At 38.1% G+C, this 144,179-nt stretch overlaps 9 protein-coding genes and 1 long non-coding RNA gene across 10 annotated transcripts; 7 read left to right on the forward strand and 3 right to left on the reverse strand.

The window, feature by feature from the left end:
* Nucleotides 1-33,593: 33,593 nt before the first annotated feature.
* Nucleotides 33,594-35,091, reverse strand: LOC123666994. The gene is made up of 3 exons (XM_045601007.1): nucleotides 34,767-35,091; nucleotides 34,032-34,558; nucleotides 33,594-33,974 (listed from the first exon to the last, which is right to left on the reverse strand). Exons 1-3 carry the CDS (start codon nucleotides 35,089-35,091, stop codon nucleotides 33,594-33,596), a joined length of 1,233 nt encoding a protein of 410 aa, XP_045456963.1.
* Nucleotides 35,092-39,152: 4,061 nt separating this feature from the next.
* Nucleotides 39,153-40,643, forward strand: LOC123667004 (cytochrome P450 6B5-like). Its single transcript, XM_045601013.1, has one exon. It carries the CDS (start codon nucleotides 39,153-39,155, stop codon nucleotides 40,641-40,643), a length of 1,491 nt encoding a protein of 496 aa, XP_045456969.1.
* Nucleotides 40,644-47,447: 6,804 nt separating this feature from the next.
* LOC123667021 lies at nucleotides 47,448-58,985 on the forward strand. The gene is made up of 6 exons (XM_045601031.1): nucleotides 47,448-47,578; nucleotides 48,430-48,618; nucleotides 54,836-54,990; nucleotides 55,547-55,716; nucleotides 57,180-57,346; nucleotides 58,790-58,985. The coding sequence occupies exons 1-6, from the start codon at nucleotides 47,448-47,450 to the stop codon at nucleotides 58,983-58,985; spliced, it is 1,008 nt and encodes a 335-aa protein (XP_045456987.1).
* A 2,791-nt stretch (nucleotides 58,986-61,776) lies between these two features.
* LOC123667031 (DNA topoisomerase 2-binding protein 1-like) lies at nucleotides 61,777-93,716 on the reverse strand. Its single transcript, XM_045601040.1, has 26 exons — nucleotides 93,460-93,716; nucleotides 92,768-92,919; nucleotides 92,285-92,417; nucleotides 91,805-91,912; nucleotides 91,083-91,220; nucleotides 80,095-80,216; nucleotides 79,708-79,883; nucleotides 79,425-79,522; nucleotides 79,222-79,341; nucleotides 78,538-78,762; nucleotides 77,738-77,927; nucleotides 77,499-77,615; nucleotides 76,918-77,090; nucleotides 76,347-76,519; nucleotides 75,460-75,721; nucleotides 74,086-74,287; nucleotides 73,735-73,857; nucleotides 72,346-72,486; nucleotides 71,875-72,026; nucleotides 71,226-71,327; nucleotides 70,613-70,663; nucleotides 70,065-70,419; nucleotides 69,469-69,611; nucleotides 68,878-69,078; nucleotides 68,291-68,514; nucleotides 61,777-62,022 (listed from the first exon to the last, which is right to left on the reverse strand). Exons 1-26 carry the CDS (start codon nucleotides 93,547-93,549, stop codon nucleotides 61,827-61,829), a joined length of 4,167 nt encoding a protein of 1,388 aa, XP_045456996.1. The 5' UTR covers nucleotides 93,550-93,716; the 3' UTR covers nucleotides 61,777-61,826.
* Nucleotides 93,717-95,631: 1,915 nt separating this feature from the next.
* Nucleotides 95,632-98,445, forward strand: LOC123659696 (pre-rRNA-processing protein TSR2 homolog). Its single transcript, XM_045594889.1, has 4 exons — nucleotides 95,632-95,879; nucleotides 96,257-96,392; nucleotides 96,916-97,052; nucleotides 97,772-98,445. The coding sequence occupies exons 1-4, from the start codon at nucleotides 95,775-95,777 to the stop codon at nucleotides 97,976-97,978; spliced, it is 585 nt and encodes a 194-aa protein (XP_045450845.1). The 5' UTR covers nucleotides 95,632-95,774; the 3' UTR covers nucleotides 97,979-98,445.
* A 1,428-nt stretch (nucleotides 98,446-99,873) lies between these two features.
* On the forward strand, nucleotides 99,874-108,538 carry LOC123659707 (alpha-1,2-mannosyltransferase ALG9). The gene is made up of 9 exons (XM_045594896.1): nucleotides 99,874-100,058; nucleotides 100,375-100,541; nucleotides 100,789-100,975; nucleotides 101,547-101,746; nucleotides 101,917-102,194; nucleotides 102,702-102,853; nucleotides 106,543-106,727; nucleotides 107,367-107,585; nucleotides 108,217-108,538. The coding sequence occupies exons 1-9, from the start codon at nucleotides 99,958-99,960 to the stop codon at nucleotides 108,507-108,509; spliced, it is 1,782 nt and encodes a 593-aa protein (XP_045450852.1). The 5' UTR covers nucleotides 99,874-99,957; the 3' UTR covers nucleotides 108,510-108,538.
* A 4,570-nt stretch (nucleotides 108,539-113,108) lies between these two features.
* Nucleotides 113,109-114,587, forward strand: LOC123662879 (tubulin beta chain-like). Its single transcript, XM_045597665.1, has 2 exons — nucleotides 113,109-113,165; nucleotides 113,240-114,587. The coding sequence occupies exons 1-2, from the start codon at nucleotides 113,109-113,111 to the stop codon at nucleotides 114,533-114,535; spliced, it is 1,353 nt and encodes a 450-aa protein (XP_045453621.1). The 3' UTR covers nucleotides 114,536-114,587.
* Nucleotides 114,588-115,152: 565 nt separating this feature from the next.
* Nucleotides 115,153-116,666, forward strand: LOC123662890 (tubulin beta chain). Its single transcript, XM_045597673.1, has 2 exons — nucleotides 115,153-115,209; nucleotides 115,298-116,666. The coding sequence occupies exons 1-2, from the start codon at nucleotides 115,153-115,155 to the stop codon at nucleotides 116,567-116,569; spliced, it is 1,329 nt and encodes a 442-aa protein (XP_045453629.1). The 3' UTR covers nucleotides 116,570-116,666.
* Nucleotides 116,667-117,620: 954 nt separating this feature from the next.
* On the reverse strand, nucleotides 117,621-119,118 carry LOC123662900 (tubulin beta-4B chain-like). Its single transcript, XM_045597680.1, has 2 exons — nucleotides 119,059-119,118; nucleotides 117,621-118,966 (listed from the first exon to the last, which is right to left on the reverse strand). Exons 1-2 carry the CDS (start codon nucleotides 119,113-119,115, stop codon nucleotides 117,677-117,679), a joined length of 1,347 nt encoding a protein of 448 aa, XP_045453636.1. The 5' UTR covers nucleotides 119,116-119,118; the 3' UTR covers nucleotides 117,621-117,676.
* A 15,678-nt stretch (nucleotides 119,119-134,796) lies between these two features.
* LOC123662911 lies at nucleotides 134,797-135,581 on the forward strand. The gene is made up of 2 exons (XR_006744571.1): nucleotides 134,797-135,309; nucleotides 135,483-135,581. It is a non-coding gene; the product is annotated as an uncharacterized LOC123662911 (long non-coding RNA).
* Nucleotides 135,582-144,179: the final 8,598 nt, after the last annotated feature.

A 144,179-nucleotide genomic window follows, 5' to 3' on the forward strand; every position in this document is an offset into this window, starting at 1 on the left:
TGTATTTTTTAATTTATGTTAGCTCAAAACTTTTTATTAATAGAAAGAGATTTTTTTATAATCGAAGGGTGGTGGGTAGTCACATCGCTTCAACTTGTAATATCCCATTACTGGGCATAGGCCTCTTTCCCCAAGTAGGAGAAGGATCAGAGCTTAATCCACCACGCTGCTCCAATACGGGTTGGCGGATTGTCCTACCTCTTGTCCCACCGACTTAACACGACATTTTTCAATTCAACATTTCTTTCAATTAGATTTAAAATATTATATTATATTTTAATAGTCTGTGATAATTTTAAATAGTTCATTTTAGTGTTGGCTATTTATATTTTTATTTTAATAGAACATCGAATACCTTTTTAACAAAAATCGGTCTGGGTTTTCAGTTGCTGTCTCGCAGTGTATAAAAGCAATTCTAATACATGTATATTTTCCAAACTACTGTGAAGGTCTAACCCGTTAGATTAATCTTCAAATATTTTCGTCCTCGAAATAATAGTTATCTTTTACAGCAGAATGCATCCAAGCATAAAAATAAAAAAATAAAAATAATAGGTACAAAAATTTGCTTCACAGCATACAAAAAGACCGTGTAAGTTCCACGGTAGATAAAAATAAATTGGAACATCTCTTAAACTTATGCAACAGTTTGTGATATGGCTGAGGTTTTACGAAAATGCGCCAATTTCCGAACCGAACAATGACGTGTCAAACGTACGTCGACAAAAATGGCGAGTCACCGTTCTCAATTCAAAGTGGAATGTGCGAGACGCTGAAAGATGGCGTCGAATCGAGAACTCGAAAGTTCTTGAAAAGTACATTTTTACACGACTAAAGTTAGACAAATTTTAACGTTAAATTTGTCGCGTGTGAGTAATATAGTTTTAAAGTTTTTGAAGAAAAATTATCTCTGTTACAGGCGCTCTTGAACAATTTCATTTATAATTTAATATTTTGTTTGCTTGAATATTCGAAGCCAATGTCCTGACCGCAGACCACATAATGACGCTATGCATTATGGCATTTAAATCTCGTATAACGCCAAAACAATTATAATTAGGCAGGTCATAAAATTGTATCTTTAGTCTTTTCATGTCAAGAAAATAGTAACCCATGGCAGTGATCAAATTGACCAGTTGAAGTAAGCCATTCAAACAAGAACGAACGAAGGACAAACAACAACCACTCTGGTGTAATTGTGCGAGTAGTCACCTAAAACAACGACGGTTTGTGGGTTCGATTCCCGCTCGGGTTGGATATTTGTATTTGTACAAATATTTCTTTCCGGTTTAAATGTCTGTCCTTGTGAGTCTCCCCACCGTGCCTCGGAAAGTACGTAAAACTTTTGGTACCGGTTGTTATCGAAAATACCTGATAGTGATCGTTACTCATAGTAGAGAACATATCCGCCAACCCGCTGTAGAAAACCGTGGTAGATTAAGCTCCAATCCTTCTTCTACGTGGAGAAAGAGATCTATGCCCAACAGTGGATGTTATAGGCTGAAGTTGCTCAGAACCGAATATAAAGCGAACCGAATATAAGCGGGTACATCGTTCTATAGCTTAATTGGCTCGAGCACCGATACAGTCAGTCGGAGATGCAGGTTCTTTCATCGCTGGAATGGTCGATTTTTGATTTGATATTAAAAATGTCTAGGGATTCCCTATGTGTGGGTAACACAAAAATAAATAATACGAATTTAAATATACACTTTACCATTACGAGTATACAACGATTATTCTCACTTCACTTATAGTATAAGAGCGTGTACGACAGGTTTTTATTTTGGAAGTAAAATTTCTTTACGCACGCTTCACTTGGAGATTAAGCTAATGCAACGTGACGAGAGTGTTACGAAAAGTGTGATTGGGCGACGGAAGTTGAGAGGGCAACTAAAGAAGTTTTAATACTTTCAGTCGTATGGTCTAAGGCACATTCGTTTTTTTTTTTACATAAATAGACTATAGTTGTCTGTCATCAGCTATTAATAAAAATATCCTTTAATTGACGTATAAACATTTTATATGAGGACACCGAGGACAAAAACAAAATAAAAAATTTAAACTTTGTCAACACGTAAATTTCCCGTAACCACAATTAATAAATTTAAAATTCGATACTGATGTAACGAAAAAAAAATGAGGGTAACTCAATAGAAAAGCTATTAGCGATTAGATTTTATACTAAACTATACTTTACCCGAGAGCGTTACGGCTAGGAACATTTACCATCAATCACTCGCCGCCATTTGCAATCACTTTGAAAACGACATCTTGGTATTAGACGGGTGTGTGGTTTATTTGTAAAAAAAGTGTATTATAAAACTGTTTTAGCTAATTCCGAGATTTTGTAAAATAAGGGTCGAGATTTTGTAAAACGTTTTCAAACCTAAATGCGTACATATATACCATCTAAAGGTATGTATGAGACGTTGAAATTTCAATCCATGTGTTTCACAATTCAGTCAGACTTTTTCAAAGGCTACTTTTGTTTCGAGTAGATCAAAACATTAAAATTTTAGTAATTTTCATTACTTGAATTAATTGAAAAAATATAATAATTTTTGGTAGATAACGAGATAAATTACTTTCATTCGTTACACTTACTTAAACGTTACGAATATATTGACTTAGCAAAGAGAGCTTATCCAAGAGGGCGAACAAAATCGCAAGCACCTTCAAACAGCTCTTAGAGCTATCAGGATAAGCTCAGTGATTAATTTTATTTTAACATTTTACGTCTGAATAAAACTCTACGTACGTTAACAAAAATATTAATCAAAAGAAACATGTAATTCATATAAATTTTTCTAAAAATTTATAGCTTCAAAATTTTAAACAGGCGCCGTATAAAGGCTTAAACGGCTCAAACTAAGGCAGTTTCACACGACCTCCTCCCTCATTAGCGACGCCGCGCAGGTTGCTTTAATGTCTTCATCCTACAACTATCTCGCTGAATTTATTGTTCAGTCGGCTTTTAAGTTGGAAACTAGTCTTAAAACCAATTTGTAGGACTTGTTCGAGTCATGAAAGTTTTTCAAGTTTTCGGGTCGTTTACGCTTTTGAGCTGTTTCACGTTACCCATATCACGTTCACATGTATACATATATTATTATTATATACTTTATTGCACTCAAAAATATATATAAAAACATAAAATAATAGTAAGGTTCATGGCAAAGATGGACTTATCTCTGAAAGAGATTTCTTCCAGTCAACCCATGGTCATGAGTAAGTGTTTCATATATATATAGAACTACTAGCTGTGCCCGCGGCTTCGCCCGCGTTGAAATCAGTTTGTCACAAAGTTTTCCCAGCAAACTTCCAGTGAAACTCTCATCAATATCGGCTTTGCCGTTCCGTAAACCTTCCTCTTGAAGCCCTCTCTCCATTTGTGAAACCGCATGAAAATCCGTTAAGTAGATTTTGAGGGAATCGGTCATATACGCTTTTGGGAACTTTGTTTTATAATACACTAACTGTTGCCCGCGACTACGTCCGCGTGGTTATGAAGATATGCATTACTATTAAGATGCTTAACGCAAATAATTTTTTTTTTATTTCAGTCACTTGAAATGCTTATCACTCTGAGTAACTTTTTCAAAGGTACAATTTAGTATAATTTAATAGTTATTTTTATAAAACCTCTCTATACAGCACATTTTTAGTTTTATTTTCAGGCTGCAGTATGAATAACCTATCAGGCGAACTTGTTGCTACTGTATATGTTTCATACAAACTATCAACACCAATTAAACCCCCTTAGCGATGGAATATCGCAAAATCCGTTCTTAGCGGACGTCTACTAACTATAATCTACCTCCCTGCCAAATTTCATCTTTGTCCATCTTGGATGGATGGACCATCCAGCGGTTTTTGAGTTCTCGTGATGTCAATCAGTGACCTTTCTCTTTTATATATATAGATTACGATGTATTATTTGGACACTTCCTCGCCATCTATAGAGCTTACATTTTAAATTTCAAGTCTCTTACGTCAAAAACATGGGACTCTCATACAAACTTCCAACCCCCATTTTACCCCCTTAGGGGTTGAGTTTCGTAAAATCCGTTCTTAGCGGATGTCTACGTCCTATAAGGAGCCTACTTGCCAAATTTCAAGTTTGTAGGTGTTATAGTTTCGGAGATTTCGTGATGAATGACCTTTCGCGTTTATATATATGTTGCAGTCAAAACTCTTAACCAGTCAAAAGCACTATTGACTAGCAAAATCAGTCAGAAGTACTTTTGACCGTTTGCTTTAGTCAATAATACTTTTGACTAAAATAACAGTTAAAAGTACTTTTGCCCAATGGAGCTGGTTAAAAGTACTTTTGACTAAATGATTCCGTCAAAAGTGGTTTTGACTGGTTGTATCAGTCAAAACTCTTAAAAAGTTAAGGTTGACCACCTAAACTTTTTAAGAATAAAAATAACGACAAACGCACATATAAACTTTTATATTACTCATTATTAGTGGAGAACATGCTGATATTAGAACAAAAATGAGTGACTACGAAAAGAAAGAAGGCATTTTGCAAAGGATTTTAGCGATGGAAGATATAAAAGATAGTTATTTCAATGTGATGACAAAAGAAAAATTTGAAAAGTTTGCAATGGATGTGGAAGACGCGAAATTTAATGAAAAGGAAACACCATTACAGTACAGTAGACTACAACGCTTTAACACATTGAAGTTTGTGGTATAAAAATATTAGTTACAAACACAGAACCTGTCAAATATTTTTGCCGGCTGAGGAAATCTACGACATTATTGATGCTGCTCATATTTCTATAGGGCATGGTGGTCGCGATAGACTTAAGAATGAAACGGCAAAAAGTACGCTAATATTACAAAAGAAATGATTAATATATATTTATCATTGTGCGAAGTATGCCAAAGGAAGAAAAACAAGAAAAGGATGGGTCAGGTTTAGAAACCGATCCTGCACACTGAAATGAACAGCCGCTGCCAAGTCGATCTGATTGACATGCAGTCACAAGAAGATTGCGGGCATAAATTTATTATGGTTTATCAGGATCATTTGACTAAATTTATTCACATCTAACGAGTTAATAGTGCTTTTGTCTGACGCTTTTTTGCAGTTAAAACTACTTTTGACGGAGAGCGTCAGTCAAAAGTATTTTTAACCGCGAATTTGCAGTCAAAAGTACTAATAACCAATAATTTTCAGTCAAAACCACTTTTGACCAACTTGTCCAGTCAAAAGTACTTTTGACTGATTTCGCTAGTCAACAGTACTTTTGACTGGTTAAGAGTTCTGACTGCAACATATATTATAGATTATAGATGAGACGTATTTCTTGAAAATTAAGCATTGCAACTTACTAACTAGGACACGTCTCAGCGAAACTCCCCACTTCTCAATTAAGATCGATATACAAGACGACTTATCAAGAACTTAAAAGCTATATTACTTAACTCATTGAGTAACTAAATAGCCAATACCCTATAATTTGCATAGGACGAAGTTGCTTTAAGGACTTTACTCACAGGTACTTGACGAACTCTGTCAATCTGTAAACACACTGCTCCGTATATATAGATTCAATATTAAATATTTGGCTTGAGATATAATTGTCTGTATTATTTACACGAATATTGTGCGAGTAATCGCTAAGGGGATATTTGTTTGTATATGTGTAATCGACAGACTACGTAACATTGGTACAGGTACATATTATATACGTACATGGGTCTAAGTTACCTGGTTCAAATATGGCCAATTAGCCATTTTAAGGTTTTTTATCACTTTTTTATAATAATAAAGCTAAAAAATTAGAATTTGTTCATGAAAAATTGCTATCTTTATAACAAACAAAAAAAAAAGTGTTTTCAACACTTTATAAAAAAATTGGCTATATTTCTAACGAGGTGGGCAAATATGTGTTGCCATAGTTACTGTATGAATATACTTGTTTAAAAAAATACTGAATAAATTGTATTAAAATCGAAATTATATTTCATTAAAACATTATTATACAATGCATTATTATAAAATTATACGACAATACATAATTAAGATGAATAGCGTATTGAAATTATAAAAAAAAAAAAAAAACAAAACATATATTTACTAGATATTCTTTGGGTGAAATTCAGTACAAATAAAGAACAATCTTTAGTATCTGTCATTAGGATCTTCATTTTCTCGAGGAGAAGAGATTTTTGCTAACATTAGTAGCGTCACTGTCATTAAGGTTATTATTTTCTTGATTTTAGAAGAAGCTCCAGGTATGAGTAGAGTAGAGTTACAGATAGGTCAATATAATATTCTGGAAGCGTATGCCTCTTCTGGTTTCTTTGCTGGATAAAATACTAAAATTCGGGTCATAATACATAAATAAAATATCCATACAAATAGATAGATATCTGTGTGTCTATTTTGGCTCCGCGTCGTGCCATATTTGTATTGACTATACAGACGTTGTACGTGATCTAGGCGTTTGTATTTTGAGTTTTTCGGGCCCCGATACACAATTTTCTCATTTGTAAAGGCTGTTGAAACTGAGACCTTTATCATAATATTTTTAATGTAAAAGCTTAAAAATATTATGTGGTGTCATGTGACACCCAGTAGGAACGAAGTTCCTTCGGATAGTATAGAAGCAACACAATTTGAATAATTGTGTTTGCTCGCAAACGAAAAAAAAACCGACTTCAATTACATCGACAAGTAATACAACGTAGATCGACGAAAAAATAGTCAAGCAACTACGCGTTATCAAAGGTTACTCAAAAAGTAGTTATCAGATCTCAATAAAATTTATATATGACCACGTGATAAACATCAGCTTTCGATAAAATTAAAAATTATCAAAATCGGTACACCCAGTAAAAAGTTATTGTAGAATTTCGAGAGTTTCCCTCGATTTCTCTGGGATTCTATCATCAGATCCTAGTTTCCTTATCACGGTACCAAACTAAGGATATCCCCTTTCCAACAAAAAAAGAATTATCAAAATCGGTACATCCAGTAGAAAGTTATGCGGTATAATACAACGTAGGTCGACGAAAAAAGCGTCAAGTAAAAACACATTATTAGATATAACTCGAAAAGTAGTTGTTAGATCTCAAATAAATTTAAATGAGACCAATTAGCATACACCTCCTTTCGATTAAAACAAAATTTGTTGAAATCGGTCTACCCGGTCAAAAGTTCTGATGTAACATACATAAAAAAAAAAATATACAGTCAAATTGACCTCCTCCTTTTTTGGAAGTCAGTTAAAAAACAATGTTGAATTTTATATACATTTTCTAGTTCTTGATTTTTTTTTTTTTAATTTTTGTTAATTGGTTTTAATTAAGTACATAAAAGTATTTAGGAAATTTAGTATTTTAGAAAAAAACAAATACCGTAAAATAAAATAAATGAAACAAATAATAATAATAGTAATAAAAATTCAAATGATTAAGTGAAACAAAAAAACATATGTCTATTTATTTTTGTCGACAGTATAAAATTACATAAATAATTTTAAAAAAAAGTTTACTAGTAATATTGTAGTTTTACAAAAGTCATATTGTACAGTCGTGTGACTGATATTACGTCACTTCCGTTATATATTTTTTTACGGTTTTAGTATCACATTTTTTTCAGTTCGGTCGCCCAGCCAAATGTCAAGCCTGCCGTAATGAACTTCGTTCCAATAATAATTTACGGAATCTTAATTTTAGGTAATGCAAGCGAAATCAGAGCAAATTCATGCAAATGAAAAAAGCTTGTCCCAGGAGTGAAGTAAAGCGAGCTACGTGTTAATATTCATGTTTATTAAGTTCTGAACTGCTTATTAAAACAATATTTTAAACCGAATTAAAACTTCTGAGCCCAATCACCGTTATCCACTTAAAGATAGGAAACTTTGGGAATTGAAATTACGAAATCTATTTTCAAATTTACTTTCATTTTTTTTTCATTGTTCCATTATTAATCTGTGGGTATTTATGTTTTTGACAAACGTTTGGATTGGCGATACAGACGTTTGCCGTGGTCTCGGTGTTCGTGCATGTGTATTGTGTGTTTCGGGATCGCTGATACAGAAGATAACCTTAGGGGGCCGTTGAGTGTAAGGCGTGTATTTAATTTTTAATTTTTAACCAAACAGTAAAAACATAATCAGTAAATTTGCAAAATAACACAACTAAGCTTGTATGTGTATTAGGAAAGAAACTTTAATTTGAACGAAGAACTCATATTATATAGAATATAATACATTCATTAAAATAAAACAGGAAACTCGAAGAAACGTTGCCTTCTCGACTACACTTGTCACGTCGTCTAGTCATTTTAATGAGCCGTCAACACCTTTTTTAACCAAATTTAAAAAACGAAGGTTTATTAAAACTTCAACTTAATTCCTACAGTATAATTTTTTAATAGCTCTTATATCATGATTCAGTAGTATTTAAAAAAAAATAAGTTGTTTTTATTATTTATATACTAGCTGTGCCCGCGACAGCCTCCGCGTGGAATTAAAAAAAATGTTCAGTTAGAAAAAAAATCTAAAACAAAAGTAGCCTTAATTACTCCTTATTATATATCAGCGATCTACTAGTGAAAGTCCCGTCAAAATCGGTCCAGCCGTTTCAGAGATTAGCCGGAACAAACAGACAGACAGACAGACAGACAAAAATTGTAAAAAATGTTATTTTGATATATGTACCGTATATACATCCATATGCATTTAGTAAAAAGCGGTTATTTTAATATTAAAAACAGACACTCCAATTTTATGTGTATGTATAGATTTCATTCTTTATCTCTCAGAAAATCTTTTCAAAAAACGCTTAACAATATATTTCTTGTACGCTGTATTTTACCAATTACAGCTCCGAGCGTCAGTAAAAGCCTTTAAAAACATTCGACTTTCCTTTTACTCAGGGGAGCAAATTTTAAGAACGGCGCTACAAAGCGCTCCTTTTTATAACTGTTTCTCTTTTGATTTTCACCTGAATATGATGTAAAGTAACATGTTTTATTTTTAGTACTTCTTTCTGTTTGAATTAAATCCTTAACACATGATTTAAGTCCCGTATTATTAAGAAAATATTATGAGTAAAATCGTGTGAAATAGTAATACTGACACTTCTTATATTGAACATTAAGCGCGCAACGTCTTTGGCGAGATAGAGATTACAACAACTTAACTGAGGTCGAGCACAGCAGTAAATTCTTGCTCGAAATATGGAGCAGCCCGACTGGTGTCCTCGACCTTACAAAGGATCACAGCTAAATAGTACTGTTCAAGCAGTGTTGTGTTCCTGTTGGTGAGTAAGGTGACCAGAGCTCCTTGGAGGAGTCAGGGCTATCCCCGACCCTATGGTCAGCAACTCGCTTGCGATACTTCTGGTGTTGCAGACGTCTATAAGCTACGGTAATCGCTTACCATCAAGTGAGCCGTACGCTTGTTTGCCGAGTTATATTTAAAAAAATATATCACAATAATCGATAGGGATAAGTGTAAATATATGGTAACTAGTAAATAAGTGTACATATATGATAACTAGCAAATAAGTGTAAATATAGATATAGATAAGAAAATGAATAAAATGTTCAGAAATTATGAATGAGTGAATAATGAGTGATCAAAGAGTATTTGTAAGGAAAAAAAACAGTCAGCGTCGGACCATGACCTAATTTTATCAGGCAGTCACAGGACCGTCGATCTGTAGTTTGTATGACAAATCGCCTGTGGTATTAATATAATTATAATGCATGTTTAACAAAAGGCATGGGCATTTTGAGCCCGTGGATGTAAATTTTTTAAATAAAAAAAAAATCGATAAGGAGTGAATTCCACAGCCTTAAACCTTATTTTTTCATGTTTCCATATATTTATAAGGAAGGATTAGTGAAATAAATTCTAGCGAGTACATTAACTATTCATTACGAAATCTTTACATAAGCCATAACTCATAATCTGACAGCTGTGAAATTTGTACGCATGTCTTTTGAACATTAGAGTTAACTAAAGTCAGACGTAAAGTCTTTCACTGAGGTAGGGCACAGCAGGAATTACCTGCTCAAAATATGGAGCAGCCCGACAGCGGTAGTACCTCGACCTTACAGAAGATCACAGCTAAATAATACTGTTTTCAAGCAGTATTGTGTTCCTGTTGGTGAGTAAGGTGACCAGAGCTCCTGGGGGGATTGGGGATTGGGTCGGCAACGCGCTTGCAATGCTTCTGGTGTTGCAGGCGTCTATAAGCTACGGTAATCGCTTACCATCAGATGAGCCGTACGCTTGTTTGTCGACATAGTGACAAAAAAAAATCATATGAAATTAATACTAGTAGCGCCATCTGTGTTTTAGCCTAACTTTCCAGCCCGCCCTTGTAAATAATATGTTTGTCGTGATCTGGGCGTTTGTGCTTGTTATGTATGTTTTCGAATGCTCCACACATGATTTAGAGTTTTTCATTTAACTATTAATTATTAATAACATTTAGCCTTGGTGGATGAGCGGGGTACCCAGTAATACGGGACACCACCCAGTACAGGGGCCCTTGCGACTTATTTGTTAAAACTTATTATTATCAATAAACTATTTTGTATTTTTGTATTTTGTATTTAAAAGAAAGATATTATTTATTTTTAGAAAAAATAATTAATTATAAAGTGATAAAGCGTAATTTAATTTCCTACATTTTGTTGTAATACGAGTATATCTCTTATTTTACAGAGACTTCCATAGTATACTTCCAGCAATCAATAAACGACAGATATTTCTTTCACATTTAAAATTTGGTATGTATGAAAAAACGAGTGTGCTTTAGACCACACGACTGAAGTAAAACTCCTTAGTTGCCGCCACAGTAATATACGAAACGTAACTCTTTCTCTTTGTATCTTCACTAACTTATATTTTCCTCTCAACTTCCGTTCGCCTCGCCCGATCACACTTTTTGTAACGCTCTTGTCGCTCGCTAACCAGCTTATTGCCCAAGACACGCATGCGTAAAGAAGTTTTACTTCAAAAAAAAACCTGCCGCATAAGAATACTTAAGTGACGTGTGACGTGACAAATAATCGTTGTTTAATGTTAGTGTGTATTTAAAGTAACGCAACAACATAACGCTATCTTGAAAGATATAAGAGTACGTATATTAATGTTTGTAATATTATAACTTGATATAACTTAGACTTACAATACTTTCATAATAATTAAGTATGTAGGTATTGTAAGTCTAATACGAAACTCATGCAGAAGCCTAACAAGTTTGATTGAGCACTCTAGTTCATATTTCTGTGGAGATACAGCATATTTTTCGTTGAAACCAAAACAACGGTATTAATTACAAATGGTATTGGATTTGTATCGACGTATATAGTACGATTGTCGTCGAAATGCTTTGCACAAATACTCATATTTCAAAATCAAAGACCGAACTAATATTACTAATAGCAGGCAGAATTATAAGCCTTATACTCTATTGTATGCCGTGTGGTGCCGGCCGAGTAGAATAGCACCACCCCCTTTCTTCCTGTGGGGGTCGTAAAAGGCGACCGAGGGATAAACCTGGCTCAAAATCATCAGGGTCCTGGAGAAGGAAAACTTCATTTGAAACCCGTAATGGGGTCCCCGTCAAGCATTCGTGGCATAGCTCTAAAATGCGAAAGACTCCTGCAGCCGAACTGACTCCACACGTATCGACTCGTCGCTCCTGTGGGCCTAGCCAGTGAGGTCGAGAGGGTGGCGCAGAGCTTAGGCAACTCTGCGTTTTCCTGATGAGAGTTCTAGGCGACACAGTGTCTGTCTGACACTGTCTAAATCATGTGCAATAGACGGACTAAGACCAATGGTGATGAATAATGGTGATGATGACTTTAATGTGAAAACGTTACTCAAAATATGAAGCAGCCCGACTGCGTTAGTACGTCGACCTTAGAAGATCACAGCAGTGGTATATTACAGGCTGAAGCGTAAAGCGTATTTATAAATACGTGCTATTTCCCACAACACCTACGGCATTTCATTCAGCGAATCAAATCAGTATACATTTATATAATAAATAAATCAAATAATACCTGATTATCCAATAAAGAGTATAATTAAATTAATTCACTTCTTCACAATTCACCGCCTCCAGTAGAATGTAAATATTGTGTAGAAGATCCGGAAACACAAAACAACATCACCAGCACCTAGAAGAATATATATCATACATATGTATGACATATACAAAAATTTGTCTTATGTGATAATCAACATTTCAAGAATTAAGACAAAAACGTATTGAACAGTAGAACACTTAGTAAAGACCTGCTATCATAAGTTTATCCAATTTTCTCCAAAAATACGTCCACAAAGATTCAAAGATCAAAAGAATTTTACACATAATATTAATAAACAGAGAACTTAGCATTGTGTTTTTGTTCGAAACGAAGAAAATTCTGGAAACAGTAAGTCATACTATTAAAAACAATAAGAAGAAAACAATAGAAAAACAATTAAATTACACAAATAGAAAATAACTATACAAAAAAAGTCCTAAATATGTAAATAATAAAACAATTCCCACCGAACATTCGTAAAACAAATCAGAACTTTAGCTCCAATCACTCCGAACCACTTGGCGTTTTATATCGAATAAAATTGATTGATTTATCGCCTTCCTCTTTTCTCCGTTAAATTTTTCTTGTTCAGACTTTTCCAACTTTTCGGCGGCCAACTTTTTCGCATCGTAGTGTTTTGTAAATTTGATTTCAAAATTAAATTGAAGTACTTAAATCAATTATAAAGTAATGTTAATACGTGTTTATGATAACGTCGTTACAATTTTTTTCTAACAAAACTCTAGAGAAACCATTAACAATTACGATATTTAAAACTGAATATTATGCAGAATTTGCTGTGTGGCTACGGTAGTAAAGAATATAGCCACCCCCTATCTTCCCTGGGTGTCGTAAGTGGCGATTAAGGGGTAACATAGTTCCACTACCACCTTGGAACTTAAAAAGCCAACCGATAGCGGCATAATCATCCAACTGCTGGCTTTGAAATACACAGGCCGAAGACGGGCAGCAGCCTGTTCGGTGCGGCAAAGCCAGCCCTGCGATCACCAACCCGCCTGCCCAGCGTGATGACTATTGGCATTATACATGAGTTCACGTCATTTTGGGCGTGAACTTGTGTCCTCCAGCCCGCTTGACTGACGATCTTACCGGGATATTTGACACCAACTTTGGTAAGCCAGTTCATCTGGGGACTGCTATAGGCTTGAACATTATGCAGATTTTTAGTAAATAATTTAATAAAATTCGTATATTTGACTCACGAAATTTGCATTATTTATTACCGTTCTTTTCTAGTCTGCGTGTCCATCGAGTCTCGAGTGCCATTAATCTTATGAATTAATAATATGGTTATCATTAAAAGCGACATACTTTTTTTTTTTTTTGGTAAAGAGATTACTAGAATTATTATTACAACTTTATTTAACCCAATCATTGAAACTAATATCCATAATTAAATAAATATATAAAATTAAATTTAATACAAGTCTAAATGTAGCATACATCATAACTACTCGTAACCAGAGGAGCTATTATTATTAGAATTTCTACACAAAAGTAACAAAAATTAATTGATGGAATAATAATACGTAGTTCTTATGTGAATTTTTTATTCAAACTATTTTGCAAGATTTAGACAAAAGCGATAAGTCCTTGAAACTACTTTTAAAATATTATTATTTAGAAATTACTGAACTCTAACAACGAAATGTACCAGCATTTAAACATTTTATTTTCATTCATATTATACTGCAGCTTTCGTTAAATGTCCGTCTAAAATCAGGATAAAAACTATCTTTTGTTCAGCGAAAATCGTTCATATGAAATACGGCACCGATGCGGCATCGAAAAAAAGTTTGAGACCAAAAACATCCAGAATATCGAAGCAATATTGAAACTATCCACAATTCAACTACCCGCTTTATTAAAAAATCCATTTAATTTGAACACTTAGAAATGTTAAATCATAAAGTATCTTTGACTATCCATGAATGTGATTGCCATGAATAATAACTACTACTATATATTTTAGATAGTTTTAAGTAATCTTAACGGGAAATTTCTTTAAGGGTTAAGTTGGTAAGAGTTGATGAATAAAGTTTCAACAACCGCTTTGCACATAAGTAACTAATTTTAGAATACCATAACACAACTAGAAAAAGGTAACATATATTCATCTACATAGAATTTTAATAGTTTTTCGTTTCAGCCTGGCCTGTAATATCCCACTACTGGGCATAGGCCTCTTTCCCCATGTAGGAGAAGGATCAGAGCTTAATCCACCACGCTGCTCCAATGGCGAATCATAATCTTTATCGTAATCGTTTTTGAAAAGTCAAAATAGAGTTATAGTTTTGAATTCCAAAAAAAAAATATTTTAAAAATCCGATACGCCAGCGCCATCTAAATTATGCAACAATTCTTTCTCACGCACCAGACCGTATAGCAGATGTCAATGTTGGGACCAACAAAAACGGCGTATCCGAATTTCAATTCAGAACGGAATGCGAACCGATGGCGACAAATTGGAAAGAGTAAAACTGTGCTATATTTTACAGGAGATGAAGAAAATGTAAAATATCCAGAGCCGAGTACATTAGTGTCTCAATAAAAGAGAAATATCATACCTCCTAATTTTCTCACTTAGAACCGACGATAAGCTTTTATAAAAACGTCGCAAGATTTTTCAAGTAGCGCTTAATGTAGATGTAATCTTAGTCATTTAAGGTTTAATTGAAAATTAAATATCATTTAATCCCGTTTTTTTTTAATCAATTTCAAAAAATTGTGGTGCTTTATTGCTTATACGGAATAGTGTGATTCATTTGAATATTATTTTATCTAGGTTATTATTTTATTAGCTTTCAGCCCGCGGCTTCGCTTGATCGGTTGAAGTGAACAATTTCGGCAATTCCGTTTTCCCCTGTTAATATATAGCCTATGTGACACAGCGACAATTACTTTATTCGAGTAGGCATTAAAAGCACGTTTGAATGTCACGTTAATAATAATAATAATATATTTGTTTTTTAATTCATTAATTATAGTTTGAAGTCGATGAGTCCAATCGACAAGATACTCCATAGTTACTCTTTACAAAAACTGACAACTTAATAATTCCCTTAGTTCATTAATTAACTTAGTAATAAAGTGTACTGTGTGGCTACGGTACTAAAGAATATAGCCACCCCCTCTCTTCCCGTGAGTGTCGTAAGAGGCGACTAAGGGATAACACAGTTCCGCTACCACCTTGGAACTTAAAAAGCCGACCGGTGGCGGGATAACCATCCAACTGCTGGCTTTGAAATACACAGGCCGAAGACGGGCAGCAGCGTCTCGGTGCGACAAAGCCAGTACTGCGGTCACCAACCCGCCTGCCCAGCGTGGTGACTATGGGCAAAACACATGAGTTCATGTTATTTTTGGCGTAAACTTGTGGAGGCCTATGTTCAGCAGAAAACTGGCTGTAATGATCAGTAATTCCCTGACGAAAAAAAAATATAATCGTTCCAATTGTTTTTGAATTTATCTATTACAAGCAATAAAAATATTTTCTTTTCCTGCTTAAAATATTAAGTATAATATAATTGACTGTCAACCCATATGTTATTTTTAATATCAGAAGATTGGCATAAGATTGTTTTTAATTCAATATATTATAAGTTAGATTCAATTCGATTTAGGTCATTGAAACATACTTTTCAGACAAAGGATCAAAGTAATTGATGGCGGGCGTTCGTAAAATGTCAACCTTTAGTTTACATACGGCATAACAAATTACCATTAAATCCCTTCCTGAAACTACAAGCCTCAAATTTAATAGTTAAGTACTTGAATGGGTTGATTATATATTAGTTCCATAATTTATATAATTTTGCCACAGAATATTTAAAACATGGTTAAATTAATAAATCAAACGATTTTAAACTTACACGCCCTCTTTACCGGTTTCGACGTGTAGAAAAGAACTCAACTGTAAATGAAATGGCATAAAAAAACCAATGTATTTTAATCAAAATTCTAACTATTTCAATTTTGAGGTTCAATATGTCCTTTAAACGACGTAGTTCTAAAAGTGAGAAGATTTTCAAACAATTTTACCAGTTTGTTAAGTATAATAAAACCATTTAATTCAAGAAACTTTTACAATGTGTAGTTTAATAACGATTTGAGAACTGTGAATGTGCTGTGAATGTTTTCAAAGGCTCTAATGAAAACCGTTACAAGCGATACCCGGCTCATTAGTAGTCGGCGGTGCGCAAGCTTCCTTAATAGCTCCATTCTAGAGGCCACTGTAATATATTGGTGTACCATGAGACATTAAAATAATTTTTTAAACAATTTACATTTGCATTTTGTTGTGATTTTATCATACAAAAAAGTTTTCCAATTACTAATATTTTTGCAAAAATAATTGGATTATAGTAAAAACACAAATATTTCCACTGGCGTTGTTACAAGCACTCATTATGTTTTTCACAAAAACCCTAGAGCACTCATTAGATAGAACTTCTAAATGTATAACAAAATGACGAATATTTGAGTGATAAATATGCCTGAAATTCGTCTTGAGATCAGAGTATCCGCACCGTTCCGCATAGGCCCAGCATAGCAGAATAAGCTCCATTCCTCTTCTTTAATAAGAAAAAATAATTGTCAATTTATGTAACGATTTCAGAATAACTACGGAATAAAAACTGCAAAACCATTTTTTAAGTTATACTTCTTTTAAAAAAAATCATGAGAAAATGATGAGAAAGATGATGAGATTATATTTTTAGGATGCGCGCGCACCCCGCCACAAAAAACCGATACCCTGAAGCTAGTCAACGAAGAAGAAGTTAACAACGTGAAGTTCGTTAGCCAATGAAGTATAACTTCTTACGTGCGTACATAAAGTCCACACACACTTTTTTATTATTAATTGATGTTTTTAAATCAGAAAATTAATTACAATAAAGTAAAGCCTACCTTATAAACTAAGTACTATGAAATACCTCTTTTTTTTAAAAAAGAATTGCCATTTTCAAAACCATTTAAACAAACGTAGTTTCTATTTCAATTTCAAATCGTAACATCACGAGTCTTTTCAAAGTAATATAACACATTAAAAAGACTCAACAAAAATTCCATTTAATTAAAAATATTAACTAAAACTGGCGTACAAAATTAAAGCAAAATAAGCTCCGCTCTTACTATCGTAAGTCCCTGGAGCGCTCTGGAAACATCTCGAACAAAAACCTGCTAACCGAACTCGTATTACTGTATTATTTCAATTAACAATGAAAACAAAAAACTTTAAGCACATGTGAAATAATATTATTTTAGAAATTCCGTTTGTTTAAAATTGTAAATAATTTTTCTATTAACTCGTTAACTTTTCATTCATTGTATGAAAATGTATTGTGTGTATTTGTGTTTTTAGGAGTGTGTTTTTATGTATTTGTATGCTTTTGTGTGTGTGAGTGCGTCTGTGCGTGTTTATTGGTTTTTGAGTTTGTGTTAGGGAACCTGCTGCTGAGGCCCCCAGCCTACCACGCAAAATAGGCGCACTGAGGCCCCCAGCCTACCACGCAAAATAGGCGCACTGAGACGTCGAGTTGCGGAGAATAGCCCATGGAAAATCAATCATCAATCAATCAATAGGGAACCTGCTGTGTAGGATTTTATAACACGTCATTTCAACACGTATATTTTCAGCACGTCGCAAAGTATAAAAAAGTAACTCCCCCAAGTAACTTTTCCCCAAATGAGTGTCGACTACACACTGGAAAAGACTAAACCACAGTGTATTGTATAAGATTTAGAAATAATGATTTTTTTGTTTTATATTCTTGTATAACTCTACAAAAGACACTTTATAATACTCCTACTTGTATGTAACTTAGACAGTTATAATTTGAACGCATAAATATGACATTAATAATAGTTCAAAGATATGAAGCGACTGTGAAGATGATACATAATAGCGAAAGCTACTATTTTCATGATAATAAGTCAATATTTATTACAGCAATTAATAAACATTGTAGTGTAAACATATCCTTGAAACGTAATACTTGTTATACACGATATATCAAGTGAAATAATGAAGAATTTCAATTTCAATTTCAATTAAATTCAATGTCGTAAACAGTTTAGACTTTGTGAATATTATTGCAAAATAATCGAGGTAAATTAAAAGTATTTTTCGCGTATTTTTTGCTAATGCTACGTGTTAGAAAATTGTTTGCTGGGTTAGAGAGTCACCCACAACTCCTAACACGAGACACAAGAGAGAGAGTAAAAAAAATCCCACCGAATCTTAATCTTCTTTTTCAAAAACTCACAAAACCAACTTCACTAAAGCAAAGCTTATACCATAAGAAACTACAATGACTCACCCACAATAAATTGCACTCAGATCTTAAGACGGCGAGAGAATCCAACCCAAAAAAAAAGAAAAGAGCAAAAAGGGCCCGCAAACACTCGCCCTGAGGCTTATATACAGCCAACCCAGCGCGTCGCGACACTACTACCCCCTAAGGTGAACCGCGACGTAATACAATACGAGGGTATTCCAAAATTAAATCAGTCGCCTAGAAAAAGTAAATAGCAACGCTAATGCATAACTGTGCTATTATACATCAGCAGGAACGAAACCAGGCGCTATTAAAAATATATGCTACACTAAAGATTACATTTCTGTGATTTGTGAGTTTGTTTTTGAGAAATTTTATTAGCAGAGATTAATTTTGTTTACATTGTATTTTTGATAACGTTTTTTTTATAGTTGTTATATAAAATTACTAATGATTGTCAATGACTTTTAACCGCGCCTACGCCCGCACGAAACCAAGAGAAACACTCCATGCTTGTAATGCTAACAGCCGTCAAGCAGTTTATCATTATTGTACCGTAAAATCAATTTAAAACTTTGATATCTACTATGGCAGCCATTAATATAAAATAATGTAAAAAAAATTAATTTAAAATTAAGTACTCGTTGTGACTCGCACAGCTCACCTGACGGTAAGCGATTACCATAGCTTATAGATGTCTGCAACACCAGAAGCAACGCAAGCGTGTTGCCGACCCTATCCCAATTCCTCCCAGGAGCTCTGATCACCTTACTCAACAACAGGAACACAACACTTGTTGAAAACAGTATTATTTAGCGATGTCTGTAAGGTCGAGGTACTACCCCAGTCGGGCTACTCCATATTTTGAACAGGAAATTTCCTGCTGTGCCTTACCTCAATACCAATAACAGTAACAATTTTTTGCAAAAAATATGTTACAATTTTTTTTTTTTTTGTAGAAATTTAACTCTATGGTGTGTGCCTAGCCTTAAACAATAATCTAAGTAATTACACGTCACACAGAAAAGCCTACGCTTGTAATTGCATTGAGAGAATTTATCTTGCCAACAACTCGGCGTCTTATGTCTATGGGGTAATTTAAAACCAACGTCACTTTAAGATTAAGTCCTCTACGGCATTTGTCTGTGTGACAATGGTGGAAAATATGTATATTCAAGAAATATGATCCTGTCTTGTATAACATGTCCCATACTTTGCGTTAATCCACAATTAATTTCGTTTAAGTAAATAGTAATGTTAATGCTTCATCATCCCTGATCAACTCCTCAATATAATTGCTCGTGACATAACTCAGATCAAAAGCAACCCTAATACTAAGACAAATCTTATTCTAACAAAACACAACATTATCAATAACATAGATTTAATCAAATATTATGTTAATTACATTTTTTTTTATTATTTGTTTTAAAAACAAAAAATTAATTAATATATCGTCAGGCTAGAAAATACGCCATTTTGTTCTTTTGACATTTGTCACATGACATTTACACCACTATAACAAACATGGAGCACACATACACAAATACAGATTAAAAAAAAAACTTCAGAGTAATAATAGCGTTCGATAAATACTATAAAGCTTAAAATAAATGTCTGAATGGCCTCTTCGGACCACTATTTCTAGTAATTATCTCCTCAAGCCGATGCAAATGAAGAACAAAAAAAAACATTACCAACGCTATCCAAGTCGTTAGGAGAAGATACTAACTGGTTAATTAGCTCGTAATAAACGCTTCGGAGAAGTTTCACAATATTTATCATTAAAATGTTGTATTGTGTCGGTATTAAACGAGTTAATTCTTTGTCGTAGTATTGCTCGCTATCTGGTAAAATGACATTTACTGTTTCTAGAAAAGGCTAGCGACAAAAACTTTAACAGCGTTTTTATAAGTTTTATTAAGTAACGTATTTATTAAGTAAATAAAATTGGACGATCTTCTAAATTCCGTTGATGCTCAGTTTTACTATATTTTTCTTAAATGTTTTTGACGTCACTTTTTTTTTAATTTACTTTGTATAATTTACTTTTTGACAATAAGTTCTGATTTTAATCTCAAATATTCATTACTGTATGCTAAATGGACAATTTTTAATTTGACTTATTTCGATGTTGACGATATTCTTAGTAACTTAAGGACACCTGTAAAAAAGTAGGCAATTATCTAGATACCGATGTTTACTTTATTAATTTTGTACTTGTTGTTGTACTACTTGTTGGTGTTGACTTATGAATAAAATAAAAATAAAATAAATACCACCAGGCTAATAAACGTATAATCTTCCTAGCGATGATCAGATGACATACTATTACACCATACATGCATGTATGTATGCAGATGCCTATGGACGCCTCAACGCAAGCCCAGAAAAGTTGCAGCCACGTCACTGGCCCAACCCTGATCCTTCCTATGAGTACTCACTACCTTACTCATCAAAGTAACACTAAGTGAGGAAAGTGTTATTTGGCTATGGCCTGTAAGTTTGAGGCGCTATAAGCCAGTTGGGTTGCTACAGACTTCAAGACACATTTCCTACTGTTTGAGTATATTAAAATAATTAAAAAAAAATGTATATAACGAAGAAGGTTCTCTAGAGTAGGTTTCTTAATAAAGTGACGTCAGCAATATGACTGACGACTCGAATAAGATTATAAATGGATGTAGTACAACCGTCAGAACACCGCACCAAACATGGAAGCATCGTTCCTTTTTCGTAAAATCGAACGATATATGAAAATTTCGTCTCATATTTCACCTATTTCGCGCATCACGAAAAACGGTGTTATATGGTGTAACAAATAGGTTTAAATACGACACAATTTATGAAAAAAAGTAGAAGAAAGTGTTTTGCGCCGACATAATTATAGGTATAGCTAATAATCCAAAAACAAATAAAAACATTTCCTTAAACTCATTACAATATACTCGTAATGGTCGCACTTTTCTAATTGCTTCGCTTCCATCTCGCGAGATGTAATGCCATCATTTCAAAGTAAACCAATCAACATCCCCTCAGGGCTCCCCGTCGGTAAAAGCTTCTTATTGCCAAAACTCTGATCGTAAAAGGAAGGCGCGAGTAATCGATTCACGAGAGAATTCGGTTCATTTGCGATCATTGTTAGTCTTCTTTCGATTTAAGATTACTTTTAATTGAAAATGATGTTTTTTTTTGTTAGTTTTTTTCAAAATACTATGTCGATCAAGCCGTTGGTGAATTCGTTGAGTGCTCTCTGTTCCGAGTGTTATGGAAAAATGCAAATGTATTATTTATTTATTTATTAATTTATTTGTACAAAAATCTACAGCTACATTTTATGTTTCTTAAAGCAATACAGATCATCCAAACAAAAGCCAATTTCGGATTTTAAATTATTTAAGTTACACAGTTAAGGTAGACAAAGTTGAGTTGAGGTAGTAAAACACAGTTACAATAAAAATTAGAAATATAAAAAATATAAAATCTCCATGGTCAATAATGTGCAGATATGTATGTGTAATTTTGTGATAATACAAATACAAACATCCACCCCAAGTGAGAATCGAACCAGCAACCCGTCAGTATTTTAGGTGACTACCACTACACCAGAGGGATTGTTTTTAAGTCTACAATTTAATTTATATATGCTCTAAATTTATTAATTACCAACTTTAAATTATTTTCATACAAATAAAATTTTACCTTTGAAAATAAACAAACTTTTCCATTTCTCATCGAAAATGGAATTCTACAAATATGTTTTTAATTTTTTATCAGTCCTAAATGTCGTCAAAATTAAATTAGACTACTATTCATCTAAATAAATAAAAGTTGATTTAATATCACGCAGAGCAAATCACGTGAAGCAACTGGGGTCTCCGTGATTTGAGTACGAAATCGGCAACCAAAGCAATTCTAATTTGAAGTTCCCTAGAAGTGTTAATAATTACGTACTTTCGTTGAGAGTTTTAAATTTGTTCTGTTTGAATTGGAGATGAGGGGAAGCATACCCGCGCTCGTAAGATTTCAGTTCTAATTACATCTTCTTATGATTAAAACGTTAAAAGATTAAAATGTCACACGATTAAAAATTTTAAAGCAACAATGCTTTGATTTTCAAGATATTTAACATATTTGTGATCAAAATTCCGGTTCAAAATACCTACTAACATCATTGAGTTTTTCATACGCTGAATTGATCTGAATTAGCTTGCAAATTATTGGCCCTTTTATATGTTTTTAACTTAGGTAAGGCAATGCAGGACATATCCTGCCCAAAACCTGAAACAACCCTACTGGGGAACCTCGACCTTACACAAGATCACAGCTAAATAATACTACTTTCAAGCAGTGTTGTGATCCTGTGGTGAGTAACGTGACCAGAGCTCCTGTGTTGATTGGAGTAGAGTCGGCAATGCTTTTCGATTCTTTTGTTATTTCAGGCGTCTACAGGCTACGGTAATCTGTTAAATAATATAAAATTTCGACTTTTCAAATTCATGTCTGTTTATAATTGTTAGTGGAAACTTTATTGATAAATGTGTTTTGTAAAAAAAATAATTGTATCTGATGTCTATGTTCTTTGTTTCCCAAATAAATATAATAAGACTATGAAGTAACACATTTATTTTAAATTAATACATTTAACAACTTTTTTTAGTAAATACTAAGTTAACGCATTTTTTTAATTTTATTGTTTAAAAAATGCGTTATTATGACGTATTATGATATTGATAAAAATGCCTTATTATCAAAAATATAATTTATATGTGAGACTAGTTGATTATAAATTTTTGCACCGTCAAAAGTGATCATTGTTTTACCGCCATTTGTCCGAAACTTGGGAGGACATACTACGATAATAATATAATGTTACTTGCTGACCCCGCACACGTTGTTCTGCCAAATATGTTATTAGCCCTCTTCATCCGCACCCTAGGGGTATGAAAAACCGCAACTTAAGGGTATAAAAAATAGATGAAATAAAAACTAATCTAATACATATAACTCAAACTCAAAGCACTAATTGAGTTTAGTAAAACAATTTAGTTCAGCAGTTGTTAACATCTGTTGTATCGTTAATATTGGAACGAACTGTATGTCGAAAATGGATTTTTTTTAATTATTAAAAGTTATTGATAAAGTTCAAAGGCTGTAATGATGATGATGATAATTGATAAAGTTTTATGTAAAAAAATAGTAGTACCAAGTTATTTTTATCACTTCAGCCTATCGCAGTCAACTGCTGGCCATAGGCCTCCACAAGTTTGTGTTACCCATAGTCACCACGCTGGGCAGGCGGTTGGTTACCGCAGGGCTGGCATTGTCTCGCCGAAGACGCTGCTGCCCGTCTTCGGCCTGCATATTGTATTGTTATTTATTTATTTTTTTGTATGTCAAAGCCAGCAGTTTGATGGTTATCCCACTATTGGTTGACTTAAGTTATTTTTAACTGACTTCGAAAAAGAGAGAATGTTCTCAATTCGACTGTATTTTTTTTTTTGTATCTTAACCTCATAACTTTTTACTGGATTTACCGACTTTAACGGTTCTTTTTTTTAATCGAAACCCGGTTTTGTGGTGTTGTGTTTTAAGTTACATTTTTTAATGACTAATAATTTCAATTCAATTTTAGAGTGCCTTACAGATCACCAAGATCGAAAATAGCTCTTGTTCCATCAATCAAATCCACAGTGTTTGTATCGAATTCTTCCGTTCCAAGATTGACTAGATTAATGAATAGTTTTGAAAACTCTTTGGATACTTACCATGTAAGTATTGAAATTTTTCGTATGCGTTTGCAAGCTTCCATACATGTTGAATAGGATTAATGTTCCAAATTATAAAACTCTAAATAAATAAATAAATTGTTGTATAAACTAGTCATCTTCTGTATGTTTGTATTTATAAAATTCGTTATGCTCATAATAACACGTTAAAGTAACAATGAATCAGTTTTGTGAGCCTTGATTATGGTGTTTATCTTCGAGGAATTGTGTACTATCTAGTTATGCATTCACCCCGGCTCTCAGTCTTAGATTATAACGTAACTCTGCTGACTTAGCATTGCCACCGTTCATAGCATTAAGTACGGAGACAAAACATAGATATTAATTGACATGATGACTTGAATGTATTTATATGTATGTGAGTGAGCAATATTAAAGCCTCCAAATCGGTAACATGGTGTGAAGTATTTTTAAAAACCCTTTTATCCATGGAGAAAGTTTGACTATCTCTATTTCGTAGTTATTATAATGTTGATTTGGTGTAACAGTTGTTGGTAAACTAATAAACAACAAAAAAAATTTCAAATCAATTTTTGATGTGTTATTCAAAAATGTTTAGAATTCCTAATGTGAGGGTAACACAAAAATAAAATCTTACACATTAAAAATAGCATGGTGTCGTCTCCTGTCAAAGATTTTCATTGTAATATGAAACTTTGAATAGTTACGGGTCTCTGTAAAGAACTCACTATAGACGGCGCCACGGTTCGCTTAAACCGAAAATAAAAATCATCATATCAAAAATTTCGCTCTAGCGGGTACATCGTTCCATAGCTTAATTGGCTAGAGCGCCGACACGGTCAGTCGGAGACGCGGGTTCGAATCCCGCTGGAGCGGTCAATTTTTAATATGATATTCAAAAATGTTTAAAAAAAAATTATCCGTTTTTTTTTCGTTTTCGAGTAAACACAAATAATAATCTGTCTAGAGTTCTATACTTTGAGATGACAGTAATAGTGCGTGATATGTAAAATAATTAACTTGTTTAAACAACAACGTAATAATGACTTTTTGATTTACTATATTACATCATACTAGTAAATAATAATTATGTATAATTCTGGGTTAAGTGGAGTGGGACCTGACGATCTGTACTTTCACGGACTTCACAGACACCAGTTACAAAACGATTTAATTTGAGCTTGTGCATTTTGTAATTATAAGTCTATTTGTAATTATCATTTGTGAGAAACTACGGAACTATTTTTATTTATACAACAAAGTCGGCAAACAAGCTTACCGCTCACCTGATGGTTCCTATTACCGTAACTTATAGACGCCTGCTGGCAGTCAGAAGAATCGCCGTCTTGTAACCAAAATACAAAATTCTTGAGCCCTATATGAATATGTTTCTCGCAAAGAACTTCACAAACACACACAAAAGTTCTGGAAATTTCGTAACTCTTATATAATAATAATAGTCATTAATATTGAAACATGGTTATATAATATAACAAGCAATAAAAGGCCCTATCATGATCGGTTTTGACGCTTTCACACGCAACTATAAAACGTTAAAGACCAAAAGATTTTATTTTGATTACGAAACAGATAGCAGTATTTCACATAATTCCGTCTAGAGACATAAATTTATACGATTTTCGTTCTCTTTGTGAAACGCAATTATTTGATAGAGGCAACAAAACGCTTGATTTACAAAATACGAATGTTAAGAGGGAGATTTTTATGACTATTACATCTCAGTCTAACAATATCCTCCGTTCTTTAATAATGAACAGTCACTGCGGCGTGTAAATGTAAGCCTTCCCGGTTATTACGAAATGTGCCACTTTTATATTAAATGCTTTATTTGACTGATTCATTATTTAACATCCTACTGCTGGGCATAGACGTCTCCTCCGTGTAGGACAAGATTCGAAACTTAATCCTTCAATTCTTTATAATTCACTTATTTTATCTATGTGTTTTTATATTTGAATTATATATGGTGTGACGATTTTAGCGTTCTACTAATTATGTCATCGTCACTGTACCTGTGTATTATGGCATCTGGGCTTATTCCAGAATGTAACTTATTCAAATATCATGCTCTCTTCAGATTTTCTTTGAACTGTTTGTTCCAATTTCTATATCAGTAGATTTTAGATCAATCACAACTTTACTCATTCGCTCTAGCCTGTAATATCCCACTGCTGGGCATAGACCTTTTTCTCCATGTAGGAGAAGGACCAGAGCTTAATTCGCCACGCTGCACAATGCGAGTTGGAGGATATATATATATACTATGAGTAACAATGCTATCAAATGTACATGATAACCGACGCCTAAACGTGCTATCAGAAGCACAGTGGGGAGACCCACAAGGACTGCACAAACACCCAGACCATGGCAAACATCTGTATGGGTAATACAAATGATTGTCATGTGCGGGGATCGAACCTGCAAACGCTAGCACAACAGCCACAATCCATTGCTATGGCCGTTGCACCAACACATCGTCACTTACTCATTCTCGTAATAAAACATAGCTTGAGTCAAAATATACCTAATTCAAGTTTTTTGCACCTGACCTATAATATTTTTGTTTTATTAACACCTAACGACTCACGATAGCTTTATATTATTCAAATTTTAAACAGATCAATAATATATTTCTCAATATCTTTAAAATGCAATAACAAAAAACGCTTAGAAACAACATTGCCTGAATACAGACTATATTAAGAAACTGCAACTCGAACGACGTGATACTAGCTGAACCCGCAAACGTTGTTTTGCCAAATATTTTATTAACCTTCTCAACCCTCTTAACCCCCCCGCCCTTATAACTTAGGGGAATGAAAAATAGATGTTGGCCGATTCTCAAACCTATCCGATATGCACACAAAATTTCATGAGAATCGGTCAAGCCGTTTCGGTGGAGTTTAACTACAAACACCGCGACACGAGAATTTTATATATTAGATTGAAATTTTTTTAAAGTTTCTATCTTAAATGTTTCTCCTATATTTTTTCATTAACTTTAGTTTAATAATATTAGCACGATTCAACATTCAACTAAAATTAACTAAATCAGCCTATAAACGTCAAACTGTTTAATTTCCCTACTGTGACTATGAATCGCTATCAGGTGTCGGCGATAAAAACCGAGACTAATGACTTCACTATTGCCCGTGTACTCTTTTAAAATAGTATAAAATTAAATTTATTTCTTTATAATATATTAGTATAATAACACAGTAACCTAGAATTTATTTTACACGTGTTTTTTTGTATGAACCGACTATTTACAAGTGCTCTTTGCACGTTTGTAATTAGTCATAAATGTTAGCTACACTGTTATTATAAATCAATTTGTACACGATTCAAATATTTGTATCTTTTTAATGTACTCTTATACCTATCTATATATTAAAATACGTGAAGCAAAAACTTTGTACCCCTTTAATAATAAAAATGCGCGGACTTGAGAGTATGAAATTTCGCACACTTACAGTTTATATAGAGGAGTGCAGAATTCTAATATTTTTTTTTAAGATGCATTAATAGTACATTAGTAGCCAAGGGCTGTAATGCATCAATTGCAGCCCGAGATATTTAAAGCCGGCATTACAAGAATAAAACATTTTATCAATAAAAAGAATCAAGTAAAGAACTTTTTAATTTTTTTTTTTCAAGATTGAAATTGAGCTGCGCCGTTCGATATTTAAAATTGATGACTATTATACTCACACAAAGACTAGGCTGAATAGCAAAGCGACCACTTTGGTCATTGGGCTGAATGCATGATGTCTATTTCCAGTATGATGGTTCAGATGGTACAGATGTACGCGAATTTTTTGAAAGAAAGAAGTGTTTTTTTAATTATTACCCTAGAGCGCTAATTAGTCACCTACAAGCCCCATTTGGAGGTAATAAGAACCTACTTACCGAACATGAGAGATGTAAAATATATTAAATCAATAAAAACAAATTACACACCCTACCATGTATTTGACACACACACACACACACATATATATACTCTTTTATTTATTACTACACAAGTATACTCTTTGACAACAGAACTTTAATAATGTTCAAACTTATAATTTAAATTAATTATGGTCGAATTTCGACTACTGGGCGACCACAGTTATGTAGTTATAAATAAATTACAATCATCTTATATTTATACAAACATTAATTTGTAACTAATTTATTTTCAAATTATCTTTTTTCTTAAAACATTTATATGAATTAGAACATAATGATAAAGCAGTTTAACATAACTCTTACGTAAGCTTTTCGTTTGAAACAAAGTACCAAATCTCGAGTCATAAATCTTCTAATAACATTTATCCCGACGTCTGACTGTCACCTGTCTAGACCGAAACTGGCTAATGTTCCCAGAAAGCTAGCATTCGTTGCCATTTAAAGGAATATTTCTTATACTTCTCTTTTACAAAATGACTAGCAGTACCCGTGCGAATAATACGCACTAAATAAGTAAAAAATTTACTAACCGTCAATCATGTTGACGTTGTTTCAAAATTAAAGCCGTCATATATAATTTTAATAATTAATTAATTTACAAAAACAAAAGCAATAATTTTTTTGTTGTTGTTGTTGATGCTGGTAGGGCATCCAATTATCTATAAAATGATATATAATTTATCTGGAATAATTGTGAGGTTTTTTTTCTAAAAAGCGAGGCAAACAAAATAGCAAAGAGAATACATTTAAAATAAAACATATGATAGAGAAAACAAAACAACAAAGTAATAATTCATTCAAAACAAAACTAGCCACAATTTTAATTAAAGCTACTACATACTAGGACATTAGGTAGTTTAAAAATTATGTACGATTCCGGAAATTATAATACACTGGACCACAAAAAAAGGGTCGGTTAGAAAATTTTCAGTATCTTCAAAACTATCTAGTCTTAAAGATACTGAAAATTTTTAACCTACCTTTATGAAATAAAACCTAAATTAAAGAATATTTAATGCCACATAAAATAATATATAATATTTTTTATTTATTTTTGATCATCATTACAGCCTATACAGACCACTGCTGGACATAGGCCTCCACAAGTTTACGCCAAAAATAACGTGAACTCATGTGTTTTGCCCATAGTCACCACGCTGGGCAGGCGAGTTGGTGACCGCAGGGCTGGCTTAGTCGCACCGAAGACACTGCTGCCCATCTTCGGCCTGTGTATTTCAAAGCCAGCAGTTGGATGGCTATCCCGCCACCGGTCGGCTTTTTAAATTCCAAAGTAGTAGCTGAAGGTGGTATTTTTGATAATTTAATAAAAAAACTGAAAATTTGAAATAGTGGTCATTTTTTACTTTAGTACCAAAAATTCAAATCAATTGTTTCGCGTTTGTTTTATTTGCCAATAAAAAGATATAAATATGTCTCTGCCTTATAAATTGTATTATTCTGAATTCATCATATCTGACCCCTGAAGAATTTACCAGGATCCTGACAATGCTTGAAGGTGGGTACAGTCAGCGAAATACAGCGAAGACTGATGGTGTGAACTCCTCCTACAGTTCAGCAAGTACTCCAGCGTTTCCATGATACTGGATCTAATCTTCGAAGACCAGGAACCCTTTGGCCCTTGTTCGGCTTGAACAAGGGCCACGACACTGCAGGAGAATCCCTATATAGTGTCAATTTTGAGAAATCGCTTTCGAACGACTATTGAAGTAAAGCATCATCGTAGTGCTGGAGGAAACAATCTGGGTGCTGATATACCAAGGTGCCGTCTAGCTGAAGCAAATTTAAAACCAGGTTTTAAACCAGAAAATTTAAGGTTTTGTAATGAATGTTTTAGTGTAATTCTGCTTTGCAGAATTGTGTTTTCCACACATATACAAACTTTTTATATTAGAATAATAATCAAACCTCATTTTACGTTATTATAGTTTTTATAAAAATATTTTTGGTTGATGTCATGGCGACAGGAAATTCTTAACACGATATGTCGATTGTGATTTGTATTTACTGATTTCATGTAAATATTTCAAACTATTTATATTTTACTTCATTTGCTAAGTACCTTAAAGACATATCTAAAATTCTAACGGTAAAAATATCATAACCTTATTTTTCTCATTTATTGAAATCCCTAATATAAACCACATCATTTTCGTAATATTAGTCGTCTCAATTCAGTTAATCCATGCTGAAATTAATAAATAAGACCTAAGATTTACTGACATTCGAGCAATCGCAGTGAGATCTAATCGTAACAGTTGCTGACGTAGGTATGTGACATAGCAACAACGTGTTCGGAACAATCAAGGATTATGGCGTTTAATATCGTACTTTTATACGCTGTATCGTTAACTAGGATTATTATCTTAACGGTAAACTTCGACGTTTACCGAATGAGCCCAGATGTTTCTTATTGCTGAATTTTCTTTTTCTATACATTTATTTACGTTTGGAATTCACGAAAAAAAGTCATAGGTTTTTTATAAGAAGCTTACGGTAAAAACTGACCTAAACTGACAAATTACTACAGAGATATTTCAATCTACTTAAAACGCACTATAAATTTTCTTGTTGGTTATTTTGTCATATAGCAACACTTACTATTTGATGAAATGTCACAAAATTTTCTTTCCATAATTTTTATAGCCATAGGACTAACAACATTAGGGAAGTCGATAAAATAATTAATATTTTGTAGTACACTATCAAAAATATAATCCTCTGTCGTGTCATGCAACTACCTACATATTGAAATAAATAGCTTAAAAAGGTAACACGATTTTGAAATAAAATAGTTTTTTTTCTACACAATACACACACGGTCGTCTGCTCCTAGAGTAAGCAACTTAATGCTTGTATTATAGGTAACAGCCGACTAGTATAGCTACATTTTTTTTTCGATAAACACATATATAAATAATACATATACTAATATAATAAAGCTATTGCATAGCATTTTGTATCAACTTATGCAATTATAATTATTTATTTATTTTATTTATGCAGTATTTCTTTTTCTTTGATATTAATTCAAGTTACACTTTTTGAGCGTTGTGACCGATAAGAAAACAATTTTTTTTCTTTTATTAAATAAATAAAAAGTTAATATTGTTTAAAATATTTTTATTATTTTACAATACATGTGGGTTTTATTATCTTACAGTAGCTGTTGGTTATTCAGGAATATTTATCATTGAAACTATAGGTTTATGATAATTGAAATAAGAAACATAAGTTTGCGACTTAACGCACGCACACAACGCCGTGTCGAAGACTGCCGAACTGAAACGACGTTAGACGATGCACGGCCTTCAAGCCACACCTCCGTGCCGTCGGAGTGGGGAGCGTGAGGTTTTTTTCGTTACGGAATTTCTGGATTCGGTCCCCGCGCTCAAGACCCGCGATAGAAGCTATGCAATAGCTTAAAAATAAATATATATATTATACCCAGACTCGGGGTGGGAATCGAACCCACAACCTTCGGAGCAGAAAGCAGGGTCACTACAAACTGCGCCAACGGGCTAGTTGTTTTGTTTAATCTTTTAATATTCGAGAAATATTTAAAATTCACAATTTAAGAAATAAATAATACACTTAGACCTTGGAGTAGCAGTACTAATTTTTGAAGAGAACCTTACTCTACCTGACAAGTCTTGCCAGTTATTTATTCATATTTATGCGATCGAAGATCTTACTTGATAGGTATTGACTTTGATTAATTATTCATAATCCTTACACATTGAATATTTACAGTATTAATTGAAATAGTAGTTGTTTACTTAATATTACATACTGCAATATTGTGCAACTCTAGCGCTATTGCAAATTTTCTGTCTTTTGGAGTATTCGGCGAGTTTTTAAGTACAGTGAAACGGTTTTATAGACTTTTGACATTTTTTGAATATCATATCAAAAATTGACCGCTCCAGCGGGGTTCGAACCCGCGTCTCCGACTTGCCGTGTCGGCGCTCTAGCCAATTAAGCTATGGAACGATGCACCCGCTCGAGCGAAATTTTCGATATGATAATTTTTAATTTTCGGTTTAAGCGAACCGTGGCGCCGTCTATAGTGAGCTCTTTACAGAAACCCGTAACTATTCAAAGTTTCATATTACAATGAAAATCTTTGACAGGAGACGACACCGTGCTATTTTTAATATCGAAGGGTTTCTGTAAAGAGCTCACTATAGACGGCGCCACGGTTCGCTTAAACCGAAAATTAAAAATTATCATATCGAAAATTTCGCTCGAGCGGGTGCATCGTTCCATAGCTTAATTGGCTAGAGCGCCGACACGGCAAGTCGGAGACGCGGGTTCGAACCCCGCTGGAGCGGTCAATTTTTGATATGATATTCAAAAAATGTTTAGAATTCCTAATGTGGGTAACACAAAAATAAAAATTTTAGATATTAAAAATAGCACGGTGTCGTCTCCTGTCAAAGATTTTCATTGTAATATGAAACTTTGAATAGTTACGGGTTTCTGTAAAGAGCTCACTATAGACGGCGCCACGGTTCGCTTAAACCGAAAATTAAAAATTACCATATCGAAAATTTCGCTCGAGCGGGTGCATCGTTCCATAGCTTAATTGGCTAGAGCGCCGACACGGCAAGTCGGAGACGCGGGTTCGAACCCCGCTGGAGCGGTCAATTTTTGATATGATATTCAAAAAATGTTTAGAATTCCTAATGTGGGTAACACAAAAATAAAAATCTTAGATATTAAAAATAGCACGGTATCGTCTCCTGTCAAAGATTTTCATTGTAATATGAAACTTTGAATAGTTACGGGTTTCTGTAAAGAGCTCACTATAGACGGCGCCACGGTTCGCTTAAACCGAAAATTAAAAATTATCATATCGAAAATTTCGCTCGAGCGGGTGCATCGTTCCATAGCTTAATTGGCTAGAGCGCCGACACGGCAAGTCGGAGACGCGGGTTCGAACCCCGCTGGAGCGGTCAATTTTTGATATGATATTCAAAAAATGTTTAGAATTCCTAATGTGGGTAACACAAAAATAAAAATCTTAGACTTTTGACATATTATTATCAGACTAAAATGCTCCAATAAATAGAACTTTTATTATTTCCACTTATATAATATTAAAAAGATTTTTTTATTCATCATCATCATCATTTCAGTCTATCACAGTCCACTGCTGGACATAGGCCTCCACAAGTTCACGCCAAAAATGGCGTAAACTTGTGTGTTTTGCCCATAGTCATCACGCTGGTCAGGCGGCTTGGTGACCGCAGGGCTGGCTTTTTTATTACTTGGAGTAATTATTATTACTTGAGGTAATGACTTAAAGAAGGTATTTGTGAAATTAACTTCCTTTGAAAGAAAAAACAATACTTATTAATTTTGCAACAAAATTATGTATTTAACTAGTATATAAATTTGTTAGTAGTCTGTCAGATCGTTTCGAAAATAATACACAACAATTTTTCTATCCCATAAGTATTTATTTTAATTAAGTTTTCTGTCCAATTTACGTATTATCCTTTGCTTGCTTTTCTGTTTTAAGTTTTTCTTTAAAACTGGAATATTCCTTCGTTTAGTAGCAGATGCAACTTCTTCGTTCATTTTACTGGTTATTGAAGTCGCGTTGCTAGTGTGAGGATTGACTGTTTGTTTAAAATCTAGCGTATGATCCAACTTTGTTTCAACTTTGTCCAATGTACGATTATTATTAGCATACAAGAGACTCGTCTCGTTCTCAAGATTACTTATTCCAGTCACTCGCTTAACATATTCAACACTTAAGTTATTATTTTCTTCTATTCGTTCAGAAAGGGTTATTATCTCTTCTAGGTATGCTTTTTTTTCTTTAGTTGAATTCATATCATAAGTATATTTATTTGTATCTTTATATTTGTTTGTAGTATTTATTGATAAAATATTCACTGTTGTATCATTTGTTTTAGAATCATTTTTATTCACGATTTCGGTTGTTGTCGCAAATGATTCATTAGTTATTATATTATTGTTATCATCTAAACTATTAATGATTAAATCGTCAATAAGATTTTCTATAGAAAAGTTAGCATCTGTCTTATAAACATACAAAGAATCTATATTGACACTTTTATCGTCTCGCTTGGATAAAAACTTGTTTTTATTTACTTTATGATTTACAGATTCGAGATCAGGAAAGGTCGATGCAAAAAGTGTTTTTTGGAAATCATCGTCTTTCTTAAAGTGTCGTATATTATTCAATAATGGTCTTCCTTGAAATAAGTGCTTGCTCGTGGGCCATCTTGTCTTTGATACGTCCAACTTATCCCTCTTTATCTTTTCAGATCGCGTATTTTTAACTTTCTCACGTAAATTATATCTCATTTCTAGTTTGGGAATTTTTTTGTATTTAAATAGTAACTCTTTAAAAGGATTTGGACGAAATATTAATTCGTTGGACAGCTTCTCACCTGTTTCTAGAAATTTTAAACAATAATTAAACATTATTTAATTATTTAAGGATACATTATTACAAGAATTATATCTTGTCACGGTAAATAAAATTAGGTTTCGGTTCTAGGCTTGAATCATGTCTTTGACAAATAAGAACTTACAAAAAAAGCATAATTTAGAGCCAAATATATCCATATAATAATAAATTTTTTTTTTAGTATTTCGTATTACCTGATTGTGATTTTATCGTCGGTGCTTCAAATATATTGTCTATTAAATCACTTTCCACTAAAAACATTACAGATTTCGCTTGATTTCGATTATCGTAGTGTATTTGATTCACAGAATGAGCAGTAGTTGTAGTATCCTCCTTAACAATTGTTGGTCTTTTCAAACAACTATTTGGATAACAGTATGTTGGTCTCCCCATACACATTTGGACACACACACAGACGGGTGGAGTGTGATAGAATTCTTTGAATATAAGGTTGAAAAACAGCTCCACCAAAGTATTGTTGGGATCACACTGATTCGATTTATTCAATTTGCTATTCATCAGTATATATTGACTTCTTGATACTGAAAATAAAATACTAATTTGAAAAAAAAAATGAGTGTGCTTTAGACCACACGACTGAAATTAACTTCTAACTTATATCTCCCTCTCAACTTCCGTTCGCCTCGCCCGATCACACTTTTCGTAACGCTATCATCACGCATTCAAGCGTGCGTGAAGATGTTTTACTTAAGTAACTAAGAAGAATTATATGAGCTTATATATAATATATTATAAACCAACTCATTTTCGTTAGTAATGTTAAGTAAATATAATGTTTCCTATATAGAAGGGTTGAAGATTAATTCAACACGCTGCTCTGCCGCAGCTCGGAAAGTATTATCCTTACTGATCGATATCGTGATCAGTAATCACTACATCATCGCTTAAATAAAAAAAATAATATATAAAAATTAAAATATAACATACACTCAAACATACTGCACAGAATGATCAACAAAACACAAATAGTATTTTTCATTGTACAATATTCGTTGTATTAAATAATTAAAATTATCCACTTGACAAAGCGGTAATAGATAATTTTCCACTCTAATACAATTGCGTAAAATCACGATGAACACTCAAAGGACTACTTCGTACAGATAATAGTTTGCACTTGTAGTTTTGGGATTTATAACTCTTTAACTTCGAGTTGTTTTGCGGAAGTTGATAATTTTTCCTTTGAAACATTGTGTTTTGTAAAACACTATCCACTGAATAATGACTGTTTACTTCCTAATGAGAGATGCGTATTAATTGTGATGCTTACATAGAAGAAAAGTGAACTGATTATTTTCTTACTATATGTTTTTTCTTTCTTTTTCGAAAAAAAATAATGAAAGCATTCGTAGCCCTGTCAAATTGCATATAAAATTTGGCCCGTATTAAAGAAAATTATATGAAGAAAGGGACGTTCCTGGCATAGACATTTCAATCAATCAATAGATCTAAATATACCTAAAGATAGCTTTGCAACTTAATCATCATCATCATCATCATTATCACATCAGCTTATCGCAGTCCACTACTGGACATAGGCTTCCACACATTCGCGCCAAAAATGGCGTGAACTCGTGTGTTTTGCCCATAGTCACCACGCTGGGCAGGCGGGTTGGTGACCGCAGGGCCGGCTTTGTCGCACCGAAGACGCTGCTGCCCGTCCTCGGCCTGTATATTTCAAAGCTTGCGTTGGATGGTTATCCCGGCTTTATAAGTTCCAAGGTGGTAGTGGAACTGTGTTATCCCTTAGTCGCCTCTTACGATACCCACGAGAAGAGAGGGGGTGGCTATATTCCTTAATGCCGTAGCCACACAGCAACTTAATGTAAAGTCAAAATTATCCCTCCAGATGATCCCAGATGTTGAGCAAGAATATATATTGTTTATATGTCATTATCATTAATTATTTGCTGTACCCCGTGGTTTTACTCGCGTATATTTGAGGAAAAAATAGCCTATAGTCTTCCTCGGCAAATGGGCTATGCAACACAACAATATTTTTTCAATTTGAACGTGTAAGTAGTTCCTAAGATAAGCGCGTTCTCTTATTCTACATCTGTGGTATTAATTTCGTTAGTAAGAGTGTTCTGTTTACGTTTCCTGCCCCATCCACCTTTACTACTTACCAAAATTTTCTTTGCATGAAGTAAGACCATAGTTATACACGCCAATGACGCGTCGGCGTCATTGGCGTCCCTCCCTTTCAACTCCGTCTTCGTCTTCCGACTTCCATCTTTCCGACTTTGTCTTTCTTCGAGGTGAGATCCCACTAGGACCCTTAGGACAAACGGACATCCCGAGTCGTCTAGTAGAGCTCCCCTTTTCTTTCTTCTTTCACGGTTGGGTCTCAGTACTTGGCTACCCTACCCGGTGATGCTGTAAAGGCCGCTAGAGTCAACAGGACTGTGGGACTACTATTGGACTTGCGAGTTCAACCCCTTCTCAATCGCAAACATTTGTATCATTCATATAGATGTTTGTCGTGGTCTGGGCGTATGTTCTGGTGGATTGTGTGTATCCGGACCCGGTCACGGAGAATATCCTACGGGGGACCGTTGTGTCTGAAACGCTTATTTATTTATTTACATACTAGCTGTGCCCGCGAGTTTGTCCGCGTGGAATTTAACAAAAAGTTATTGTTCAGTTCGCAGAGTTATAAAATAAATAAATTTCTAAAATAAGCCTAAGTTACTCCTTACTACATGAGTTACCTGTCAGTTAAAATCCCGTCAAAATTAGTCCAGTCGTTTCAGAGATTAGCCAGAACAAACGGACAGACAAAAAATGTAAAAAATGTTATTTTGGTATACATGCCGTATATGCATTTAGTAAAAAGCGGTTATTTTAACATTACAAACAGACACTTCAATTTTATTTATTTGTATAAATAAATAACGAATAAAAATGTTACCTCTATATTACATAATAGCAGGTTAGACGTCGCTTCTAGAACAATATAATATCCATAATTGTATAAAAGAAACATTATAATTTTGTTTTATTAAATTGATCTTGACATAAAGTAAAAAAACTGGACATCACGGCAAATTACAACAATGTAATTGTTTTACTAACCATTTTTAATATGAATTGTAGGTCGACGAAAAAATATTATTAATAAGCATTATTAGATAAAACTCGAAAAATACCTGTCAAATCTCAATAAAACTTTATAGGGACAACATGACACGCACAATGTTTCTGTGTCGTAGAACTTTGTTATACTTTTTAACTATATACAACACATATTAATACAGTCGTCTCTTCCTAAGGTTATAACAGCCGATTACTAAAATACTTTTTTTTTGTAATAAATGTTATGTAATATTAAATCTCGAGTTTGGGTGTACATATATATAATACTAGCTGAACCTCGTAACGTTGTTTTGCCATATATGTTACTACCCCCCTTAAAACCCAGCCTTATAACTTAGGGGTATGAAAAATAGATGTTGGCCGATTCTCAGACCTACCCGATATGCACACAAAATTTCATAAAAATCTGTCCACTCGTTTCGGAGTAGTACGATAACTAACATTGTAACACGAGAATTTTATATATAAGATAATACACCCAGACTTCAGATTGGAAAAAGCCTGCAACACTAAGCAGGATCACAGCCAACTGTGCCAAAGAAACAGTTGGAAAATTACGAATAAGAATAATTTTAAGTTTTAGTTGGGTTAATCCACAACGTCACCTTTCTTTGATCATTGACTGTATATAAAATATATTTGGGTTGTCTGGAAGAAATGATTAACATTAGCCCCAAGAGCATCCCTTGTGAATTTCAATTCGTACTTATCTTAAACCTGTATTGTTTTATTTTACATTATATGGTATACGATAACCTGTAAATAAAAAGAATAAACAAATATATTCTAAGTCAGTAAACAGTATATAATAATAATAATAATATTCTTTATTGCACACCATTAAAAGATACAAACAAAAGTAGTACAATTAGAGGAAGATGTACAAAGGCGGTTTCATCGCTAAAAGAGCGATTTCTTCCAGACAACCTTTGGGTATAGGACAGCGCATAGAAAAGCGGTTAGGAAGTGTACAAATAATTGTTATAGAAATTAGAATACATCACAATAGATTATAAAATTATACATACATATATACATACATATGCTTACACACTTACATTCACATATACACATATACTCATATATAAATATAAACAATTCATAGATATTTATGCCATCCAAAGGTGAAAAGACAATCATGGCGAATTGTGACAGATAGTGAGCCTTAAGATACTTTTTGAAGCTAAAGACTGATTGAGCTTGTCTTATAGAGAGAGGGAGAGAATTCCAGAGCTTAACAGTATCATCCAATCATATATACACATATTATCTAATCAAATATAATATACGAATAATTGCATACCAACAAATATGACGAAGCAAAAATTAATCTGACGCAAAACATTAACTTGAAAAACTTATGTAATATGATATCAAACAAATGTTGCGTTATATAAAGCAAGACGCTCATAGAGCTATTTATTCATTCAACTTAAGTTAACATCGACGAACGTGGATTAATAATGTTGGTGATTTTACTTAGTGGAATTGCTTTTATAGCCTCCTTCATATACTGGGTCGGAGCATATAATGAAAGATACTGGAAGAAGCGAAGAGTTGCTTTCTACAAAAAGAATAAAGTGTTAGGAGTTTTTTGGAATTATTTGACGGACGATCGGTCTTTGTTTGAACATTTTTACGATATTTACAAGCAGTATCCAGACGAGCCTGCTGTTGGCATCGGATCTTTCCTCACTCCAGCACTATACGTTAAAGATCCTATAAACATACAGCATGTGCTAGCGACTAATTTTAGTGCATTTAATCACAGAGGATTTGAACCCAATGAAGAAGATCTTTTGGCGAATAACATTCTATTTTTAAATGGCAAGAAATGGCAGCTGATGCGACAGAGTATGTCACCTCTCTTCACTTCATCTAAGCTAAAAAATATGTTTTATATAATTGATAAAAGTGCACAAGATTTTGTCAAATTTTTGAAAAATAATCCTAACTTGGCAAAAGGTGATACGTTTAATATTTTATCAACATTTTGCAGCGCCGCTATCTGTGCTGCTGTGTTTGGAGTTACGACAGAATCCATATTTGATTCTCCTTTCTTAAAAGTAGCTCAAAAAGCACTTAGGCCAACTTTTAAACGAAACATTCAGTTCACTATTGGAAGCATAAGTTTGCGCTTAACCAAATTATTAAATATTAAATTATTTAAAGAGTTTGAACCATTCTTCATCGGTGCTATCAAACAAACTCTTCGTCAACGTGAAAAAGAAAATACAAAGAAACATGATTTTGCAGACATATGTGTCCAATTACAGAAAAAAGGAATATTAAGAGACCCTGAAACAGGACTAGAGTTAGAGCCAACTGATGAACTTCTTGCAGCTCAAGGATTTTTCTTTTTCCTAGCAGGTGTCGAGCCGACAGCATCTGCCATGTTTAGCACTTTACTTGAACTAGGAAGACATCCAGAAATTTTAAAAAGTTTGCATGAAGAAATTGATGAATTATTTGAAAAATGTGACGGTAAATTATCATTTGAGGCAATCGTCGATAAGAACTATTTAGATATGGCTATATTTGAAGCAATGCGACTCCATCCTTCTATAGGTTTTTTGTCAAGGATGTGTACCGAAGACACAATATTACCCAACGGTAATATTAAAGTTGATAAGGGAACAAAAATTTTCACCCCAATATTCGAATTGCATCATGATCCAAAATATTTTCCAGAGCCAGAAGTTTTTAATCCAAAAAGATTTTCAAAAGAAAGTTCTAATAAAGTAACAGATGTAACCTACCAGCCTTTTGGAAAAGGTAATAGAATTTGCGTCGGAATGAGATACGCGCAATTACAAGTTAAGACTGGATTAATTTATTTGTTGAGAAACTTTACAGTTAGGACAATAGTTTACAAAGGAGGAATTAAATATGAAAAAAATCAAGTACAAGTAAGATTAACCAATGTAGATGTTAAGTTCTTACCGAGAATTTAATAATGTTTTTTATTAAACTTTTTTTTACTGTTTTTTTTTATGTTTATACAACAAAGTAATAGATAATTTAAAAATAAAATAAAAAATAAGTTTTTTTTGTTATATTCTTTAATTAAGTATTATTTAAAATAATGTTATTATCAAGTTTACCCGAATAGCTATTTTAAAATCTAGGTGCACGACAAAAAATCTCAAAGCTATTATTGTATTTGTATCTTTTTAAATAATCTGACAATTTTTGTCACTAATTAACTAGCTCGTTGGCGCAGTTAGTGGTGGCCCTGCATTCTAATCCGCGGGTTGCGGGTTCGATTCATACAACCTCCAGTTTCTGGGTGTAATAATTGTATTTAGTTATATGTGTATTATTATTTATAATTTAAAATTATACAAAATATTATATTTGTAGTCTTTCGACTGAATTGGAAGGTCCTTTTCTATGTTTGCAGGGCGCAGGCGTAGGTTATACTCGCACTCTTTACAATATTATGTGGGTAGTACTTCAAAAGATTATAACGAAATTGTAATGTCTACCGAACATGTGGATACATGCGCGCTCTTCAGCGATCCGATCCAATCTATCGTGTGGCATAGGGAGTAACTCAGAGCAGTGCCTAGGACTTGCGACCCAGGTGTAGGTTTAAGGAGATCTCTTTTGAGATGCGCATCAACGCTCACCTTCACTGCTCGAGTTATACGCCTCGCCTAGCCAAATTAATCGTAATAGATAACAATCAATTCGTTTGCACAAATTAATTATTGAACGAGTCTAGGTTAAGCTACTAGCAGGATACAACAAGTGTATCGTGCCAAGCCAGAGCCAAGACTGCCTTAGCGGCGGTTGCACCGTTCGTTTCGTACACGTCAGAATAACTCGAGTAATATAATAAATGAGGGTAGATGACTTATCGAACAATGTGCTAGGTGGCGCGATCGTTGCATCTGTTGCTTATAAATTCCTTTCTAATTGCGTATACGTGTTGACATATTTATTTGTGTATTATTTATATTTATATTTTTCAAAAAAAATATTTAGCTATAATAGTGGGCTGTTACACAAGCATGTGTCTGTCATATGATATTTATAGATTTACTAGCTGACCCCGCAAACGTTGTTTTGCCATAACACAAAAATTCAAATATTTTTCTCAATTTAATCGCAGCACCAACTGTCGGGACAAACTGAAATTAAAATAGAATAATATTTAATATTTGATGCTGCGATGGTAGCGCAGTCTAACGGATCCAATGTAAAACATTCCAAAATTAACAACTACATATAAATGAAAAGTTAGTTAAATAAACATTTTCCAGTGGACCAAATTTTGAATCTAAACCATCTTCGAAACCCCTTGAACTCACACAAAAAATTTCATCAAAATCAGTCCACCGTCTAGGAGGAGTTCAGTGACATACACACGCACACAAGAAATATATATATAAAGATTTATTAAATAAATTTAATGGTGAATTATTATTATTTTTTTTACTTACACTTTCTTGTATTTAAACTACATATTGTTCCATTGGAAGTTTTTTGTAACCAATATCTCAAAAAAGGTTTTTTTTATGATGTAGAAACTAATTGACTTGTATCAATGTGCAATTGGTGGCTTTATCGCTGAATAGCTGATTAGCTGTTTACAAGCGAACACAGTTGTTGAAGACATTATTATTAAGAAAGGGTAAAGCTATATTTATCTACAATATAACTTAGTCTAATGACTCTCTATTTTTATAAAAATAAAATATATATAATTATGTCTGTATATTTCACATTTAAAACTCAGAAATAATTTACTTGTCCATTTCAGTTTTTAAATAAATATTCAAAATTAAACCTAGTTTACTTTAAGCTCATATTCATATTCTGTTTAATTTTATATTATTAATTAATCATTATAATATTATATATTAATATTTTAATCTTATATTATTTGTTTTAATTAAAATAAATGAATGTGCTTTAGACACACGACCGAAGTTAAGCTTCGTTACTTGCCCCTACAGTAATATACGAAACGTAACTCTCTCTTTCTATTTTCACTAACTTATAATTATCTTCATTTGAACTTCCGTTTGCCTCACCTGATCACACTTTTCGTAACGCTCTCGTCACGCATTCACCAGGCCAAGTCAAGCGTGCGTAAAGAATTATTTACTTGAATAATAATATAAAATTATTATTAAGCAAAAACTTTCGCCGCGTTGGCGCAACGGTCACAGCTATGGATTGTGCCGGTTGCGCTGGCGGTTGCGGGTTCGATCCCCGCACATCACATACATTTGAATTGGCCATACAGGTGTTTGCCATGGTCTGGGTGTTTGTGCAGTCCTTGTGGGTCTCCCCACCGTGCCTCGGAGAGCACGTTAAGCCGTCGGTCCCGGTTGTTATCATGTACACCTGATAGCGATCGTTACTCATAGTAGGGAATATATCCGCCAACCCGCATTGGAGTAGCGTGATGGATTAAGCTCTGATCCTTCTCCTACATGGGGAAAGAGGCCTATGCCCAACAGTGCGATATTACAGGCTGAAGCGAATAATATAAAATTAATAATTATAAAATTTTTATTTTATTTTTATGGCGTAGTTGTAAATGCTATGAGATACTATTGTTATATTTATTACTTTACTATATTATATTATTCTAATGTATTAATGTCTAGATATTTGTATGTAAGTTTATTATAATATAACTGTACCACCTACCCGATCTCTCAAATAAATAATACTCGATCCTATCTCGGGTTGTCTGGAAGAAATGGTTAACTAGCCATAAGACTGCCTCTTGTACTACACATTCTTAAGTTGTCTGTATTATTATTATTATTTTGTATTTGCATATTGTGGCGTACAATAAAGAGAGTAAATAAATTAATAAAATTAAATGGTTTAAGCCAAGACCACGGCAAACATTGGTATGACAGTGGTAAACAGTTTCAGGGATGTAACATCCCCTTGTCGTACTTCGCGCTGCAGTGGAATAGGCTCGGTAGTTCCGTCGTTGAAACAGACTGTCATGGTTGCGGCTTTAAACACTACCATGTACCGGCAGTCAATCTGGCACCGCTGGAGAGACTCTAACACCGCCCAGGTCTTGATAGAATCGTATTAAAAATGAAAAAGATAATAACGTATTTAAGGATTAAATTTATACATTATACTCAATAGAAACCACTAGAATAACGTAACATCCTAGAATCATACAAACTTCATGACCACGACAAACAAATAAAAGAGATATGTGAACATCAAAACTAATCGAAATCGAAGATTTAACAAAAGACGAAATAAATTACTTTAGTGTAATGTATTTTACTGATAGTAATCATATTTTGATGCCCCTAAGGAAAATTCTAACCCAACTGTAAAATAACTGTACCACCTACCTGATCTCTCAAATAAATAATACTCGATCCTATCTCAGGTTGTCTGGAAGAAATGGTTAACTAGCCATAAGACCGCCTCTTGTACTACACATTCTTAAGTTGTCTCATCATTACAGCCTAAACAATCCACTGCTGGACATAGGCCTCCACAAGTTTACATAAAAAATAACGTGAACTCATGTGTTTTGCCCATAGTCACCACGCTGGGCAGGCGGGTTGGTGACCGCAGGGTTGGCTTTATATAGGCTGGATTGATAGAGAGAGTTACATTTTTGTTTGGTACATTTATTGTTGATGAGTTGATTTGAGTATTTCTCTGTTCTTGCGTCTGAGGAACTTGCATTTTATGTATTTCAAGAAAACAAAAACGCGGCAAATTCCTAGACTAATATTTTTTTGTCGGAAAAGCAAAGGCATCAAGCTCATACGGCCTCGTCGGTTTTCGTAATTTTATTTAATAATCATAACTGCATAATAAATGCGTATTCCTTTTTCAAAAAGATGTAGAATGCTTTATATACACACTCAATGGTGTAAACATAGATGTAGTTCAGTATAAATTTCGGTAAGTGTTCCAAATTTAAATCGCATTCTCCCCCTAGAGGATGAATGAAATTCAGTACAATTTTCTTTTCCTTTTTTTAATAGATTAAAAATGACTATTGTTATGTTCGCTTTTTCTGGCATAGAATGTCACTGTTTAACCGACTTCCAAAAAATAGGGAGGTTTGCAGTTCAACTGTATTTTTTTTTAATGTATGTCAGAACAGAGTATACATCAGAACTTTTGACCGGGTGGATCGATTTCGACATTTTTTTTTAATCGAAAGGTGCTGTGTGTCAATTAGTCCCATTTAAATTTATTTGAGATCTAACAACTACTTTTCGAGTTATATCTAATAATGCGTTTTTACTTGACGCTTTTTTCGTCGACCTACGTTGTATAATACCACATAACTTTTTACTGGATGTACCGATTTTGATAATTCTTTTTTTGTTGGAAAAGAGATATCCCTAGTTTTGTACTATGATAAGGAAACCAGGATTCGATGATGGGATGCCAGAGAAATCGAGGGAAACTCTCGAAAATCCGCATAACTTTTTACTGGGTGTACCGATTTTGATAATTTTTAATTTAATCAAAAACTGATGTTTATCATGTGGTCACATTTAAATTTTATCGAGATCTGATAACTACTTTTTGAGTAATCTTTGATAACGCGTAGTTACTTGACAATTTTTTCGTCGATCTACGTTGTATTACTTGTCTATGTAATTGAAGTCGGTTTTTTTTCGTTTGCCTGCAAACACAATTATTTGAGCAAGTGGTACGAAAAATATATTTATTCAATAAATATATATTGTTCTTAAAAAGTGATCTTTATTTATAAATTTTAGTTATTTCCGTTAAATATCTTCAGCAAAGACGTTATGTTGCAATGTCAATTACTTATAATAATAATAATAATAAGCCCTTTCAATCTGAACTTAAATGCATATCATATACGTGTTCTTGTTTTTTTTTCAGATTACTAAATAATAAAGGTTTATCATCATCATTGGCCTCAATCCGTCTGTTGCAGACGATTTAAACAGTGTCAGCTTGAGTTAATTACACAGCTCTTTTCGTGACTAAATAAGCCGATACGTGAGCGACAACCTTTGCCACTCGCCCTGCAGGTAAACCGGGTGGTGTCAGCGACGGAAGAAGCTTGTTGTTGTCGCGTTCTTCTTGCCGCTAAAGTCTCAAACCAAGCTTGATCGTGTATCTTGCGTCCGTCCACAACACCTTTACGCCATCCGTCACGACTCTCGGCAACTGCTTCCCAGTTTTGGTGGTCGATACCAAAGGCGTGCATATCTCGTTTAGCGCAATCCTTAAACCGTAGCATGGGCCTCCCCAAGTTACGTTTTGCGTTTGCTACAGCACCAAGCAAGATCCGCCGAGGCAGGCGCGAGGGCTCCATTCGATGCACATGCCCTAGCCAACGCAACCGCTTCTGCTTGAGTAACGCTGTGAAGCTAGGCAGCTGTGCAATATTAAGAACCCGCTCATTGGTAACTCTGTCCTCCCAGGATATGCCCAAGATGTTACGAAGACAGCGTATATGGAAGGCGTTTAGTCGACGTTCTTGTTTCGCGTACGTCGTCCAGGTTTCAGCTCCGTAAGAGAGAATACTCAAGATGCATGCCTGATAGACGATCATCTTGGTACGCGTGGTAAGATGTTTGTTTTTCCATACTCTCGTATTAAGCTGCCCGAAGGTGGTCGCCGCTTTGCCGATACGAATATCGATCTCCGCATCAAGCGAGAGATTGTTCGACACGGTAGACCCTAGATACGCAAACTTGTTTACGACAGCCAGGGGCACGCCATCCAACGTAATTTTCGGTATTTTCGTGCTTCCCTGCACCATCACAACGGGTTTTTTGGCATTTATCGTCATTGAGAACAGTGCACACGCCCGGGCGAACCTGTCCAATATGGTCTGAAGCTCGAGAGCGGAGTCAGCGACAAAAGCTGCGTCATCGGCAAATAAGAGGCTGTCTACAAAAATGTCCTCGCGATTACGCTTGGATTTGAGAAGTTTTGTGATGTTATAGAGCTTCCCATCCGTCCTCGTATAAAAATGGATACCCTGTTGGTCATTGCCGAACGCTTCTCTTAAGAGTAATGAAAAGAATATACCAAACAGGGTAGGAGCCAATACGCAGCCCTGTCGTACACCTCTACGCATCTCGAACGGACCGGATGTGTTTCTGTTGAATATGACAGAACCTTTCATATCTTTATGGAAGCATTTCGTCAGGCTCAGAAGTTTTGATGGACACCCAATGCTTTTAAGTCCGTTATATAGTCCATCTCTGCTAACCGTATCGAAAGCCTTATTCAGGTCAACGAACGCCACAAACAGAGGTATGTTCTGCTCCCTACTCTTCTCCTGTAGTTGTCGGAGCGTAAACACCATATCGATTGCGGAACGCTGTGCACGAAACCCGCACTGTGATTCCGGATACACACGATTAGCTAGTTTCTGGATTCGCCCAAGAACCACTCGTCCAAAAAGCTTGCCTACTATGCTTAGTAAGGATATCCCACGGTAGCAGTTACAATCGCCGCGGTCGCCTTTACCCTTATATAAAGTTATGATGTTAGCGTCGCGCATATCTTGCGGTATGTATCCTTTTTCCCAGCATTTCCACAATAGATTGTGCAGAACAGGTAATATACACTTGAGTCTGATTATTTCGGCGTGGGTGCCATCGCTGCCGGGGCTTTTGCCGCATTTTAGCTGCTTGACAGCTTTGAGCAATTCCTCTACAGTAGGCGGATCGTCTAGCTCCTCCCAGGTGGCCAGTTTCGGCATGTTATGCACAGCCTCCCGCTGAAGGCTAAAGGTTTATAAAGCTATGGAATATATTGAGACCAAATGTGACCCTTTCAAGTACCTCGGTGAAACGAAGTTGCTACACGCCCTTGGTCTCATTGTAAGGGATGATTATAGAGGTCACAAGTTAGGTAGCAGGATTCTAGCGGCGAGGTAAGATAATTTTTAAACAGGAACAGCGAATCGGAGGTAATGTGAAAGTGATCATCGTGAACGTCCTAGCAACGAAAATAAATAATATCTCTATTTAAGATCAATAGAGCTACATACACATAATCAAAGACTGATATTAATAAGCTAAAAGTCATAATAAAAATTATTCCAAGCGCCGTTGCCCGTCTCTTCGGCCTGTGTATTTTAAATCCACCAGTTACATTGTTATCCCGCCATCTGTCGGCTTTTTAAGTTCCAAGGTGGTAGTGGAACTGTGTTATGCCTTAGTCGCCACTTGCAAAACCCACAAGAAGAGAGGGGCTGGCTATATTTTTTACTACCGTAGCTACACAGCGAACAGAAAACTTTTTTTCCAAAAAAATAAAGTGGTACCTTATATATATGTTCCGTTACCAAAATAAATCACTAACAGTAACGATGTACACGCAAGTACGTGCATACGAACGTAGCAGTTAAGGATCCCAACTGTCATGTATGACGTACTTGTTATCTGTGGAGCAATGCATGGATCTGTGACAGCCGCCGGCGGTCAAAAGCGCTCGACAGATTCTCTCTGCTTGTGAAACCGTTTCTATTCAAATTCAAATAAGAAACGTTAATCGCTTATAGTTAACAAGGTGCTTCAAACTTATTAGAATTGCTGCCCACAACGAAGACTGGATCATCGTGCAGTTGCAGACCCAGGTACGTCATACATTGTAACACGTTATGTATGTGACTCCGCCACCGCTCAGGTTCAATTTCCATACAATGTATTACTTTTTTGCTACGTTTCATTATGATGCGCAATAGAGTATTTATTATTACTTATTATCTGTATTTATCTGCAGGAAACCTCTCTGTTTATCACAGGGTATAAACGCTACTGCTACAGTTCTTACTGGACCAGCGTCGCAGATATCGGCTGAAAGGAGTGGATTTGAAAAGAATTGCGTCATATCGTTAAAAGAGCTCGCAGATCAAGGGTTAAACTACCCTTCAGATGAAAACTGGGTGACCAACCTGGGTGTAATGGTCAAGTAATTTAAGTAATAATTATTTCCTTTTAATATTTTTCGTATTTTTATGTATTTTTGTTAAAATTATCGCTTTATGGGTAACTTTTTATTGTAATTGGAAACCACCCATAGATCTCATAGCCTCTCATAACTCGTTGTAAGAATTGAGTTTGCATTATTGTCCATGTTTTTATGAGATGAGATTTGTTCCATCGAGCGAGTCTTGCAAAATCGCTATGTGTGTTTTATTTTAGAATATAGGCGAACCTGACGGACAAAATATCATTGGTCAGATTTTTTTAAAACTCAAATCCCAAAAACCTTTTAAAAAATATAACATTTTGAAAAAGATTATAAAAACTAAATTGATTATTGTCACCGATCAAGTTTAAATTTATGTTATTAAGCGCAATTGCTGTGTGGCTACGGCACTAAAGAATTTAGCCACCCCCTCTCTTCCCGTGGGTGTCGTAAGAGGCGACTAAGGGATAACAAGGTTCCACAACCACCTTGGAACTTAAGAAGCCGACCGATGGCGGGATAACCATCCAACTGCTGGCTTTGAAATACACAGGCCGAAGACGGGCAGCAGCGTCTTCGGTGCGACAAAGCCAGTAACTGCGGTCACCAACCCGCCTGCCCAGCGTGGTGACTATGGGCAAAGCACATGAGTTCACGTTATTTTTGGCGTAAACTTGTGGAGTCCTATGTCCAGCAGTGGACTGTATAGACTGTAATCTAAGCGCAATTCATTGGTAGTCTACTTTAATTGTTCAATTGTCCAAACTAACTAAAATGATGATTATTTTCAAATCATTTGAACAATTGTCTATTGAATTTGTATTTAATAACAGTTTTGATGTCATAAGACTCAAAGCAAGAATACTCGTTTGCCAGTTTTTAAAAATTCTATCTATTATATTATATACCGTTTTTTATTTGAAGAAAAAAAAACACCAAACGAATTGATAACGTTCACTTTTTTGGAGTCGGATAAAAAGTCTACACATAATAATATGTATCGAACAACAAATGGCACCGCACAAGGATCTATAATTGGGTCAATTGTATATCTCCTCTATGTTAATAAAATGTGTAATTTGACAAAACGAAGCTCAATTTATCAATTTGCCGACGATACTTGTTTGATTGCGGCACATACGAGTAGATCTTTATCTGAAGCTGAAATTATTATGCAAAATAACTAGAATCTTATTTGTAAATGGGCCTATGATGTTGGGCTGGCGATTAACGCTCACAAAACTAAACTTATACATTTACCAACTTCCCATAATATACCTTATTACCTTTATTATACATCATATTTTTGATATTTAAAATCATTTAGGCCTATATTCTGCTATGCAAAGTTCAACTGGGTCGGGAGGCACTTCATCCGTCAGATAAGAACTGAGTAGTACAACAAACAATGTATACGTATATTAGCAGTTTTGGGTAATGGTTTTCTAAACTACATTTAGATCTAGTTTGTCTTCTGTGAAAATATATTCATTTTAAATAGTTTGCCAATAAATTTTGTTTGTTTATTGTCTAGGAAATACATTTAGTGACGTAACAGATCAACAGTTATCATATACTAAGGATACCTATGCAAATGTATATGCACATCTATGGATTAAAACTTAAAGTAACCTATTTAATAATAATATATATACAAATTCCACACAAACAAACATGCACGTACACACACACACACACACACACACACACACACGCACTGACACGTGCACGCGTGCATGTGAGAGCGTTACGAAGTGTATTCAGTCGAGGTGAACGGAAGTTGAGATGAAGACATAAGTTAGTGAAGGTATAAAGAGAGAGAGAGTTACGTTTCGTATAGAACTGTAGAGAAAAGAAAAAGAAAGAGAAAAAAGAAGTAGAAGAAGAAAATTAAAGAAAACTAAAGAAGTTTAACTTCGGTCGTGTGGTCTAAAGCACATTCGTTTTTTTGTACAAATGTTATTATCTCCGAAAGTGTAAATGAAAATATTTACGATTTAACTGTTTTCATAATAGTTATCAATTTTATAAGTGGCCGTTACTACCGGCCCCTAACCGACTACTTCAGTTACGCGACGTATCTATTTATATTTCGACTAGCCCGTTCGTATAGTTTGCAGTGACCATGGCAGTAACCTTACTCTCTGCTCCACGGGTTTGAGTTCCGCCGCTCGCTCCCGACTCTAGTCTGGATGTTTGTCATTTATTTTTATTTTATTTTATCGCGAGGTCGCCCTAGTTCTGATGACCTATACAATAATATTTATATAATTTGAAATAGGAACTGTCTTGTTATTTATAACTGCCACTTAAAGATTAGATACCACAAAATATAGAAACGTGTCTTCCTATCAATATCAAATATTTTTTAAGCGAATGCTTTATTTGAAGCGAATTTGAATATATGCAACGCCGTCATTATCTTTATCTTAGATATACGCTTTCACCGATTTAGAAGATCCATTTTCGTATTAATTTTATATAATTTAAAATATAAAATTAATATATAATTACGTTATAAGTGTATTACATAGTGTCTTGTGATGGGTATATTCTACGATCTATCTTGTACTACAAGTGTTAAATAACAGTATGATATATATGTAAGATTTTTATCTTAATAACTTTATTCGTTTGTTTAAGTGCGCTAATCTCAGGAACGATTGGTTCGAACTGAAAAATTATTTTTGTGGTCGATAGCTCATTTACCGAGAAAGGTTATAGGTTATTTTAGGCTCATAATCGTTAAGAAGTTCATATGAAGTCAAATCGAAAAGAGAAATTTGTGATTTTTATTGATTCTTATTATCAACTTGTAAAAGAAAATGTAGATGAAATTTTCATAACATAAGTATAAATTAAGTTAAGCGTCCACAACGTCGCAGATATATCGCATCGAATCATTTAAATGTGAAACTGATAAGGACAATTTGTTACATATCATTTTTCGCCTCTTTTAGTAAGTCTTGCAAGATTTACTTGTACTTTGAGAATGGATCGAAAATTTATGTAAGCTTACGACAGTGATATAACATTCCACTGTGAGGACTTTTGATAATCATTAAACGCTTTTCTACAAATTTATTTACACTGTAATTGTGTACTGACAAAGGCTTCTTCTTCATTTTTGTTTTATACAACTAGGTCGTCAAAAAAGAGTACGACTCTAAGATATACACCTGCAGCACCGGAAGTGTCGCAAGCGCGTTGCCGAAGGAATACTTCCTGTAATGCCCTACCTCAGTTAAAAATATGATTTAAAAGAAGTGTTAACACCTTAGTCCGTCACACTACTTCAGATGGTTAATATCAAATCAATCAATGTTGATGACAACAACCGGGTCTGATGATTTTTCGTATTGTGTTTAGTTTACGACATACACTCAAACTAGAAAAAAATACTTCTAAGAACACACATATCTGCTCCAAAAGGGAATGAAACTTGCGTAAAAATTAACAAAATTACGCACATTACCTATTTTATATTTCTATACAAAGAATAAAAATTTAATTACGCATTTTAGGGACTTAAATAAGGCGGAAATACACAATATTATAATGAGGCACTTTTTGAAATTTAAATAATTTAAATTATGATATTTTTTTTGCCTCACAATATATATCGCTATGTGTTGGTAAGTTATCATAAAGTCACTCGTCAGCGTACGTACAGCGTCAAGTAGCTCTGAGAAGTGACAAGCAAGTTTTTGTTTAATTGTTGATGATATAATCTTTAGAATAAAAGTTTAATGCGTGCGATGAGGCTGATATTTCAATGTGGCACTGTGGATGATTAGCTTTACGAGTGCTTACATGTTTGATGGCCGCTGAACATCACCCAGTCAGTTGCAGACGACAGTCAGTTCTCTAGTAGAGTTACCAACATTAACACTTGTAATAGAATTATTTGGTGATATCTGTTATTCTCAGTGAAATCTTTGTAAGTGAGTATACATAAAAATGAAAATTAAACTGTATTTGAGATCGCTTTCTTAACCGACTTCCAAAAAAGGAGGAGGTTCTCAATTCGACTGTATTTTTTTTAATGTATGTTACATCAGAACTTTTGACCGTGTGGACCGATTTCGACAGTTTTTTTTTTTTTTTAATCGAAAGGTGGTGTGTGTCAATTGGTCCCATTTAAATTTATTTGAGATCTAACAACTGCTTTTCGAGTTATATCTAATAATGCGTTTTTACTTGACGCTTTTTTCGTCGACCTACGTTGTATTATACCGCATAACTTTCTACTGGATGTACCGATTTTGATAATTCTTTTTTTGTTGGAAAAAAGATATCCTTAGTTTAGTACCATGATAAGAAAACTAGGATCTGATGATGGGATCCCAAGAAATCGAGGGAAACTCTTGAAAATCCGCAATAACTTTTTACTGGCTGTACCGATTTTGATAATTTTTAATTTAATCGAAAGCCGATGTTTATCATGTGGTCACATTTAAATTTTATCGACATCTGATAACTACTTTTTGAGTAATCTTTGATAACGCGAAGTTACTTGACTATTTTTTCGTCGATCTACGTTGTATTACTCGTCGATGTAATTGAAGTCAGTTTTATTTTCGTTTGCGAGCAAACACAATTATTTATTATAAAGAACAGTGGGTTATGCTCGGGTATTTTCTTGATTTAATCTATACTTATATTACAAAGAGAAAATATTAGACTTAAATGAAGAAAGATATAATTTATACAAAAAAAAATATTTTTAATTTTCAACGGTATTTTTGTAGCAATTAATTGAAATTCCTAAATGAGTGTTGAGCCAGATGTTACGACGCTTAAAAATACTTTTTCATTTATTTTAAAAAAAGAAGATTAATTATTTTTCTTTTCGTATTTTTTTTTTTGCTGAAAGTTCATCTCATTTAAGGTAAAACCTTTTATTACCGAATCCAAAAATAATATATATAATAATATAATTATAATAACTCCTCGCGTTATTGCCTCCACTGGTGACAAGAGGGCTAGTCATTTTTTGCCCATAGCGATTCAACGGGGAAATGCTGCCAGCATTCTTGGCACAATTAGACGCGAACATGATTTATACCAAAACTATCTGTAAATATTTAGTTCTTAAGTTGTGAATAATATTTAATAAACTATTTATATTATGAAAAAAAATTATAATAAATAATATATATAATTATAATATTATATATAATTATCATAATAATCGCTTAACATCAGGCGAGCCGTAAGCTTGTTTGCCGACTTATTGTATAAAAAAAGTAATGAAGTATGTTTTCTTTAATGGCTGCTCTGTAAATTTATAATTAACAGATACGATAAATAGAATATGAAGTTGTGGTAATATTGGTGGTGTTTATTTTATAATAATTGTGTTTGCAGGCAAACGAAGAAAAACCGACTTCAATTATATCGACAAGTAATACAACGTAGGTAGACGGAAAAATAGTGAAGTAAATACGCATTATCAAAGTTTACTCCAAAATTTGTAATCAAATCTCGATGAAATTTAAATGTGACCACATGATAAACATCGGTTTTCGATTAAATTAAAAATTATCAAAATCGGTACACCCAGTACAAAGTTATACGGATTTTTGAGAATTTCCCTCGATTTCTCTGGGATCCCTTCATCAGATCCTGATTTCCTTATAATGGTACCAAACTAGGGATATCTCCTTTCCAACAAAAGAAGAATTATCAAAATCGGTTCATAAACGAAGAAGTTGTCTCCGAACATACATAAAAATATATATATACGGTCGAATTGAGTAACCTCCTCCTTTTTTTGAAGTCGGTTAAAAATGAATCACTAAATTTCTTGCTAAGTGCAAAACTCATAAATATACTCATAAACGACAGAGTTATCTCCGAACATACATTATATATATATATATATATATATATATATATATATATAGAGTATATGAGAAAGTTATATCCAAAGATAAACTTAGTAGGTACTTACAAGATTGTATAGACGACACTGTCTATAGATAAACCTAATATCATAAAATCATAATGCTCTATCAGATTGAACCATTATTAAATATTGATCTATAGAGTTATAAGAAATACGTGAACACCTAAACGAATTGAAATCAAAGGCTTAACAAAAGACGAAATAACTTACTCGTTCTAATTGTGGTCTAGAATAAATTCTAACCCAAATTGTGTTCTATGAGATATTTTCAAATAATTATATTTTTAGATAAATGGGCTTCACCAGAAAATGGGATTCCTCTTGTCCTCGTGTTTGGGACTCTTGGGAGGTTGACGACACTAAGTGGACTATACAAGACCTACCCCCGGAAGATGAGAATGCTGCCCTTGATATCCTTATTAAGTATTTCTTAAAAGATGAAGTACTATGTCGTATTAGCAGTACGTTATTAATTTTAATTAGCGTTGTTCAATTTTAACTTATTCCCTTTTTCCATGTTTATGTCATTATTTTTACTCATAAAGAATTTGATAACTTTGCCTATTTAATTAATTATTAACTTACTATTGACATGGAAATAACCAAAAAGAATGATCACTGATCACTTGACTTTAAGTAATCTAAATTGAACTAAAACAGCCTGTAAACGTTCCACTGGCCAAAACCTCGTCTGGTGAAGAATCCAAATATCTGGCGTTGATGTAAATGGAATACTCGTACAATAGTACATCAAATGATGTGTTAAGTGGCGACCGCCTTGGGACATGACATTGATAATTGGGTTCCATTGTAGTGCCAGAGAATAAAAATGAGAGACACGGGGAGTATAAAACTGACTTCAGGGAGGAAAACAACTTGAATGTTGGCTATCAAGGCTCTCTCTAGCATTGTTCAAAATAACGCTTCGAGAATTTGAACAAGTCATATGACGAAAAATATTTTATATTTCATCCTTGACACAAAAAAAAAATGTCTGTAACCACTCATTCTGTTTAGATTTACTTGAAGACCCGGTGAGCTTACAAAGTATTACTGAATTCTGGCGGATATCCATGTCACAGCGCATGTGTTTAGCCTGTTACAATGAAGTTGACGGCAAGAAAACTCTAGTAGGAATGAACGTTTGCGTCGTTGACTCAGCTGAGGAACGATTTCCAACAATTGAGGTGAGGTACCTGTTATATTTTTAAGGAGAATATTATGCATGTTATTTCAGTTTCAATATTTCGATAATGAATAAATCATTACAACTAATGAAGTCATGAATCAGGTGACGGATATATTACTGTAACTTTTATCTTAAATTAATTATAAGCCTTTTTATTCCAATGATTATTTGTATCGCCTCTTATTTAATTCAATGTTTTGTTATGCATGCAAATAACGTAAAACCTTATGCTTTCAACTACTTGTTACTACAAAATTAAATGTATGCGTTGTGACGTCATAGACATAGTGGTAAAATTAATTGAACTACATTCTGCATAATCCGATCCACTATTAATGCATAGCGTTCATGCCTATTTGAGACAATTAAGGAGCTTCGCAGACCGTAGGCGGTAACGTACACCTTATCTATATATACATATTATGTGTTGTACCAAAATTTTTTTTAACGTATAATATAATATACAATATATAATATACATTGACAGTTTTTGACATAACCATACTTTTTGAGTAATCGACAAAGTCCGCTTTTTGCATTAGTATTATACTCGGTAATGACATAAATTGAACATTTGTGTGTTTTGACCTAAGTATAAATGCCAATACAAAAACAGTACAGTTTCACATACGAATTAATTTAGCCATCTACGATAGATATGTCTTGCTTGTTTGAGTCGGTTGCTTTAATTTAATACAAAGGTAATATTTATTTAAAAAGTAAAATCTTGAGATGTAGTAAAATATTTTTATTCACTAAATTATATTTTGACTTCAATAAATATATTTGATACTTTGATGTGTTGTCGTTTTCAGTGTGATTGTCGATGTAATACTTGCTAGTATTAATTAGCTTTAAAAGTTTTTGACGTGATAACGTCTTATAAATCAAAAAGTGTCACGTTCCGCCTGAGCCTGAGCGTGCAAGCGAGAGCGCGGAACAAGCGATAGAGAGGCTCGATCGGCCCAAGCATTGGCTTGTGACACATTCATCTCTCTTCTCGCCTGACGTTAGAGCTAGCACTTCGAAATAATTTAATTATAATAATTCAATTCATAAAAGTATGAAATTTGTCATCGATGTTTCTTTATGACGTTATTTCGTAAACCTATCGTCCGTAAACCGATTGTACAGACAACCTTGTGGCGACATCTATCTACTAACTACGTAATTAGAGAAAACTGACGTATGCTACATCGCGCTATCAGAGTTTTCCAAGTGATTGAGTATATATACAAGAACCCGACAGCAACCGTTGGGCCAGTAGCCCACCCTGGTTGGAGGATCCTCCCTTTTCTATGGGGGATGAAGAACTTTACAACCTGTTCATCACTCCCCAAGCTGGTGACCCCGACGTGATTCATTTTTAAAGAGTGACATCGACCTATATTTATAAATCGTAGTAATTTGCACTAAATATCTTCGGTAGCTGGAAAAAAGGATTTTTTATTTTATTTTCAGATAGAAGGAGATGCGTGGATTAATGTTTATAAAGCTATGGTATATATTGAGACCAAATGTGACCCTTTCAAGTACCTCGGTGAAACGAAGTTGTTACACGCCCTTGGTCTCATTGTAAAGGATGATTATAGAGGTCACAAGCTAGGTAGCAGGATTCTAGCGGCGAGGTAAGATAATTTTTAAACAGAAACAGCGAATCGGAGGTAATGTTAAATGATCATCATGACCTTTCGAGCAACAAGGAGCCTTAAATTTTAAGAATTTAACCTGAAATAAGTAATACCTCTATTAACCTTACGCTTCACGCTTACGTTTTAGCCTGCAATATCCCACTCCTGGGCATAGGGCACTTTCCCCATGCTGAAGGGCCAGACCTTAATCCACCACACTGCTCCAATGCGTACACGATAACAACCGGGACCGACAGCTTGACGTGCTCTTCGAGACACAGTGGGGAGACCCACAAGGATTAACAACCAGACCGGAAATAAATATTTTTATAAACACAAATATCCACTCCGACCGGGAATCAAACCCACAACCGTCGGTGTTTAGGCACCACGGACACAACAAACGCACCATTACACCATAGCGGTCATCTATTCACCGTACACATAATAAAAGAATAATATTAATAAGTTTTAACATATAATCGAAATTATTGCTAACTAGGCACATATTTAATGCCTATGTCAGCCAAAATGACTCTATCTCTCATAGTGAAATATAGTTTATCGAGAAATATCTTGCCCAATCTTGCTACGTAGAATTGATCGCTTAGTTTCCCACTCTAGCCTGACCACAGCGTCCTTATCCGCTAACAACTGCAAGGTTAGAAAACTTACAAGTTGACGCTTGTCACACTCTTTAACTGTGGATAGTATCTATCACTCTCGATGTCATAACATAACAATACACATTATTGTACACCAAAACAGAAGTAATACATATCAGATTGATTTTAACAAAGCATCATATGGTACAAAGGGTGGCCTTATCGCTGAATAGCGATCTCTTCCAGGCAACCTAGGGGCAGAGGAAATGGTATTGTGTCGGTGTAGGTGTACAAATTGTGGCATAAACGTGTGAATATATTTACTTAAACACATATACATATAAATACATACATACATACATACATACAAATATATAATTCTCGATGTCATCTACTTTGTATAATTGTGTTTGCTCGCAAACGAAAAAAATCGACTCCAATTACATCGACAAGTCATACAACGTGTAAGTAGTTGAAAAAATAGTCTTTCAAGTAAATGCACGTTATCAAAGATTAGGTACTCATAAAGTAATCATCAGATCTCGATCAAAATTATATGGAACTACAGAACAAGCATGAGTTTTCGAATAAAAAATATCATCAAAATCGGTCCACCCAGTGAAAAGTTCTGAGGTATCCTACATATAAAAAAAAAACAAGCGAATTGAGAATCTCCTCCTTTTTTGGAAGTCGATTAAAAATTATAAATAGTTCTAAATATTAATAAATATTAATAATTCTTAATAACAAAAGTTTTTAAAAATAATAATAGTTCGTTTCTTTATGGTGTACAATAAATAGTATTTGTTATAAAATTACATGAATTTACCCGCAGGAAACCTCTCGCTTTGTCACAAGGTTTAAACGCCACTGCTACAGTTTTTACTGGACCAGCGTCGCAGATATCGGCTGAAAGGAGTGGCTTTGAAACGATTTGCGTCGTATCGTTAAAAGAGCTCGCAGACCAAGGGTTAAACTACCCTTCAGATGAAAATCGGGTGATTAAACTAATGGTCAAGCGATTTAAGTAATTAAGTCTTCTTAATTTTGTTAATACTCTTATATATTTTTGTTAAAATTATCACTTTATGGGTTGACTGGTAGAGAAAAGTTCACCTTTACCAAAAAAAAAATTCTTTATTTAGGGAATTTTAGTCCATAAGAACTAAGCCACTCCATAGAACATCATATATTTGCATACAAGAAATTAATGAAGTCGTTGCACAATAATTTAGCATGATCTGAGAGAGGATACGCCAAAGTTGAATTACACTCCAATACTCCATAAAACTCCAAGCATTTAATAATATATATACTCCAAGCTTTTTAAAATTTTGAGTTATGTGCAGTATATCATTTCTATTATCTTCATTTCCACCATAATGTGAACTTCATCTTCAATGATGCCGCATTCGGCACACAACGGAGATGGTACCTTTTTCATCAGGTAAGCAAACTTATTAAGTAGAATGTGACCGGAACGGAGTCTAAATGCTGTGGTTAACGTAATCCTACTCAGCTTGCACTCGTCAAACCATGGTATTCTCCAAGGATAATTCTGCATGGTTCTGTACCATATGCCATTCTCTACTGATCGCTCATTAAAATAAATTTTCCATATATCAAAACAGTATATTTTAATTGGATGTAAACAGTCAGTGAAGAAAGGCATATCGTTTACAATATCACCACCAGTACATGCTTGTTTTGCCAATATGTCTACTTCCTCATTTCCAGACAATCCAATATGAGGGAGAATCCATTGTAGAATTACCTCTTTTGGCTATCATGTACAATATAGGTAGATTTATAATAAAAAAATCTACCTATATTGTACATAATAACCCCTCTTTTGAGTAAGATGTTAAATCTTCAATGGATTTTATAATCTCCTAAGCTATCGAAGTACCTACCTCTTAAATAAGAGGAACACTGAGCCACGTGTTGAAGATCACTTCTGGAATTAGTTAAAATGACAAATTTATTACCTACTATTTATTAATTTAATATAAAATAGTGCCTTAGAAATAGCAATAAACTCTAGATGAGTAATAGACGTACTGTGACAAATTTTAAACCCTTTAAAAATTTACAGCCTGTTTTAAAATTTTACAGCCTTTATTGATTTGTGGATCAAAGAATGTGGCACCACTATTTGACATCATATCATTTTCTCTTTATTTGACAATATTTTTTTTTTTTTTTGTAATTACAAACTGGCCATAGATCTCAGAGCCTATCATAACTCGGTGTAAGAATTTGGTTTGCATTTGTCCATGTTTTTATGGGGTTTATGAAATTCGTCCCATAAGTGTAACTTTTTTAAATATATAACTAAGTCGTCAAACAAGCGTACAGCTTACCTGATGGTAAGCGATTACCGTAACTTATAGACGGCTGTAACACCAGACGTATCGCAAGCGCGTTGCCGAGCCCATCCCCAATTCCCCCCAGGAGCTCTGGTTACCTTATTAACCAATAGGAACATAACATTGCTTGAAAACAGTATTATTTAGCTGTGACCTTCTGTAAGGTTGAGGTATTACCCCAGTTGGGCTGCTCCTTTTTTTTTAAACAGGAAATTTCCTGCTGTACCCTACCTCAAAATTGGTTTTAAAGTGCAATAATTATATTAGTATTGCAAAATCGTTAACTATGCACGCCATTATTTTATTTTATATTATACTAGCTGTGCCCACTACTTCGTCCGCGTGGAAATTAACAAAAAAGTAGAAAAGTATTGTTCAGTTCGGAGAGTTATAAAATAAATAAATTACTTAAATAAAAGTAGCCGAAGTTACTTCTTACTACATCAGCTATCTGCCAATAAATGTCCTGTCAAAATCGGTCCAGCCGCTTCAGAGATTAGTCGGAACAAACAGACAGACAGACAAAAATTGTAAAAAAATATTATTTTTGTTAATTGTACCGAGTATACGTCATTATATCATTCATCGTCGTCATATGCATTTAGTAAAAAGCAGTTATTTTAATATTACAAACAGACACTCCAATTTTATTTATTTGTATAGATTATAAGCGAACCTGACATGCAAGCAAGTCCCAAATAATGTTTAAAAATTATAATAATTTGAAAAAGATAGTAAAAGCTACATGGTTATTGTCACCTGTCGGAATTTGCGATATATCGTAGAATAGATTGGTTTTTTTTTAATACATTTTGGCATGTCATCATTATGTATGTTGTAGAATTTAATGATTTGTATAAGAAACATGGAATTAATTGTTATATATGCACTTAAGTACAAACTGTTATTAAAAAAATAATAAAGATTTAAAACAATTATTTCTTTTATTTGTAAAACACATGGTAACAAAAATTAGATATTCGCATTCTATAGTCATTAATTACCGTTTCTTACTGTAACATGATTTGTTTTTTAACTGACTTCAAAAAAAAGGAAGAGGTTACTCAATTCGACCGTATATAATTATTATGTTTTTTTTTTATGTCTGTTCGGGGATCCTCCATCGTTTATGAACCGATTTTGATAATTCTTTTTTTGTTGGAAAGGAGATATCCCTAGTTTGGTACCATGATAAGGAAACCAGAAATTACTCATTACTTATAAAAAAAAATTATAGAAAATTACTCATTATTTATAAAAAAATAATGAGTAAGGAAACCAGGAACTGATGATGGGATCCCAGAGAAATCGAGGGAAAATCTCGAAAATCCGCATGACTTTTTACTGAGTGTACCAATTAAAATTAAGTGGCTATATAACATATATGGCAAAACAACGTTTGCGGGGTCAGCTAGTATTAATATAATTATGGTAATAGAAAAAAAACAACATATAAAAAAACGTAAATTAATTTATTATACATCATATTGTCAATATTTAAAATCATTTAGGCCTATATTCTGCTATGCAATGTTCAACTGGGTCGGGAGGCACTTCATCAGTTAGATAAGAACTGAGTAGTACCGGCGGACAGACCGGTATACGCTTAGATATGAGCCAGGCTGCGTCTCTATCGGATAATGGATATCTCTTTATATCTGCGAAGCATACTGTTATACTGTCGTCGGTGTACGGTGGCCTGAAACAATTTATACATATATTAGTAGTTCTGGGTAATGGTTTTCTAAAATATTTCTGTGAAAATATATCAATTTTAAATAGTATTTCAATGACTGTTATTTGTTGATTGAGTTGAAATACATGTAGTGGCGTAACGATTGATATACATATATTAACAGTTACGTATGCTCATATATGAATTAAAACGTAAAGTAAGCTATATACATAAAGGTGCTCGTGCACACACATGCACGAACGCGCGCGCGCACACCCACACGTGTACGCGCGCATGCTGTGAAGGGCACGCTGTTGTGTCACATACACACACACACACTGAAGGGCGCGCTGTCGTGTCACACACACACGCACACACAGACACTCACTCGTCGACGACGGCCAGGCCGCCGCCCGCGTGCAGCAGGCGCGCCAGCAGGCGGCGGCGCGCGGCCGGCACGTGCAGCAGCGCGCGCGTGTCGCTGAAGGGCGCGCTGTCGTGTCACACACACCGCACACACACAGACACTCACTCGTCGGGGACGGCCAGGCCGCCGCCCGCGTGCAGCAGGCGCGCCAGCAGGCGGCGGCGCGCGGCCGGCACGTGCAGCAGCGCGCGCGTGTCGCTGAAGGGCGCGCTGTCGTGTCACACACACCGCACACACACAGACACTCACTCGTCGGGGACGGCCAGGCCGCCGCCCGCGTGCAGCAGGCGCGCCAGCAGGCGGCGGCGCGCGGCCGGCACGTGCAGCAGCGCGCGCGTGTCGCTGAAGGGCGCGCTGTCGTGTCACACACACCGCACACACACAGACACTCACTCGTCGGGGACGGCCAGGCCGCCGCCCGCGTGCAGCAGGCGCGCCAGCAGGCGGCGGCGCGCGGCCGGCACGTGCAGCAGCGCGCGCGTGTCGCTGAAGGGCGCGCTGTCGTGTCACACACACCGCACACACACAGACACTCACTCGTCGGGGACGGCCAGGCCGCCGCCCGCGTGCAGCAGGCGCGCCAGCAGGCGGCGGCGCGCGGCCGGCACGTGCAGCAGCGCGCGCGTGTCGCTGAAGGGCGCGCTGTCGTGTCACACACACCGCACACACACAGACACTCACTCGTCGGGGACGGCCAGGCCGCCGCCCGCGTGCAGCAGGCGCGCCAGCAGGCGGCGGCGCGCGGCCGGCACGTGCAGCAGCGCGCGCGTGTCGCTGAAGGGCGCGCTGTCGTGTCACACACACCGCACACACACAGACACTCACTCGTCGGGGACGGCCAGGCCGCCGCCCGCGTGCAGCAGGCGCGCCAGCAGGCGGCGGCGCGCGGCCGGCACGTGCAGCAGCGCGCGCGTGTCGCTGAAGGGCGCGCTGTCGTGTCACACACACCGCACACACACAGACACTCACTCGTCGGGGACGGCCAGGCCGCCGCCCGCGTGCAGCAGGCGCGCCAGCAGGCGGCGGCGCGCGGCCGGCACGTGCAGCAGCGCGCGCGTGTCGCTGAAGGGCGCGCTGTCGTGTCACACACACCGCACACACACAGACACTCACTCGTCGGGGACGGCCAGGCCGCCGCCCGCGTGCAGCAGGCGCGCCAGCAGGCGGCGGCGCGCGGCCGGCACGTGCAGCAGCGCGCGCGTGTCGCTGAAGGGCGCGCTGTCGTGTCACACACACCGCACACACACAGACACTCACTCGTCGGGGACGGCCAGGCCGCCGCCCGCGTGCAGCAGGCGCGCCAGCAGGCGGCGGCGCGCGGCCGGCACGTGCAGCAGCGCGCGCGTGTCGCTGAAGGGCGCGCTGTCGTGTCACACACACCGCACACACACAGACACTCACTCGTCGGGGACGGCCAGGCCGCCGCCCGCGTGCAGCAGGCGCGCCAGCAGGCGGCGGCGCGCGGCCGGCACGTGCAGCAGCGCGCGCGTGTCGCTGAAGGGCGCGCTGTCGTGTCACACACACCGCACACACACAGACACTCACTCGTCGGGGACGGCCAGGCCGCCGCCCGCGTGCAGCAGGCGCGCCAGCAGGCGGCGGCGCGCGGCCGGCACGTGCAGCAGCGCGCGCGTGTCGCTGAAGGGCGCGCTGTCGTGTCACACACACCGCACACACACAGACACTCACTCGTCGGGGACGGCCAGGCCGCCGCCCGCGTGCAGCAGGCGCGCCAGCAGGCGGCGGCGCGCGGCCGGCACGTGCAGCAGCGCGCGCGTGTCGCTGAAGGGCGCGCTGTCGTGTCACACACACCGCACACACACAGACACTCACTCGTCGGGGACGGCCAGGCCGCCGCCCGCGTGCAGCAGGCGCGCCAGCAGGCGGCGGCGCGCGGCCGGCACGTGCAGCAGCGCGCGCGTGTCGCTGAAGGGCGCGCTGTCGTGTCACACACACCGCACACACACAGACACTCACTCGTCGGGGACGGCCAGGCCGCCGCCCGCGTGCAGCAGGCGCGCCAGCAGGCGGCGGCGCGCGGCCGGCACGTGCAGCAGCGCGCGCGTGTCGCTGAAGGGCGCGCTGTCGTGTCACACACACCGCACACACACAGACACTCACTCGTCGGGGACGGCCAGGCCGCCGCCCGCGTGCAGCAGGCGCGCCAGCAGGCGGCGGCGCGCGGCCGGCACGTGCAGCAGCGCGCGCGTGTCGCTGAAGGGCGCGCTGTCGTGTCACACACACCGCACACACACAGACACTCACTCGTCGGGGACGGCCAGGCCGCCGCCCGCGTGCAGCAGGCGCGCCAGCAGGCGGCGGCGCGCGGCCGGCACGTGCAGCAGCGCGCGCGTGTCGCTGAAGGGCGCGCTGTCGTGTCACACACACCGCACACACACAGACACTCACTCGTCGACGACGGCCAGGCCGCCGCCCGCGTGCAGCAGGCGCGCCAGCAGGCGGCGGCGCGCGGCCGGCACGTGCAGCAGCGCGCGCGTGTCGCTGAAGGGCGCGCTGTCGTGTCACACACACCGCACACACACAGACACTCACTCGTCGGGGACGGCCAGGCCGCCGCCCGCGTGCAGCAGGCGCGCCAGCAGGCGGCGGCGCGCGGCCGGCACGTGCAGCAGCGCGCGCGTGTCGCTGAAGGGCGCGCTGTCGTGTCACACACACCGCACACACACAGACACTCACTCGTCGGGGACGGCCAGGCCGCCGCCCGCGTGCAGCAGGCGCGCCAGCAGGCGGCGGCGCGCGGCCGGCACGTGCAGCAGCGCGCGCGTGTCGCTGAAGGGCGCGCTGTCGTGTCACACACACCGCACACACACAGACACTCACTCGTCGGGGACGGCCAGGCCGCCGCCCGCGTGCAGCAGGCGCGCCAGCAGGCGGCGGCGCGCGGCCGGCACGTGCAGCAGCGCGCGCGTGTCGCTGAAGGGCGCGCTGTCGTGTCACACACACCGCACACACACAGACACTCACTCGTCGGGGACGGCCAGGCCGCCGCCCGCGTGCAGCAGGCGCGCCAGCAGGCGGCGGCGCGCGGCCGGCACGTGCAGCAGCGCGCGCGTGTCGCTGAAGGGCGCGCTGTCGTGTCACACACACCGCACACACACAGACACTCACTCGTCGGGGACGGCCAGGCCGCCGCCCGCGTGCAGCAGGCGCGCCAGCAGGCGGCGGCGCGCGGCCGGCACGTGCAGCAGCGCGCGCGTGTCGCTGAAGGGCGCGCTGTCGTGTCACACACACCGCACACACACAGACACTCACTCGTCGACGACGGCCAGGCCGCCGCCCGCGTGCAGCAGGCGCGCCAGCAGGCGGCGGCGCGCGGCCGGCACGTGCAGCAGCGCGCGCGTGTCGCTGAAGGGCGCGCTGTCGTGTCACACACACCGCACACACACAGACACTCACTCGTCGGGGACGGCCAGGCCGCCGCCCGCGTGCAGCAGGCGCGCCAGCAGGCGGCGGCGCGCGGCCGGCACGTGCAGCAGCGCGCGCGTGTCGCTGAAGGGCGCGCTGTCGTGTCACACACACCGCACACACACAGACACTCACTCGTCGGGGACGGCCAGGCCGCCGCCCGCGTGCAGCAGGCGCGCCAGCAGGCGGCGGCGCGCGGCCGGCACGTGCAGCAGCGCGCGCGTGTCGCTGAAGGGCGCGCTGTCGTGTCACACACACCGCACACACACAGACACTCACTCGTCGGGGACGGCCAGGCCGCCGCCCGCGTGCAGCAGGCGCGCCAGCAGGCGGCGGCGCGCGGCCGGCACGTGCAGCAGCGCGCGCGTGTCGCTGAAGGGCGCGCTGTCGTGTCACACACACCGCACACACACAGACACTCACTCGTCGGGGACGGCCAGGCCGCCGCCCGCGTGCAGCAGGCGCGCCAGCAGGCGGCGGCGCGCGGCCGGCACGTGCAGCAGCGCGCGCGTGTCGCTGAAGGGCGCGCTGTCGTGTCACACACACCGCACACACACAGACACTCACTCGTCGGGGACGGCCAGGCCGCCGCCCGCGTGCAGCAGGCGCGCCAGCAGGCGGCGGCGCGCGGCCGGCACGTGCAGCAGCGCGCGCGTGTCGCTGAAGGGCGCGCTGTCGTGTCACACACACCGCACACACACAGACACTCACTCGTCGGGGACGGCCAGGCCGCCGCCCGCGTGCAGCAGGCGCGCCAGCAGGCGGCGGCGCGCGGCCGGCACGTGCAGCAGCGCGCGCGTGTCGCTGAAGGGCGCGCTGTCGTGTCACACACACCGCACACACACAGACACTCACTCGTCGGGGACGGCCAGGCCGCCGCCCGCGTGCAGCAGGCGCGCCAGCAGGCGGCGGCGCGCGGCCGGCACGTGCAGCAGCGCGCGCGTGTCGCTGAAGGGCGCGCTGTCGTGTCACACACACCGCACACACACAGACACTCACTCGTCGGGGACGGCCAGGCCGCCGCCCGCGTGCAGCAGGCGCGCCAGCAGGCGGCGGCGCGCGGCCGGCACGTGCAGCAGCGCGCGCGTGTCGCTGAAGGGCGCGCTGTCGTGTCACACACACCGCACACACACAGACACTCACTCGTCGGGGACGGCCAGGCCGCCGCCCGCGTGCAGCAGGCGCGCCAGCAGGCGGCGGCGCGCGGCCGGCACGTGCAGCAGCGCGCGCGTGTCGCTGAAGGGCGCGCTGTCGTGTCACACACACCGCACACACACAGACACTCACTCGTCGGGGACGGCCAGGCCGCCGCCCGCGTGCAGCAGGCGCGCCAGCAGGCGGCGGCGCGCGGCCGGCACGTGCAGCAGCGCGCGCGTGTCGCTGAAGGGCGCGCTGTCGTGTCACACACACCGCACACACACAGACACTCACTCGTCGGGGACGGCCAGGCCGCCGCCCGCGTGCAGCAGGCGCGCCAGCAGGCGGCGGCGCGCGGCCGGCACGTGCAGCAGCGCGCGCGTGTCGCTGAAGGGCGCGCTGTCGTGTCACACACACCGCACACACACAGACACTCACTCGTCGGGGACGGCCAGGCCGCCGCCCGCGTGCAGCAGGCGCGCCAGCAGGCGGCGGCGCGCGGCCGGCACGTGCAGCAGCGCGCGCGTGTCGCTGAAGGGCGCGCTGTCGTGTCACACACACCGCACACACACAGACACTCACTCGTCGGGGACGGCCAGGCCGCCGCCCGCGTGCAGCAGGCGCGCCAGCAGGCGGCGGCGCGCGGCCGGCACGTGCAGCAGCGCGCGCGTGTCGCTGAAGGGCGCGCTGTCGTGTCACACACACCGCACACACACAGACACTCACTCGTCGGGGACGGCCAGGCCGCCGCCCGCGTGCAGCAGGCGCGCCAGCAGGCGGCGGCGCGCGGCCGGCACGTGCAGCAGCGCGCGCGTGTCGCTGAAGGGCGCGCTGTCGTGTCACACACACCGCACACACACAGACACTCACTCGTCGGGGACGGCCAGGCCGCCGCCCGCGTGCAGCAGGCGCGCCAGCAGGCGGCGGCGCGCGGCCGGCACGTGCAGCAGCGCGCGCGTGTCGCTGAAGGGCGCGCTGTCGTGTCACACACACCGCACACACACAGACACTCACTCGTCGGGGACGGCCAGGCCGCCGCCCGCGTGCAGCAGGCGCGCCAGCAGGCGGCGGCGCGCGGCCGGCACGTGCAGCAGCGCGCGCGTGTCGCTGAAGGGCGCGCTGTCGTGTCACACACACCGCACACACACAGACACTCACTCGTCGGGGACGGCCAGGCCGCCGCCCGCGTGCAGCAGGCGCGCCAGCAGGCGGCGGCGCGCGGCCGGCACGTGCAGCAGCGCGCGCGTGTCGCTGAAGGGCGCGCTGTCGTGTCACACACACCGCACACACACAGACACTCACTCGTCGGGGACGGCCAGGCCGCCGCCCGCGTGCAGCAGGCGCGCCAGCAGGCGGCGGCGCGCGGCCGGCACGTGCAGCAGCGCGCGCGTGTCGCTGAAGGGCGCGCTGTCGCGGAGCTCACGCGCCGACCGCCAGCGGTGCGCCGCTCGCGCCAGCGCCTTCTCTCCTCCGGACAGCGTCGGTAAGGCCGTCGCGCGAGGGTTGCCCCACTCGAACTCTTCTTCCTACGAGATTTTGTTTTAACAAAGATGCAAGGATACATGATTTACACGTCAAAAAAAGTAAAAAAAGTTCTATTTTTTTTAAATTTCTATTTATATATTGACAGTTTTTTAATTTTAATATCATATCTCAAATTCCGTCTTTTGGAAGTCTATTAACAAACATCTGTCCACAGCACTCTCTCTGTTTCCTCGGATCCGTTCAAGATCAAAGTTATCAAAAAGCCCGTGTAAATTACATTCGAAATAAACTGCTATACAGAATACATAAAATTTTACTGAGACTTTTGGGGGCCATAAGCTGCCATGAGTCTGAACTGTACGCTTCTTTTTCATCTTTGAAATATTCAAAAAGTAAGTACTGACCTGCAGAAAGCGGCCAGATTGACGACTCCGCGCCACGTATGCGGGATGCAGAACCCACTTCCCAGCCGCTATTGAACCCAACATTTTCTCACTTCGTCCAGGCGCCGCACACAGCAAGTGAGTCGCCTCCAAGTCTAGTTCAGATCCGTCGCTCACCTCACCGCCCAGTTGCTGGATCATCTCCACGATTTCTTCACGATTCTGGTGTAAATGAAATATTACTTATTATATAACGACTTGATTTAACTGATGAAGGACACAGCAGGAAATATCCTTCTCGAAATCTGGAGCAGCTTATCTGGGGAAGTAACTCGATCTTACAGAAGATCACAACTAAATAATACTGCTTAGAAGCACTGTTGTGATCCTGTGATGAGTAGGGTGACCAGAGCTCTTGGGGGAAATCAGGGATAGGGTCGGTAATAAGCTATATATTGTACCTAATAGCAATATTTGAACAATTCCATAGCAATAATTGCGAAATTATCGCTGAGGCTATATTCGCAAATAACTTCAAAAATGATTCGAAGGTACTTTTTAAGCCCATTTGAATAAAGATATTTGATTTTACATAATATCCTGTATACTCACGTCGACATTGGAGGAGAGCATGAACTTTCTCTTGACAGGGGCGGAAGGGGCGGAAGGGGCGGCGACAGGTGCGGCATCGTCCCACCCTACTGTGTTTGGCTGAGACTCTGGACACGCATCTACTTCCGATGCGGGTGCGGGCTCTAGTTAATTAATTGAAATCAAACAATGATAATTATTTTTAGTTTCTAATTCTTTTATTATATATATATATATATATAGCCCAGCCAAATTAGTCCCAAACAATGGAGTGAGATTACGAAAATGCGCATAGAGTTCAGGTCTATGTGAATATTCGGTAAACTAAAACTCGGTAACTAAACTGGTACGAATGTAAGAATAAAAAAAATGGTTTTTGAATGTCTTTCTTGACCGAGCTGTGTTTGAAAAATAAAATTGAAATATCCATAGAACAAGACATAAGCATACTATGTTAAGATCCTTATTAGAAAAATTTTAATCTATATATTATTTTAAATAGTATGATTAATATTGATTAAACTCTTGTTTTAAAACTTATTTGCTGTATTTGTAACTCCTAATTATAGAGACTAAGAATAATTATATACAAATAAAAAATATATCAACAACGTAACCTGGATTAGAAGCTATCGAATCTCGAGTCCTCTTTCTTTGTGTGCTCAATCTCCCAGTAAGCACAGCATTTAAGCGCTGCAGCTGGACGTCAACACCGGCAGCTAAAGCACCAGCAGCGCCACGAGCGCTTGACGATTCATCACCACCTGCAGCACTGCAATTGCTTGATGTATTATTGCCAACGTCATTTGTAGCGCTGCGAGTGCTGAATTGATCCTTTCCACTGTCGTTTACAGTGCTACGATTGTTGTATGGATCTTTTTCAATGTCGTTTGTAGCGCTACGAGCGCTGATTGAGGTTTTGGCGTTGTCATCTATTTGTTCTATTTCGCTTACGTTGCGTCCACCAGCGCTCTGTAATATTGTTGAAAATTATTATAACTTCGAATTTATATAAATTTAGAAATATAGTATGAGAAAATATGTTTCTTTTATTATTATTTTTTTTTATATTTGGACTATAGACTATATATATGTAGGTTCAATTATTTATATAGCTTTAATTACACAAGAGAACACAAAACAAATATTTAGTCGTTAAACTTACGTGATCGACAGACAGCTTTGCTATCTTCGGAGGCGGGGTATCAGCTTGATCCTGGAAAAAATGATATGACTAAGGTAGTAAGTAGCACAGCAGGAAACTTGCTGCTCAAAATATGGAGCAGCCCGACTGAGATAGTATCTCGACCTTACAGAAGATCACAGCTAAATAATACTGTTTTCAAGAAGTGTTCTGTTGCTGTCGGTGTGTAAGGTGACCAGAGCTCTTGGGGAGAATTGGGGATGGGGTCGACAATGCGCTTGCGATGCTTCTAGTATTGCAGGCGTCTATAAGCTTATTGCAAAAACATAAACATATACAGGCTACGCTTCAGTCTGTAATATCTCACTGCTGGGCAATAGGCCTCTTTCCCCATGCAGGTGAAGGATCAGAGCTGAATCTACCACGCTGAATCAATGCGGGTTGGTGGATATATCCGCTACTATTAGTAATATATACAGTCTGTAATATCTCACTGCTGGGCAATAGGCCTCTTTCCCCATGCAGGTGAAGGATCAGAGCTGAATCTACCACGCTGAATCAATGCGGGTTGGTGGATATATCCGCTACTATTAGTAATATATACATACATATTACAGGCTGTCATCGTATTTACCTGTAAGTGTAACTTTCTGGGAACGGTTGGTAGCTCTACCGGTGGCGTGGCCGCGCCCGCCGCGAACTGGGCCAGATATCTGTTGCGGATCTCTGATAACGGCTGAAAGTCCAAGAAATTTATTTATTTACTAGTTAACCTGGCAAACATTGTTTTACCATATATTATTTTTAGGAATTAGTTTAAAAAAAAATAGTTTAGAAAATATTTTACAACCGACTCTCAAATCTGTTAAATATCACAAAAATTTTCATAAGAATAGTCGAACCGTTTCGGATAAATTTCGCCACTAACACTATAAGTTTTAGTGGCGAAGTCACTACGAGTTTTTTTATATATTAGATTTTAAGGATCGCCACCAGATGATACATAAAGAAAAATACAAAACAATATACATAGAATAGTCTCACACTGTGCCCATCCATTTACACCACAACTAGCACAAATTACAATCTAAAATAGATTAATTAAAAACAAGGTGTACGAGACCGTTGCACTGACATACTATCGTATTGCCCATAGAGATACTTGCCGTGCTAACTTATTGTTTGTGTATTGTATGTTTCCAGACACTCAACATGAAAAATCGCAGTTGGGCGTGCGGCGTTTATTTGAAGAAGTTGAAGTTATATTGTCTAATTTTACTCACTGTCTGCTTATCACGCGATGTATCTTGTTGTTTAGAAGGCAAATCGTTCACGACTTTCCAGAGACGTTTCCTCGCTTCGGGGGATAATCGCCCTGAACCAGGACGAAGGGCCGCTCCGAACGCGCTATCCGGTGTTTCAGGGTTTCTATCGACTGACAAACAAACAAGACAAAATATTATCTAAGTACACTGGGAATAAAAAAAAAACGTGTGCTGTAGGCCACGCGACTGAAGTAAAACTACCATAGCTCCATCTATACATGTGTTTATATATACATACACTCCATCTATACATGTGTTTATATATACATACACTCCATCTATAGATGTGTTTATATATACATATATGATACATGGCCAACCCCCAGTGGAGTAGCGTGGTGGATTAAGCTCTGGTCCTTCACCTACATGGGGAAAGAGGCCTATGCCCAGCAATGGGATATTCCAGCCTGAAGCGTTGTATATACTTACAGGGGTCGACCGGTGTCCTTATGGGATCGGAGGGCATTTCCCCTCGCCTTACTGCCTGCAACCTTCTTCGCGTAGTGGGACTCAGACCCATGAGGTTGGGGGTGGACAGAGCATCGTCTAGCGGAGGTGTTCGGATGTCTCCTGTAAATAATTTAGAATAGAATATACTTTACTGGACACCACTCATGACAGATTTACACAAAACAGTTATTTAAACATGGAGTTCATCACAGCTGCACATGCTGTGTGGTTACGGCATTAAAGAATATCGCCACCCCCTCTCTTCCCGTGGGTGTCATAAGAGGCGACTAAGGGATAAGACAGTTCCACTAGTACGTTGGAACTTAAAAAGCCGACCGATGGCGGGATAACCATCTAACTGTTGGCTTTAAAATACACAGGCCGAAGACGGGCAGCAGCGTCTTCGGTGCGACAAAGCCAGCCCTGCGGTCACCAACCCGCCTGCCCAGTTTGGTGACTATGGGCAAAACACATGAGTTCACGTCATTTTTGGCGTGAACCCTCTAGTATTAAAGCAAACGTCTATAAGCTTCGGTAATCGCTTACCAGGTGAGCATTGCGCTTGTTTACCGACCTAGTTGTATAATAAATAAATAACTAAAAACAATTAATATATAAACAAATTCCTATAGAATCTCGTAACTTTGAATATTTGGCACACTTAGAGCTGTCATTAAATTTTAACTGTAGAGAACAAAAGTTGGCAATATTACAAATATTACAAAGGAACGTTTGAAGATATATAATTATGATAATTTGCGAAGTTAAGTACTTATAGAATCATATACTTAATATAGGTATAATCAAACTAAATAATAATAATGATAATAAATACTCTTTATTGTACACTACAAAAAATGAACATCATACGAAGAAAGATGTACAAAGGCGGTCTTATCGCTAAGAGCGATTTTTTCCAGACAACCTTAGGATATAGGACAGGGCATATAAAATGAGAAGAGGTAGGGAAGTGTACAAATAGTTGATAAAGAATTGGCATGGAGTTTACAAGTTATATGATATAAAAATAAGTAAATATATTTTTTATTTATTTATTTACACTTTTGCACACCAACACAAAAGTAAAATAAGTTTAATGAGGTAAAAAAATATAATAAATTTGCATTAGTTGCAACAGGCGGCCTTATCGCTAAAGCAGCGATTTCTTCCAGGCAACCTTTGGGCAGAGGACTAGAATTGATTGTTATTGGCGATATGGGCGCAAAATAAGTGCTATCAGTCATAAACATAATATACTACATATAATGGATATATATATATATATATACATATAATAGAGAAAAGAAGAAATAAAAAGAGATTCATTAAGATTTTTTTTTTCTTCTTTATAAATATATAGTGTTTTACCTTGTTTACCATCTTCCTTGAGTTCTTGCAATCGTTTCGGGGTTTCCTGCGAGTCACATCCCAGTAGCCCTTGCCGAGCCATCGCTATGTAACGTGAGGCTGGTGACATATCGGCATCGCTATCTGGAAATTAGTACGAAACGTGTAGAATTCATACTTACAGTCTTAATTTCTTATCTTATCATATAATAATTGTTTGTCTATCTGGCTCGAAGGACCATATACGAAAAACTTTAAAAAAAATTAAGTAGAACTCACAAGATTATTATATACAGTTTAACTGAGTTTATTAAATTGGTATAGTAATGGTGGTGGGTATGAGACGAAACAAAATGCAATAGAAAAAAATACCAGTTCCGATTTTTCCCTTTGGTGTCTGTTCTTTGCTGGAAGACCCTCGCCGGATTATATTGTTAGCTGCTGGCGGGCGCATTGTATTTTCTTTGTCTCTTTGTTCATTTGTACATTTAGCTTCAGGCTCTGGTTGGATTCCAGAATTCCTAGATTGTTCGGGTGATGGTGGCGCTGAAAACATGAATATTATCTTATTATTAAGTATTTAGTCTTTTTTTTATATCACTAGGTCGGCAAACAAGCGTACGGCTCACCTGATGATAAGAGATTACCGTAGCTTATAGACACCTACAACACCAGAAGCATCGCAAACACGTTGCCGACCCAGTCCCCAATCCACAATCCACCCCAGGAGCTCTGGTCACCTTACTCGTCACTACCCCGGTCGGGCTGCTCCAGATTTTGAGCAGGAAATTCCTGCTGTGCCCTACCTCAGTTAAAGTCACAAATAAAACAGTAAATAAAAAACTACGACTGATAACGCTGATGATGCTGATGGTCACCGAGTTGATTGCAAGTCGGCCACGCCAGTCACGAGCAGCGGCTACAAGGCCGGACGGCTCACCCGCGGTGTCGCCCACCAGGAAGCCGCGCTCGGGCAGGCGGCTACAAGGCCGGACGGCTCACCCGCGGTGTCGCCCACCAGGAAGCCGCGCTCGGGCAGGCGGCTACAAGGCCGGACGGCTCACCCGCGGTGTCGCCCACCAGGAAGCCGCGCTCGGGCAGGCGGCTACAAGGCCGGACGGCTCACCCGCGGTGTCGCCCACCAGGAAGCCGCGCTCGGGCAGGCGGCTACAAGGCCGGACGGCTCACCCGCGGTGTCGCCCACCAGGAAGCCGCGCTCGGGCAGGCGGCTACAAGGCCGGACGGCTCACCCGCGGTGTCGCCCACCAGGAAGCCGCGCTCGGGCAGGCGGCTACAAGGCCGGACGGCTCACCCGCGGTGTCGCCCACCAGGAAGCCGCGCTCGGGCAGGCGGCTACAAGGCCGGACGGCTCACCCGCGGTGTCGCCCACCAGGAAGCCGCGCTCGGGCAGGCGGCTACAAAGCCGGACGGCTCACCCGCGGTGTCGCCCACCAGGAAGCCGCGCTCGGGCAGGCGGCTACAAGGCCGGACGGCTCACCCGCGGTGTCGCCCACCAGGAAGCCGCGCTCGGGCAGGCGGCTACAAGGCCGGACGGCTCACCCGCGGTGTCGCCCACCAGGAAGCCGCGCTCGGGCAGGCGGCTACAAGGCCGGACGGCTCACCCGCGGTGTCGCCCACCAGGAAGCCGCGCTCGGGCAGGCGGCTACAAGGCCGGACGGCTCACCCGCGGTGTCGCCCACCAGGAAGCCGCGCTCGGGCAGGCGGCTACAAGGCCGGACGGCTCACCCGCGGTGTCGCCCACCAGGAAGCCGCGCTCGGGCAGGCGGCTACAAGGCCGGACGGCTCACCCGCGGTGTCGCCCACCAGGAAGCCGCGCTCGGACAGGCGTCTGCCCGCGCGCGCGCAGCCCAGCAGCCAGCCCGCCGTGACGGCCGGCAGCGCCCACTTCACGGCGCCCTGGTACTTGTCGCCCGCCGCCGCGGGGCAAATCAGGTGGGTGGACGCCAGCGCCGTGGCCGTGTTGCGACGGCAGAAACGGAGCTGGGTACTGCGGGCGTTATTATATTATTATTGTATATGTTACATATATCCTACAAAATATGGACTAATAGATAAAATACGCCAATTAACGCACATTGAGCAATATAGTCTTCCAAATTAATAACCTCTTTAATTTAGCTGATTTATTGCGAAATTGTTATTTGACTGATGCAGATTTCTAATGAAACTGTTATTTGTTTGCTGATGACGTCAAATGACGTCTGTCCTTCTGCCTATATATACTCAAAATAATCTTAATAAATTTAGTGTTAGAACGACTTTCATTGGGTTTGGTTTCCCTCATAACCTTCCCTCACATGTCATCTCTCAGTCAACCATAGACTGTATCATATAAGGTTACATACAACCCTGGATTTAGGCATTTAAAGTTGTACGTCATGATCTACGTTAAAGCAAAACTTCTGTGAGCTACACGCACACAGCAGTAACGTTGAACAAGTTTCAACGCTTCCTCTGTTTAAGAGATATCCTAGCCATGCAGTGCAACATAAGGTAAACTGAATAGTATGCTATTAACTAGAAAAATACAATATTTGAAAAATCCTGGCCATCCTCTATCACAAAAATATTCCAAAGATATTGCCTTTAAAATACGACATCTAGCAACTTACGTAGCTCCAAGTAATTTAGCTAATTCATCTAGGAAAGCCCGTTCGACTCCACTGTAGGTACTCAGACTCGCCACCACACCCACCAGAGGTCCTGGACCGTTCCACTGAGGCAGTTTCACGGGCCGATGGTAGTATTGCACGGGAAGCAACTCTTGCTGGGATAGGCAGTCTTTCTGTTACCATAAAAAATGTAGAAACCTTATTTTAGATGATAAAATTAATTGTTCTCCAATAGACAGTTCTCTGACGTTCATCATGTACCAGCAAAGTAAATGCAGCGTTTCTATGAAAATATTGCATGCCATAAACCAAACATATTTGCTATATATTCTTGGAATTAGATCTTAAACTCTCGATACAGAGGGTGACTTTTCAAATGAACAAAATCGAAAACCAGACTATACAATTGAGAACATGGAACACAGAAATATACATATGCCTACAAAGTGTTCATTGTGCAATGTGCCAGCAGTTTTAGCTGTCAGCAGCAAGCAATGATGATATCTTTAGCTCATATCTCACATATCAAATATTCTGGGAACCTTAAAACGCAACAGTGTACACTACTCACAATCCAGAAGACAGTGACCATCTCCACTGATGCCTGCATATCCCAGTCCAACGGCACCAGCGCGTACGAGCCGCCAGTACCAGCAGCCACCAGTAAACCACCAGCGGCCGCTACTTCCGCACCGATTTCACATATCGCATCATCATCCAAACCGTGAACTTCGATCTTTATACCTGATGAGATGAGAACATAGGGTATTTATAGATAGGTAGTAAAAATGTGAACATCAAATTGTAATCATTCGTTTTTTTGTTTTCTTTCTTTTTGTGAACACATTAAAACATAATTAAATATCTCACCCAAACTCTAGAGCATCCAATCTGGGAAATACCCCAAACTCACAAATGATCACTGAATCAGCCCAATTGGGCACATTTCCTAATTTTACAGCAGTTCAGAGCCAACTAATACTGTTCTAAGCTGTACTATGTTCCTGTGATGAATAAGATAGCCAGAACTCCTGGAGAGTATGCATAGTAATGCTCCTGACGTCGCAGGCGTTCTTAGACTTTAGTAACCGCTTAACATCGAGCGAACAGAACCCGTTTTTGCCATCTTAGTTCTATAAAAAATAGACCAACCTCTAAATATCTGTTCTATTTCTTCCGTTGGATCATTCGTCACATCTTCAGTTACATCTGGTTCTTGAGGACCGGGCGCTGGTTCCGGTGTTTTCTCTTGTGGTTCAGGGGCTACTTCTAAAACATTTTTTTAAACATTGGTAAAACCAAATGATATCAACATTTTACTACATTCTACTTTCTAATTTTTTTTTTCTTTTAATTATAATACAACGAAAGACACTATTAAAATATCTTACGGCTCAAATAATGATTGACGAGCTCATCTTTCTCTTCAGGCTCAGGTTCGGCCTCCGTTACCGGTGGTGGCAAATTTAGTGGTTTACGAAGCAGCTGCAGGTTGCGTTTGCTCATGGGGGACGCGGTTTCGATGTTCGGCTTACGAGTACTGGATTTAACTGGCGTGACGGGTTCAGACTCGAGGAGGAACTGAATGGAGTATAAAGAAATATATGGATGAGTCTGTAATAGAAGTAAAAACGACTTAAGTGTTTATTGCTGTGTGGTTACGACAGTACAGAATATAGCCACTCCCTCTTTTTGTGTCGTAAGAGGCGACTAAGGGATAACACAGTTCCATTACCACCTTGGAACTTAATAAGCTGACCAATGAGGGGATAACCATCCAACTGCTAGCTTTGAAATACACAGGCCGAAGACGAGCAACAGCGTTTTCGGTGCGATAAAGGCAGCCCTGCGGTCACCGACCCGCCTGTCCTGTGGTGACTATGGGCAATACACATGAGCGCGGCAGCCACAGCGCGGACAGCACGGGCGCGGCGGGGGCGGGGGGCGGGGCGCGTGAGTGTGGCGGGCTACCTCCGCCTCGTGCAGCGCGCGCGCGGCGCGCACGGAGCGCGGCAGCCACAGCGCGGACAGCACGGGCGCGGCGGGGGCGGGGGGCGGGGCGCGTGAGTGTGGCGGGCTACCTCCGCCTCGTGCAGCGCGCGCGCGGCGCGCACGGAGCGCGGCAGCCACAGCGCGGACAGCACGGGCGCGGCGGGGGCGGGGGGCGGGGCGCGTGAGTGTGGCGGGCTACCTCCGCCTCGTGCAGCGCGCGCGCGGCGCGCACGGAGCGCGGCAGCCACAGCGCGGACAGCACGGGCGCGGCGGGCAGCGCGCGGCGCGCGGCGGGCGCGGCGGCGCGCGTGGCGAGCGTGTGCGTGACGCGCTCGTGCGGCTGGTCGTAGCGCACGCCGCCGCAGCGCGAGATGAGCGCGGCGGCGCGCTCGCGGGCCACCCCCGACAGGCCCGACACCCAGATCTATGAGGACAAATTTTATATTAACAAAAATAACAAAAAAATAGTGTGTGTACTTATGTACGAACGTAAGAAGTTACACTTCATTGGCTAGCTAACTTCACGTTGCTAACTTCTTCTTCGTTGACTAGCTTACTTCAGGGTGTCCGTTTTTTTGGTGACGGTGTGCGCGCGCATCGTTAAAATTTACTCTCATAATTTTTTCCTAACGCGCCAAAGGTATAACTTCAAAAAATTATGCCAAATCCCGTATTGTTGTTACTGTAGCATGTGAGGTGACCTTATCCATTTCGTCGACCTTATCCACAGATCCAAAAGATGGCATTCGAGTGTGGATATCGAAATTAGAAAAATTATACAAATAGTTTTAGACAATCCTATTTCAGAACTTTATCTCATTACATCCATCGTAGTTAAATAAAGTGATGACGACTATAAATAATTACAAAAAATATAACTCACACAAAATCCATCAAAGATAGGTCCAGCCTTTTTAATACAACTCATGTCGAAATTTTCAAACTCTGCTATTATTTCCTTATCGAACGACGAGTCGTGCGATTTCCTACTTTCCTGTGATAACTGTAAATTAAATATTATTATTACAATTACAGCTTTAAAATCACAGATGTATATTAAAACAAAAAAATGTATGGATACGACACCTTCATCTTACAGGATAACGTAGACATGTCCACAGCTCTGCTTTCGTCAACAAAATTGTTTGGTGGTTTCAAGTTTGTTATGCGAGAAAAATTTAGACCTGTAATTAAAAAGAAATGTTATCAATCTAATATGAAAAATATAAAATTAAATATTTTCATTTACTGTCAGACATATGTGTGACTTTTACTTCAAAACTAAAAAACAACAATAACAGTAAATACAGTTGCTGGTGTACTGTGTAGTGAGTGATTATGCATTAGTACCTGTCTTTTGAGTACTTACTCATATCTGGTAATCGGTGTTCTGCCAGCGGTGAAGACGTAGAGGCACCAGCTACACGATACTTGGCTAACGGTTCACAAACTCCTTTACGAGCACTCTCAACAACCCAAGCTGGAACTACACAGGCTTTGCCATACTCAACCGCCGCTTTGTATTTTTCGCTCCCAACACCCTCCCTTGGAATATGTATAGCCAGTTTAAAATATATTCTTATAAAAAAAAAGAAAAAAAATGTAATAAAACTTTTTGGTATTATAATTAATAAAAGAGCTACTAAAATGTTTGATGTACATTCAAACTTCTTTTTAACTTCTCTTAAAACTCACGAAATTAATCAATATCAATAAAAATCACAAAATTTACAGAAAAAAAGTTTTTAAAACTTACTTAGTTAACACAACAACGTCAGTCGTCTCACTCTGAAAAGCTCCAGAGAACACGCCACCGTTTTCATTGACTAACTTCATTATATTTTGTTTTTCCTTTTTGCTTATACCTGATGTCGTGACCTAGAAATTTTTTTTTTTTTAATATTATGTAGATACGTGACAAGAAACTTTATTATTATTAAAATTAACACACACACACACACTCAACACAATTTGTATAAGTTTTAAGTTAAAGCATGGACTCTGCTCTTTGGTCGAGTGACAATTACAAGTGTTTTCGTTGTTGCGTAAAGTTTTGCTTATTTTTCTAGTTTTTGTGTATAGTTTTACTGTGTGTATAGTCTTATTTGTTTGTTTTTGTCGTGTATATTGTAAGCGTAAGTATATTTAAGTAATTAATTATGGATTCCGAACCCCCTGACCCTGGTGGAGGTTCCTGTAATTTCTCCCAAACAATGGAAATAGATGAAACTAATAATAGAAAAAGAATTAATAGCGATGCTAATTTATCTCAACCTAAAAGACCCACTAATAATTTTCATCAAACACCATCCATTCAATTGAATTATGTCACGCCGGAATTTCAAAATGAAAAGAGGTTATACTCGACCGAGGATATTGCCCCTTTCATTGTCCATGTTTCCAAAACAGAAACTAATCCCAATAGTGGAACTATTCTGCGGCCTATTCAATTCGGTCAGTTTTTACACAAAAATAAAGTAACTAATATTGTGATCGACGGCATAAAGCGTATTGGGCGTAATCGCGTATCGATTGAATTCAAAACGTCACAGCAGGCTAATTCCTTTTTAGATTTAACAGTTCTTACTAGCTCTGGATATACTGCATCTATTCCCAGTTACAGCGTATCTCGCATGGGCATCATCCGTGCAGTACCTGTTGAATGGTCCATGGAAGAACTAGTAACGAATTTACAAGTTCCCTCTGGTTATGGGGGAGTGGTCAAGGCCCGGAAACTAAGTCGAAAATCGATTAATGAACATAATTCTCCTGTATGGATTCCAACACAGTCTGTAGTCCTCACATTTACTGGACAGAAACTCCCTCCCCATGTTTATTGTTATTTTACCTCTTTGCCTGTAGAAACCTATGTGTTACCCACTATCCAGTGCAACAAATGTTGTAGATTTGGGCACGTTAAAGCACAGTGCAGGTCAAGTCCAAGATGTTTCAAATGTGCTCAGATGCATGAAGGAGAAACTTGTACAGTAGAAACACCAACCTGTCTATTTTGCTCTGGTACTCACAATGCAAACAATACATCTTGCCCAGAGCATTCCCGACAAAAGGCAATCAAATTAGTAATGTCTCAAGAGAGTATTTCATATTTAGAAGCTTCAGCCAGATTTCCCCAAGTAAGACCCTTTGCAGACACTGTTAGATCCTCTCCTAACAACAATATTATGTCAACATCTCCCAATTCTAATCATTCTAAAAGCATTGGGGGGTAAAGTTATTCGCGTCCGTAGGTACTACCTAACCACTTGCCCCTACACGTGCCCCCTGGGTGGTGCTAAATGAATAACAAACCGAGAGTGCCTGCGCAAGCAACCGTGGGCAGTGCTGGCGCGGGCACTCCCGTAACACACACACACACATAGCATACTCACCTAGAACACCACATTCATACTACACAGATACACTCCCTCAGGCCCCCACACGCGCAAGAGCGTACATACTAAACATGCACCTACACACTTTCTACACACAATAGACACCCACAACAAGGTTCAAACATAACACTTCTGCAGGGATGGTGTGGTCAAGTTCCTGCGGACCTTCCCTCGCAACAGTAAGCGAAGGTTGGCCTTAATTGACCACCTGCGTGTTTGTGCCGTGCGCGGGGACCCGTAAGGGGGGATGAAGGAATCCTGGTGGCTGAGCCGAAAGAGCGTCGGCTGTTGTACGTCTCCTAGGCAACACTCCACTTTGGTCTGGATTTCTCCTGACACGGGAGGCCGGAGGCTAGCCACCTCCGGTCAATCGGCTGTGACGTCCCGTCAGAGGGCCGTCAGGCGAGAGCTCTGTCCCGTTGGGGGTGGACGACGGGTGGGACGGTGAAAATCATCTCGCCCAGCTCGGCCTGCTTCCTGGCGGGGTGGGGCTCTATATCCTGAGGTGACTTCTGGCGCTGACAGCGTCCCCACTTGAGGGCTCGAAGGAGCCGATGGACGAGGAAATATTCTCGCCCAGCACTTCCGCAACACCCGTTGCTGCACCGCAGTTTAGGGGGAAAGCCTTCCATAGTGAGGGCACCCTTAAGATGTGGTGCAGGGACGATTTTGCCCTTCAGTGGCTTCGTCGCTCCATAGGGAGGATCACATCACCACGCGCGGGAACCAGGCTGGTTGTCAAAAGGCAGTCTGAAATCCCGCGGCGTGTCAAAGTGGGGCTCTTGATCCCGCAGGTGGACCCGGAGGATACTCTGGATAAGATCCGCCTGCGGATCATGTGCCAGAACCCGCAGTTCCGCGTCTCCAACTGGGCGCTCTACAATGCGGTGCCAACGGAGGAGAAGACATCCATGTATCTCCTCCTTGGCATCCCAGAGGATGACGCGGAAAAGCTGAGGGGAAGCGAGCGTAGAGTTTACTACAAGTTTGGTAACATCTACGCTCGCTTCCACGACGACCGCACTACCGCACTGCCGAATCTCGGAGCGGACGAGAAGGTCCTTAGTGACCCAGGCAGTGCAGACAACAAAATGGTGGAGGGACAGCCGGGCTCCAGTAAGGAGCCTGTCGTCGACACCGGCTCGTCCGAGGAGGGTCCCCAAATAGACCTGGGTGATCTCTCCAAGGACGAGCCAGGGGATCCTGACGACGCCATCCTGGAATCCAGCGATGATGGCGGTGCCAGCTCCTCCTAAATGCCTACTAACAATTACCCAAGCTAACCTCCAGCATAGCCAGACTGCGACGGCCAACTTACGCAGATTGCTGGAGGGCAAAACGAAGACCGTGGCCCTGATCCAAGAGCCGTGGATCAGGAAGGGGAGGATCTGCGGTCTAAGCAACATTGGAGGTAAGTTACTTCTAAATAACAACGTACACCACCCACGCACTTGTATCTACGCACACAAGGACGTGAACATCACCTTAATAACCGAGTTCTGTAGCAGAGATCTTACAACCGTCAGGCTCCAAAAAGAACCCTCTTCAGGCTTACCTGATGTGGTGATAGCATCTGCCTACCTGCCGGGTGATGCTGAAATCCCCACCCCAGAGCTAGCCGCGCTTGCTGAGCACTGCGAGCGCCAGGGTCTGGAGCTCATCATATCCGCTGACTCCAATGCGCACCATGCGCTATGGGGCAGCAAGGACAACAACCAGCGAGGTGAGGACTTTGTTTCTTTTTTAATCGCAACTAACCTTAACATTATAAATAAAGGATCTGAACCAACTTTTGTAACTTCGAGATCCCAAACCATCATTGATCTAACTCTGGCGACAGAGCATGTGTCCGAATATATTTCAGATTGGCATGTGTCTGACGACGTGTCGTGCTCCGATCACCGGTGGATCAAATATAACCTGGAAATCACGCTGACGTCACCTAAACCCCGCCGTAACCCTCGGAAGATGGACCGCGGCAGGTATGAGCTTCTGACAACGGAGAAACTCAAAGGCGTCGTACTACCCGATAACCATGAAGGCACGGAAGACATAGATAACCATATCAACCTGATAACCGACTGCCTAATCACCAGCTTCGAACAAACATGCCCACTTTCATCGCCCAGTGCGCGACAGTTTCGTAGGGGGCACTGGTGGGGACCGGAGCTCGAGAAGCTACGACGCAGGGTGAGGAAGTTGTTCAACAGAGCAAAGAATACTCGTCTCGAACACCATTGGGACGCCTACAAGCAAGCCCAATATCACTACAAAAGGCGCATCAGAACGAGGAAGAGGGAGTGCTGGAGGCGCTTTTGTACCAATATTGAAACGAACAATCAGGCGAACAGAGTTAAGAATATAGTGTGCAGCGAACCAGTGCACAACCTGGGATGCCTGAAGAAACCGGATGGAACATATACCAAAACGGATCTGGAAACCTCAGAACTGTTAATCACTACACACTTCCCAGGATGCCAAATCGAAAGTAATGTGGCATGGGAGGAAGAGCCAAAGAAGACACCTGTAATGGTGGACTGGATCACCGCCAAGAAAATTGTCACACATGACAAAGTAATCTGGGCCATCAACAGTTTCCTTCCATATAAGTCGGCAGGGCTGGATAAGGTATTTCCAGGCCTGCTAAGATGGAGTGATAGGAAGCTAATCGACCACCTCGTCTCTATATATAGGAGTTGCTTAGCATACTGCTACACTCCAAAGTTATGGAGGGAGGTTAAGGTAGTCTTCATACCCAAACCCGGCAAAGGAGACTACTCGCAACCCAAATCATTCAGACCTATTAGCCTTACCTCCTTTCTATTGAAAGTTCTGGAAAGGCTAATAGATCGGGAGCTGAGGAGCACAACTTTGGTTGAGCAACCTCTGAATCCCAACCAACACGCCTACTCAATGGGCAAATCAACGGATTCTGCCCTACATAAGGTTATATCCTATATAGAGGGCAATCTCCACCACAAAATATCAACTCTAGGCGCCTTTATCGATATTGAAGGGGCCTTTGATAAAACTAAGTTTACCAGCATAAGCCGGGCCCTGACTAAGCGTGGAGTCAATAACACAATTGTCGGGTGGATTGACGGCATGCTCAGGTACAGGGCCATCCAATTCACTGTGAATGAAACAACCAGAGGCGTTGTAGCGAGGGGGTGTCCGCAGGGGGGGGTCCTTTCCCCGCTCCTGTGGAACATAGTGATCGACGAACTGATCACCTTGCTCAATGACCGCAGATTTCTCACAGTTGGCTATGCAGACGACTTAACTGTACTCGTCAGTGGACCATCTGAGAGGACAGTCTGCGACCAAATGAGGGCCGCACTAAAAGTCGTTGAACAGTGGTGTGCAGACCACGAACTAACAGTGAACCCCGCAAAGACGGAACTTGTGATGTTCACTAATAAACGGAATTTAGGGAACCTCAAACTCCCTAAATTATTTGGCACCAGTCTTGCCCTAACCAAGGAGGTCAAATATCTTGGAGTAATCCTGGATAGTAAACTTCTTTGGAACAGGCATTTAGACTCAAAAATCAACAAAGCCAGCATAATCCTCTGCCAATGCAAACGGCTCCTCGGCAAAAGCTGGGGCATATCACCTAAAATTACTCTATGGCTTTACAAAACCATTGTCAGGCCTATTATTACCTACGGTGCGGTAATCTGGTGGCAGAGAACAGAACTTATAACCGTTAAAAATAAGCTCCAGCGGTTTCAGAGAATAGCGTGCTCTGCAATCACTGGTTGCATGCGTACCGCTCCCACAGCAGCTCTTGAGGTTATGCTTGACCTGGCACCGCTTGATCTGTTTATACAACAGGAGGCGGCTATGTCAGCTATCAGGCTGAAACACTTGGGCCTGTGGTGCAACCAGGAGGGTCCACACAACAAACTTTGGAGCAACCTTGTGAGCTATGAGCCACTGCTTGCCGCTCCATGTGATAGGATTCCCAAACAACATATTTTTGAAAGGAAATACCATATACAACCATTTGAGGCTGTAAGAGACCAGTCTGGCATACGTGAGGTCCGCATCTACACGGACGGCTCCAAAATGGGGTCTGGTACCGGTGCTGGAGTGTACTCACAAGACCTTAATATCAATTTATCACTAACGCTGGGCCAACACAGTTCCATCTTTCAATGTGAATGTGTTGCGATAACCCATGCAGCCACCGCCGTCCTGTCAAAAGGCATTAGGGGTTGCAAAATCCGTATTCTGTCGGACAGCATGGCTGTACTTAAAGCACTAGAGAGCAACTCGATCAACTCTAGTCTTATATACGAATGTCATCAAACCCTGGAAGTGTTAGCCTCACATAATGAGGTAATACTACAGTGGATAAAAGGACATAGTGGATCACACGGTAACGACGCTGCCGACGAGCTTGCAAGACGGGGGTCCAATACAAAGGTTGCCGGCCCAACTATCCTAATGCCGCTACCTTTTGGACAACTGCGCTCGTGGGTAAGGCAACGTACACGTGCAAATCACAATGCCCTTTGGGCAAACCAAACCGGCTGTAGGCAGTCTAAATTGATACTCACAGAAGTATCACCGCAACTAGCGTGCCGACTGCTCAGTCTTAACCGTTTAGACATCCGAATAGTTGTAGGCACGATTACCGGCCATATGGCACTTAATCACCAACTATTCATCATGAATGCAACAGACAGCCCTCTTTGCAGGGGCTGTCTGGCTGCTGAAGAAACAGCCGCCCACGTAATCCTGGAATGCGAGGGAGTGGCCGCACACCGGGCTACCATCCTTAAGGGAATAAGGACGCTCCGAGAAGCCTGTGAACGCCCCAGGAGGCTTCTGAGCTTCTGGAAGGAGCTGGGCTGGCTGAATTAGTCAGCCCTCTTTTCACGCACAACGGACCACCTCTGTGTCTAAATGCGGAAAACCGAGCCCACTACAATACAATACAATACAATACATTCTAAAAGCATATCTTACAAAAAAACAACATTCACCGCTCGCCGGCCAATCCCCACTGCTATTCCAGGATATGACCAACTAGCTCATCGGGATATTGTGAGGGAACCTATCTCACAGACTCTTAATGGATGTGCCTTGACACAGGAAACCTTATCTCCAAATGATAACCTAATAGAACAACTCGCCAACATTCTTATTAATATTATCTCCCGGTTTAGTGACACCGGACTACCGAACAAAACTCTCACCAGCTTGACTCAGCTAACTACTCTATTGTCCAATAATGGAAAGCAAGCTGATCCAGTGGAATAGCCGTAGTATCAGAAATAAAAAACATGACCTTATTCACTTAATTAATATTTTCAACCCATCAATTCTAGCTATCCAGGAAACATGGTTAAGACCTGGCTTTCGCTTCAGAGTTCCCGGTTATGCATGTTTCCGGGATGATAGAAATGATGGCCATGGTGGAGCTGCTTTATTTGTCTCCAATAAATGTATATATTGTCATGTCCCTCTACCTGTACATAGTGAACATATAAATGTCGTGGCCGTCCGCTCTTCTAATATTACTTTTGTGTCAGTATATCTCCCTAGTCCCACTTCTTCAGCTTTATCCGAATTTTCATCTATTATATCTTCACTCCCTGCTCCCCTTATAATATTAGGTGATTTCAATATTCATCACACCTCATGGGGATCATATTTTAATGACAATATGTCCCCACTACTACTGGATCTAATAGATAGCAATAACCTGGTAATACTTAATAATGGTTCTCCTACCCGACGTGTCTCCCCCCTACAGAATCCGAGGAGTGCAGTTGATCTGTCACTGTGTTCCCCTTCAATATCTCCTTCACTCACTTGGGCAGTATTACCCAGCAGTTTTGGTAGTGATCATTTCCCAATAACCATCTCGATAATGTATGCCTCCAGATTAAATGTTATTACCGGCCGGCCCAGATTCAAATATAAAGTGCCAAAGGCAGATTGGTCTAAATTTGCATTAACCACCGATAATGAAGTTAGTCATATTCCACCAATCACCTGTGAGAATGTTCACTCTCAATATACTCATTTTAAAAATGTGTTTATACGCTCTGCAGATACATCAATCCCTTTAAAAACTACTGAAAGTCATAGACGACTGTCTCCTCCGTGGTGGGATGCAGAATGCACTACTATGTGTAGACTCCGTAAGTCTGCTGAACGGTCGTATTCATCATCCATGACTATGGAAAACTTTCTTAATTATAAAAAGGTGGCAGCGGATGCGACTAGACTATTTGCTCAGAAAAAGAAACTTGCGTGGTCACGCTTTTGTGAAAGTCTGTCCCCGGATTCCCATTCCTCTTTGGTCTGGAATAATATCAGAAAATTTAGGGGGTCATACTTTGTATGTGATTCTCAACAGTCTAATGATACATCTGTGTGGATAAATGCTTTCGCACAAAAGTTAGCACCTTTATCTGCCCCAACCTTTGAGGAATGTATTACTCATATTTCTGCGTCCCTTCAACCAACAGACTACTTCGATTCGCCGTTCTCTATGGAGGAGCTTCAGTTAGTGCTACATGTTCTTCAAGACTCCTCTCCAGGCTTAGATGGGATTCCCTATTCTTTTATTTTCAGAAGCGGTCCAGCAACTCAAAGTGTATGCCTAAATTTTATGAATGCCATTTACCAATCTGAGGTCCCTCCTGAAGAATGGCGTACTCAAATTATTTTGCCCATTTTAAAACACGGAAAACATAGCTTAGACCCCAATGGATACCGCCCAATAGCTCTCTCGGCTACTTTAGCAAAAATTCTAGAGCACATGATTAAAAATAGACTGGAATGGTTAATGGAGAGTAAAGGCGTTATATCTAAAACTCAGTTCGGATTTCGAAAAGGTTATAGCACCACCGACAGTTTAGGAACTTTTATAACCGACATACGCATTGCTTTTTCGAAGAATGAATCAGTGGTAGGATTGTTCCTTGATATATCATCTGCATATGATAACGTGCTTCTTCCGATACTCAGGCAGAAAATGCTCCAGCTGAGTGTTCCAGTGAAGATGACTAATTTTATTTTCAACTATCTTTCTTCTCGCTCTCTTATTATCTGTTCTCAAAATTCTTTTCTACCCCCTAGGTTAGTATGGAAAGGATTACCCCAAGGCTCTGTGCTAAGCCCTCTCCTCTATAGTATTTATACATATGACTTAGACCTTTCTATTAATTGCTTTTGCAATGTTCTCCAATATGCAGATGATATAGCAATGTACATTTCTTCTAAGAATATTTCAGATTGTTCCACTCGCATGAACTCTGCCGTTAATTATTTAAATGATTGGCTGGATAGACATGGCCTATCCATTTCAACCGAAAAAAGTACAGTGGTGGTTTTCTCGCGCTCTAGATCCATCCAGAATATTAGTATTTACAATAATCTTCAGGTTTTTCCAATGAGGAATTGTGTTAAGTTCTTGGGGGTTTATCTTGACTCTAAGATGAACGGTACTCATCACATCAACCATATCACCCAAAAATGTGAGAAGAGTATAAACATTCTTCGCGCCCTCTCTGGTGTATGGTGGGGCTCTCACCCATATACCCAGAAACTCCTATACAATTCTCTGGTTCGTAGTCACTTAGATTACGGATCGTTTCTCCTTGAACCATGCAGTAGAACTTATCTGAAATCGCTAGATAAAATTCAAACAAAAGCTCTTCGTATTGTTGTAGGTGCTATGAGGTCATCGCCCATAAATGCTCTTCAAGTTGAGTGTGTTGACCCACCACTTCAACTTAGAAGGCAATATTTATCTGATAGGTTTGTATACAAAATTTTTCAATCTACTTCCCACCCACTTATTGACAAACTTCATTATCTGTCACAGCTAGTTTCTTCCTCAAATTATTGGATGCACAAAAATCTTCCATGTCTTGTGATCAGCTATCGAAAAATCGCTCGCCTACCTTGTCCCATCTTTCAATGTCGACTTAATCCTCTATTTGAGACGCCTTTTAAATCTCTTGTATTCTCTCCGAATATAATATTAAATTTTCCAATAGATAAGGGTTCCACTCTTTCCAACTATCAGTTTCTACAAATCATTAATGAGCACTTTAGAGATTGGCTGCTTATTTTTACAGACGCTTCCAAATTGAATGAGCATAGTTGCGTGGGTGTAGCAGTGTGGATTCCGAGGGTTAATGTGATTTTGAATTTCAAGCTCCCAGCTATTTCATCGGTTTTTTCAGGAGAATCACTAGCTATCCTAGAAGCTCTCTCATTTATTGAATCCCACCAATTAGATAAATCCATTATTCTCTCGGATTCCAGAAGCTCTCTGGAGGCAATTGTTTCTAACCAATTTCACTCAAGAAATAAGTTCCCAATAATATTAAAAATAAGGCAGTTACTTTTTGATTGTCATTCTAAAAATATTCAAGTAGCGCTGGCATGGATTCCAGGCCATAGTGGAATAGCTGGTAATGAGAGTGCGGATGCCTATGCTAGAGAAGCTTCATCATCAGGCTCGCTAAGCCAGTATAAAGCACATTGCCATGATCTTTTACCACTTGCTAGAAAGAATTTAATAACTGAGTGGAATACCCTGTGGACTACATCTAGTAGGGACAGAGGCAAGCATTATGCCTCCATCCAGGTTGAAATTCCGGTTAAACCATGGTTTTTTAAATACAGGAAAGCAACAAAAACCGTCTGCTCAACAATCTGCCGCATGCGACTTGGACATTGTTGTTCTCCTGTATTTTTAGCAAAAATTAGAGTCCGGGACCACTCTATTTGTGAGTGTGGTTTAGATGAAGGCACATTGGATCACATTTTCTTCTCTTGCCCAAAAAACCGTTCTTTATTCGACTATCTACCTCCATCTATTCCCCGTCCTATCGATTTTAAATCTATTCTGTCGCATGTAAATACTCCCTTAGTAGATATTTTAAGTACATTTATTTTAGATAACAATATTAAAATGTGATGTTTTTTTTTCTAACATACTAACATTGGTTGTGTTTGTCTTTTTTAGAGGAATAAGTGGTGTGAAGCAAACCGTACATAACCTTGTAGTATCACAACGCTAATCTTACGAGCAGAGTCTTCAAAGTAATTGATGGAAAACACTCTGACTTTGGCAATTCCTATGGGAGTCCAATTATAAAAGAAGAAGAAGAAGTAAAAGCATGAAATAAGATTTAGCAAGATGTGAGATGTAAACTATATACATACATATACACAATAAAAACACTAATAACACAACAAATAAGCAACTAGTATACCATAGTAACATCTGCCAAAAGACATAGGTTAACTAAATGACAGCAATGACTACAGGACGTACCTTTTAACATAAATAGCTTATGGTAACATTCATTATTACCTGTAAGTTAGCAAACGGTGGTAGTTTGTATTCATCAAATTCAGATGACGACCCGTTAACATTGAGACGTAACGACGCTTCCCAAACAGCATCCACCCATGACTCACTCATTACAGGTATGTCCCTTTCGACTGATTTCTGGAAATAAATACGAATTATTGAAAGTTTTTGTTTTTATTATAGACAGAATTTTGTGTTAACAAGTAAAACTTATTTTAATATCAAGTTTCGACACGTTAAAAAAAATGAACTAATTTTAAATATACAAAACAAAGACAACCTTCTGTAAAATTAGACTTTTGTCTTATACTAGCTGATGCCCGCGAATTCGTCCACGTGGTTGTCTTTCAATTTAAGTATCCCACGGGAACTCTTTAATTTTTAGGGATCAAAAGTCCTATATGTTGACCAGGGATATAAGCTAACACCATACAAAATTTCATTTAAATCGGTCCAGTCGTTTCGGAGATTAGCCTGTACAGACAGACAGACAGGGAAACAAAAAATTTAAAAAAATCTAAATTAGTTCTATTTCACTTCTTACATACCTGACTCAGTTTTTAGCATTTTTTTTTAATTGTACAGGAATTCGACTTCTACAGTTTTATTATATGTATAGATATATGTAACTGTATTAACATAATTTAAAATAATTGATCATATTAAATATCATGATGATTAAATGAGTTATAAGTGTATAGTCATAAATTGAGTATACATACAATATACTTATCAGATAAGACCGTATCAGAAACAAGATGAGTTGTGTCTTCCGTCAACACTGTACTATACAGTCCACCCATCCAGTGAACTCTTTGTTTAATTTTTTCCTGTAAAAAATTGATCATGATTTTAAAACATACCAACACTAGCATGTAGTTTAATTATTTATGTGATTACAATATTTTTGAATATATAATGTATAGTTTGATAAATATATACCTAACCTATTAACCTATTTAACTGAGGTAGGGCACAGCAAGAAATATCCTGCTCAAAATCATGGAGCGACCCGACTGGGGAAGTACCTTGACCTTACAGAAGATCACAGCTAAATAATACTGCTTTAGTGTTAAATAAAAAAAAAAGGTTTTCGTTTTATAATACAGAAAATTAAACAAAAAAATTATATGTACCTATGCTTATGCCTGAAATAAGCTAAATTTCACTTAAAGATGATAATAATATAAGTAAAATGTTACCTTCTGTTGTTTTGATAGCCCACTTGCCGTTACAACCAGTCCTCTCATCGCTATGGTGAACACAGGTTCTGGTGCTGAAGGGATGGGAGTACCTTCCATCAAGCAACATGATAAGCAGCGGGGACCGACGAGTCTGGAAACAAAATCAAAATGAAATTATACTTTATTCAATTGTCTTTTTACAAATTGAAACTTTTAATTATCCTTAAATGTGGTGCTGACCAATGACTTGGGATAAAGATTCTGCAAGGAATTGGTTAGAAACTCCACAGTAACTCTTTTTGAAAAAAAAACATGTATTTACATACAATTTCTCAATTATCTTTATTTAGATATAATTGTTTAAGTAATTATATGCAGTTTTGTAATCTCATACTTTTTTATATTTTTTATATATGAATGTTAAGATAAAATTATGTAGATATTCCAACTACAGTGGCAGTTTTGATATACAATGATGATGAAAATTTTGTAAATACTTACAAGCATTTGGTACTTTTTAATCTATCAAATAACTCTCCCTCAAATTGAGATAAGACAAATACATCTCTTTTAGTTAGGCCTTCAAATTTCTTCCACTGACACTGCTGCACCCATTTAGGTTTGATCCCTCCGCCACTGTGCTGCTCACAGGCCTGAAGAAATAAAAACCCATTGTTTAATATAAAATAAATCATATACATTGAAGGCAATAACTGTTTGTGTTGTTCAATTTTAAAAAATCTTCTATATGCATAAAAATGATTGTTGGTCTGTATGGCCTTTATAGAATCGTAAACTATGCATTTGATCATGTCATAATTTTTTGATTTTTGATTTTACTTTTACTTTATTTAATTTTATTTTTACTTATTGATTTTTTAATTTAATTTTGTTTTGTTTTTTTTTTTTTATTCTACATGTTGTTTTGTTCTACTAACCCAATATGGACTTTAAACCTAGTCTGAAATAAAGTATTATTATTATTATAATATTCAGCAAAGTGTTGTGCATGAGCCCACAAAGGTTTCGGAGTTGGTACGACCACAAAAATTAAAAAGCGTAGCAACGCGCATGGGTACAGCTAGTATTCAATAGTTTCCAATTTGCTCCTTATGACATACAATATTAAAATTAAAAAGAAAAGAAAAAAGAATTTTTAAGAAACTTTTCGTAAATGTAATGTAGAAACTTACGGTAAAAGCCAATTGCATTTCTTCAGAACACTCATTTTCATCACTGCAATCTTCTGGTATGATAAACGTAATATTAATGTCTTCATTCATCTTAGTAATATCTAAGTCAAGTTTAATAGAATATCGAACTTCTGTGTACTAACGCTACGTACATAATTAAATTATGAATAATGTGGATTTGAGGAAATTAGAAGAATTTCAACATTTCTCTTTGGAACATAATCGCGCGCGGTTTGTTTACAACTGTCATTTGTTTGAAACACAGCCAGAAGTCAGATAACAGATTGAAAAATATTTACAGATAACCAATAATAATAAGAATTTGATTTTTTAATGTAATCCTTAACCTTAGGCTTCAGACCTTAGGCTTAATCTATATTTATACAAACAAATAAAATTGGAGTGTCTGTTTGTAATATTAAAATAACCGCTTTTTACTAAATGCATATATAAATAACATTTTTTACAATTTTAATCCGTCCGTTTGTTTCGGCTAATCTCTAAAACGGCTGCACCGATTTTAATGTGACCTTCACTGGTAGAAAGCTAATGTAATAAGGAGTTACTTTTACTTAATATTATAAGTTCGAATGAAAGTTTTTTTTTCTTGTTTTTTTTTTTTTTGAAGTACTTAATCGATCATCATGATACTTTGTACACATATTCTTGGAGATATTGAATGTAACAGGATACTTATTATTAAAAAAATCAATGCGAGTGAAGCCGCTGCTAGAAGCTAGTTATAAAATAAACTTTTATCATATTTTTGCAACTGAAGTAAATAATCATAATTGTAACGTTGGTTAACATACTTCTATTCACATATTTTGCACTTAAATTTTCTCCTTAAAATTATAATTTAACACTAGGTTAAATTATTATTTAACGAAAAACAGAAAAACTATAGAACGAATAGAAAATAATTGCAAATCAATAGGAAATTTACTTTATATTTTATAGGTTAAAAATAATCAACAGCCTAAACTCGAAGATTTTTTTGTTTGTTCATTTCAATATGCCTAAACGACGAACAGTCAAGTTAGTATTTGCTCGCAAACGAAAAGAAAAACCAACTTCAATTATATAGACAAGTAATACAAAGTTGACGAAAATAATTGTGTTTGCTCGCAAACGAAAAAAAAAACCGACTTCAATTACATCGACGAGTAATACAACGTAGATCGACGAGAAAATAGTCAAGTAACTACGCGTTATCAAAGATTACTCAAAAAAATAGTTATCAGATCTCGATAAAATTTATATGTGACCACATGATAAACATCAGCTTTCGATTAAATCAAAAATTATCAAAATCGGTATACCCAGTAAAAAGTTATTACGGATTTTCGAGAGTTTCCCTCGATTTCTCTAGGATCTCATCATCAGATCCTGGTTTTCTTATCACGGTACCAAACTAGGGATCCCCTTTCCGACAAAAAAAGAATTATCAAAATCGGTACATCCAGTAGAAAGTTATGCGGTATAATACAACGTAGGTCGACGAAAAAAGCGTCAAGTAAAAACGCATTATTAGATATAACTCGAAAAGTAGTTGTTAGATCTCAAATAAATTTAAATGGGACCAATTGGCACACACCACCTTTCGATTAAAACAAAATTTGTCGAAATCGGTCTACCCGGTCAAAAGTTCTGATGTAACATACATAAAAAAAAAAAAAAAAAAATACAGTCGAATTGAGAACCTCCTCCTTTTTTGGAAGTCGGTTAAAAATTAACAAACGCACTAGTCGTCACTACGATTTTCAACGGTTCCACTCGATTTCCTTAGGATTCCATCATCAGATCCTTGTTTCCTTATCGGTTTATAAACGACGAAGTTATCCCCGAACTTAGCTGGAGCTGTTCAAATCTGTATTTGAGCAATTATAAATGCAACTTCAGCAGGGTTTTAACACGTTGAGCAATTTAAAATATTGTATACATCAAAAGATATAGGAGTTTGAAAATATTGATAAATGAATTTTTTTCAACGACTTTTTTGATTTTTAATTATATAATTTGAGGTGAGCAATTTAAAAGGACAACGTAGTTGAATTGAGCAATTCAAAATCTATCAATTAGTATTTTTTTTATTACAAATATCATTATTTTGCAGGCTGGGGTGGGGTAGGTGTTGACAACCTATGTTGACAACTGTTCGTATACAGAGTATATAAGAGTATTCGTCGGTATTCGTATTAATGTTATTTATAGGTTATCAATAAACCTGGTTTATACTAATAATATATAAATATGTGATAAAATTTAATCAATATTTTGTTAATCTTGTGCTTTTATGAGTAAATTAATTTAAAATGTTGTACGATGATTTTAAACCTATCGTAGACCTTGTGTTCAATAACTGGACGGCGCTGCAACTGGCCGTGGAGCATGGAATGGGTGCACCAGGCGGTGAAAAAGTATGAATGTATAACATAAATAAGTAAGATTACATTTTGAAATACCGCTGGATTGCAAACAAGCGTATGGTCCGCCTGGTGATAAGCGGATACCGTAGCTATGGACATCCCCAACACCAAAAGCATTGCTAACGCGTTTCCGACTCTAGCCACTTTACCAGTCATAAGAACTCGGTTGCACTACTTGAGAGCATTGTTATTTGGCGGTCATCTTTTGTAAGGTTGAGCTACTTTCCTGTCTAACTGCAATTTTAAGCAAGATATTCCCTTACCAAAAAAAAATCATAGCAAATGTATATTTACTAGTGTACATGTTAATCCTTATACCTAATAAGTGAATCAATAAATGCATATTTAAACTCCTTGTATTGTTTCAGACAGCACAGTTGATGGCAGTGTATGTAGCAAGGTATTGTGTTGAAAATGTAGTAGAACGAGAAGATTTAACAGAACTTTTAGAAGATCTAATGGATGAAGAATTTGAGACAGTATGTCATGATAATTCACCCAAAGGTAAATTACGTTATACATTATTTTAAATTTATAATTTTTAAGAGCCTGTTTCACCAGTTGTTTGTTTTGTTTTGTTGTGGGCTCGATTTTCCGCATTTAGACAAAAAGGTAGTCCGTTATGTGTGAACTGTGTTTCACGGGTTGCAGATGCTATTTGATGGGTGATGGTATTTAACAGATAATAATCTTTTATATATTTCTGATCTGATCAATTTTGCATACAAGTATTTGGTACTTTAAAATCATTAATAATTTCTGCAGCTACTAATAACTAAGCTTATATAACATTAGCTAATGTTCTCACTAAATAAATAATGACTCTAGCTAATGACTCAATTATCTTAACATCACTTGCAATCGCTACTAAAAAAAAATGATCATTCTTGCAATGAACACAACAAATAGGAACAAAATTTCCATTGTTAGCTTATATTTTTATTTTACATTTTTTTAAGGGCATCTCCCACATTATTCTTCTTTATTTCTGTATTAAAGCATGCAACAAAACCTTTAAATGTTACAGAAGTCTCATCATTACTTGTTTTTTTTCTGGGACTACTGAAGGAAGGACGACATGATGAATTACGTAACCACATAGAAGCTTTGCCTAAATCTCAGAAATGGCTCAGTGAACCCATTCACGAGTCGGTCCCTCCACAAGTAAGTTAGTAATATGTTCTTGTACTATTTCTCATGAATATAGGTTTGTTGAAACAGATCTCTTCAAGAGATGTCTTTATTTTATGAAAAATGTGTATTTCCATTACTATTAAAATTTGTTTTTAATTCAAGTAAAAAAATATGTAAATGTGTTTATACTATACTTGCTGACCCGGCGAACTTCGTATCGCCTAACACAAACTTTATCGTATGGTATTAAAGTTCAAATTGACTTTTAAGTATTATCACAAATCTTTTGTATGGGAGTATAGAAAAGTGTTGTTTTTAGACTTTTTCAGGAAATTTTTTTTTTTTTTTTTAGAATTTTTCTCTCCGTAAGAACCATCCTCGTACTTCAAGGAATATTTTAAAAAAAGAATTAGCGAAATCGGTCCAACCGTTCTCGAGTTTTGCGCTTAGCAACACATTCAGCGACTCATTTTTATATTATAGAAAAGTGGACTGTGGACTGAAAAAACAGCAATATTTAAGTTTTTGGTACTCCAAAAACTTAAACATTGCTGTTTTTTTTTTTTACTCTTTCTAATTAAAAAAATATATGAAAGCACCTTTTATTTTAACAGTATAAGGAAACTTTTTAATTTATTGTCACCACATACTAACTTATAACTTTAGAATAATTTCAATATACTCTCTTTTTTTCCCCCTATTAATTAGTGTCCCTGATAAATTTATAAAATATTGAATAATCTTTACAGTACCATGGAAACCCAGATGATGACACAACAAGTAGTGATGAAGATGATGATGACGATGATGATGATGATGACGACCAAGATTCTCAATCAGTCATTGAAGATCACGGAGAAGCCCCATCAACATCTAACCAGAATAATGAACCTGAACCCATGGATGAGGATGTAGAACCTGGGTGGACTGTAGTTAGGACACGAAGACGGAAATAGCTTGACACATAATAATCAATTTTGTGATGCTTCATGGTGCATTCACATAGTAGTTGAAATACTGCTTAGTATTATTTATATGGGCTTACTTCTGAATGCCTTGAGGTGGCAAATAGAAATTAAAAAAAAGTATTGTGGAAAATAATAAAAAAAAAAATTGTCGGATCCAAACAAACCAGGAAAAAACTAATGAAAGCTCTTGTGTGTACATATCCTTTTGCCACCAATATTGCTATTTTGATGTTTTGCTTTGCTGATGATGCTGATGGACTTCACTACCAACCAGCTAATGCACTGGCAACACTAGTTCAATACAAAATGGGTTGGCCACTTAAGCTATATAAAAAGTGATAATGTGGGTGCACCAAAATGTGTACATATGCATTTAAAGTGTCAATTGTAAAAAGTTTCTCATAAAAATAATAAAATCACTGATTAAATAGTGGCAACACAAGGAGTTAAAAAAATGTCTTTTTTTTTCATAAATATATCGAGGTGTAAATTAGATTGTCTAATTGTAAGAGCTATCATAGATTTTATATATTGAATACCTAATAAAGTAATTGTCTTTTAAATCCTAGACACGTAACAACTCTTACATACCCTTTACAACTTATTGTGAGTTTATATGACTCAAATTGGATTTCTATTAAATTGAGATATTACTATTTCATGTAATAGATTATTTGATGGAATATTGTTTTCCACTATTAAGAAATTAAATAAGGACCACATTTGATATAATTTTTTTTTATTTTTATTTTACTTAAAAATAAACTAAATATAAAATTCTTTTAAATAAGGAAACAAATGCCTTGGACCTTTAACTTGGTAAAAATCACACCTACAGTAACATTTTATTTTATATGAACCTAATTGTTACTTTAACATTTGCTATTTAATGATAGTATGTTTTTAGTAAATAATCGACATAAGTGACGTTTTATGTAAATAAAATTACTTATTTATGCATTATAAATACTAAATTACCCGTAAACTAACATTTTCGAGCACTAATAGCATTTCAATATGTAATGCAATCATATCAACTGATGCGTAGAAATTATTTTGTACTGTTTTAAAAACTATTTATGGAGTTCTTTTATTGATAAATAAACGTGCTTTATGTTATTTACAGTTTATTATTTTATTTCATTAACATTCCTGTAATATAATCTTTCACATGTCCTGTTTTTATCAACATACAATATAAAATAGAAGTCAGCCCACAAAATATCTTCGCTATTGCGAAGTTCTTCTGTGCTTAGGTACATAACATCTAGGAGGATCTATCTACATAGCAGAACTACGAAATTCTTCTGGCTTATAGCCACTGTAGGAACAGCGAGAAAAAAGGCAGATGTAGTACCCAAGAAGAGCCCTAAATTGTTATCAAAAAAACTAACTTCCATTTACATTAACAAGTAATAAAATAAGAATATCATAAACGTAGATACTCGAAAAAATGGCCAATTAAACACGCATTATTAGGGAAAAACATACAGTTTGTGTTTACAATATTGTTTGATAATAATATTTACTGCGATCTAAGCCGGTGGCACGGAGTACAGTTAACAAAGAGTATATAAGTATATAAAGCTGGTGGATAAGTTAATTAGTTGAACGATGCACGGCATTCCGCAAAGACAAAGTTTCGACCCATTACCATTTTTATTCGAAACCGAAACTAAATTTTTTGCCGAAACCGAAATCGAAATTTCGGTCGGTCTTAGAAATAAACCGAAATATTAAAACCACACTGGTTACTTGATAGTTTTAATACAATATGTTACAACATCTATGGGGTCATTTTTGAACTAACAGCTTATGATAGGCATAGACACAGTAAATTTTTACTAGTAGGATAAAGTGACAGCAGTCAATTTGTCACCTTGTTATTTTTGTGTATGATTGATCGTCGCAAATAAATTAATGTAAATCATAATATTTATACACGATTTAGTTTAAAACCTGATCTAATGCCATTAACAGCGCGACAACGTAGTATCCACAATAAGAATGGAGCGAAAAGATCAGCTAGTTTTAGCAAAGGGAAACGAACACGCAAATCAAGCGAGGGGTAATAATTGTGTTATTTAATTAAAACTTACTTTCGGTAAACAACGTAGCGCTTATTATGAATTTAATTTTTAATTTTATGACAATAAAAATATCGATTTCTTTCACAATACGTAAAAATAACCTCAATTTTATTAAGTAAACAATGTATTATTTTGTTTCTATATTTTTCTGTTTTTGTTTTGTGTCGAAACATAAAAAAAGTTACATAAAGGATACATTATCTACTATAGCTTTCTTTATGTTTATTTAGCTTTTGTTTTTATTTTTTTTTAGTTTATTATTTTGGTAAATTAATATTAAAATGGAATTTTTAGGGAGTATCTATACACCAATGCTCCGTCAGATCTACGGAGTATAGCATATCCTGGAGGCGCAGTGGCGTTAGGATTACTACTCGTAGCTCGTCTTGCTTCAGCATATTGGGGACACATAGCTGACTGTGATGAAACATACAATTATTGGGAACCTTTGCATTTTTTAGGTATTATAGACTATAAAATATTTAAAACAAAACATTAGTATAAATTAATAAAAAATATTCTTGATTTTATTAAGTGCTCACAAATGCATACTTTTTATCTTCTCTGAATAAAAAAAATTATTTATTTAATTTAAACTGTTATCTGTAGTAAATAAAATTAGATATCAATTGACACTGAAGTTAAATGAAAAACTTTATCCCAAAAAAGACTATAAATACAACCTTATTTTTAAATCTTTTATTCTAGTATATGGCAATGGTCTTCAAACATGGGAATACAGTCCAGTTTATGCTATCCGCTCTTATATGCCTCTATGGCTCTTTGCCGTGCCAGCAAAGATTATGTCCTATATGATGACACCCGTATCTGTGTTTTATACTCTGAGGGCTTTGCTTGCTGTACTGACTGCATGTGCTGAACTTATGTTCTATAAGTAAGTACAATGATAAATATTTGTGTTAGCTCTGAACAAAAAAGCAAGCAACATCAATTTACAAGTAATAAAGTGAAAACATCATTAAAATTATATTTATCATAGCATCCCTACTTTTCCCGTGGGTGTCATAAGAGGCGACTAAGGGATAACACAGTTCCACTACCACCTTGGAACTTAAAAAGCCGACCGATGGCAGGATAGCCATCAACCTACTGGCTTTGAAAAACACAGGCCAAAGACGGGTAGCATCGTCTTCTGCGTGACATAGCCAGTCTTGCGGTCACTAATCTGCCAGCCCAGCGTGGTGACTATGGGCAAAACACATGAGTTCTCGCCATTTTTGGCGCAAACTTGGGGAGGCCTATGTCCAATAGTGGACTGCAATAGGCTGAAGTTTAGGGATAACACAGAAAGTACTTGTCAGATATCACCAATTGATAAGCCCAACTTTTCACCCCCAAAAAAAAGACATTGAAAAACAGTAAAATTGAGAATCTGCTCTTTTTTTGGAAGTTGATTAAAAATGATTGTTTTTCTTATTTACTTAATGTTTATGTACTTCCAATAGGGCAGTATGCCATGAATTTGGTGTGCATGTTGGAAGAGTATGGCTATGCCTTACGCTACCAGCTGCGGGATGCTTTGCATCCTCAGCAGCGATGTTACCGTCAGCTTGGAGCTCAGCTCTTGTCTCTGCTGCGCTGGCTTGCTGGTGGAGGAGACGATACCCCCCAGCTGTTCTGTTTATAGCAGCTACTGCACTACTGAGTAAGTATACAGTATAGTTTTATTCTGTGAAATATATAACAAAATTTTGAATATCGTGTACATGTATATTAGTCAGCTGTTACTTAGAATTCAGGCATTTGTGTAATGCCTTTGCAAGTTAAATAATAAATACAAAGAAAATTACTTCACAACCAACTTTTTCATTTCAGGTTGGCCATTCACAGCTCTACTGGGAGTACCGATAGCCATTGATATGCTCTTACTCAAACAACAATACCTGGATTTCTTTAAATGGTCCTTTGTAGCCCTGATCACACTTCTTGTACCAACAGTATTGGTGGATTCATGGCATTATGGTCGCTTAGTTGTTGCTCCTTGGAACATAGTAGCATATAATATATTCACTGAACACGGACCTGATTTGTATGGTGTGGAACCTTGGACGTATTATTTCGTGAATGGATTTTTGAATTTTAATATTATTTGGGTGAGTTTTTTATGTGATATAAAAATTTTGTATTGTATTGACAAAAGGTTTATTTTTGTCAATGTACTGTGTAAATAAAAACCCATGACATCTAAACGGTCAGCTTTGGTTACAACAAATACATTGAGTACAGTTGAGCAGAATTGAATACTCCAGACTAGACAATGCTGACCCCAGTTGTGTGTAATCAAAGTAAAAGCTGTTTACTATTAAATACAGTTATGTAATTAAGATATAGATCAGAGGTACGTACAACTGAAAACAGCTGCATACAATTGAGCACTATTGAGCATAACTAGGCTCTACTAAACAAAGCACGAGTACAAAGCTGAGCTTAATACTTACATTAAGCTCAGCTTTGTACTCGTGAGCACGATTAAGCACACCTGTGTAGAGCTGAGCACTCATGCGCACGATTAAATACTCCTGAGGACAGCTGAGCTCTACTAAGCATAGTTGAGCACATCTGAGCGCTTGTTAGCAAAGCTAAGTGTGGTGAGTTCGCAGGTGCTGTCGCTGTCGGCGCCGGCGCTTCTGTTAGCGGGCGCGGCGGCGTGCCGCTCCTCGCGCGCGGCCTTCTGCACGCCCTACTGGCTGAGCCTGGCGCCGCTCGCGCTGTGGCTCGCCGTCTTCCTCGCGCAGCCGCACAAGGAGGAGCGGTGAGTGTGACGCCGCTCTACATTACACGCTAGTACCTTCTGCACGCCCTACTGGCTGAGCCTGGCGCCGCTCGCGCTGTGGCTCGCCGTCTTCCTCGCGCAGCCGCACAAGGAGGAGCGGTGAGTGTGACGCCGCTCTACATTACACGCTAGTACCTTCTGCACGCCCTACTGGCTGAGCCTGGCGCCGCTCGCGCTGTGGCTCGCCGTCTTCCTCGCGCAGCCGCACAAGGAGGAGCGGTGAGTGTGACGCCGCTCTACATTACACGCTAGTACCTTCTGCACGCCCTACTGGCTGAGCCTGGCGCCGCTCGCGCTGTGGCTCGCCGTCTTCCTCGCGCAGCCGCACAAGGAGGAGCGGTGAGTGTGACGCCGCTCTACATTACACGCTAGTACCTTCTGCACGCCCTACTGGCTGAGCCTGGCGCCGCTCGCGCTGTGGCTCGCCGTCTTCCTCGCGCAGCCGCACAAGGAGGAGCGGTGAGTGTGACGCCGCTCTACATTACACGCTAGTACCTTCTGCACGCCCTACTGGCTGAGCCTGGCGCCGCTCGCGCTGTGGCTCGCCGTCTTCCTCGCGCAGCCGCACAAGGAGGAGCGGTGAGTGTGACGCCGCTCTACATTACACGCTAGTACCTTCTGCACGCCCTACTGGCTGAGCCTGGCGCCGCTCGCGCTGTGGCTCGCCGTCTTCCTCGCGCAGCCGCACAAGGAGGAGCGGTGAGTGTGACGCCGCTCTACATTACACGCTAGTACCTTCTGCACGCCCTACTGGCTGAGCCTGGCGCCGCTCGCGCTGTGGCTCGCCGTCTTCCTCGCGCAGCCGCACAAGGAGGAGCGGTGAGTGTGACGCCGCTCTACATTACACGCTAGTACCTTCTGCACGCCCTACTGGCTGAGCCTGGCGCCGCTCGCGCTGTGGCTCGCCGTCTTCCTCGCGCAGCCGCACAAGGAGGAGCGGTGAGTGTGACGCCGCTCTACATTACACGCTAGTACCTTCTGCACGCCCTACTGGCTGAGCCTGGCGCCGCTCGCGCTGTGGCTCGCCGTCTTCCTCGCGCAGCCGCACAAGGAGGAGCGGTGAGTGTGACGCCGCTCTACATTACACGCTAGTACCTTCTGCACGCCCTACTGGCTGAGCCTGGCGCCGCTCGCGCTGTGGCTCGCCGTCTTCCTCGCGCAGCCGCACAAGGAGGAGCGGTGAGTGTGACGCCGCTCTACATTACACGCTAGTACCTTCTGCACGCCCTACTGGCTGAGCCTGGCGCCGCTCGCGCTGTGGCTCGCCGTCTTCCTCGCGCAGCCGCACAAGGAGGAGCGGTGAGTGTGACGCCGCTCTACATTACACGCTAGTACCTTCTGCACGCCCTACTGGCTGAGCCTGGCGCCGCTCGCGCTGTGGCTCGCCGTCTTCCTCGCGCAGCCGCACAAGGAGGAGCGGTGAGTGTGACGCCGCTCTACATTACACGCTAGTACCTTCTGCACGCCCTACTGGCTGAGCCTGGCGCCGCTCGCGCTGTGGCTCGCCGTCTTCCTCGCGCAGCCGCACAAGGAGGAGCGGTGAGTGTGACGCCGCTCTACATTACACGCTAGTACCTTCTGCACGCCCTACTGGCTGAGCCTGGCGCCGCTCGCGCTGTGGCTCGCCGTCTTCCTCGCGCAGCCGCACAAGGAGGAGCGGTGAGTGTGACGCCGCTCTACATTACACGCTAGTACCTTCTGCACGCCCTACTGGCTGAGCCTGGCGCCGCTCGCGCTGTGGCTCGCCGTCTTCCTCGCGCAGCCGCACAAGGAGGAGCGGTGAGTGTGACGCCGCTCTACATTACACGCTAGTACCTTCTGCACGCCCTACTGGCTGAGCCTGGCGCCGCTCGCGCTGTGGCTCGCCGTCTTCCTCGCGCAGCCGCACAAGGAGGAGCGGTGAGTGTGACGCCGCTCTACATTACACGCTAGTACCTTCTGCACGCCCTACTGGCTGAGCCTGGCGCCGCTCGCGCTGTGGCTCGCCGTCTTCCTCGCGCAGCCGCACAAGGAGGAGCGGTGAGTGTGACGCCGCTCTACATTACACGCTAGTACCTTCTGCACGCCCTACTGGCTGAGCCTGGCGCCGCTCGCGCTGTGGCTCGCCGTCTTCCTCGCGCAGCCGCACAAGGAGGAGCGGTGAGTGTGACGCCGCTCTACATTACACGCTAGTACCTTCTGCACGCCCTACTGGCTGAGCCTGGCGCCGCTCGCGCTGTGGCTCGCCGTCTTCCTCGCGCAGCCGCACAAGGAGGAGCGGTGAGTGTGACGCCGCTCTACATTACACGCTAGTACCTTCTGCACGCCCTACTGGCTGAGCCTGGCGCCGCTCGCGCTGTGGCTCGCCGTCTTCCTCGCGCAGCCGCACAAGGAGGAGCGGTGAGTGTGACGCCGCTCTACATTACACGCTAGTACCTTCTGCACGCCCTACTGGCTGAGCCTGGCGCCGCTCGCGCTGTGGCTCGCCGTCTTCCTCGCGCAGCCGCACAAGGAGGAGCGGTGAGTGTGACGCCGCTCTACATTACACGCTAGTACCTTCTGCACGCCCTACTGGCTGAGCCTGGCGCCGCTCGCGCTGTGGCTCGCCGTCTTCCTCGCGCAGCCGCACAAGGAGGAGCGGTGAGTGTGACGCCGCTCTACATTACACGCTAGTACCTTCTGCACGCCCTACTGGCTGAGCCTGGCGCCGCTCGCGCTGTGGCTCGCCGTCTTCCTCGCGCAGCCGCACAAGGAGGAGCGGTGAGTGTGACGCCGCTCTACATTACACGCTAGTACCTTCTGCACGCCCTACTGGCTGAGCCTGGCGCCGCTCGCGCTGTGGCTCGCCGTCTTCCTCGCGCAGCCGCACAAGGAGGAGCGGTGAGTGTGACGCCGCTCTACATTACACGCTAGTACCTTCTGCACGCCCTACTGGCTGAGCCTGGCGCCGCTCGCGCTGTGGCTCGCCGTCTTCCTCGCGCAGCCGCACAAGGAGGAGCGGTGAGTGTGACGCCGCTCTACATTACACGCTAGTACCTTCTGCACGCCCTACTGGCTGAGCCTGGCGCCGCTCGCGCTGTGGCTCGCCGTCTTCCTCGCGCAGCCGCACAAGGAGGAGCGGTGAGTGTGACGCCGCTCTACATTACACGCTAGTACCTTCTGCACGCCCTACTGGCTGAGCCTGGCGCCGCTCGCGCTGTGGCTCGCCGTCTTCCTCGCGCAGCCGCACAAGGAGGAGCGGTGAGTGTGACGCCGCTCTACATTACACGCTAGTACCTTCACTGTTAAACGGGATCGGTTACTGGTATATGAAGGTTGAATATCGATATGTTGTGTAATCCATTCTAATGTAATGCAGATTGTAGTAAAAAGACCGGCCTTGTAACTAAAAAACAAACTTATTTGGACCCCATTTCTGTAATTAAATGTTGACAAAATCACACGTGTATTAAAATGAAACAAAATTAAAAATATTATAGTATACTCGTATAAGAATTTACACTGATCGAGAAGTTTGATGTGAGTCACTACTTGTATTTTTCTAGTTACTACCAATTTTATCAGTTACTTGAGCGTGAGATAACATTTATCGGCAATCAATGAAACAGGCACTAAATATATAGAAACATTAGAAACATGAGAATGTCAATGTTTGTGTCACCTTCATAAATTTTATTTGAAATTCTCAGGTTCCTGTACCCAGTGTACAGCATGATAGTCCTGGCCGGGGCTATATCTATCGACTGTCTCCAGAAGTTGACGTTCGCTGTCGGAACGGAAATCTTTCGCTGGCGTAAAGAAAGAGAAAGAAGACACTACTTGGTGTACACTGGTCCACTCGTTGTGATGATTGTACTGCTTGCTGGACTTGGAAGTGAGTTACAGACTTTATTTTATGTTTATTTTACGCTATAAGTGTTCGTGTGTATTGATATATTTTGGGTTAGATATCTTAAGAAATTATTGGGATATCAATTGTGCTCAAACTTAATTTTCAACTTCATTCAAATTTCAACGATCACGGCAAAGTTATGGCACGTAACATAAGGCTGGACATTCTTGGCTATACGTATTAGTATTGTACCCGATCGATAAAGGCTCTAAAGCGCAAACGCGTATTGGTCTGGTATTGGGTGAGATTAAATTTGATTTGTCCTACATACAAAGAAAATCATTTAAATAGAGGCATTATAGTATATAGCATTAGGCACCTGATATACATCTAAGACTACATTATAATAATTGTTTACTAACCAACGAATAGAAACTGACTTCAATTTTAATCGAAAAAACAGTCAATTAAATACGCATAATTAGGGATATCTCAAAAATTAGTAATCAGACCTTGATCAAATATAAATGATACCAGACGGAAGCACCAAGCGATTCAAAAAAAGACATACAAATAGGTAGTCCCAATAAAAAAAAAAAAAAAAAAATATATATATATATATATACAGTCGAGTTGAGACCTTTTGTTTTTGAAGTGGGCTAAAAATAACTATTTCCCCAGATATATCACGTATAACGGCGCTCTACAACCACTATCAAGGACCGATGACGATACTCCGACACCTGCCCGAAGATAACAGCGGTCAGATGAACGTCTGCTTTGGTAAAGACTGGTACAGATCTCCGTCCAGTTTCCACTTACCCGACAGCTACAGGATTCGATTTATACCCAGCGAGTTCAGTGGTCAACTACCGGCGCCCTTTTATGAAGGACATAATGGTGAGATTCGCTTGAATACCTTATATGAGATTGTATGAGATTTGTTATGTTGGGTCTTAATGGGTCTTCGAAGTCTGATTTAAATGTTTGTGGATCTTTAGCTAGTTGACAGTGTTAGCCTATAAATATTGAAAAATTTGTAAAAAACTTTTCATCGTAAAGATAGACTGGTAAAATAATTAAAATTATCGAAAGAGTAACTAATCTTCTTATTGAGTGCTCTCAATATTTTCTGTCCAATTTTGTATGAATTAAAATTTCTTCATATTAATAATATCTTTCATGTTAGCGCGATTTTAAATTAAACTTAATCACGACTATTTAAAAATAGGGGTTGGTGGTAGAAGGGTGAAAATTTAGGGTTGTATGAATTTTTAACGCCAAACATAATAAAATAAAAAATAAATATTTTATCTAAAAAAAAAAAAATTAGTGTTGGACTACCCTTAATATTTCGGGGGATGAAAAATAGATGTTGTTCGATTCTCAGACCTACCCAATATGCACACAAAATTTCATGAGAATCAGTCAAGCCGTTGCGGAGGAGTTTAACTACAAACACCGCGACACGAGAATTTTATATATTAGATAAAATACTATAATATGACGGTAATTTGTATTTTTTCTCCAGCTACCCGCATCATCCATCCATACTTCAACGACCTAAACAGAGGCGATAACCGAACGTACCTACAACCGAGCAAGTGCCACTACCTCGTCGACTCGGACATCGGTACCCCAACGAAGTTACAACCACCCTACCATAAAAACGTGAACACGTGGGAGATAATAGCATCAGTACCTATCTTAGATGCGTCTAAATCCCATAAGATTTTTAGAGCATTTTACGTTCCTATGCTGTCGAATAAAAACATCGTGTATGCGAATTTGTATCTATTAAGGAATAAAATTATCAAATATTAGATATAATTGTGTAATAAATTATATTTAAACGACTTGGGTATAGTTTTTAGATGTGAAACATTTAATAGTAAATGGGTTTTTAACCGACTTCGTAAAAGAAGGAGGTTTTTCAATTCGACATCGATAACTTCGTCGTTTATTAACCGATTTTGTTGATTCTTTTCTTGTTGGAAAGGAGATATCCCTAGGGTGGTACCGTGATAAGGAAACGAGGATCTGATGATGGTATCCCAGAGAAATCGAGGGGAACCTTCGAAAATCGAAGTGACGACTAGTGCGTTTGTTAGTTTTTTGCTAGCAAATACAATTATATTTGCCTTGACTAGACGTCGACTATCGTGTTTGTTGGATTAGCAACTAATTATTCTGAAAGTGATCTTAACAAATGTTTGTATGTGTTATACATACATTTGTCGTGTTCTGGTCGTTTGTGCTTGTGTTGTGTGTGTTTCCGTCTACAAATTATTAAAAAAAAAAAAATTAAACTTTTATTTGCTATTTGAATGATTGCAGTGTTACATGCTATAATTATTTAACATAATCAGCCTAACCATAAATTAATAATTAGGCTATATTAAATGACTTAGTGCCTATATATTTATAAATGCGTATAGATATAGAACTCTAAAATATTAAATGTTTCACATATACTTTTCGTCGTACTTTTTTATATTTTGTTATTTCATACATAAATGTATATTTTTTTGTATCGTAAAGTGTTATATTTTTTCTTTGTTTATTTAAAGCATTTATTTTTATGACAAGAACTTTTTCTTTTTTGTTATGTGCATTTATACTTGGGTAAATCAGGGCGTAATTTTTAAAACTAGTCAAATCATATTTTCCTTATTTTGAGATGACCTCTTTTAAAAAATATCTCCAGAAGTACGAAATTCTTTGCTATGTATGTTGCATTAAAATTTATAAAAATTAATAAAAATTAATTTACAATAAAATATCACCTAGGCAGTCATTTAGCTTGTAAATAAGAATTTACTAATTTGGATATTGGAAAACTTTCGCGACGTAGCGAAGCGATAACGATCTCTTACAATACAACCGCGCCTTTATCCCTTAATAAGACAAAATGAAAAAAAAAAAAACATTAATAATAGATTTAACAATTCATTTGATTGGTGATCTTGTAAGTACTGGATAGAGCCCTCTTCTATAAATAAGTGTTTAGAGAAATGAGTACCAATTATTTAAAAAAAAAGCTTTATCGCTTTTTGAAGTAAAACTTCTTTACGCGTGCTTTGTTTTTAAACATCCATAGGCCCTTAAGTGCCCATGCCTTTTTTATTTACATTTTTATTGTCAAAACGTTGAGGCGTATTATTTTCAACACTGCATGCTTAAAATTACGAACTAAAACTTATTTTCTCTTATTCGATGGTGAGTCCAAAACTGACCTTGAGAGATGCTCTATGAATTACTAACACACTACATTCATTATCAATATCATCATCATCATCATCATCATCATCATCATCATCATCATCATCATTACAGCCTATACAGTCCACTGCTGGACATAGGCCTCCACAACTTTACGCCAACAATAACGTGAACTCATGTGTTCATGTGTCATTCTTTATACATTACATTAATATTTATCACATATCTTATGCTCTATAATGGTAATTCACCGCATTGTCGACGGCCAAACTCATTTTTCTAAATCAGCGCCCGCTGCCAGCTTCGCGAGCACATCCTAAACCCTTTACGCATGCTTGAATTGGGGAGTAAGCTGGTGAATACGTGACGAGAGCGTTACGAAAAGTGTGATCGGGTGATGTGAACGGAAGTTGAGAAGGAGATATAAGTTAGAAGAAGATAGAAAGTGAGAGAGTTACGTTTCGTATATTACTGTATGAGCAAGTAAAGAAGTTTTACTTCAGTCGTGTGGTCTAAAGCACACTCGTTTTTTATTTCTTTTTAAACAATCCTCTACTATATATTTTAAGTCGATCCGAATCGCAGCATACTTGTTCTAAATTAAGTCTTAAAATATATAAAAATAAAAAAAAACGTTAATTTGTTTGTAATCGACAATATTAAAAACTATTACAAATTGATAATTCTATTAAAATGTTATATTGTCCAGTTTTATAAGTAAAATAGTTTCCAAACTAACACCAAATATAATTTAGCCCATCACCATTAGCTATAGAACTTGAGTCATAACACGAGCTTGACCACTTAGTTGGTCTTAGTAATGTAATTTAACAAATTAGATTTAATATACGAAGCTAGTCATAAGTAACTTATTTATCTTTTACTAGACAGATTTTGATACCGTTTGTATGTAGTTGCTTTACTAAGCAAAATTATACATTGAAAGATAATCGACCGTAAAAGAAAAAAAATATTGATGTAAGTTGAACGTAATTATGTAAACATTTATAATAACATCCGCGTTGGCGCAACGGTCACAGCCATGGATTGTACCTGTTGCGCTGGCGGTTGCGTGTTCGATCCCCGTACATGACAAACATTATGGGCCATACAAGTGTTTGCCGTGGTCTGGGTGGTTGTGCAGTCCTTGTGGGTCTCCCCACCGTGCGTCGGAGAGCACGTTAAAGAGTTGGCCCCGGTTGTTATCATGTACACCTAATAGCGATCGTTACTCATAGTATATTACTCATATATATCCGCCAAACCGCATTAGAACAAAGTGGTGAATTAAGCTCTGATCCTTCTCCTACATGGAGAAAGAGGCCTATAGTAGTGGGATATTACAGGCTGAAGCGAAGCGTTATAATAACATCGTTAATAAATAAAATACTGCACTGGGATTGACGTAGCGCCCGGGGCATAATACCATTTCAGCCCCCCCCCCCCTAATCGAAAACCATATAATATGTCCAGCAATTTTTTGTTTTGCGGAATATTTGGCGCTCCTCTGTTTGTAGCGCCCGGGGCATGCCCCCCCCCCCTACGCCCTCGCTACGCCACTCTACCGAAAGATATTTTGTTAAGGTATATCTATTTCGAGCTTATTCGTGGAAATTTATTACATTTTCAAGACAATAAGCGTTAATACATAAAAATTGTAGCTCGTTGATTGAGCAAATTCTACCTCCAATTTTATTGTTTTTTTATTACTATGTTTTTTTTATATACGAACTGTTAACCAGAATCTAAAAAAGTTATTGTAAAAGTTTCTGTTTTAATTTTAACACCTGTTTATTGACCTTTTTCATATCGCGGTATAATTGAGAGTTTATAACAATTCGTACAACAATTATATTGTTGTGTTCAAAGATTATGTTCCTAAGATATTTTTATTGTGTTACAAACCTGTAACGTTTTTTTTGCAATTTCTTAGTATATTTAGTAAAGCAATATTATAAATTGTTTCATAACATATCTAATTGTAAAATTTATAATAATATTATAAGTAAGATAATTCGTAGCTAGCTGATAAATTCTAAATGTAAAGGTAGAAATTATCTTTTGTCTATGACACTTCCGGTTCTTCATATCTTTGTGCGCCAATGAGTACATAGAATATTGTTAATATTTTGCATTTTTGTAAGCACATAATTCGTGTAATGTGAAAGTTGGTATTAAAATTTTGAAAAACAATCGTTGTTGTTTTATTAAGTAGAGAATTGACTGCTTCAGCAGGTCTAATTAAGGCTCATTTTTTTACATGACATGGTCGGCAAACAAGTGTACACCACACCTGATGTTAAGCGATCACCGTAGTCTATGGACGCTTGCAACACAAGAAGCATCGCAAACGCATTGGACGCTATCGACCCTACCCCAATCCCTCGCTTCCTTCCTTACCTTTCTCACCACAGGAATACAAAACTGCTTGAAAGCAGTATTATTTGATTGGGATCTTCTATAAGGTCGAGGTATTTTTCCAGTCGGGCTGCTCCATACTTTGAGCGGGATATTTTCTCTACGGTAGTTAGTTTTCTATTTTTGACGTTTTTGGTCTAAATTACCTACTTCTGATTGAAGCAAAGTTCTGTAAGCTTATATGTGTGGATAAATAAATTAATTCTAGAACACTTCCTAGTTTGTTTCTTTCGCGTACCCGTCGTGAACAAAAGTAAAACTAGCTGCTAAACTTATGAGCGTATATGACAATATATAAGATCAAAAGTAAAATCAAAAATAACTTTATTCAAATGGGCTTCAAAAACACTTCATAATATAGGTAACGTGTTGGTTGCGTTTTGTCGCGTAAATCGTATAGTTTTGCATCGTAATACTTCGATTTCCAACGACATTGTCATATAAAATTGATTGTGAAAAAATATTCATATCGTAATGAGACATCATGTTATTAGATTAGTCCCATTAAACAAAGCTCATCCTTATTATACCTAGCAGTAGGAATGTTGATATTAACAAAGATAATGTTTTGTGTATAATATAAAGTGTGTTCAAAAGATTACGTGGAATATCGTAGCCCACGGATTATTATCGTAACCAACGCGATGTCTATTGTTTTATATTAATAGTTTAAAGTAAGTAGCTTAATGTAGGTGTAATATTTTTTTTATGCTTACTTTATTTTATTGAACATTTTATTTATTATTTATTTTATTTATTTCTTTAATAAATTATTCGTGAAACATGAGAGAAATTGTTCATGTTCAAGTTGGAAGATGCGGAAATCAGATAGGATCGAAGGTATGTAGTATAGAGATAATGGAACTGCTTGACTAGTAATTTAACGAGATGACCTATTTGTTTTCTGATTACAGTTTTGGGAAGTTATATCAGACGAGCACGGCATTGACCCCAATGGTTGCTATTCTGGAAACTCTGACCTCCAACTCGAACGTATTAATGTATATTACAATGAAGCCGCTTGTAACAAATATGTACCACGAGCAGTTTTGGTTGACCTCGAACCAGGTTCCATGGACTCTCTACGAGCTGAACCATTTGGTCAACTTTTTCGCCCAGACAATATTGTCTACGGACTTACTGGTGCAGGTAATAATTGGGCAAAAGGTCATTATACTGAAGGCGCAGATTTACTTGAATCTATTCTCGATGTTATAAGAAAGGAAGCCGAAGGTTGTGACTGTCTTCAGGGTTTCCAAGTTGTTCATTCCATCGGAGGTGGCACAGGCTCCGGTTTAGGAACTCTCCTTCTAGCAAACCTAAGAGAGGAATACGCTGACAGAATTATTTTAACCTTCTCGGTCGTACCAAGTCCGAAAGTTTCCGATACAGTAGTTGAACCATACAACGCAACACTATCTGTTAACCAATTAATCGAAAATTGTGATGAAACATTTTGCATAGACAATGAGGCATTGTACGATATTTGCTTTCGAACTCTAAGGCTGAAAACACCGACATATGGAGACTTGAACCATTTGGTATCAGCAACAATGTCAGGTGTCACTACATGTCTTCGGTTTCCGGGACAGTTGAATGCAGATTTACGCAAATTAGCCGTTAATATGATCCCATTTCCGAGATTACATTTTTTCATGCCAGGGTTTGCTCCTCTCACTGCTCGTGGCAGCCAAAGATACCGTGCGTTGACGGTACCAGAGCTAACTCAACAGATGTTCGACGCTAAGAACATGATGGCAGCATGCGACCCTCGTCACGGTAGATACCTCACCGTTGCAGCTATCTTCCGCGGTCGAATGTCCATGAAGGAGGTAGATGAACAAATGTTAAACATTCAAAGCAAGAACAAGGATTACTTTGTTAAGTGGATACCTAACAACGTGAAAACAGCTGTCTGTGATATACCGCCACGTGGTTTGAAAATGTCATCCACTTTCATTGGTAATACAACAGCTATCCAGGAGCTTTTTAAAAGGATTTCAGAACAATTTACATCTATGTTTAGAAGGAAAGCGTTCGTACATTGGTATACTGGAGAAGGGATGGATGAAGCCGACTTTACAGAAGCTGATAATAATCTTAATGATCTCATTTCTGAATACCAACAGTATCAAGATGCAACCATAGATGACCAGGAATTTGAAAATGAAGAAGACGAAGCAACAGGCAATGATGAAAGTGATGAATGATTTAACTACCTATGTACGCATTATATTTGTTTGATAAATTATTTATATTATCGTTTTGTTGTCTTATTGAGTTATTTAAATAATTATCTATTTGCTTATTGCGTTTCACGTAACGAATACAAGTGAAACAGTCTTTTGTGTATGAGGAACTATATTTAACCGAACTACTATTATTTTCAAAGTAATGTTTGACTTCAACTAGATGGTTAATATAAACCATGTTCATAAAATCACTACGCTAATTTTGTTAATAACTCCTAATTATGAATACTTTTTCTACAATACTATAATTACTTTTCTTAAATACATCAAATATATTACTTTTAATATATTACTTTTCTTAAATACATCAAAACTCCTTTACAACCTTTTTAGTAATAACTATAGGCATCTAACATTATTAAGATTATATGAATTTATAAAAAGAACACTTTTTCCATTGTCACTGACATACAACTTTTTAGGGTCATTTTTTAAGAAAATTTAATGTAGGATGCACGTGTAGTGACTTAAAAATTTCTTTTTTTTTACTTTTTTATTTTTTTATAATAAGTCTGAGAAATCTGTAAATTTCACTAACTAGATTTTAGGCACAAAATTTCTAGTGATATATCAAAATGAGGGAAATCGTCCACATTCAAGCCGGACAATGCGGGAATCAAATCGGCGCTAAGGTAAAAAAAAACAATACCCAGCATTTTAGTTTAATGGTAAATTTAGTTCTATGTTCTTCATTAATATTCAAATCAAATTTTATTTCAGTTCTGGGAAGTGATATCAGATGAACACGGAATCGACCCCACAGGCGCCTATCAAGGAGACTGCGATTTGCAATTAGAACGCATCAACGTTTACTATAACGAAGCATCTGGTTGCAAGTATGTGCCACGCGCTATCCTGGTTGACTTAGAACCCGGAACGATGGATTCTGTACGATCAGGACCTTTTGGACAAATTTTCCGACCAGACAACTTCGTATTCGGACAATCAGGAGCTGGTAACAATTGGGCTAAAGGTCATTACACTGAAGGTGCAGAGTTAGTAGATTCTGTTCTCGATGTCGTTCGCAAAGAGGCAGAGGGTTGTGACTGTTTACAAGGTTTTCAGTTAACTCACTCGCTGGGAGGTGGCACAGGTTCAGGAATGGGGACATTGCTTATATCAAAAATAAGAGAAGAATATCCTGACAGAATTATGAATACATTTTCAGTTGTTCCCAGTCCCAAAGTTTCGGATACTGTTGTTGAACCTTACAATGCTACTTTATCAGTACATCAACTAGTAGAGAACACAGATGAAACTTACTGTATAGACAATGAAGCGTTGTACGACATTTGCTTCCGAACACTGAAATTAACAACACCAACTTATGGGGATTTAAATCATTTGGTATCAGCCACCATGTCCGGCGTGACTACATGCTTACGCTTCCCAGGGCAGTTGAACGCTGATTTGCGAAAACTTGCAGTAAACATGGTACCGTTTCCACGCTTACATTTCTTTATGCCTGGCTTTGCACCTCTCACTTCGAGAGGCAGTCAGCAATACCGCGCCTTAAGTGTACCCGAACTTACACAACAGATGTTTGACGCCAAGAATATGATGGCAGCTTGTGACCCACGACATGGGCGCTATCTCACCGTTGCTGCAGTTTTCCGTGGTCGTATGTCAATGAAGGAGGTGGACGAACAAATGCTTAATATACAGAATAAGAACAGCACTTATTTCGTTGAATGGATTCCGAATAACGTCAAAACTGCTGTCTGTGATATTCCGCCACGTGGCCTCAAAATGTCTGCTACATTTATAGGAAACACGACGGCTATTCAAGAATTGTTTAAAAGGATATCTGAACAGTTTACCGCCATGTTCAGACGAAAGGCGTTCTTGCACTGGTACACTGGAGAAGGTATGGATGAAATGGAATTCACAGAAGCAGAGAGTAACATGAACGACCTTGTGTCAGAGTACCAACAGTACCAGGATGCTACGGCTGATGACGAAGGTGATTTTGATGAAGAAGTCGAAGAGTGATTGATGTTTGTTATGTCCAGTGTCGCGTTTATAAAATTTGTTTTCTCTAGTGTTGTCTGTATCAGTTTTGTTTTTGTATGTGTGAAATAAATCGATTTTCGTTAATTTGTTTATTTAAATTAATTAAAACAGTATTTAAAAAAGTTAATTAGTCTTGCGACGTAGACCTTTGGTGCAATGAGTCTTGCAACGTAGACCTTTGGTTCAATGATTTTTTGCAAACGTAGACTTAGGCATGTAACAGTTTTGAAACGTACCCCTTTAATGCAATGAGTGTACGTATTGACCAACATAAATTACTGTAAATGAAAATTATCTGGAAAATCTAAAAAAACGTGTGTGGTTTCTTTATATTAATACGTGAAGCAAAAACTTGCGCGGATGGAGGAGTATGAATTTTCGTACACAATAGTCTTAGACAAAGAAACCTACTTTTAGTCGAGAAGGAATGTAGAATGTATGTTAAATATATTAAGTCAATAAAAAAAAACATTATATACACTGCCGTGTATTTGACACACACACGCATATTATACTCTTTTGTTGATTGTCAAAGTCTGTAGTCAAATGAAATAATTTACTAATTGTTTGCTAGCAAACGAAAAAAAACAGACTTCAATTACATCGACAAGTAAACACAACGTAAGTAGACGAAAAAAATTAACAAGCGCACTAGTCACCACTACGATTTTCGAAGATTCCCCTCGATTTATCTGGGATGCCAACATCAGACCTTGGTTTCTTATCATGGTCCCACCCTTGGGATCTCTCCTTTCCAATAAGAAAAGAATCGGCTAAATCGGTTCATAAACAAAAAAAAAAAAAAAATACATATACGGTCGAACTGAGAAACCTTTTTTGAAGTCTGTTAAATTTCAACCACTGGGCGACCGCTAGCATTTATTAATTTTATTGAGGTTTTAATATAATACTTTATAATAACACTTTCTTTATGAATCGTAAACAAATTAGCCTATATAGGTATATGTTTAAGTCCTGTTAAGTTAAAACTGTTACTTTAAAAAAGGTTTATATTACTTAAATAAAAATATTTTAGATTAGAAAACTATTTTATTTTTATGGATAAACATTTTTCGCCAAATATATTCATTCCTCCAATCCCTCCTCTCCTTCGGCTTCTTCATCGAATTCTCCTTCGTCATCAGCAGTCGCATCTTGATATTGTTGATACTCTGATATGAGATCATTCATGTTGCTCTCCGCTTCTGTAAACTCCATCTCATCCATTCCTTCACCGGTATACCAGTGCAGGAAAGCTTTCCTCCTGAACATCGCGACAAACTGTTCTGCTACTCGCTTAAAAACAATTTGTATAGCCGTTGTATTACCAATAAATGTTGACGCCATCTTCAAACCACGTGGGGGTATGTCACAAACTGCTATTTTACAGTTATTCGGAATCCACTCCACAAAGTATGTGCTGTTCTTATTCTGTATATTCATTATTTGCTCATCGACCTCTTTCATAGACATTCTGCCTCTAAATATCGTTGCCACAGTGAGATACCTTCCATGACGTGGGTCACATGCAACCATCATATTCTTAGCGTCAAACATTTGCAATGTTAATTCTGGTACGGTAAGAGCTCTGTACTGCTGAGCACCTCTCGATGTTAAGGGAGCAAAGCCAGGTGTGTAGAAATGGAGGCGAGGAAATGGCACCATATTAACGGCCAACTTTCGTAAATCCGCATTCAACTGTCCCGGAAATCGGAGGCAGGTCGTTATACCAGACATAGTAGCACAGACCAAATGATTTAGGTCACCATAAGTTGGTGTTGTAAGCTTCAGTGTTCTGAAACATATGTCGTATAGGGCTTCGTTGTCTAGACTAAAAGTATGGTCAGTATTTTCTACGAGTTGGTTTACTGATAGTGTTGTATTGTAGGGTTCTACAACACAGTCGGAAACTCGTGCACTTGGAAATATGGAGAATGACAGGATGATACGGTCCGGATACTCTTCTCGTATACGATTGATGAGTAACGTCCCCATGCCCGATCCAGTACCACCACCTAGTGAATGGAGCACTTGAAAGCCTTGCATACAATCGCAGCCTTCTGCTTCACGTCGGATAACATCAAGCGCCGATTCTAAGATCTCAACGCCTTCAGTATAGTGCCCTTTGGCCCAGTTATTAGCAGCTCCGCCTTGACCGTATACGAAGTTATCAGGGCGGTACAAGCAACCAAAGGGTCCGGAACGAACTGCATCCATAGTTGTAGGCTTAAGATCAACTAGTACAGCTCGTGGGACGTATTTTCCACCGGATGCCTCATTGTAGTAGACATTAATGCGTTCAAGTTGCAGATCCGAGTCACCGTGGTAACAACCACTGGGGTCGACGCCATGTTCGTCCGAAATCACCTCCCAGAACTGAAAATAAAGAAAAATTATCGTATTGTAATAATTATACTATGACATAACAGTAAACAATTTCCGCATATTTGTAGTTGAAGAAAACCAACCTTTCCTCCAATTTGATTTCCACACGAACCGACTTGAAGATTTATGATCTCTCGCATCTTGATAATTTATCAACTCTTGGGATTTATTACTTATAAATTTCTTTAAAAAAAAATTATCGAAAGATGTTGCGTAAATTGATGCTTAACATTAACTTAAAAGCTAATAAAAAAAATTATAAAAAATAACAATTCACGCTGTGCTCATCTTACGATGGATTTCAGATAAATGAACTGAAACATGGAACTTTATTCTAAAGATTTAAATTTGAATTCTGTATTTTATTCTTATTCTTAAAAAAGAAATTTTAGTCCACCAAAGAGTTACCCAGATGCGTGTAAGTTATTAAGTAGAATAAATATTCTACTTAATAACTTACCAATATGTTTGTAAAATAAAAATAAAAAGTGTAAATTTATTTATTTGTACAAATTGTTTCGAAAGGAAATAACTTATTTAAATTAGTCGTGCTTCGAAGCGCTACCTAGCTGAAATTTCCATGCACTGTAAGGCAAAGAAAATATTCAGGACTTTTCCGCCGAGTAGTTCGCAACTAGCTTAACAGATGTCGCTACGCGTAATAGGCTTGTTTTGTTTTCGGCAGCTATTGTCATAATGGTCATGGCGCTCGCTCGAAATGTCAGTGAGATAGCGACTCGTTATACAATGTGAATTGTTAGTTTATCCTGTATGATGTAGCCCTGTTTAATGTGTTCCGAGTGTGTAGCGAGCGAGCGCCCGTGGCGCGATGTCAGTGGCCGAAGGAAATGCAATCGGCGAAGAAAAGAAAGCGGGTTACTGTGAGGACAGCACGGATAGCGACAATGAAACGGAAAGGAAGGCCTTGCTCCGCAGAATGTCAACCAGCAAGTGCGTGGGGAGGCTGGTAAGTCGTGATCGCTTGTTTAGCGTTTGTTTTGGGGCAAACAGCGGCTATGTATGGGCGTGCCATCTGTCAGTGCGCGGGGCGGAGGGAGCCATGTGCCCGGAACGCGAGCGATGATCAATTTTTCGACGATTGTTTGTTTAGACACCGCATAATGCGATTAGTAATTATCGTGATTAAGCTGATGAGTGCGAGTAACGATATTTTAAACGCTATGTTATATTATAATTTCATCATATACTTACATAAACTTTCTACGTCGTTAGTTATTTGAAATAATGATTTATAAACGGAAATATAATTCAACGAAAAAAAAAAAACGTTTCCATTTAAATCTAAATATCTTCCATATACAATATTCATTTATCCTTTTATAATAATGATTTATTTTAACTTTAATGTATTTAGTAAAACATTATAATGTTATATTAGTAAGGAGGGCATTATGTAGTAGGTATAAGTTTTCCCGCGCAGACTAAACTAACGTAGACCTAGAAAGAAAGAGTCAGGACGCTAATATCTCTTAAGTAAAATTATTAATAAAAATCTTAGATAATCATATTTTATACAGTTTCTTTTTTATATCTCTAACAATGTTTAAAGATTTTTTTCGCATCTCAATGCGTAGAAGAATTACGAAACATAAAAATTGCAGAGGGTTGTTTAAAATTATTGTGTTCTTTGTAAAAAAGTATTTCGCATTTAAGAGTTATTCTTTACACTCACTTTCGCTATTGAAGTAAGAAGTGCATTTATAAGGTTAGTGACGTTAACGGATAAACCTCAAAAATAAATGCTCGATATATTTAATGTTCAATATTATACTTCTTAAAGTTATATTATAACTAGGTATTAATTAACTATTAACTAATTAACTAATTAGTACACACTGTATACTCGAATAAGGTCACAAAAATTATTATAGGTATAATATGTATATTAAATTAGCTATATACGCATAGTGTAGATATCCTGCGGTTTCAGGGAACCACTGGGGTAGAAGAACCCATTAGCACTAAAAGCCTTAATTACCGCTTTCTCTATATAATACTGTTAAGTAATTATTTTAAAACGCGAGTGTACTAAGTAACAGCTCTTTTATGAAAAGGTTTTGTTGCGATCCGACTTTAAAACAAGAAGATATTGTTGTATATATATTTATATACCAAATTAGTAATTTGAAATTATCAATCAATCAATACATATAATAAAAATGTAACGGATCGCAGTAGAAGATATATGAGAATAATTGTGTTTGTTCGCAAACGAAAAAACAAGACAAGTAATACAACGTAGGTAGATGAAAAAATAGTCAAGTAAATACGTGTTATCAAAGATTACTCAACAAGCTGTAATCAGATCTCGATGAAATTTAATTGTGACCATAACATAAACTTCAGCTTTCGACTAAATTAAAAATAATCAAAATCTGTACTGCCAGTAAAAAGTTATGCGTATAATACAACCTAGGTCGACGAAAAAATGCAAAGTAAAAACGCATTATTAGATATAACTTGAAAATTAGTTGTTAGATCTCAAATAAATTTAAATGGACTGACAAAAATGACACACACCACCTTTCGATTAAAAATTTTTTTGTCGAAATCGGTCCACCCAGTCAAAAGTTCTAAAATAACACATATATAAAAATAAACAGTCGAATTGAGAACTTCCTTCTTTTTTGGAACTCGGTTAAAAATATTATTGGGGCCTTTATTAACGCAAATAGCGACCAAAACAATGATTGTTAGAATTTTTGTCTGTTTGTCGGTTTGTCTGTACGTTTGTACACGCTAATCTCAGAAGCGGCTTATCCGATTCCTATCGCTAAATTGAGATATTTTCTGAATAAACTTTGTAATCGACATTATTTAACGAATAAAATTTTAACAATAAAGTTTCGTATTAGTCATATAGATGTTTGTAGAGGCCTGGGCGTTTGTATATTGTATGTGTTTCGGACCCCCGACATAAGATAAATCCTACGATCATTGAGTGTGAAGCGTTTGTTCAACAAAGTTTCAAAATACCTGAGAATATTTTTGCGATGCAAAATATTCCACCACATTGTTTCTATTCCAAAGATCTTATTTACATCGTAATTATGACGTAAAAAATCTAATCTGAGCGAATACATATTGAGTACTACTTATACTACGCATGATTCAGAATGTCGTTAGGACTGCCGTCCAGTACATATAGTAGGAGATCCGAATTTGAGACGAACTTGATCTACGTAATGGATGACAATTATTTTATATTTATTTTAGTATATTAGACAAATAATCGCGAAAGGGTTGGCTGGAAAATTCCTGGCCAGGCTGTATTATATTCACCAACCGTCATCAAACTAGATTCTTAACAGACAACTCCATGTCATCGTATACGCTACGAAACAGCGCTCATTTCGATGTAAGATTATTATTTAATTTTTATTCGTTAAGTAGATGGGTGAAGATTATGTCTCGTTCGGAGCTTAGACGAATACTTATTATATTTTAAGATTTAAAAAATGTATAAAGTAAAAAAGTAAATACCGAAAGTCTAAGACATAAAATATTATAATAATTTAATCTTGTATAAAAACGTTTTTTAGGTAGATTTTACATAATAAAATACTTTGTGAGTTTTAAAGTACACTTTTTGTTGACTTAACGTTTCGTAAGTTTTACTTCAGTCGCGTGGCGCGAAACCAAAGCACTCGTTTTTTTGTTAATAGAAATATTTTAATATGTTGCGGTTTTTATTTTAAATATTTTCTAATACTGTTTTTGTTTTCTAACAAAGTAAAGTTACGTGGCTTATATAGCGTTAGATAGCGTAGATTTTTGACTGGAATTATAACTTTGTATTCATGTTTACATACAAATGAAGTCCACATAATATAATGGATTAACATGTGCATATGTAATCCAGCTTACATTGTTAATTAGCTAGTGAGTTTGTGTTTCATTATTTTTGTTGGTTCAGTTGTCCCGAGCAACCATTAGGCTGAAATCAGGCCACACGCAGGTTTTTTTGCAACGTTAATGTTTGGTAAGTACATGAAAAGAATACACTGAGAATAGATGAACAGTACCGTATCATCGACAATACGTATTGATCCTCTTTATTACGTATCGTTATAAGTTTTCGTAACTTGTTTAGTGTATAGAGCGTTCAGACTAATCCAATAAAAAATATTTTGAAAGTTTATAATATAAGTGACTTACAGACATATTTAACAATCCATGACGTTCCCGACCTTAATGATCTAGAAATACGCAAAAAAATGAGCAAAAAAATAACGTTAGTTTTTATAATATAATAGCGGTCCTCCCCGGCTTCACACGGGTGCATTTCTGATACTATCAACAACAAAAGATAAGTTAGAAATCTCTGAAATTATCAGTATTTCTCTACGATATTATGCATGCAATCACCGTATAAATAATAATAATAATAATAATAATATTTATTGCCATGAAAGACTATACAATGAACTTATTTCTAACGGCATCTGCACTAAGCACAGCTTGTATCGCAGAAACCAGGCATGCAATTACCAGAAGAATAGTTTTTAGGCACAGCACGAGCCGATATAAACTATTTTATATACAATTACTAAACAAAATAAATTAAAATAAAATAATAAAACCATAATATTAAACGAAAAAATAACTTATTCTCGTTGTATTCGTGTATTTATAAGTGTGTGTATGTGTGTGTACGTGTGCATGTTCGTGTACGTGTGCATGTGAGTACGTGTGAGAGCGTGTACGTGTGAGTGCGTGTGTGTGGGTACAGAAGTTTTCCCCATTATTTATAGTAAGTTTTCTGTTTCTGCATAACCCAGCCCCAACAACCAGTGTTCAAGTACTTCTTTCAGTTCGTGAGTAGTGAGAGCATTTATTTTTATTTTACTGTGTACGCGGTTATATGGGCGCGGTAAAAGGTAGTGAGGATGTCGTTTTGCAAAGGTTGTTCGTGAAGAGGGAACCGGAATTCGGTATACTCGCTGCTTAAGTCTGTGCTCGTGATCTGGTAAGGCTACTAATTAAAAAAAACATCAAAATCCGTAGCGTAGTTTCAAATATCTAAGCATACAGACAGCGGGAAGCGACTTTATTTAGTACTACGGAGTGATTTTATTTTAATAACAAGTCCATAAAAAAATTCAAAAAGTAGTGAAATTTTGAAGATGTCAAAGTTGATTTGACTGTTTAGCAGGAATGCCAACAAAAATAAAGAGTCGGATATCCACTAATACGAACTTCTCCATCCCCTTTGAAACTGAGCAGACCTACTGACCTTTTTTTTAAGTATTCGCTCGAAGTCGGAAAACTTTTGTACTGAAATATACGCGCGAGTTTAAAGCCGGCACGATGATACTTGGGCTTACGTAAAACGCTCTACAATAGGGCTGTCTCTCGGCTTCACAGTATACATACACAAGCCATACATATACATAGACACGTGTGTGTGAACTAGAAATAGTTAAACCACAAAGTTCGTATGAACGTTAATTAAATTATATAAGCTAGTGGTCGCCCAGTGGTCGAAATTCGAACATAATTAAAAATTTAAATAAAAAAAAATAACAATGAAAATAAAGAACCTTTTTTTAAAATTTTCAATTTGACTACAGAATTTGACAATCAACAGAAGAGTATATAATATGTGTGTGTGTGTGTCAAATACACGGTAGTGTGTGTAATGTTCTCTTTATTGATGTAATATATTTTTATGCATCATTTTAAAAAAAATTAGCATTCTGCATTCATTCTTTATATATGCACTATAAGTGTACGAAATTTCATACTTCTTCGTCAGCGCAAGTTTCGTAAAAAGAGGTACAAAGTTTTTGCTTCACATCTAAAATATAAAATTCTCGTGTCGCGGTGTTTGTAGTTAAATTTCTCGGAAACGGCTTGACCGATTCTCACGAAATTTTGTGTGCACATTCGGTAGGTCTGAGAATCGAACAACATCTTATACTTAGGGTTATGAAAAATTGATGTTAGCCGATTCCTAGACCTACTGGATATGTTATAAATAAATAAATAATAAAATAATAAACAAATGATTGTATTAAAATTAATTAGGACTGCATAATAAAACTACTACTTGTCTTGCCACTAAATGCTATTAAAAAATAAGGGTTGGTGGTAGAAGGGTGAAAATTTAGGGTTGTATGTATTTTTCAATGCCAAATCATAATAAAATGAGAATATAAAATTTTGTCATAAAAAATAAAAATAAAAAACTTAGGGGTGAGTCACCCTCATCATTTAAGGGTATAAAAATAAATATTGGTTGATTCTCAGACATATCCAATATGCACACAAAATTTCATAAAAATCGGCCCAGCTGTGCTGGAGGAGTTTGGCAACAAACACCGCGACACGAGAATTTTATACATATTAGACGTCGTATCAAACTGATGACATTGTTTATACACAATTGCAAAAGAATACTGATAACGTCGAGTGAGTCAGGTGAAAATTTTACTTTGCTTGTTTTAAGGAAAATGAAATTAGTAGCAAATATTTTGGATAAGTCTAAATTTTTTTTTGTATTTCCGTGATTTATATATATATATATATATATATATATACAAAATATTATATATAACACGTTACATTTACGTTACGTTTTAATTTATTTAGTTTTTTATTTTTTTCGTATATTCTCCATTCTACATGACATTGGCAAAATCGCCCTTTGTTTTTTGTCAGTACTGAGAGCCATTTATCCAAATGTGAAAATGAATGAAAAAAAATCAGACATATACACTGGCTGATATTATTTAATTATTTTTTTTTTTATTAAAAAAAATTTAAATGCCAGTCATAATGCCAGTATTACCTAATGCTTAAGGTGCGAGTTTGTCCCCAAATAGTTTTGATATTATGTCGATAGTATTTTAAATTCAAGGTCATGGAAAATATTATAGAATTATGAAGATAAGTACATAAAATAAGACGAATTCCAACCCTACTCGTATACCGGTAGAAGTGAGCCGCGTCAGTAAATTTATAATTATACCATTCATTTTCCATTTCAAGGGAACATTTTTCACTGCGACATTTAAATTCTACGTAAAAAGTTTTTAAAACATTTATCACACTCATTTGTTCTCATTTAAACGCTCAAGGTCGTATGTACGCGTGTTTTATACTATGATGCGATTAACCGCAATATGGGATGGAATGCGAAGAAAGAATTGGAACACGTGTGAAAAGTTTGTTGTTGTTGTTTGTTGTTGTCTTCTTTATTTTAATTTACAAGAAAAAAGTTTGAAATTAACAGATAAAAAGAACTTCAAAATTTAACAGATAAAATTTATTTAGTGATTTTTTTTTTTATTTTCATTAGTAATTTCATAATTTTTATAAAATGTACACAGTTAAACTTGTCGATGTATATTAACGGGTCACGGTCGATGTATATATTAAGGGTTGGCGATTATTAAGGATTGAAACAGATAACTAAATCAACCTAAGAAGTTTTATTAAGTATTGAAACAAATAACTAAACCAAACTTTAAAATGTTTCTTTTTTAATCAATGTAAGTGTAAAACGAGATTAAATTGTCGTTTTTCGTCAGTCTTTTAGTACAAGCAAAATGACGAAACGACGGCGAAAAGGTTTTAGAACTACGATAAATATTTTGTGCTGTGTGGCTACGGGTGCTGTGTGGCTACGGGTGCTGTGTGGCTACGGCACTAAAGAATTTAGCCACCCCCTCTCTTCCCGTGGGTGTCGTAAGAGGCGACTAAGGGATAACGAGGTTCCACAACCATCTTGGAACTTAAGAAGCCGACCGATGGCGGGATAACCTTCCAACTGCTGGCTTTGAAATACACAGGCCGAAGACGGGCAGCAGCGTCTTTGGTGCGACAAAGCCAGTACTGCGGTCACCAACCCGCCTGCCCAGCGTGGTGACTATGGGCAAAACACATGAGTTCACGTTATTTTTGACGTAAACTTGTGGAGGCCTATGTCCAGCAGTGGACTGTATAGGCTGTAATGATGATGATGATGATAAATATATGCTTTTAATAAAACCTCGGGAAAATTGAGAAATATTCAGAATAGAAAATGTTTTTTTACGGTAGTAAAAAAAAACTTTAATATTTGACAGACTGTTATATATTAACACAGATATTTATTATATGATATTTATTTTTTAATAATAAAACAAAACTAAATATTAAAATAAAATAATAAGAATACACAATTGAACTTCGTACGTCAATTGTCCTTGCGTTTTTATCCACTGTACATAGCAGAGCACGTGAAGCCGTCGGTCTCGGTTGTTATCATAACAGATAGACCTGATAGCAATCGTTACTTATGGTGAAATTACCCACCACCCTGCTGTAGAGCAGTGAGATGGATTTAGTGCTACAATATGCTTCAGTAATTAAGCTTCAATTCCACTTAATTCCACACAACACATTAATATGTAAGTAGATATAGTATAGTAAAGCATGTTAGACATATAAGCATACAATTTAATCTCTTAGATCTAAAACGCTGTCAGTAGTTGGGTGCTAAGCAGAGCATATATAATTGAATCGTTTACGCTCAATATCGGCTGTGTATACGGACAATCTGACATGAACTCCCCTACGAGCATCGCATTTCTTAGTTCGGCTTAACAAAAATGATGTAGAAGTATTGGTTAATAAAATGTTATGTAACTACCATTCTATATAGGAATGGTAACGTTCACAACAATAATCAAGTTTTGAAGTTTAATCCTCAAGAATCGATTTTCATATAAGGCCCTAGGTATGAAAAAAATATGAGGAGTAAAATCTACTTAACGAATGACTTCGTTACGTTTCTCGTAGCGCCATCTATCGGAATACAATAGTGTTGTTTAATTCGTTTATTTACCATTTTATATGGTATTAATCTTTTTCTTAGACTAGTAAGCATTTTTTGTGCCTATTTAGACATAACTCGATCTGAAGGAGTAAATTCCAGTCGTGTGTCGGAGCTGTCACACACACACTTTTTTGTTTTTATTTTTATGTTAAATTAACAAAATCCACCGGATTCTAAACTGCCTATGCCTTTTGTGAAACGTCAAACATTATGCTTATCCTGCAAAGAATTTATCAGGTAAAAAATAATAATAAATTGTATAATTATTAAATATAATTAGGTAAAACTGCAGGTGACGGTTCTGTGACTTACCTAGTACCTAAAGCTATGACGTAGTCCGTCGCTACAGTTATCAATTTGGCATAGTAATTCTTCGAGGGTTCAATTTTACAAGAGTAGGGATCGAACTGGTGCAGCATGAGAAATGTGACCACTGTCACGTCAGTTTATAAGTTAGGTAACTGGGGCGGCAGCGCTTAGTTTTAAAACTTTCCGGTTCTAGGGGCTTGTGGTGAATGCTCACAAAACAAAACTCGCACTCTAAAACTTCGTATTGGCAAAATTTTATACCTGAAAAAGGTCTACATAAAAAATTTGGAACGAAACTTGTTTTTATTTTTCGTTAGTGCTCGTAATAAATAAATTAAGAAGTGAATACCTATATTTTTAACGCACACACACACGGTCACACGGTCGTCTGCAGACTAAATGTCTGCGTTTTAATATATGGTCGACATATACAGATTCAAATATACATTTTTTTTGTAATAAATGTTCTCACATATATAGTACATATTACTCGTGAGTAAAAATTATTATTTAATAGTGACACTTTTAACTTCAAATACTTTTCAGTTAGTTGTCAAATTAACGAAAAGCTGTGTTACTAATTCTTTGATATAATTACCCGACGTTATTAGCTTTCAAGATTGTGTTAAATTTTCTTGACCTGAAAACTGAAATTTAAATTTGTAATAATAAACGGCGTTGATTACGCGATTTTTGATTTGATACGCGTTTAAATTTTCCTTTTATAATTCTGTGTTGTATTCAATATATAGATACTGTATCTTATAATTAGATTTATTTATGTTAGGACTTTGGAAGGAAACTAGCTTATATTTCTTTATTATGCTCATTTATTCTGTTTTTATATAATCGCAGCACACACAACAAGAAGACCAACTTAAACGCCATTGCGGCTTACCACAGAGTATTATTTAGTTTTAACAATGTTGCCAATATAAAATATTTAATTGCACTTAACACCTCCCCTCAATAAAATATTTTTAACAACATTATGATTTCTTATTTACTAAACAACCTATCCCTTAATTTTCTAAACAAAATTCCTCCCAATGCTTTAGTTAATATGTCTGCGAGTTGGTCACTGGTATTTATGTATCTCAATTCAATAATATTTTTATCTAACTTTTCTTTTACAAATGATAACTTAATCTCTAAGTGTTTTACTCTAGAATTACCAGTGGCCATCTGTGCCATCTTGATAGTAGACTGGTTATCTTCAAATATTACTATTTTAATATCAAACCCAAAAGTGAAAAGAATATCTTTTAACCAACAAGCTTCACTTGTTGCCGAACACAAAGCAATAAATTCAGCCTCTGTAGAGGACAATGAAACAGTCGGCTGCTTCTTCGAAAACCACATTACAGAACTTCCAAAAACTTTAAAAATACACCCTGTTGTTGACTTACGATCATTACACCCACCCCAGTCACTATCAACATAGCCTATAACCTCATCAACATTACAATCTCTATAGTATATAAGACATAAATCAAGTGTACCCTTTAAATATCTCAAAATATTTAACAATAATTTATACAAAAGTGTGGATGCACTGTTTTGATACCGACTTAGAATATTAACAACTGCACATATGTCTGGCCTAGTGCCCATTGCCGCATACATTAAACTTCCTATCAATCTTCTACATTTATTTTCAATAAGAACAGTCTCTGAATTTTCCCTTTTTAGAATATGAAAATTAAAATTCTTATCAATAGGCAATGACAATGTTTTGCAATCTGACATATTATATTCTAACAAAATGTTTCTTAAATAGTCCTTTTGTGAAATTACAGTGACCCCTAAATTTAAATCTTGCTTTACATCAATACCCAGAAATTTACTTATAGCCCCCAATTCTTTTATTTTAAATGTTTGACATAGCATATTTCTTAATTTACTCAGCTCAAGTTTGTTATTCCCAAAATACAATATATCATCTACATATAACAATAAAAATGTTTTATTTTCCCCTTCACACTTTGAATACAGACAATAATCCTTATCACACTGTTTATAACCTATAGATAACATTACATTATTAAATGTTTCATTTTGATTTCTCCTTTCCTCAGTCCTCTCCGATATGTTTTCTGTCCTCTCCAATATGTTTTCTGTCCTCTCCGGTATGTTTTCTGTCCTCTCCGGTATGTTTTCTGTCCTCTCCGGTGTTTTTTCCTGTTCTTCCCCTTCATCTGTATTTGTGTCATGGAACTCTTCTTCACTTTCCTCATGTTGCTCTATTTCTTCGTCCTCAGATGACATGTCCAGCAAAACCACTTCCTCTATCACCTCCTTCTGGTCACATTTTGGTTCCTCTATTCTCTTGCTATCCAGGAATACTACATCCCTTTGAATATGAACCTCTCGTCGTTTCTCATAATACACTCTGAATCCCTTTGTGTCTTCATAGCCGACAAAGATTGCTTCTTCTCCTTTATCGTCCCACTTCAACCTTTTTTCTTTAGGTATATGCACAAATACACGTTCACCAAATACTCCTTTTAGATCATTGATGTTTACTTCCCGTTTATGAAAGGATTCATATGGTGATTGGCTTTCCTGCTTGCTCTTCGAAGTACGGTTTAATACATAGACTGATGTATTCACTGCCTCTGCCCATAATTGCTTTGGCAACTTTTTTGCTTTCAGCATGGTCCTTGCCGCTTCAACTAGTGTACGCATGTCTCTCTCCGCCTTGCCGTTTTGTTGAGGCGTGTAAGGCACTGTTGTTTGATGCTGTATGCCATTCTCTTGCACAAATTTACGCATTTCATCATTGCAAAATTCTAGTCCATTGTCAGTGCGTATGACTTTTACATTGTAGTTAGTTTGCCTTTCGGCCCAAGCAACAAACCGCTTTATACATAATACTGCTTCACTCTTTTTCTTTAAAAAATAGACCGTCCTGTAGTTTGTGTAGTTATCTTTGATTAGCAAGAAATACCTGGAGCCTCCAACACTCTCCACCTCCATTGGACCACACAGATCAGCACTCAAAAGTTCTAGAGGTGCATTAGCACAATGTTCACTTTTAGCAAATGGTAGTTTATGCATTTTACCTTCCAGACATGAAACACACTTGAAACTATCTCCTGTGTACTTGATGTTATTCTTGGTGAGCACTTGTTTCACTTGCTCAATATTTTGATGACAAAGTCTTTCATGCCAGTCTGACAAAGTGGCAACTGCCGCGACACTGTTATAAACATCGTTCATTACATTTAGTATATAGTTTTCACCTTCGCGATTACCTACAGCACACAGTTTATTGTCTTTCCATAGTAGACACTGACCACACGTCATTTCAACTTTGTGACCTTTTTTTGTAACAGTCGACAAAGAAAACAAGCTCACTCGTAAGTCCGGTACGTGCAATGCGTTATGGAGTGTTGATTGCACATAACTTTCACCGTTATATATATTTAGTTCCACTTTTCCAGTCCCGGCAACGCGTAAACGTCGTCCATCTCCGACAATAACAAACTGATTTGACACTGACGTATAGTTCGTAAACAGTTCTCGTTCACCGGTCATGTGCGCACTAGCGCCACTGTCCATCAACCATTTATTTTTGAACTGATTCACTGAACGATTGTCTGTACCACTCGAGTCACTCAAATATTCGCAACCGGTCCCGGTTATCATTCCTATCACAGTAAATGCGTTTCCCTTTGAATGTCCGCCGCCATATTGACCACTATTTTTGTTTAGATTTCCCTTTTTGCACTGAGCTTTTAAATGTCCGATTTTTCCACAAGAAAAACAACGACGATTTTCCACTTTACTGTTACAATCTTTAGCCAGATGACCAGGAACATAACACCGATTGCAGCGCTTGACAAAGCCGCTTTTCTTTACGAATAGCGCCGTGCTTTCACTCTCATGGCCCTTAGACTTAATTCTCTCCTCCTCGACGAGTAGCCGCGCCACTAAATCATTGAAATTTTGTTTATCCGTGTCGACCGATTCCCAAGCTGAAACAAAGTGGCTGTATGATTCTGGTAATGACATTAGGACCTTAGTCATTAAAAACTTTTCAGACACTGTTTCACCAGCTTGTTTTAGTTGACACGCCATTTCTTGCAGCTTAGCTAGGTATATAGAAAGCTCTCCTTCTTCAAACTTGCACTGAAGAAAACGTTGTTGCAACATCAATGTACTCGTAGCAGACTTTGCCTCAAAAACGCTATGCAACTTTTTCCACATTTCAGCCGCCGTCTCACATGTTAAAACGTGAATCATGGCCTCCTCACTCAGTCTAGACACGATGATACTCTGCGCCTTGTTATCTTTTTTTATCCAGGCTGTCAAATCGCCAGTTTCTGGTTTTACCAACGTTCCATCAATCACTGAAAATACATCAACTCCTTTCAGAGTGACTGTCAATTGGAACTTCCACACGCTCCAATTGCGCTGGCCCTCCAGTTTGATGACCGAGGGTGACGCCATCGCCATGATGCTAGGGTCTGTCTCCGACATTTGCAAACTGCACCCCGCGGAAATCTGATGCCGTGATTGCCTTTCGTGCACTCCACACGACCTCCTTCAGACGCCGCTGTCAACAACACAGCCCCGTGTTGTTCACCAGACCAAGAAACACGCCGCACACCGCACGCGCCGTCACCGCGCCACCCGGCACGATCGCACCAAAAAATATCTCTGCGATTTTCACCTAAAACAGAATTATGAGCACTGGGCCCATAACCTGTTAGGACTTTGGAAGGAAACTAGCTTATATTTCTTTATTATGCTCATTTATTCTGTTTTTATATAATCGCAGCACACACAACAAGAAGACCAACTTAAACGCCATTGCGGCTTACCACAGAGTATTATTTAGTTTTAACAATGTTGCCAATATAAAATATTTAATTGCACTTAACAATTTAGATGCATTAATTTTTTTTTTTTAATTTTTCATCACAGCCTATACAGTCCACTGCTGGACATAGGCCTCCACAAGTTTACGCCAAAAATAACGTGAAATCATGTGTTTTGCCCATAGTCACCACGCTGGGCAGGGCTGGTGACCGCAGTACTGGCTATGTCGCACCGAAGACTTTTTCATTTTAATTTTTTTAAACTGATTTTTTTTTGAATCTTTGTGTTTTGAAACTCGATGAAACTTGATGAAACTTGATGGTAATTATCTCAGTTTAGATTTAATTGCTATAATATGATACGGTACGGTATAGATATGATATGATAATATGATATGCGACGCGGCGGCTTGTCCGGATAAGCTTTTGTAAGTTTTCGAGGCAGGCTTATGCATAAGTGTTAAGTATGTGTTTTTTTGTATTTTTGAACAAATAAAAAAAAGTGCATCACGATAAAGAAAAAACACTTAAATGTAGAGGAGAGAATGAGATAGAATATATTGCCGCTCAAAACGGGTAAACGACGCGTTTAGCGTGGGGCTTACGATCTCGTTCACGAGATTGTAATCATCGTCGATAGAAAAAATCGCAACGGCCTACCTTCCTACGACTTTTCAGAAATAAAAATCGTATATCACCGCTGATAAACTGTCACGTAGTTTGGCGGATTATAAAAATGTACAGTATTTGGTCAAAAAGAAAAAAAAAACAGTTTAACTTCTACCGCGTGTGAATGGGCATAATAATGCACACTTTTTTGTTTTTTTTTTTTTTTTTTATTAACGAAGTAATCACTAGGAAAGCAGTATAAATAGGTACCTACCTATACACTACTATATAGAAAGAATTTTAGTTGCCTTAATTAAAAAAGATCTAAGTAAAAAATGAGGTCGACGCGTACTGAATGTAAATAAAAATACAAAAAAGATTTAATCGCTTAAAAATGTCCCAGTGTGCCGTTTACCCTTGTCAATCTTGTGTCCGTAAGCACAGCTACGGTGGAGTGACCGAGCCCCAGAACGGAATACAAATTTATGATCCGTAAAATAATCTTGTGGACTCCATAGATACCAAAAAGATAGGATATTAATTGAGCCTAAAAAGTTTTACAATGACGATGATGATTTGTCACTTACATCAGTTTATGGTTATTAGTTTTTGGCACGCTTAAATTTTTCTCTAGATATTTGAACCGTTTGTAAAATAACTCGATCACAATATTTGCTTTATACGCCTTGTAAAATAAAACTGATTCTGAAATCATACACACATCTGAAAGTATACCACAGGATATAGATGTCGCTATTCCTACCTTAATTGATTTAAATTCTACCAACATTAATAACGCAGTTTTCGTTTCGAATTGCACGTCAATCAGGGAAGTACTCGTATAATACCAATATATCTAGTTATAAACAAGTATACCTAACGTAACCCAGTTCTCCAGTGCTCGCTCGCACCCTTATCACACGAGAGCGTAGGGACGGATGTCCGCCCTGTCAATCTTTACTCGTTCATTCACTCGCCGACAGATGAGTGATTCGGGTCTGGTGAGAGCAGGATGATTAACTATCTATTACTCAGTTACTATGTTGTGCGTTAAGGGGCTACCCGGCCGAATTTACTGTTTTTACATTCCTTATAGTATGCTTGAACGTTGAATAAACAATAAAGTTCTAAAGACAATATTTTAGCTTGATAATTGATCTGTAATTGTGTCTACTGATATATTGAAAAACTTACCTTATCACGAGAAAATGAATTTTTCGTGAACGCTTTTCTCGGTCTAAAATCCGTATAAACTCGCTAATTATGCAACGCATAGACATGAAACTTTAACCAGTAGTGAATAATGCATTACTCTTCAATACTGTCTGCCAATTTTTCAATTAAATAGATAATTTTTGAGAAATCTGTAATATTGAATTTCGTAAGTAAACCGGGCAAGCGGGTGTCTGCGCGGGCGACGAGGAGCATTCGCCTCTCGGCCGTTGTATGAGGAGCTTGTGTCGTTTGATGCGACGCGCGCGCATTTATTGTTTATTATTTTATTTTTATTGACCCCACAATTTTGACATTTGTGTGATAGGACACTGTAGACACTTTAGTTTTACAAGTGAACGAAAGGACGCATTTACTTATTTGCTTGTGCAAATACTGTTTATTTAGTTTTATAAGCGAGCGAAAGGACGAAATAACTACCTATTTGTTTACTTGTGCAAATTGAATATGCCGAAAGTTTCAAAAGTAAAATGATATCAGCAACAAAGGCTCACGGAAATAAAAATCGCAGTGTAAGTACTTAATTACGTACTGATTTTTTATCGTAATTTTATATTGTATTGTAAGTTTATTACAATACTATAAAACGTATTAATAAAATTAATATAATATCAATTACGCTGAACAATTTATGCGCATAGGAAAATTTACAATATAAATAATCATCTTATTATTTTATTTACAGAGCTCAAAGAAAAAGACAGGTACTACAACAACTCGATGGAAATATAGAAAAGATTTAACTTCAGAAAATTGTCAACTTCGAACTTGCGATGTCACACAGTAAGTAAAATAGGCTAAGAGTCACACCGCATTATTAGACACTTCCTGACTGGGCTTTGCGGACTTGGTGCGGTTATAAAAAAAGTAAATCGTTATGTGAACCCGACTGCTTAAATCGCTGTGAGTGATTTAAAATCAAGTCCAGTACTCAGTATAGGAATCTAGATTGAGTACTGGACTTGTTTATCTTTCTTTTCAGTTTTTATGCAGTCGGTTTTTATTTATTTCTTTTAATTTCCTTTTTTTACTTAGGATTAGTTTAAATGAAAAATGATTACCTAGCCAGGAAGTGACATTTTAATCGTAGGCATCGATTACGTAATAGTATAAGTTTTGTGTGTTATATGTATGTGTGTATGTAATTAAGTATGTATGTATGTATGTATGTTATATTGTGTATTCTTTTTGTCTTTATTCATACTATCTAATGAAATGACAGACCTACTTATAATCGACGAATAAAGTATTTGTATATGTATATTATTTATGAATGTATGTTTTAGTGTGTCAAACATACCTATATAGTACCAAAAAAAAAAAATGCAGCAATAAGTGTACTAGTATTTGTTTGCGTGGATGTGTGTGTAGATATGTGTCTTTGTGTTATCTTAATTCAATGTGTACAAAATGTAAAATATGTTATTATCTTAGTAAATGTATATTTTTTTCTAGGACTACCTTCAAAAAAGTGCCACAAGGTCTAGATTTAATTACGCCTATGGCACATAAGAATAAGTTTGCAGAGTCAACTAATGGGTTTAATTCAACCTATTGTCAGGGATTAGAAAGTGAAGAAAAAGAGGTATTTCCATTTTAGTTATCACTGTATTATTTTACCTTTCACATTTTCTTTCTGGTAAACAAATAAAATATGTGTTCAACTTTTTGTTCTCGATTCAGTTATTTTTTTAATTTCAGTATACTGTTACTACGGAACCGGAAGAAATTATATCCGATAAACACGTCGGAAGGAAGATTGTGGCCATATCTCAATTCACGCAAAAAATTACTCAACTTTTGTAAACATGGCCATCTAGCGTATTCATCGAATGATATAATACTAACAGGAGAAAATCAAAATAGTCTGATATCATTATTTACTTTTCAGTGTAAAATGTATAACGTAACTCTTACAATCGAAAATGATATCTGTGAAGACAATTATTTAAATTTGAATGCATGTGCAGTAGCTGGTACCATCGCAATAGGATGTGGCCGGTCACAACTTGAAGAAGTGTTGTCAGCTATAAATTTGCCTAGTTTCACTGAAAATACATACGACCACAATCACAAGGTTATTGGCAAACATCGTCATCTCATTGAGGTGAAATGTCCCATTACAGCGCATAGAATCGGCATAGACGAAGCTATTAGGAAGAAAAAAAATAACCGTCTGGAAAATAAATAAGAATGGTCAATACCACATTAACAAAAATTGGTATTACCAAATTCAAGGTCAATTACATGTAACACAAAGCAAAAAATGTATATATGCGGTATGGGGCAGTGAAAATGAATCCCTTAGAATCGAAATTATTAATAAAGACGATAATTTTTGGCAGAAGGAAATAAAACAAAAGTTGACAAAATTCTATATTGACTGCATACTTCCAGAACTGATTGATCCGAACACATTATTTAAGAAATATACTCAAATAAAAGCAAAAATGTAACCGATTCATATTTAAAAATAAAAATTACAATTTTAAATCAATGAGTGTATGTTTAATCATGTGTACTCAATATAATAATTGTGTTTGCAGGCAAACGAAAAAAAACCGACTTCAGTTATATCGACAAGTAATAAAACGCAGGTAGACAAAAAATTAGTCAAGTAAATACGCATTATCAAAGATTACTCCAAAAGTTGTAATCAGATCTCGATGAAATTTAAATGTGACCACATGATAAACATCGGCTTTCGATTAAATCAAAAATTGTCAAAATCGGTACACTAAAAAGTTATGCGGATTTTCGAGTTTTCCTCGATTTCTCTGGGATCCCATCATCAGATCCTAGTTTACTTATCATGGTACCACACCTAAGATATCTCCTTTCCAACAAAAAAAAAGAATTATCAAAATCGGTCGATAAACGACGAAGTTATCCCCGAACATACATAAACAAATATATACGGTCCTCCTCCTTTTTTGAAGTCGGTTAAAAACAGTAGGATTTTTTTTAATTTATTCGGCCCGCTGACTAGTGGTCTCTTTACAATCGAATATTCGGCTAGTCGGCCAAAGCTATAATCAGCACATCTATACTAATTAAATTACTTACCAACAAATAGATATCCAGGTATTTCTTTTTAGTCCATCTCTAATTGCAAATTAACTCTGTAGCGTATTTAAATAATTTGCAAAGTTAGTATTCACATATATTTCAAAGTGAATAAATAAAATATATTTAGGTATTTTAATCTGTTTGCGTTATCAACTCTCGGCCTATAAAATCGATTGATGACTGCGTGTTGTAATAATACGCAACAAATCCGCTAGATGTCGTATTTTTCCTCACGCGCTTAAATACGTAAAAGTTGTCAGGTGAAGAGCGGGAAGGGGGCGGTCAAGCGAGTTGAAACGCGCGAGGTCATTCAGATAGGGTACGCCCTTAAAGTACATTTTCTTTTAGATTTTAGTTTAATTTTTTAATTTCTTACTCCTCTGGACTAAGTGATGTATTCGTTCCGAACAAAATCAAAATCAAAAATAGCTTTATTCAAATAGGCTCCAAGAGCACTTTCGAATTGTCATTTTACAAATTAAAACTTTGAAAATAAATTATTATTTTTGTAAAAGTAAAGCTACCACCGATTCGGAATGAAGATTCAGAAGATGCAGAGAAGAATCGGCAAGAAATTCCGCAGTTACTCTTTTGAAAAATAATATATAAACTGTGTTTTAGTACAAAATTAGTAACATGTTACAAAAAAGAGAGCGTCACTAAGTCCACACATCTTTATCAACTATGTAATCTTGCACCGAGTAATAAGCTTTATCTATTAATTTTTTTTTAAATAAAAACTTTAAATTTATGTTGAGACAATTCCAAAATCGTTTGTGGTATTTTTACCAACGTTTGGTATATCAGCTAAGATTGTACCTGATTTAAAAATTGATGATTCTAATGAATTGTATGTTTATTGTACTATCTTGAATTGGTTAATTACAATTTTAAATCTTTATTTTTTGAGATTTTTATATATATGTACGCTTCAGCCACGCTATATCCCACTACTGGGCATAGGCCTCTTTCCCCATGTAGGAGAAGGATAAGAGCTTAATCCACCACGCTGCTCCAATGCGGGTTGGCGGATATATTCCCTACTATGAGTAACGATCGCTATCAAAATATTAACAATATTCTATTTACTCATTGGCGCACAAAGATATGAAGAACCGGAAGTGTCATAGACAAAAGATAATTTCTACCTTTACATTTAGAATTTATCAGCTAGCTACGAATTAAGTTACTTATAATGTTATTATAAATTTTACAATTAGATATGTTATGAAACAATTTATAATATTGCTTTACTAAATATACTAAGAAATTGCAAAAAAAGCGTTACAGGTTTGTAACACAATAAAAATATCTTAGGAACATAATCTTTGAATACAACAATATAATTGTTTTACGAATGTTTACTATAAACTCTCAATTATACCGCGATATGAAAAGGGTCAATACACATACACAGGTGTTAAAATTAAAACAGAAACTTTCACAATAACTTTTTTAGATTCTGGTTAACAGTTCGTATAAAAAAAACACATTTATAAAAAAAAAAACAATAAAATAAGCGATAGAATTTGCTCAATCAACGAGCTACAATTTTTATGCTTTAACGCTTATTGTCTTGAAAATGTAATAAATTTCCACGAATAAGCTCGAAATAGATATACCATAACAAAATATCTCCCGGTACAGTGACGTAGCGAGGTGGGGGGGGGGGACTCATGCCCCGGGCTCTACAAACAAAGGAGTGCCAAATGTTCCGCAAAACAAAAAATTGCTGGACATATTATATGGTTTTCGACTGAGGGGGGAGGGGGGGCTGAAAAGGTATTATGCCCCGGGCACTACGTCACAGTCCTAATGCAGTATTTTATTTATTAACGATGTTATTATAACGCTTCGCTTCAGCCTGTAATATTCCACTACTGGGCATAGGCCTATTTCCCCATGTAGAAGAAGGATCAGAGCTTAATTCACGACGCTGCTCCAATGCGGGTTGGCGGATATATTCCCTACTATGAGTAACGATCGCTATCAGGTGTACATGATAACAACTGGGACCAACGGCTTAACGTACTCTCCGAGGCACGGTGGGGAGACCAACAAGGACTGCACAAACACCCAGACCACGGCAAACACCTGTATGGCCAATACAAATGTTTGTCATGTGCGGGGATCGAACCCACAACCGCCAGCGCAACAGGTATAATCCATGGCTGTGACCGTTGCGCCAACGCGGCGTCTACGCACGGCGTGTACATGTATAATAAATTACTTTATTAACCGGCTTCCAAAAAAGGAGAAGGTTCTCAATTCGACTGTATATTTTTTTTAATGTACGTGACATCAGTACTTTTGACCGGGTGGACCGATGTCGACAATTTTTTTTTTAAATCGAAAGGTGGTGTCTGTCATTTGGTTCCATTTAAATTTATTTGAGATATGGCAGAGTTGATTCCCTTTAAAAGTTCTAAAAAAAGTCCGCGATAGCATATGTCTATCTTAATAAGTTTGCTCACTATAACCTTTTTTATGCTAACCTTTGTTCTAAAATAATGCATTATTTGCAAAGGTGTTTTTATAAACATATTAATCCCTATTCAATTCAAATTCAATTCAAATTTCAACAAGTATTTAATTTAAAACAAAATTACCCTTTACATCAATCGATTTCAACGAATATCTTAGGAGATATCGCAGTTTTAAAATAATATCGCAGCGAAATCAAGTACAAGAAACGAATATAAGTCCATCTACCAAGAAAGGCATCCTCAAATTAACGCATGTAAAACCGCAAGACACAGCTAGCGTTAGTATAAACGGACTAACTCGGAATAAGCAATTTTGCGGCTGGATCACCTTTGTCACTCATCATCATTACAGCCTATACAGTCCACTGCTGGACATAGGCCTCCACAAGTTTACGCCAAAAATAACGTGAACTCATGTGTTTTGCCCATAGTCACCACGCTGGGCAGGCGGGTTGGTGACCGCAGTACTGACTTTGTCGCACCGAAGACGCTGCTGCCCGTCTTCGGCCAGTGTATTTCAAAGCCAGCAGTTGGATGGTTATCCCGCCATCGGTCGGCTTCTTAAGTTCCAAGGTGGTCGTGGAACCTTGTTATCCCTTAGTCGCCTCTTACGACACCCACGGGAAGAGAGGGGGTGGCTAAATTCTTTAGTGCCGTAGCCACATTTGTCACTCAGAGTATTCTGAATTAAATTAAATTAGATTTATGTTCTGTAACTACTCAAGCTTTCCTGTCAGACCCTTATTTACTTATAGTTATGAATTTGAAATTTTCGTACGATCCTGGAAACGCTCTTCTTGATTAATTTAGACGGTTAAAACTTTGCAAAACATTTTGGAAGAATTAAATTGAAGAATGAATTCTCACGAATAAAAACAAGATAATAAATTATAGCTGAAATGGGTCACAGAAATTTCTAGAGTTATTTTTCATATAATAAACAGATCTTAAGTAACCAACGACGCCTATGAATGTTGCAAACATTTGATTCGCTGCAGTTACAAATTATTTGAATTTTTTTTTTGTGATTAAATCTTTTTTATTGTTAAATATTTATTAATAAAAAATTAATAGAAGTTTTGAATGTAAATATTTATTTTAAATAAGAAAGTTGTTGAGAATGAAATAAGCTTGTTATTTACTTACCGATATTATTTATTTATTTATTTGTACAAAAATTTACAACTACATTTTATGTTTCTTAAAGTAATACAGAGCATCCAAACGAAAGCCAATTTCGGATTTTACATTATTTAAGTTACACAGTTAAGGTAGACAAAGTTGAGTTGAGGTAGTAAAACAAAGTTACAATAAAAATTATAAAATGTAAAATATCCATGGTCAATAATGTGTAGATGTGTATGTATAATTTTGTGTGTGTGTATGCCTGTGTATTTGTATGTAACTGGGTGTGGGTATGGATAAGTAACTGTCTAGATTATTCATATGTGCTAGCAAGTTTCTCTATTACAGCCCTTTTAAAGGAACTTCTAGATGTGGAAAAAAGGTCGTGGCAGTCGACATCTTATTGAATTCCTGTTATAGTTCCTGTGAGCCACAAAGGGGAACATGAAAGAGATTCGTGTGCGTCTGCTAGGAGTATAAAACTGTAACATATCTGATGTTAACTGAATGCAATTAATAGAATTAGAACAGATGTCATGTAATAACATCATATCCGCTACGTTACGGCGATCTTCCAAGGTGATGTTGTTGTTCACGGGCTCTTTTCCGCAACTCGACGTCTTGGTGGGCCTTTTTTGCTTGATTGGCTGAGGGCACTATTCGTGCCAGCCTAGCTCCTCGAGGAAGCCTAGCAAACCCTTCACGTTGCCGACGACTTCCTGGAGAAGGTGATTTATTTATTATGTTTATGAAATTCAAAAAAAAAATTAGTAAATTCTGATATTGTGTCATTTAATTTTTGGAACTATTTCTTTCCTGACTTTAGTACAGCTCGTAAAGGTTATAGATATTTTATTCATTTTAAACTACGAAGAGGTAAACTATTTTCAAGTTCCAAAAAGAATATATTGTTTGTTAGCAAAATACCATGAAAGTCTTCGTTTAAAGGTCCCCAGTGTCTCGTTACAGCAATTAAGTAAATAGCGCTACGGCGAGATTCGACGAGGGCGCTGACCGAAATGTAAACTCTACAAAACGTCAATACACGAGGCGTTGTGTGGAATTTGATACCGTTTTTATAGAATATGCGGCTATGAGATATATTTTGGCATTATATCAGTTTTCGTGTTCTCCGGCTTCAAAATAGAAGTTTGGTATTAGAGATTTCAGTTAGGTTTGTACTTTTATGTCAAGATGATTTGATATTATCATGTACATATATAATGTCAATTGAGGTAGGGCACAGCAAAAAAAATTCCTGCTTAAAATATGAAGCAGCCCGACTGGGGTAGTACCTCGACCTTACAGAAGACCACAGCTAAATAATACTGTTTTCAAGCAGTGTTGTGTTCCTGTTGGTGAGTGAGGTGACCAGAGCTCCTGGGGATTGGGCACAGAATTGGCAACGCGCTTGCAATGGTTTTGGTGTTGCAGGCATCTACAAGCTAGGGTAATCACTACCATCAGGTGAGCCGTACGCTAGTTGCCGACCTAGTTACATATAAAAAATAAAAAATAAAATAATGTTTGACTATTTTTGAGCCCATAGATAACCTATTTAACAGAATTGATCGAGGGGAAATTTTTTTAAATTCTAAAGACCACAAGGTAATCGTTCCATGATGAAACAGCGTCGACAAATAATTACTTTCGGTAGACCCCATGTTACAGAAATAAATTATTTTGTAAATCGTCAAGCATTGGCTGTACAATTTATTTAAAAACTTTATTGACAACTAACTGCTAAACTACTGATCTCATATATAAATTGAAAAAAGAAAACATCTTTTTACCACGAAACAAGTCATGAAAACGTATTTCACCTGAATACAACTTAGTATAAATGAATATAAATAGTTTTTCGGCGAGCGCGTAAAAGCCTTGCTTTATGTAGCGTGGGAAGCGGTTGGGTGAAGTTACGACTTAATAAGATCTCAACTACTCGTACTTACATTTGGACCTGTTGCGCTTGGTCAACAAAAAGTTAGTCGGTCGAGAAGGTTTCGAATAGTTTAGACTAAGACCATTCTTTGCTCTGAAATAAATAGCTATTTTATCTTTTCTTCCTTTAGCATATATTATATACTGTTGTTATTATGCTTTCTAAAGCGGGATTTATTTAAATAATATATAAAAGACTTATTTAAAACGCAATTTAATGAGATTACAATAACATCAGGATGTGAGAGACGTGTAGTATAAGCGGATTCGTTCCAACGCTGTTTTATTAAGTGTTCCGTAATACAGTCAAGATTCATTAAGCCTTCGTTGTTTTGTATTGATCAATACGAAAGACTCTTGGTAAATAAGGTCCAATAAGTGTCAAAAAGTCCCCCTCTCTTCCCGTGGGTGTCGTAAGAGGCGACTAAGGGATAACAAGGTTCCACAACCACCTTGGAACTTAAGAAGCCGACCGATGGCGGGATAACCATCCAACTGCTGGCTTTGAAATACACAGGCCGAAGACGGGCAGCAGCGTATTCGGTGCGACAAAGCCAGTACTGCGGTCACCAACCCGCCTGCCCAGCGTGGTGACTATGGGCAAAACACATGAGTTCACGTTATTTTTGGCGTCAACTTGTGGAGGCCTATGTCCAGCATTGGACTGTATAAGCTGTAATGATTGATGATTGATGAAGTGTCAAAAGTTGTCACATTATGATTCAATATTAAATTTGCATTAAGATCATATTAGTTTAATC

The sequence above is a fragment of the Melitaea cinxia genome, chromosome 2, assembly GCF_905220565.1.
Source record: "Melitaea cinxia chromosome 2, ilMelCinx1.1, whole genome shotgun sequence".
In the NCBI taxonomy this organism is placed as follows: Eukaryota; Metazoa; Arthropoda; class Insecta; order Lepidoptera; family Nymphalidae; genus Melitaea; species Melitaea cinxia.

Bases quoted from the DNA above. Each gene is read 5' to 3' on its own strand.
- LOC123659707 (XM_045594896.1), top strand. From the start codon at position 99,958: ATGCCATTAACAGCGCGACAACGTAGTATCCACAATAAGAATGGAGCG. The intron at 100,976-101,546 runs GTAAGTACAATG...TACTTCCAATAG, and splicing joins GCTGAACTTATGTTCTATAA to GGCAGTATGCCATGAATTTG. The intron at 102,854-106,542 runs GTGAGTGTGACG...TGAAATTCTCAG, and splicing joins CAGCCGCACAAGGAGGAGCG to GTTCCTGTACCCAGTGTACA.
- LOC123659696 (XM_045594889.1), top strand. From the start codon at position 95,775: ATGTTGTACGATGATTTTAAACCTATCGTAGACCTTGTGTTCAATAAC. The intron at 95,880-96,256 runs GTATGAATGTAT...GTATTGTTTCAG, and splicing joins GTGCACCAGGCGGTGAAAAA to ACAGCACAGTTGATGGCAGT. The intron at 97,053-97,771 runs GTAAGTTAGTAA...TAATCTTTACAG, and splicing joins ACGAGTCGGTCCCTCCACAA to TACCATGGAAACCCAGATGA.
- LOC123666994 (XM_045601007.1), bottom strand. From the start codon at position 35,091: ATGAATAGCAAATTGAATAAATCGAATCAGTGTGATCCCAACAATACT. The intron at 34,559-34,766 runs GTAATACGAAAT...TAAAATTTCTAG, and splicing joins GACGATAAAATCACAATCAG to AAACAGGTGAGAAGCTGTCC. The intron at 33,975-34,031 runs GTGAATATTTTA...AATAAATATACT, and splicing joins CTAAAACAAATGATACAACA to TATGATATGAATTCAACTAA.
- LOC123667031 (XM_045601040.1), bottom strand. From the start codon at position 93,549: ATGAATGAAGACATTAATATTACGTTTATCATACCAGAAGATTGCAGT. The intron at 78,763-79,221 runs GTGAGTTATATT...TTGTCCTCATAG, and splicing joins CTATCTTTGATGGATTTTGT to ATCTGGGTGTCGGGCCTGTC. The intron at 68,515-68,877 runs GTCAGTACTTAC...AAAATCTCGTAG, and splicing joins AATCTGGCCGCTTTCTGCAG to GAAGAAGAGTTCGAGTGGGG.
- LOC123662890 (XM_045597673.1), top strand. From the start codon at position 115,153: ATGAGGGAAATCGTCCACATTCAAGCCGGACAATGCGGGAATCAAATC. The intron at 115,210-115,297 runs GTAAAAAAAAAC...ATTTTATTTCAG, and splicing joins GGAATCAAATCGGCGCTAAG to TTCTGGGAAGTGATATCAGA.
- LOC123667021 (XM_045601031.1), top strand. From the start codon at position 47,448: ATGGAATATATTGAGACCAAATGTGACCCTTTCAAGTACCTCGGTGAA. The intron at 47,579-48,429 runs GTAAGATAATTT...ATTTATCTGCAG, and splicing joins AGCAGGATTCTAGCGGCGAG to GAAACCTCTCTGTTTATCAC. The intron at 55,717-57,179 runs GTGAGGTACCTG...TTTTATTTTCAG, and splicing joins AACGATTTCCAACAATTGAG to ATAGAAGGAGATGCGTGGAT.
- LOC123662900 (XM_045597680.1), bottom strand. From the start codon at position 119,115: ATGCGAGAGATCATAAATCTTCAAGTCGGTTCGTGTGGAAATCAAATT. The intron at 118,967-119,058 runs GTTGGTTTTCTT...CTTTATTTTCAG, and splicing joins GAAATCAAATTGGAGGAAAG to TTCTGGGAGGTGATTTCGGA.
- LOC123667004 (XM_045601013.1), top strand. From the start codon at position 39,153: ATGTTGGTGATTTTACTTAGTGGAATTGCTTTTATAGCCTCCTTCATA.
- LOC123662879 (XM_045597665.1), top strand. From the start codon at position 113,109: ATGAGAGAAATTGTTCATGTTCAAGTTGGAAGATGCGGAAATCAGATA. The intron at 113,166-113,239 runs GTATGTAGTATA...TTCTGATTACAG, and splicing joins GAAATCAGATAGGATCGAAG to TTTTGGGAAGTTATATCAGA.